Source organism: Phocoena phocoena, chromosome X (assembly GCF_963924675.1).
Source record: "Phocoena phocoena chromosome X, mPhoPho1.1, whole genome shotgun sequence".
NCBI lineage: Eukaryota > Metazoa > Chordata > Mammalia > Artiodactyla > Phocoenidae > Phocoena > Phocoena phocoena.
Window position 1 is genome coordinate 91,167,044 of NC_089240.1, and position 136,180 is coordinate 91,303,223.

The following is a 136,180-nucleotide window of genomic DNA, read 5'->3' on the forward strand; positions in this document are numbered from 1 at the left end:
CCTGTTTTTGTAAATAAAGTTTGATTCTTTACATATTATCTGTGGCTGCTTTTGCTCAGAGATGAGTAGTTGCGACAGAGACCATATGGCCCAAAAGCCAAAAATATTTACTGTTTGGCTCCTTAGAGAAGTTTGCCCACCCCTGCTCTAGGCAGAAGGAATAGCAAATGCAAAGGCCCTAGGCAGGTATGAGCTTGGAGAGCTCAAGGAACAGAAAGAAGTACTGGAATGGGTAAGAGGAATGAATGGTAATGAATCTTGCCTCAGACCCACATTAAGCCCACACTCGTCTGTAGTTTGCAGAATCCACCTTCCTTCCCCTTTTGAAGGCCATTCATCTCCAGTCTTTGAGGATCTGATACTGGTACTTCTCCCTTGTGTACGATTTTCCAAGGTTCATCGATTGTACTTGCAGGTTCTCATTGCCTAGGGAGTAATTCATCTGGGCCAGAAGATTTGAACTTATTTAGAGCAGCACTCTTAACATATCGCAGGCCAGTCGATACTAACAGTAAGCACTATCTCCAACCACTGCTTTATTTTAAACTTGAATCCCATTGAACTTCATTTCACTGATATTTTTGACTTGGAATTTATTGTCATGGATCTTAAGTTAACTCTGATTAATATCCATTATATATATATTTATAGATATACATATCTATATGTTTGTCTATACATATCTATACTTGTCTATATCTGTGACAGTATTTCCAAAACCGTATTTTGAGAGATGCTAGTATCCTGTGAGATATTAATAAGTGAGTGGAACATGAAAGTTCCACGGTCAAATATATATGGTAAATGCTAAGCAAAGCTAAAATAGGTTTTATTTCTGGCAGGACTTCTTAAAGCCTTAATAGGCTAATGTGTGCTGTGAGTCTCTGAGAGAGAGATTCAGTGTGCAACATTTCCTAAACTTACTTGATCAAATTCATTTTTCTTAGAACACCAGTTAGTACCCCGAGGGACACTAGTGTTTCTTGGGTCAGTTTGAAAATCGCTGGCTCTTAGGCAGTTGAGGCACTGAGAAATGTATCTGGCCTCCCTGCGTGAATCTGCTATAAATTTCTGCCAAAAGATCCTTTTCATGTGATATTCTCATTGCAGATTGAAAGTTGGGGTAAATCTGTATCGGTGTGATTAAAGTTATCTCTGGACTGTACTCTTTCCTGATTCTTGCCATCCATCCAGCGCATATTAGCACCTACAATGAGCTAGGTCCTGTTCTAGGTGTTGGAGATACACCAGTGATGGAGACAGACAAGGTTCTCGTTCTTGTGGAATATATATGCGTGCGTGCGCGTGTGCATGGCGGGGAACATATAACAAACACATATGATAATTTTAGCTAGTGATAAGTGCCCTGAAGGGTGTTATATCAGAGAGTAATGTGAAGGGGTAACTTTAGATGGGGTAGTCAGGGAAGGCTTCTCCGTGTATGTGATGCATAACCTGAAAGAAGGAACTAAAACAGCTATGTGAAGAGTGGAAGGAAGAGCACTCCAGCAGAGGGAGAGAACTTGCAAAGTTTTGGGGATGGCCAAGAGTTTGTGGTTCAAGGGGTGTCGGAAGGCTAGTGTGTTTGGATTGTAGTGAGCAAGGGTGAGAGTGGATGGAGTGGGAGAGGTAGACAGGGGCCAGCTAATGCCAAGTCTTATAGACCATGTCAAGAAATTTGCATTTTACTCTAATGGCCATGAGAGGAGAAAGTAAAATGGTCAGATTTCCATTTTTAAAGGATCACTTTGATTGCAGTACTGATTGCAAGAGGGCAAAAGTAGAAGAGGGGAGACCCAAATTAAAACTTGATGGATTGAACATTGGGTGTTGTGGAGAGGAGAGCATCAAGGATGACATCCCAGTATCTGGTTTAAGCAATTGGGTGGTGCCATTTACTGAGATGGGGAGGACTAGAAACCGATAGGTCTCTTTTGGTCACATTAAGTTAGCGCTGTCCGTGAGGCATCCAGGTGGAGATGTGAAATAGTCAGGTGGAGATGCAAGTCTGGACTCAGGGGAGAGGTCTGAGCTGAAGAGCTAAAGTGGGGATTGTACTTAAATCACGGGACTAGAAGAGGTCACCTAGGAAGTGTAGCTGTAGGTGGAGAAGACAGCCGAGGACCAAGGCTTGGCTCACACCAACCTTCAGAGGTTGAAGAGCAGGAGGAGGAAGCAACAGATCCCGAGGAAGAGGCAGTGAGATGGGAGAAAAACCTGGAGGATGTGAAGTCACAGAAACTAGACCCTAAGTGACCCGGTGCGCTGGTTAGGAAGTCACGGTGAGCCAGAAGGTTTAGGCTTGGCCCTAAAGATTAAAGCTCTAGGAAGCCCGTGAGCCACAACTACTGAGCCCATGTGTCACACCTACTGAAGCCCGCGTGCCTAGAGCCCGTGCTCCGCAACAAGAGAAGCCACCGCAATGAGAAGCCCACGCACGGCAACGAAGAGGAGCCCCCGCTCACCACAAGTAGAGAAAGCCCACGCGCAGCAACGAAGACCCAACGCAGCCAAAAATAAATAAATAAAATAAATTTTTAAAAAAGAAAACTTAAAAAAAGAAAGCTCTAGGGAAATATTTACCAATATACTATAGATTTCAAACAGATGTGTTCATTGTAACAAACACAATAATTCAGATAAATTACAAAATTAATGAAAGCAATACCAAACTATAGATCAAAAGTGAATAAGAAATACCAGAAGCATGCCATTTCTTCATACTGGGAATGTATTTATTTTGAACACGGCCTGTTCACAACTGGTTTTAGAACAATGTCTTATTGATGAGCCCGTGCCAAAGTACTTTTCACCATCCTGTTAAGAGCCCCCTGGTTAGAAAAGCCTTCAGTCAACCTCTGGATTTCAGACAACTAGCTGCTTCTTTTGAGAGCAGCATGAAGGTTCCCTTCTGCAGAAGCAACAATGCTCTTGGGCAACAAAATCTCCCTTCTGTGATTTTTTTCCTTCTGAAACAGACTGGGTTCTGTGCTTCTCTCTGTAGAAAGTATCTGGAGCGTTCCCCTGCCTACCCTGCCCCCCTATTTGTAGTTAGAAAAAAAGAGCCCATGAGCTGTCCCTTTCATACTCTCGGACTCTGGTGTCCTGAGTCTGCCTCAGATTAATTCAATTAAACACCTCAAGCTGAATCTGTCAATCGTCTTTTTTTTTTTTTTGCCATGGGCCTGATTTACTCTGCTAATAGGATCAACACATGTTATATACAAAGGTAACCATTAAATAATTATAAACAAATAATTTCATCCCATACTCCCAGCCGATTTTGCATCTCCTGCCAAATACAAAACATTTACTTTAATACATTTACAGCGATAATTTGCATAAAAGCACTGAAAGTGGGGATATTTTCAAAGCAGCTGCTTATGTGATGTGATTAGCAAAATCTCCCTACCCCTATCCCCATCCACCCACGCTATTCGTCATTGCTTTGAGTTAATACATTGAAGCCCTCTGTTAAAATTAAAACATTATCTACAGAGACAAATGAAGTTATTAACATTTAGTTCAAATTAGTTGATTGAAATCCTTAATCAGTAAGGTCCTTTGTGAAAGGAACCCAGAAGCAGTGTTAAGCTTTGAGGAAGGAAAAGGAAAGGTCCAGAATATGGGCTGCTGCTCGGGGAGGGAAGATGGGTTTGGGGCACTCTGTATAGAGCTCTGGTAAGCCAGGGAATAGCTTGAAAGCACTGGAAGCTCAGGCGGAGGGGAGACTGCTAAAAAGTAAAGGAAAGGGTGGTTTCTAAAGGACAATAAAAGCCATTAAAAGCAAGTCTCCTTTAAGTGACAGTTCTGCCAAGAGCCAGCTAGCTTGCTTCCGGTGTGTCTATGATGAAAGTGGTCATTTCTTCACATTTTAGAAAATTCTCCAGCTCTCTGTAGGGATCATATCAAGTGAGGTTAAAGAATTCTCAGGGGTCAATTGACTTCTGACTCAACTTTGGGATTTTTGGAGACATATCTTAAAAAAAAATTAACTACAAAAGAAATTCTCATTGTAGAATATTCAAACAGTTATAACATATATAGAATCAAACCTGGGGACTTCCCTGGTGGTCCCGTGGCTAAGACTCCATGCTCCCAATGCAGGGGGCCTGGGTTCAATCCCTGGTCAGGGAACCAGATCCTATATGCAGCAACTAAGAGTTCGCATGCCACAACTAAAGATCCCACGTGCAGCAACTAAGACCCAGCACAGCCAAATAAATAAATAAATATATTTTTAAAAAACTACCTTGAAAATAAAACCTGAACGATCCCCTCAACATCCACCACAATTCTAGGCTCACACTATTTTACACTGTGCTTCCAGGTTACTTTCTATGCATTTACTGGCATATACATACATCTATTTTCTTACACAAATACAATAAGCTCTACCTGTTCTGTATACCTCCTTGTTCTTTTTAAAATTTGTTTTATTGTGGTAAAATGTACATAATGTAAAAATTACCATTTTAACCAATTTTGAATGTACAATTCAGTGGTATTAAGTACATTCACAATGTTGTTTAACCATCACCACTATTCAGTTCCAGAACTTTTTCCATCATCCAAAATAAAAACTCTGTAACCATTAAAGAGTATGCCCCCATTCTCCCCTCCCCTCAATCCCTGGTAACCTCTATTCTATTTTCTGTCTCTATGCTCCTCTTTCTTGCAAAATTGTTTTTGAAAAGGTAATACACAAACATTGTAAAAAAATTCAAACAATACAAAAGGGCAGATACAATGTTAAATACTTCTCCTATGCTTGACTCCCAGGGAACCAGGTAATCAGTTTCTTACGTATCTTTACTGAAGAGTCTGTGCGCATACAAGCACACATGGACAGACATATACCTTCCCCCCTTTTTTACACAGTAGTAGCAAACCATACACAGCTTGCTCTTTTCACTTAATATCTGCGATATATAAATATATATAATACATATATATATAATTGTTATACATACACTTCTGTTATGCTAGGATCATTTTATTTCTGACTCAATTTTTTTAAATTAATTTTTTATTGTGGCAAAAAGCATATCACATAAAATTCACCCTCCTAACAATTTCTAAGTGTACAATACCATATTGTCACCCACATGCACATTGTCGTGCAACAGATTCCCCAGAGCCCCTCACCCCAGTCCTGCATGACTGAAACTCTACATCCACAAAACAACTCCTTCCCTCCCCTTCCCCCCAGTCCCTAGCGTGCACCATTCTGCTTTCTGTTTCTATGAGTTTGACTACTTTTGGTACCTCCTATAAGTGGCATCATACAATATTTGTTCTTCTGTGACTGGCTTATTTCACTTAGCATATTTATCCTCAAGGTTCATCCATGTCATAGCATATGATAGGATTTCCCTCTTTTCTAAGGCAGAACGTATATGCCATATTCAGTGCATATACGCTGAATGTATATGCCACATTTTCTTTATCCATTCATCTCTCCATGGATATTCAGGTTGCTGTTAATTCTCGTTATTGTGAATAATGCTGCAATGAACATGGGGGTGCAAATATCTCTTTGAGAGTCTGATTTCAATTCTTTCATATATATTTCCAGAAGTGGGATCGCTGTATCATATGGTAGTTCTATTTTTAATTTTTTGAGGAACCTCCTTACTGTTTTCCATAGCAGTTGCACCATTTTACATTCCCACCAACTGTGTACAGTGTTCCAATTTCTCCACATCCTCACCAACACTTACTATTTTGTTTTTTGTTTTTTTGTTTTTTTAATACTGGTCAGACTAACAGGTGTGAGATGATATCTTATTGTGGTTTTAGTTTGCATTTCCCTGATGAATAGTGATGTTGAGTATCTTTTCATATGCTTGTTAGCCATTTGTATATCTTCTTTGGAGAAATGTCTATTCAAGTCCTTTGCCCATTTAAAAAATTTATTTATTTATTTATTTATAGCGGTATGCGGGCCTCTCACTGTTGTGGCCTCTCCCTTTGCGGAGCACAGGCTCCCGACGCGCAGGCTCAGTGGCCATGGCTCACAGGCCCAGCCGCTCCGCGACATGTGGGATCTTTCTGGACCGGGGCACGAACTCGTGGCCCCTGTATCGGCAGGCGGACTCTCAACCACTGCACCACCAGGGAAGCCCCTTTGCCCATTTTTAAATTGTGTTACTTATTTTGTTATTGGGCTGTAGGGGTTCTTTACACATTAACCCCTTATCAGATACATGGTTTGCAAATATTTTCTCTCCTTTCTTGCCTTTTCACTGTTGATTCTCCTGTTGCACAGAAATTTTTAAGTTCGATGTAGTCCCACTTGTCTATTTTTGCCTGTGCTTTTGGTGTGACTCTTTTACTTCTCTTAGGGCCAGACTTTCATCAGGATAGCTTGGTTGTGATTTTTGCCTTCCTTTCCACCTCAGTACTCTAGCACATCGTTTTGTTTTGTTTTTAAATAAATTTATTTATTTATTTTTGGCTGCCTTGGGTCTTCGTTGTGGTACGCAGGCTTCTCATTGCCGTGGCTTCTTTTGTTGCTGAGCACAGCCTCGCGGGCTCTAGAGCGCAGGCTCAGTAGTTGTGGCGCACAGACTTAGTTGCTCCGCGGCATGTGAGATCTTCCCGGACCAGGGCTCGAACCCCTTGTCTCCTGCATTGTCAGGCAGATTCTTAACCACTGCACCACCAGGGAAGTCCTAGCACATTGTTTTACAGGAGTGTTGGCTAATTACTATTGGTTCTCTGATGGGATACACCCAGAATTACCTTAATTTTTCTGGAATCATTCCCATGGAAGGTAATGGGAAGCCTATGTGAGAGAGGGTTGTTTCCTCCCATTTTCTCACTTCTTTCCCTTTCATCTCCCCTTTTTCTCCCCTTCCAGAATCTCCTCTGGGGCCTCCTCCTTCCCTCTCCCACCCTCCTCGTGAGTGGGGCAGTGGTCTCTGAGACAATGACAGGTCAGCTCAAGGGCTGACTCCAGACCAATAAGCGCTTCTGGGTTCCAGATGGACCAATTAGCTTATTAGGGACATTGAATACCTGTATGGCTGGCATCTGTCCCATTGTCCTCTTATTAACGACCCTCTTGTTTTGTCCATCAAGGATTTGAATGTGTAAATGAAGCCGTATTCTCTCTCCCATTTTTTTTTGTTTTGTTTTTAAATTTTGGTGGCTTTAATCCATCCCCACAACTTCTGCCCAAGGCCAATAAAACACAGCCATTCTCCCTTTGTAAAAAGAAAGAGGGGTTGGGTTTCCTTCAATTGTCTGCCCTTTTCTGTCTCCTCCACTATTTTTGTTTTACTCTGTAGTTAACTTTGCATAGAGCAGCTTCGCCCGAGGACCTGTGCGGTGGACCTAGGCACTCTTTTCTCACTGCCGGTTGCAACCGCCTTTTCGTTGTTCTAACCTGGGGGTTTGTGGGACCAGGGGCTTGGCGGCTGGGAGAAGAGTTTGGCCAGAGCCTTCCTTCTGCATTTCACACACATTCTGCTCTCGCGCTCTCTCTCTTACTTACACACACACACACACACACACACACACACACACACACACACACTCTCACACACACCCGTTCAGGCCCCTCTCCGTGTGTCTTCCTTCAAGATGACAGGGCGCTGGAGAAAAGGCTGCTGGAATCAGCTGGTAGGTACAGTAGTAGCCCGAACCCCACCCACCCGCTGCCTTTGCTCGCTCAGGTTTCTCCGGTCACTCCTGCCAGGGGAGAAAACATGTAAACGCGCCTCCAGAGGAGGGGCAGGGGGAGCTGGGAGCGGCGGGGGTGGCAGAAGGTGAGCCGGGGAAGGTGGCCGAGCACCGTGCTGCCGGGCCCTTCCCAGAGCTCCCTCGGGGCGGCAGTCCCAGCCCGGTTCGCCCCCACCCCATCCCCCTTTTCGTCAGGATTGCCTTTTTTTCCCCTCCTTCTGCGGCGGCGGAAATGACAGTGTGGTGCTGCCGCGGTGTCATGGTGCTGCCCCTGGACTGAGGAGCGAAAACTCTAAGTTTGGCTCGGGAGACCCAGCCGCGGTAGCTGGGCGGCAGCTGTGCTGTCCCCGGCGGGGCGCGCGGGCGGGCGGATCCCGGCTGCTGCGCGGCGGCGGCGGCGGCGAAGGCGGGCGGCGGCCTAGAGCGGCGACGGCAACGGCGGCAGCGGCGGCGGCGGCCGGGGAGCTCGCGCCGGAGCCCGAGCCAGTTCGCGCAGGAGGCAGGCGAGCACCCGGCGCCCTCGGGCGCGCCGAGGACATGGCCGGCAGCCGGGAATGCTCTGGGTAAAACGCGCCCCCTCGCCGCGGCCCCGGGGGCCGAGCGCCACCGCAGGCGCAGGGCTCGGCCCCGGCTCGGGCCGCGTCTCAGGTGCGGCCGGGGCCCGGCGCGGGCAGAAGGCTGCTCCGGGGCTCGGCGGGGCGTGATGACGGGGCCCGCGAGGCTCGAGGTGGCGGCGGCGACGGAGGGCGCCCCGGCCCGGCCCTGGCTTCCCGTTGCGCCGCTGGGGCCCGGGCACCAGTCGCTGCCCTCCTGGGACGGAGTTTGCACTCCGCGATGCGGGGCGGGGGCGGGTCCGCGGCCTCCCGCGCAGCCCGGTGGGGCCGGGTGCGGCCCCTCGAGCGGCTCTCCTGGAGCCTGGGTGCTAGTCTGGGAAAGGGCACCGCCGCCTTCCCACGCTCCCGCGGCCGGCAGCCTCCTCGGCCCGGGCGGCGCCCCTCGGCTGCCCGGCGGTGGCTGCTGCGGCAGCCGGTTGCTGCGGACCGCCTGCCCGCAGGAAGGCCCGGCGAAACTTAATCCCTTTGCTGCCGGGGGAGCGATCCTCGAGTCTCCGTCTGGGTGGTTCCTTATTTCTGGCCTAGCTGTGAAAGCAGCTCAGTGGGGGAGAGGGAAAACTTATAGGTGCCCAGGACAGGCTGCGACTGAACCCGGGAGAGGTGGGGTTTTTCCATTCCTGGCTCGTAAGAATTAAGTAAATAACGGCGGAGTAGATTTACAGAAACATTTTCGGTGATAAGGATTAGGTTACTTAGCATTTCGTATGCAGCGCATTTCTTGGAGGTGTTTCTTCTCGGAGCAGGAAATTGGGATCCTGGGGTCCTTAGGTTCTTCACTTTCTCTCTTCCACACTCCCCTACCCGCCTTCACGCTCACTCGCCTTCTTCCTACGTGGTCGTCACACGTCTACCTGCCCACCCGAATCTCCCACCAACCACCCGTCCCCTGGACTCCTCCCCATCGATCTGTGCACTCCCAGCCTCCCAGCCATGCAGCCTCTGGCTTGTGAACCACTTTGCCTTTTTGAGGGTTTCTGAGTGTGGGGACGGTGGATGGTGATGGTTGTTTGTGAAGAGGAGCCCTTATAAAGGAATATATTAGAGGCTATGTAAATAGACAAGTACTACTGTGTGTGAGTTGATTCTTCAGATTCTCAAATTGGGCCAAGAGGTCTGCCTTTAACCCCATTCTGTTCCCTCCCAGTACTCTAATCAGTTCTCTGGCAATGTTCCAAAAGAAGGGAAATGCTGAATAGGGAGGCTCCCTCCGTACTCTACCCGGGCTGGTTACCCCTAACCCTCACATGCCCCTTTTCACTTCTCTCCACTGATCACTGCCTTGGGTGGGGGGGAAGAGTCTTTGCTATTTTTCTATATTCCTGTCCAATCAATTAACTTAATGCAGATATATAATGTAAATTAGATCTCTCCTGATTGTTGCTCACAACTTGATTTATGTGCTTGAAATACAAGTCTAGGAGCCAAGCAGATCAGAGAGTTCATTCCCAAATCTGATGTTGCATTGGCTTTGTGGCCTTAGGACATTCCTATGACCTTTCACTTGTATGAAAGGCATCATATTTTGTACTGGCTATTGTGAGTCTTGGCAAGGCCCTTTGAAGATGAAAGGGTTCTATAAACTCTCAGCACTATACTTTTCGAAGAAAGTTCTTCATTTACCTTTTATTGGGGTAATAGATTGGGTGTAAGTAGCAACCCTAGTTTACTGGCAACCCTCACTTGCCGTTATTAATCCCCTTGGGAGCCAAATATATCACTCTACTTTGGTCCTAAGTCTGTTTCTTTTTTTTTCCTCTCGTGCACATGCAACTGAATGAAAACATACATAAAAGTAGGCATACAGAGTAATTGGTGATTATTTTACACTAAGGCTTGAATCATATCTAATGTACTCCAACCTAACAATCTGAGTCAGACTCATTTGAAAACATAACCTCACTAATTTTTAGCCCATATGGGGTCAGGTAGTTAATTTCTACTGAAAAGTGGCATAAATAATTTTAGTCATGGCTATCTGAGCATGATTAGCATCTAGCAGTGGTGAGTCAACAATATTTATTAAAAGCACCTACAGCGTGCAGAATCCTCTGTTGACTGGTCTAAGGCCGCAGCCTTGGCTTTGTATCTTGGCCTCCTGCTTGTTTAAGGCCTACCTCCTTACTTGCAGCTCCGGGATTAGACCAGGGAGGGGCTGTGCAGGGCAGGGGTAGAGGCTATAGGGACATGAAGGAGCAATTGTTTCCCTCCCATTTACTTTCATGACTACTAGACTCCTCATCTAGCATGTTGTACCTTGCAAGGCCACCCCCTGGGGAAGTACTGCTGCAAATCAGAATGACTCGCTTGCTTCATGAACATATCATCTGAACAGTGCAAACTGATTTAGGTGAAATTGGTTTAGTTAATCCCTCCTCTAAGTGCAGGGCAACGTGCTCAAACTTGTATATCCTAAAGCAGTGCCAGTGGAGTCTCATAATAGCGTCCAAAAATTGCTGTGGGTAGTGAGCCTGTCCATTCCCTCATCCCTCCTCCCATGAAATCTGCTGACACCATGACAGTTGAGAAGGAAACTGCAAAAGGAGTATGTCTTTGCTACTTGGTGAAGAGGAGAGAATGTCCTCCCTTGACTCTGTCCCTTAGTACTCAGGTTCTCTCTTTCCCAACAGGGACAGACAGCCCTAAAAAGGAGGTGAAGACAGGGCGGAGGCACAGAATGTGTCTCAAATGGCTGTTCTCAGAGGTACCTGCTTGGCCTTGTGTGTGTGTGTCATTCAGTCTCTGTGGGTCTTGGTAAGTCCTAGCTGTTAGGCCATGGTCCTCTGCTGCTAGTGGAGGCCAGGGGGTGTTCCATTTCCAGTTAGCATTAAGTTTGTGGTCTTCTCTTCTGTGCAAAAGGGGAACATGTGGTACTGTGTTTGTGAAGCACCTCCTTACTTAGGCTGAGTGCCTTGACTTAGAGCATTGCGTCACCAAGATATGACATGTAACATGTTGATACTGGATATACGACAGTTCAGAAGAGTTCACAGTTGTTCACTTTTTGATGAATGAAATTTGGGCACCAAGGTGGTGTTGTGCTAATGTCTGTATTTCAGGTCTCTCAACAAACATTGTGTTCATCACTGAGCAGTGTGAAAAATAGACTAGAAAAGTGTTTCTCAACCAGTGTGTTGGATCATGCTAACATGTGAGAAGACCAGATGAGTGGTGTTGAGACAAGAAGTTCCAACTCCAATGATCCCCTCTGTACGGGCTGCTAGCCCTCTTTTTATTTCCCCTCTCTTCCAAGGATCAATATATGTTTCTGTCTCCATTTTCATGAATTAAAACTCTGCTAAGAGTCTTCTGTGGGCACTGGAGGTTTGTGGCTCTTTCTACAGTTTCTCTTTTTCCATCTTCCCCTTCTCCATGATCACAGCCAGACATATTCTTTTTGACAATCTCCCAGCTCCTGCATTGCCCTTAGAAATCCTGTAAGCTGCTAAGACTACTAGATGGTTAAAGTATGGGTGGTGGAGGGATTTTGAGTAATGTGCCAACATCCACTACTCCCTTCTCTGTGTTGGGTTCAACTGAATACATAATAAGGGTGTTGGTTCTGCCTAAGTGGGTTAGCAAAGTATCCTTAGGAAGACTTGTTCTACTTGGGTTCTTTTCTCCCTGCAGAGCTCTGACTGCCTGACCTTGGGCTTTGTCTCAGACTCTTTCCTGCAGGTCAGACTCCTCTAGTTGATGAACAGCATCCCCAGTCTCTGAATCTTCCTCTTACAGAGACCAGAAGATCTGATAACAAATTCATTATATAACCTAAAATCCTCCTGAAACAGAAAATCCCGGTATTTACAGTTTTCCCAGTTAGGGGTGTAATGTATGGGCATGGTAGACAGTGCTAATGCAGGACAGTGACATGTCTGAATGTATACAGCCCAGAGATAGAAAAATGGTTTATGGTCCAGAATCCTCCATCGCTTTGTCTATAGCCCTTTGTTCAGTGTTGCTAAGATCCATGTGGTTCCCAGGGGAGTAGAAGCTTGATTTCAAATAGGCTTCTGTTCTCTGTCCCTTGTCTCTGACCTGAACTTGGGGTCCTCTCAGCCTAACACTCAACAGCATGCCCTACATACATATATTGCCAATTTTATTCTGTAGAAGTAGAGATGACTGCTCATATGGGGGGGCACTGAACATTAAAAAATTTACAAATATTTTATTGGGTAACAGACTGGGAAAAGCAGTCCTAGAATAGATAGATGGAAAGCTGTGCTGGTAGCAGTAGGTAAATTAAGTTTGTTCTCCAATCTGGAAACTGCTAGTGTAATTGGCATTAAGATAAAGGTGTTATGAATTATACTTAATGATTTGTGACAATTATCATGTGTTACCTTGGTAAATCTGTTTCTTGGTTACTTAGATTAATCTATTGTGTTTGTAGCAGATCTAGGACTTTTAGTTCTGCTATTGTGATATTCCTTTTAATGTTTATGATGACTATATTGTATAAAATAGCCAAAGGCTGGATTTAGGAGCTAATTATTAAAAAAAAAAAAAGATCATTAAGGAACTTCCCTGGTTGATGAGACTTCGCCTTCCAATGCAGGGGGTATGGGTTGGATCCCTGGTGGGGGAGCTGGGATCCCACATGCCTTGGGGCCAAAAGGCCAAGACATGGAACAGAAGCAACATTGCAACAAATTCAATAAAGACTTTAAAAATGGTTCACATCAAAACCATCTTTAAAAAAAAGTATAGGTCTCAAGTCATTAAAAAAATCATTAAATCCATGTACTGTAAAATATTAAGTAGGCTTTAATAACCTATTAGACAGGAACTGGCTCTGGTGATGTCAGTCGGTAATCAACCTCCAGTCCTGAGCTCACCCTGTGTGTGATAAAAGCTTAAGAAAAAAGAAGAGAGACAGTTCTTCCCTTTGCGGGGGACTCCAGTCTAACAGGGGAGACATATGAGCATAATAAATACCACAAGAAGACTCATGGCCCTCCAGAAAAGTTGTGGGGGAGTGTAATTGTCCTCCATTATGTCAACCATGCATTTGGGGTGAATTTCCAAACATGTGCTATTTCCTTAATAACTTGTCCTGTATCTGTCATCTGTGAATGTGTGTTGAGAATATCTGTATTTTTAAAGCAAGTTAATAATTTTATTTTATTCTCATCTGATCCTCACAAGAGCCTGTGAGATGGGTAGGGCAGGTATTTTTCATTTGACAGATGAGGAGGCTGTGGCCCAAACAGTTTAAATGTCTTACTTGGGATCACTCAGCTAATTCAGTTTAGAGCTAGGACGACAACCAGGCTCTGTTGTGAGGATCAAATGAGATAGTGGCTTTGGAACCATTTGAAAAGTGTAAAACTGGTACACAAATGTAAGGTGACTGTTATTATTAATTATGCTTACTGACCACCTGCCTCTTTTTTCTGGGTTTCTGTTTTCAGTCTATCTTTTTAGGGTGAGAATTCTATGCATTGGTTGCCTTTTATGTTCCCAAATGATCATTTCTGAAATTAAAGAGGTCTTTTCCTACTAATAGTATTCTAGGATTTGGTTGTCTTCCTTTTCTTCCAAAAGGTGTTGTCATTAGTTTGTACTCCCATGGGACTCTCCTCACCTTTAGTTGTCCCCTGGAACACCCATTATATCTTCTTTGAAGTACAACAGGCAAAACCAGCCACTGTCCTTGGGCACCTTGGCTTAGCCAAGGGTAAGTAATGCATTTTGTTTATTTCCAGTTCCTTTCATGATGATGCCCATCTCTTGTCAGCCTTTCTTTTCTTTTCTTTTTTTTTTTCTTTTTCTTTTTCTTTTTTGGTATGCGGGCCTCTCACTGTTGTGGCCTCTCCCGTTGCGGAGCACAGGCTCCGGATGCACAGGCTCAGCGGCCATGGCTCAGGGGCCCAGCCGCTCCGCGGCACGTGGGATCTTCCCGGACCGGGGCACAAACCCATGTCCCCTGCATCGGCAGGCGGACTCTCAACCACTGCGCCACCAGGGAAGCCCTGTCAGCCTTTCTAGTCACACTAATAAATAAGACTTGTGTCTTGAGGAGCTGGTTTTCAGTAATCCAAGGTGTCTTTCCTATGAGGTAACAGATAGCAAGAGCTCTGTAATAATAGGATGTCAGAGCTGGAACACATGTTAAAGAGATTGTCTGGTGATTCTAGTCCAACTTGACTGACATTTTACAGTTAAGGGAACATCAGACTAAGCCAGGACTCATTTGCTCATCCTCCAAGGCAGAGAGACAGTTTCTGGTGTTTTTAGGAAGAGCTCATGGGACATTACTGTTAATATCCTGAAGAATGTAAATCCTACAAGCCAGCTCAATCCTCATTGTACAGCCCAGGGGTCAGGTTGGGTTTTACACTCATGGTCTTTCTGTGAAGAAAGGGAGACTGTGGCTCCTCAGGGAGGTAATGAGAGCCCAGACCCGTGTTCCGTGGATCTGGAAGATGAACGCTAGATGGAATATAAGCTGTTGAAATAAGTAGGCATTTAATTATGTTCAAATAACACTTGAAATAATAGCATTCTGCCAAGTGCAGATCATGACTTCTCTCTCTGATCAGAGTTAACCGAATATTGGATTTGAAGGGCAACGCTGAAATCAATCTTTCATTTTGTAAGTGCAGAATGTATTATTTTTATTCTCATCGTCTGCATTGAAAACTCCTCCTTTGTATTTCTATCTACTCACACAGTCTTATGATACCTTCTTAAAGTTTATTCTCATCAACTTTTTTTTTCAGGAGTCTCAGCCTGAAGGGGGGTGCAGGGTGACGATAAGCCATACAGAAACAATTTTATACTAGAACAAGGGCAAATACATAAGCATCCTTATTTGACTACACAGCAGTAACTAAATGATATGGAAGGGAACAAATCAGTGGATGTGGATGTGGGCATTTGTTTCTTAACGTGGCATTTGGTCTGCCCGCCTAGGCATTTCATCAGTGCGTTTTTATGACAAACCATTGTGTTTTCTGGCAAAAGCTTCATAATTACTTGTCATTCAGTGACACTCTACCAGGTTTACATCCTGTCTTTATCCTTAGTATATTCTCTAATTCTGCATAGATTAATGATTCACAAGCTTTTTGAAGTTGCAGCACTGCCATTGTTTTATTTTTTGTCATACCACTTCCTCCTGTACTTCCTAAAGGTATTTTGTGATCTAGGAGTCAAATATTTTTTAGGAGTCTTATCATTTTTAAATGAATTAAAAAATTGGGAGCTGATCATTTTCTGACACCCATTGATCATTAGCGATATCCCAGGTATTGCAAAACCTAGACAGGGGATCACTAACCTAGAAGAGCAATTGAAAGGAGTAATCAATTCAGTAGAGTTTAGAAATAGTACATAATTACACAGTTGACAGTATGGAATAGTGGTTAGGTGTTTGTTCACACTCTGGATTGTGGGTTTGAATCTGTTTTAAAAATTAAGGTAAAATCCATATACCATCATATTCACCATTTTAAAGTGTACAATTCAGTGGTTTTTAGTATATTCACAAAGCTGTGCAATCATCACTGCTAAATCCTAGACATTTTCATCATCGTCAAGAGAAAACCCATACCATTAGCAGCCACTCTCCATTCCCTCTACCCCCATGCCCCCCGACCCAGGCCCCTGACAAACACTAATCTACTTTCTGTTCTTATGGGTTTGCCTATTCTGGGCATTTCCTATAAAGGGAATCATATAATCTGTGACCTTTTGTGACTAGCTTCTTTTACTTAGCATAATGTTTTCAAAGATTATCCATGTCGTAGCATGTATCAGTACCTCATTCCTTTTTCTTACTAAATTATATTCTGTTGTATGGACATACCACATTTGTTTATCTGTTCATAGGTTGAGGGACATTTGGATTGTTTCCACCATTTGGTTATTGTGAATACTGCTGCTATGAACATTTGTGTACAAGTTTTTGAGTTGAGCATATCTTCAGTTCTTCTGGATCATATGGTAACTCTACATTTAACATTTTGAGGAACTGCCAAACTATTTCCCAAAGCAGCTGCATCATTTTACATTCCCACCAGCAATGTATGAGGGTCCCAATTTCTCTATATCCTGGCTGACATTTGCTATGTTTTTAAATTATGGCCATCCTAGTGTGTGTGAAGTAATATTATAGGTATCCTAGTAAGTGTAAAGTGGTATCTCAATGTGGTTTTGATTTGTATTTCCCTAATGGCTAATGATGTTGAGTACATTTTCATATGCTTACTGATCATTTGCATATCTTCTTTGGAGAAATGTCTATTCAGATCCTTTGCCATTTAAAATATTTTTTTGCCTTTTTATTGTTGAGCTGTAAGAGTTCTGTGTATTTCTAGATACTTGACCTGTATGATCTGCAAATAGTTTTCCTATTCTGTGAGTTGTCTTTTCACTTTTTTGATGGTGTCATTTATAGTACAGAAGTTTTAAATTTTGATGAAGTCCAATTTATTTTTTTCTTCAGTTGTGCATTTGGTGTCATCTAAGAAACCCTTGCTTAACCTAGGTTCATGAAGATTTACACTTATGTTTCCTTCTAAGAGTTTTATAGTTTCTGTGCTTACATTTAGATTGTGGATCCATTTTGAGTAAATTTTTATGTATAGTGTGAGGTAGGGCTGTAACTTCATCCTTTTGCACGTGGGCATCCGGTTATCCCAGAACCACTTGTCAAAAAGATTATTATTTCCCTGTTGAATGGTTTTGGAACCCTTATCAAAAGTCAGTTGACCATAAATATATGAGTTTATTTTTGGACTCTCAGTTTTATCTGGTTTTGAATCTTAACTTTGCTACTTGCAAACAAGTGTGACCCTGGACACATTACCTTTTTTGTTGTTGTAAAATAGTACCTGCCTTTTAGAGGGTTGTTGTGCCTGGCACATGGCAAAAGCACAATAAATTTAAAGGGGGAATGTGCTTAGGTAATCAGGGAGGTAGGGAAAATGGGAGATAGGTTGAAGGATGCTGAAATATTAGGAGTGACCAGAACAAGGTGGCCTCATAAATGAGAGATGAGATGAACAGATGTTTGGAGAAGTTGCAAAAATACTCAGTTCCCCGAAATTGTAAAATAAAACAGAATAGAAACAGTATAATAGAAAAAGTTACTTACCATAAGGAACAGAGTGTAACCATCTTATATTATTCTCTATACAGCCGAAATCAGTTAAGGTAGTTATTTTAAAGCACTGATGTTTGGCTTTTTTTTCTGCCAAGGACTCTTTTGAGAACATTTTGAATGCTATGGACAACCCTCTCCCCGTGAAAGTGTATATATGATATACATACAGCATCCTTTAAACATTTCTAGAAGTTTCAGGAATCCCTGGTTAAAAATCCTATTTTGACCTTATCCAAGGCAATCCTGACCCATAGCATGCTTTCCTAAGCTTAGTTTCATAGTGAGGTTCAAGTGTCTCACGTATTCAGGAACAACTTTTAGGACTGCAGGAAAATTCGCAGAGCTTTTCCTCTGTACAGAAGAATTAATATGGCATGATCCTAAGATTTAGAAGAGTTGTGGTACTCTAATCGTTTTTGTAAAGGTTACAACACAGAGGCAGGTCTATCAGCAATGCATCTTGACCAACTATAATTTTGGCAGGAGGCCTTACTCGATTCTCCCAGGTAGCTTCCAACACAGACACTGAGGAATGCAGACCTGCAGTTCTGGAAGAGGCAGTAATAGAAATGCAGAGTAAGGTGGAGATGGGCCTAGAAGAAAGAGGTATGATTCTGAAAGGGACTAGGAGTGAGAGGCAGATTCAGAGAAACTCAGAGGGACACAGAGAGACACAAATAGAAGTGGAAACATGGTGTCTATAAGCCCTCTTGTAAATAGTCAAGATATTTGTCAGGTGAAGGAGGTGAGATGATTGAAATAAAGGTGTGTGGGAAAGAGCACAGGCCTTGGCATTAGACTGCCCCAGTGCTCTGGGTGTGTGTGTTCCTGGTTCATTTACTTAATAACACTGAGCCCCAGTTTCCCAACCATAATATGCGTATAGTATTAGTACCTTCCGTACAGCCTTCCTGATAGAATTTAATGAAATATTGTGTGTAAAGTTCTTAACATGGCACTCAGAATACAGGAGGTACTCAATAAATGCTAGGCCCCTTCTTTAACTTCCTCTACTTGAAGGGATCCTTCATTTAACAATTTTTAAATACTCTGTGAGTGTGAGGCACTGTGCTATGAATAAAAATATGAAATAGTTGATGCCCTCAAGGAGCAAGGACGGTTAGCTGGAGACACAGATGTGTGAATGAAATAAAACAGAATGTTCTGGAAACCACCAAGTGGTTGAAGTGATAAACATGTTCAGTGAGAGAACTCCTAGGTTTCTAGGCTTGGATGGTGACATTCAACAGATAGGGAAAATTGGAAGAGGAGCAGGTGTTTTGTTTTGGGGGGCAGGGAAGAATAACAAGTTCATTTATGGACATGTTGAATTTGACCAATGGAACTACCAAAGGCAATATTCCTGCCTTGAGTGGAAGTTGGAATCTATCATCTCTAAAGTCCCTTCCAATTCTAAGATTCTATGATATATGTACATTTTAATTGTTTTACTTTTTCATCTCTATAGGTGAATGCTGATAGATGTTATAAGCTACAAAATACTAGCCAACAATTTCCAAGCTCTTGTAAATTGTAAAATAAGAATACCACACACCTCACTTTTAAAAAAAGTGGTTATACAAACATCTAAACTTATCAAACCAACTGAGAGTGACCGTTTTACAAAAAGATTCTTCACTTTTACAGTCCAATTTCCTATAGATTTCCATTAAACAGCTAGTTAGTTCAGTGCACTTAAAAGGTTTGATTTAGAAACAGCTTTTAGGGATACATCTATTGTACTTATGCACAAGATATAATTGTACTCCGTATTTAAGTTTCCTGTGAGAGGGCTATGCAGATGTCTCTGACAGATGACAAAACCTGAACAAATACCAGTGGCGGAATCAAACTTTCAAGCCCTGATGAGAGTCTCCGGTGATAGTGAGATGATGAACAAAAGTTATTCAAAATCAAAAGATGCCGTTCTCTTTCCTATAAATAAGATTAACACTCTAAACCAACAAAATATATTTTATACTTTTTATATTTTAATATTTTTCCTATTTGTCTCTAGTAACTCAGTTTACTAGAAATAGGATGGAACAGAAATTTCCATGTGTGGTAACAGGAAGTAATTCAAGTTCACACATCTGAAGGACTTATTATCCTGTGCTGAGAACTACATTTTTCTAAAGCTCTCTCTTCTCTTTTTATGCAGGCTCTGAGAATGGGATCATTTCAAGAACTAGAGAGTTAGTTTCAAATATGGCCTTGTTTTCCTTCCACTAGATGTGAAATAGGAGCAGCCTCTGTATTTTAACTGGAAGTAAAATAGAGAACAATATTGGAGAATGGAGACTGAGAATTTGGCAGGGCCTCAGGTGCATCATAGTCCAGGACAAGAGATGTCAGTGGAGAGGGTGTGTGAGAGACTGATCCGCACCAGTGTGGTGAGTTGGAACAGGAATGTGAGTCAGTAAACCGGGATTCAGAGTTGGCCTCTAGTTTCTGTTTATTAGTGCAGGAAAATAAACCCAGGCATTTGTCAAAAACAAGGTTTAAAGGGGGAGAATGGCTTTTTGATTAATTCCCAGCTCACTTCCCTATTGCTCCAGCATCCCTGGGGAATCCAGCCTGTAAAACCTCCATTGGTTAGTGTGTAATTATGCTACATCCACGTTTCCTTTGGAAATGCTTAATGACTCTTGCTTCGTGTTCCTTGCAGGTGAAAGCCCAGCCTCTGCGGTTCTTAATGCCTCAGCAGGATTATTTTCACTAAAGATGGAAACACTGGAGTCTGAATTGACCTGTCCAATCTGCCTAGAGTTGTTTGAAGACCCCCTTCTGCTCCCTTGCGCTCACAGCCTCTGCTTCAGCTGTGCCCATCGCATCTTGGTCTCGAGCTGCAGCTCTGGTGAATCCGTTGAACCCATTACTGCTTTCCAGTGTCCTACGTGCAGGTATGTTATCTCACTGAACCACCGGGGCCTGGATGGCCTCAAGAGGAATGTGACTCTGCAGAACATTATTGATCGCTTCCAGAAGGCTTCCGTCAGTGGACCCAATTCCCCAAGTGAGAGCCGCCGGGAGAGGACTTACAGGCCCAGCAGCGCCATGTCTAGTGAGCGAATTGCTTGCCAGTTTTGTGAGCAGGACCCGCCAAGGGATGCAGTGAAAACATGCATCACCTGTGAGGTCTCCTACTGTGACCGTTGCCTGCGGGCCACGCACCCCAATAAGAAACCTTTCACCAGCCACCGCCTGGTGGAACCAGTGCCGGACACACATCTTCGAGGGATCACCTGCCTGGACCATGAGAATGAGAAAGTGAACATGTACTGTGTATCTGATGACCAATTGATCTGTGCCTTATGCAAACTGGTGGGGCGTCACCGAGACCATCAGGTCGCGTCCCTGAATGATCGGTTTGAGAAGCTCAAGGTAAGGGATCTGGGAGATAGCCCTTACACGACTTTGTCTCTTTATACCCAGTTATACAGTTAGCAAGTTCCCTAATAAACCAGGTCACTTTTTCTATATGACAAGTGAATTAACTCCAAACTCTTCTCGTGACAAATAGCCTCCTCGCCTGCAGGCTCTCACTGGAACCTGTTTCATCTGTTGCACAAACCTGCTTGCGTTCATTCACCTCTGGCCAGTTCTGGGGGAATTAGCCTATGGCTCATACTAATAGTATGGCCAGAGAAACAGCAGCCTCTCTCCTCTGACAGTGATATATTGTACCCTATATATCTTTGCCATGATCTTTCTACCTCTTCTTTTAAGTATGTGAGTACCCGTGTAGGTGTATTACAATTAGCATATGTGCTGATTTGCATATATATGCGTATAGCTATGGGAAGGTTGGGTGTGTCTCCGGTATGTGTGGGTGGAGGTGTCTGAGTGTATCTGTGTAGGTGAGAGGTTTTTGTGGAGGACAGTAGTGTATGTGTTTGCACACTCAGTACACTAAATAAGCAAAGTTTTGGTACTGGCCACTACCATTTGCCACCAAGCCCTTAAGAGGGGGCTAATTCTAAACCTGCCTTAAAAAACAGAGCAAAACAAAACAAACAGCCAAAAAAGGGACTTCGGTGTACCACGAAGTTAGGAGCGATAATCAAATACCTGAACTAAAAATTTAAACTGAAGGCAATAAATATTTAATCCAGTATCATATTTTGTGCCAGTGTTCGTTTTGAAGTGCTTGTTTGCAGTCTCTGCCTGGGAAGTTCCTGTTCGGTGGCCAGAGTTTTCTGAAGTTGTTGTGCCAGCATAGTATCGATATGCAAGTCTAAGTGCCTATTTTTTTAAAGCACTACTACCTCACGTTGATGTTAACAAATGTCAGATCCAGCAAAATTGTTTTAGTCCCACTGCCTGTCTGCGATGTGGCTTGATTTCTCTTAAGAAGCTACTTAACAGAAATTCCAGAAAAATAAAATGTTTAACTGAATAATAAGATTACCACTCCAAAATCAGGCCTAGATATATAAGCCAAGCTGGAAGGAAGACCCAGATGGGATGGAAGGAAGGCAATAAAAGAGTGGAGATCTTCCTCTTGCCATGCTATGGAAAAGTCATTGTAACATATGTAAAAATTATGATGTTGGTGAGGGCAGTAATACTCAGAATAGGATACATTTTCCCTTCTGTAATTTATTGAAAACAATATTGAGAGTCACATTGACAATGGTTTGTGCTGTTTTTGATTTTTTATTTACATTTAATATTTATAAATTTGTACAAATTTTAATGTTTGTTGATTTCACTAAGGGTGATATTCTCATTCATATCAAGACTGCAGAGCAACAATCTCAGTGGCTGCAATTCTTTTTTTTTCCCATTTTTTATTTTTATTTATTTATTTCTTTAACATCTTTGTTGGAGTATAATTGCTGTACAATGGTGTGTTAGTTTCTGCTGTATAACAAAGTGAATCAGCTATACATACACATATATCCCCATATCTCATCCCTCTTGCGTCTCCCTCCCACCCTCCCTATCCCACCCCTCTAGGTGGTCACAAAGCACCGAGCTGGTCTCCCTGTGCTATGCGGCTGCTTCCCACTAGCTATCTATTTTACATTTGGTAGTGTATATATGTCCACGCCACTCTCTCACTTCATCCCAGCTTACCCTTCCCCCTCCCGTGTCCTCAAGTCCATTCTCTATGTCTGCATCTTGATTCCTGTCCTGCCCCTAGGTTCTTCATAACCATTTTTTTTTAGATTCCATATATATGTGTTAGCATACAGTACTTATTTTTCTCTTTCTGACTTACTTCACTCTGTATGGCAGACTCTAGGTCCATCCATCTCACTACAAACAACTCAGTTTCGTCTCTTTTTATGGCTGAGTAATATTCCACTGTATATATGTGCCACATCTTCTTTATGCATTCATCTGTCAATGGACACTTAGGTTGCTTCCATGTCCTGGCTGTTGTAACTAGAGCTGCAATGAACATTGTGGTACATGACTCTTTTTGAATTATGGTTTTCTCACAGTATATGCCCAGTAGTGGGATTGCTGGGTCATATGATAGTTCTATTTTTAGATTTTAAGGAACCTCCATACTGTTCTCCATAGTTGCTGTATCAATTTACATTCCTACCAACAGTGCAAGAGGGTTCCCTTTTCTCCACAACCTCTCCAGCATTTGTTTGTAGATTTTTTGATGATGGCCATTCTGACTGGTGTGAGGTGATACCTCGTTGTAGCTTTGATTTGCATTTCTCTAACGGTTAGTGATGTTGAGCATTCTTTCATGTGTTTGTTGGCAATCTGTATATCTTCTTTGGAGAAATGTCTACTTAGGTCTCTGCCCATTTTTGGATTGGGTGGTTTCTTTTTTTTATATTGAGCTGCATGAGCTGCTTATGTATTTTGGAGATTAATCCTTTGTCAGTTGCTTCATCTGCAAATATTTTCTCCCATTCTGAGGGTTGTCTTTTGGTCTTGTTTATGGTTGCCTTTGCTGTGCAAAAGCTTTGAAGTTTCATTAGGTCCCATTTGTTTGTTTTTGTTTTTATTTCCATTTCTCTAGGAGGTGGGTCAAAAAGGACCTTGCTGTGATTTATGTCATGGAGTTCTCTTCCTATGTTTTCCTCTAAGAGTTTTATAGTGTCCGGCCTTACATTTAGGTCTTTAATCCATTTGGAGTTTATTTTTGTGTATGGTGTTAGGGAGTGTTCTAAGCTCATATTTTTAAATGTACCTGTCCAGTTTTCCCAGCACCACTTATTGAAGAGCCTGTCTTTCCTCCATTGTATATCCTTGCCTCCTTTGTCATAGATTAGTTGACCCTAGGTGTGTGGGTTTATCTCTGGGCTTTCTATCCTGTTCCATTGATTTATATTTCTGTTTTTGTGCCAGTACCATACTGTCTTCATTACTGTAGCTTTGTAGTGTAGTCTGAAATCCAGGAGCCTGATTCCTCCAGATCCATTTTTCTTTCTCAAGATCGCTTTGGCTATTCAGGGTCTTTTGTGTATCCATACAAATTGTGAAATTTTTTGTTCTAGTTCTGTGAAAAATGCCATTGGTAGTTTGATAGGGATTGCATTGAATCCGTAGATTGCTTTGGGTAGTAGAGTCATTTTCACAATGTTGATTCTTCCAATCCAAGAACATGGCATATCTCTCCATCTGTTTGTGTCATCTTTGATTTCTTACATCAGTGTCTTATAGTTTTCTGAGTACAGGTCTTTTACCTCCTTAGGTAGGTTTATTCCTAGGTATTTTATTCTTTTTGTTGCAATCGTAAAATGGGAGTGTTTCCTTAATTTCTCTTTCAGATTTTTCACCATTAGTGTATAGGAATGCCAGAGATTTCTGTGCATTAATTTTGTATCCTGCTACTTTACCAAATTCATTGATTAGCTCTAGTAGTTTTCTGGTAGAGTCTTTAGGATTCTCTATGTATAGTATCATGTCCTCTAGTGGCTGCAATTCTTAGACTCCTAAGATGGTAGGCCTTGGACTTGGTCTAGTTGAAGCCCTACGCCTTAAAGTGGTATAAATGGAGGCTTTGAGAGGTTAAGCAATTTGGTCAAAGTCCCAGAACTGGAACTGGAACTCAGCTTCTAGAGCTGAGTTGCTTTCTATTGCAGCCTGCTGTCACTTTGTTATGGACCTAAATTTTCCCTATGAAATGTGATTTGAAACTTACTTTTATGCTCCAGCAACTGCACATTTCATGGGTCACAGATAAACGGTTAACAGCGTCAAGGAAAAGACATAGTATAAACTTAGAGTTTTTTAATGGCAAGAGTTGGGGGCGGGGTGCAGGAAGAGTGGGGGACATGGAGAGGTAGAACAATCTCTTGCCAAATATTTGCAGGTGTTGGAACTATAATAAGGCATTGGCCTTGAGAAATATTCCAAACAGAAAAATCTGTATCCATATGTACTGTTGAGATAACAAAAGACTGGATAGAATAAGCCTGTATCTACAGAGCACCAGCTTTTTGAAAACATCCGAAAACATGAAAACATTGGATGATTGATTAGATATTTGGCATCGTGCAGCTATAGTCCTTGTCTCCAGGGATAGATGGAACACAAAAGTATTTTACCAAAAGATCCTTTACTCTGTAACTAATCAGTAATTTTTGGAGAAAGAGAGGCCAAGTTTTGAATCGTTCCCCTTTAAGTTTTTAGGAAATGTGCAGAAAATTCAGATTATAAATTAAGTGGAAACTTCTTTGCTCATTTTTGGACGGAGAGTGGAAACATATGAATCATTCCCAACCGTGTGGTTTGTTATGTTGTCTGGAACATCTTGGGCTTTGAGGGGGGAGAGGGAGGTGCTGCTTGTGTGAGAGGGGGATGGAGTGGGGGTAGGAGCCACTTTGGTTTGGTGCCAAGTATAAAAGGATATTAGTTCTCCGCATTAAGCAGAGAGGAAGTCTGACTTTTAGTGTCACATATCCTCACTTCTTTGAATTAATTTTAATTTAGGAAAGCATTTAGGATTATCCCCTTAATCTGCTTGATTCTTCCCCAAGGAGAAAGGAGAAAGCCAGCTGTCAGAAGCTATAGGGGAGATGGCCTTGAGTATACTCCCCTGGCCCTGAGAGGAGCACGGGAGTCCTACAGGAGTAGGGAAAGGGGTTTGACTTTATGGCCAGTGACTGATACAGTGTTTGTTTGTACTTTTAGTTCTGGAGATTCATTGTTGGCGTTTATAACTACACTTTTTTTTTTTTACTAATCCCTGATTAGGATTAGTGGTCTCTAATATTTATTTGTTCAGTAAAGAATAAACAGATCATTACATTATAGATGAAAGGTCAGAATAACCAGAAGCCAGCCTGTCATCTTAACATGTACTCAAAATGGACTAGAGGGTTTGGGATACTCAGTATAGTTTATTATCCTTAGTTAATAGTCCAGTTTACCTAAATATCCTTCAGAAGGCTATCAGTGGTTCTTCAATTGAAAGAATAATTGTGCTTTTGACAGTTATTACAGTTGTAAGGCCTATCAGAGTAACTATTTTCTCTCTCACTTTTCATTTACTACTCCCAATATATATCTTAGTTCATGATCTGTGTTGTGTTTCTAGTGCTTCACATTTTAGAGTTTTCATTGTCACATGACTTCCTCCCCTTAGAAAAGACTGATATTATTGTATTAATAAATGTGGCTTTATAAAAGAAGTCAAATTTGGGTGACTCTCTATTGGTGACAGATCTCAACTCAATATTCCAAGTTCTGTACAACTTGGTTCTCATACTTGCCCAGCTGTCTTTTCTTCCTGCCACTCTCAAACATGTTACCTTCACCTGTCCAGTCTAACCTAACTGTCTGCTAAACATACTACTCCCTTTCCTGACTCTTAACTTTCACTCATACTGTTCTCTTGGCCTGCTTAGGAATCCTACCTATTCTTTAGTGCTCAATTAAAATCCCACAAGGCCGCTCCAACATACCCCAGTTTTACCATAAATTCTTTGGGGGCCAGGCACAGTGTCTTTTATTTCTCCAATGTCTTCCTTAGTGTCTAGCACACATAGTATATGCTCAAGAAATCCAAGTGAATTAAATCTTTGTAATGGATTTGCAGTAAGTATACCAGCATCTATAGCTTGTTTCCATAATCATAAGATATAACGCTGTCTTACCATTATGAATACCTTAGAAGTCTGGGGAGAAAAATCTCCTGTGAACTACTGATAATGTTCAAAACCACAGTGTTAGCAAAAGTATGACATGTCCTTAATTTTACGTGCCTATCCATTTTGATTGCTGGATTTTCCAACTGCCTAACCCCATGGTGACATCTGTATAAATCAGATGTGATTATTGTAATTCTCTTTGAGAGTGATGGCTTCACATTTCCATGCCCACAGCCTGCCAAAAATATAGCTGATGAAAACCAGGGGGAATAGAGGAATTTCCTGAAAGGAATAAACAAGTACATTTTCTTTATCTCATTACATTTCCACAAATTCATTACTACAAATAATTCTTTTTTTTTAAGATATTGGAAATGTCTGTTTCTTTTTTTTAAAATATTTCTTTCTTTCTTTCTTTCTTTCTTTCTTTGGCTGCATTGGATCTTAGTTGCGACACGTGGGATCTCACTGCGGCATGCAGGATCTTTCATTGCTGCGTGCCGGCTCTTCCTTGTGGTGCGTGGGCTCTTCATTGTGGTGTGTAGGCTTCTCTAGTTGTGGCGCGCAGGCTCTAGAGCACATGGGCTCAGTAGTTGTGTCTCGGGCTTGGTTGCCCCGCGACATGTGGGATCTTAGTTCCCCAACCAGGGATTGAACCCATGTCCCCTGCATTGGCAGGCGGATTCTTAATCCCTGGACCACCAGGGAAGTCCTACAAATAATTCTTAAATGTAGTTACATTTACCTATCAGGGGTCTTGTTGTTATAAAATATTACCTGGTATTAGAGTAAGCTTTTTGTTATGGGAAAATAAAATACACACACCACACACACAAAGAGAGACTGAGACAGAGAGAGCCAAAGATTGCCAAAGAGAAGGGAGATATGAGACTTGGAGAATATTCAAAGGAAAACCACAACGAGAGTCAACAGGTTGGAAAATATGATATTCTAGAATCTTATCATAGTTGGTCACTTGTCCTTCTTCCTACTCAGTCACTCTATCATCTACCCACCCATTCTCACTCGGCCACCACCCTTCTCCCAGTTGTTTGTCTACTCACCCACTCCTGTCTGCCAAAACAGATACCCTCTCAACTTATCTACCAATGGACATTTGACTGTTTCTGAACCAGTATGAATATGAGTATAAGGGAAGGAGAAATATCTTTATGAGAGACTGGGTTGGGAGGGCATATTTGCATACATCTGTATGTGCCATTATATACGAGTGTGTGTATTTCTGCATGGGTGAGTGGCTGAGAATTTAATCTGTGTGCGTCTATGTGTATCTATAAATGTGTGTCACTGTGTGTGAGGAGGAGTGCCTGTGTTAGTCTTCTGTGGGCTTATCTGTGGGTAACTTGGGTGTGAGGGGGCCATGAGTGTAGGGCAGGTTTTCTGTGGTCACCCTAGGGAGAGTTAGGACTTCAGGAGAACCTGTCCTGAGACTAGGGATCTCCCTAATAAATGAGCCTCATGGTGAGACAAATCTTCAGTGGAGGCCAGGGTGGGTTACCGTAGCTGAGGGAACAGAAGAAGTTGTTTCTCACTTTCACTCACTTAGGTACTGAATCACAGTAGCTAAATATTATAAGAGCAAAGCATTTGTGTCTAGATTTGGACTCTCTAAGGTATGGTGGTGGACACGTGTGCATGGGGTGGGTGTAATATCTGTCATGGGGTCTTTTCAGCAAAACCAGCCTTCAGCTCAACAATAGTAAAATCATTCTTGCTTGTAGATCTTGCTTCTCTGTGGTCTCTTAATTGTCCAAGACTTGCTCCCCATTACTTATAATATGTATAAATCTGTACATGTTTTGTATGTGTGTGAGAGGGTAAAAAATGCATATTATTCCATTTCTACTCGAACTGTGTGCTAAGACTCATTTGAACCCCCCTTTCCCCCCTCCAATAATTATATTGATTCTCTGGCTCTACTCTCACATGGTATTAACAGGACTCTGTGTTGGAAGATGTTTTCTATTGTTTCTTAGGTTTGAGAGCAAGTTTAGCTAGTGGATACTCCAACTACCTGTGTTCTTATCTTTCTGTTTTTCTTTTATTTCTTTTGTCCCAAGTCTCCTCCTCATCAACATCTGAAAGAGCTAACAATCATCAGTCTGAGAACAGCTTACAAAACATTGACTCAGAGATTGTTCTTGGGTGGATGAAAATCCTGTCTGTTATTATTGGGCAAGAGAACGTGTTACAGAAATATAATATAGGTGAAGAAAGATTAAGGAAACAAGAATTATTGAACCCAAAGAAGTGAGGTTTAAAGGGGAAAATGTGATAATGACACTCAAGTTCATAAAGGGTTGATATAATGAGGTACTCTCTTGTTCTTTATCTCCCCTGAAGATGGACCAGACAGGAAGTTAAACTGTAGCCCCAGGGTGTTAGGCCAGGGGCCCATTCATTCATTTAAAAAACAATTAATGAACCTGCACTTTGTTTATTAAACACTTAAATTGTTCAAGTCATTGTAGTAGGAGCTGGGGACACAGGAACTAAGGCACAGTGCCCGCCTTACTGAGCTCAAAGCTCAGTAAGGGAGATAGGTAAGAACATCTTCGAATTCAGTATAGTAAGTGCCATGGCAGAGGTTTGCACAGGGTTCTCTGAAGCACAGAAGAAGGGTCTGTGAAAGGAAGTCATTGGGCTCAAAAGCAGGGAATCATAAATGAATTCATTGGAGAAGAGGGCCAACTGGAGAGAGACTGTGAAGAAAGAATTAACAGGACTTGGAGAACGACTGTAGTGGTTATAGATGATGGAGAGAAAGAATTAAAAAATGATTTTTGAGGATGAGATGTCTTGAAGAATGGTGGTATCGGTTACAGAAATAGAGAAATTAAGAAGGGACTAGCAGTTTTCGGCGATGACTTCAGACTTGAGTCTGAAGGTGCCAAGCACTAGAAAAGGGGTTGCGGTTCCAGTGATAAAGACAGCACATCCCAACCCTGGGGGAGGTGCAGAGGCAGACGAATGAGGACACAGTTACAAGACAGTGTGGTGAGTCCTGTGGCAGTGGAGGCACGGGGCGTGTGTGTGTGTGTGTGTGTGAGAGAGAGCTCATAGGAGGGGCATCAGAAGAGACTTTGGGTGGCGTTAGAGACTTTAGGTGTCCCTCCTAGTTGGGGGACAGGGATGGGGTCAGGGACAGGGAGTGTTCTAGTCCAGAGAAAATAGTCTGTTCAAATATCTGGTGGAGATAGAGCATGGGGCACTCTCAGAACTGAAAGGGCAAGTGTTCCGGAAGGGGTTGAAATTCAGGCCTTTGTGGTGGCCGAAGGATCAGGGCCAGAGACATAGGTTTGAGGGTCTTTAGCGTGGAGGTAGAGCCAGGCAGTAGGGAGCTGAATGAAGGCTGAGGGGTGAGCCTTGCAGCACATTCCTGGTCTAGACGGTAGACAGAGAGGAAGGGCAAGTGAAGGAGAAAGGGGAGGATGTGTATGAGAGGCAGGAACCGAAGAGGAATCGTGCAAGTGGAATACGATATGGAGGCCTCCGGGAAAGTAGAGTGGTTTCAGCTCAATATTATCAAAATGAACACTGGATTTAGGTTTTTAGTATAGGTTTTCTTTTCAAAGGTCCAAATAATAATTTATACATTTAAGCTAGAGATTTAACCATGCTATGCAACTGAACAGAGGGAAAAGAAAAGAATGTGGGATTGTTTGTGTAACATTTCTGATAAGGGGACTGGGAGAGGGTGTGTCTTTGCTGGATGATTTCAGAACCTTCTGAGAAGAGGAGGGCTGGCCACCTGTTTCACCTGGCTTGAAGACCAGTCTGGTGATCCCCAGCAAACCTGAGGTAGAGTAGACCTCATACCTCCAGTATGTCACCTGCATCTCATTCTGGGACATAGCCCGTGTCTATACAACAGCGAATAAATGTTTGGGGAAAGAATAAACTCAGGCATAAGGGTGTGGGCTTCAGTTTGTGGACCAGATGGTGTGTTCTGCTGTTGAAAGGCCATATGTAATTGATACATAAAGTGACAGACTGAAGCAAAAGCAAAGTAAGTATTTTAAGACAAGCAGTTAAAAAAAGAAGGCAGAATGTGACCCCAAAAGTGTGCTAAGATTTTGGCTGCTGGCTTTTGGAAGAGCTGGGAACATCAGTGAATAGACAAGATGTCAAAAAAGAGCTTATTAAAGAATAGTAACGGGGTCACTGGCTCCGAGTATTTTTAAAGATGAAGTTGTCTTCTGTCAATTGGGGAGGCTCGGGTTTGGGGTGGGTTGGCCCTTCTTCCCTTCACTTCTTTTCGAAACCTTCAAGGTTCAATTCCCACATCAAAACAGTTGGGATCTTGTCTAGTTTTAGATAATGTTCGCCTTGTACCTTGTCGAAAGTAAGAGAGAATATAGGCATTCAATGGCAATAAAACATGTTTCAATAGAACAAACAGAAAGGCTCTGACCCCTTTTTAGGCTTCAAGACTCGCTGTGTCAGGTAGGTGTATGTAAGTGTGCTCATACATGTGTGAATGCATGTGCCTTCCTGGAGCGTGACATATGAAGAACACAGTCAAGTGTGTGCCATAAGGGGACTCTCTGGCTTCAGTGAAGAGCTGGTGTTTGGACATGTAGCTAGTTTTCTTCAGGGAGCCAATGAGAAAGTTATCTGAAATAACCTGTGTCTAAAGAAGTGGAAAAAAAACCCCCAGCAATTATTTGAGAGTGTTAGTGAAGCCATTTCTTTTTATGGGAAGCTGTCTGGAAGAAAAATAGCCTGTGCCTAGCTTTCTCAGAAATAGCAAAACATTTTCCTCTTTGGGGAGGGTATAACAGAACACAAACAGGCCAAGTCTATATGACACAAATGAAGTGGAACTTGGATAAAAATGGAATCAGTGTAGACTGCCAATTTAGCTAACTTGGGCCTTTTAAAATCTCAATTATGCAAATCAGCCAAATCTTCCCCTCACTTTGTGCTGTTTAGACACATGTACAGTTTTGTGAGAGCTCTAACAATGTAGCCACCTGGAGGTGTGGAGGGTCTCACAGTTTCATAGCTGAAATGGCTTCTCTAACCTTCACACAGGGAAGCACAGGAGGCCCCAGAGCTAACCTCCTGCAGCAGGAAATGGGAGCTTCATCCTGCTCTCCCTGCCAACCTCCTGTCCAGTTTCCTCCCGGCAGATATCTCCATTCCAATCTCCCCTGCCACTTGGGCTCTCTCGTTGTCACAGTTCAAGTGTTCTGAGAAAGCTGCACTAACTAGGCTTGGGCAGAAGGAGCCTGGCTCAGTCACTAAGTGGACTGCATGAGAAAAGAACACAGCAAACCGGTTCTTCACAACCAAGCAACCACCACAACAACACAACCAAGAGACGTGTTTAGTTTTACATAAAATTTTGCACACACACACACACCCTTTTTGTTTACTTAGTCTGCGTATAGACATGATAATTACTTGGCCAAATCAATGAAATTCATACCTAGAGTGGCCCAGAATTTCTAGTTTGAAATGATTCGTCAGGGCTAAGCATGATAAGGAAGGGTGAGGAAATCAACTGCATAATTGCTTCAATTCTCTGCTTCCCTTTGCATATGTTGATTATTGAGAATCAATTCCAGCTTGAGAGGAGGCTTTAATTCCTGGTAAATGAATAGGAAGTGAGTAAGTAAATGTTCGGTGTTTCCCTCAAATTATGTCTCGTAATGTAAGAAAACAGTGGCAAAAAGCCATCAACAGATGGTGTTTTCATTAGCCAAAGATTTATTTTTCAAAGCCTTTTCATATTAATGAAGTAAAGATGAAATTAGAGTCATCTTGTCAGTTCTAGTTCTGGATTGCTAAAATGTGCTGGCATTCTGCAAATTGCTAGGGGGCCAGAGCAAAATAACCATTTGCCATAATGTTGTGATGGAGACCCAAGGTCCTTAGTCTAACCAGACCCCAAATTATGTGTTCAGCCCTAATTTTTGTTTTCAGTGGCTTTACAGAAGCTGTGAGTCTCAGTTGTGGGCCACAAATGAGGAACACACAGCAGGGATCTTAGTCCTGCTCTGCATTATGAATTATTTATAAGATATCAGTTTCATGACAAGTGTTGCAACAGGTTGCATACACTTGTTAGAAAACATTCTCCCCTTGGAATCCCATGTTTGAAAGAAAACACATTACAGTTGAAACACAGATTTCTTACACTGTATCTGCTCTGAGTTCCTCAATCTACATTGTATTTACCTAATATGTCCATAAACTCATTTGTGAGACATGGAATTTCCACTGATCTAGGAATCTGGACCACTCTGCGGGAGGAAATCACAAACTGATTGGGCCCGTTACACATGCCCACTCTCTAACTTGAGCTGGACCTTTTCATCAAACTACAGCTCCATCATATTCACCTTACGTTCGAATTTTTGAAGAGGAGTCCAGACTTGTAGCCTCCACATCGTCACTATTGACATACTCACTAACCCTGTACAGTTTGGCATTTGCTTCCAAAACTCTACTGAAACTCCTTTTCCAAAGGTCACCAGTGACCTCTAATTACCAAATCCAGCTGCCTTTACTCAGGCCTCGTATTTCTTGCGCTCTCTGCATATCTGAGAGTGACAAATCCTTTCTTGAAACGTGTTTCTCTCGATTATCCTCTTAGCTTGGCCTAGATCTGCATTACCAACTGCTTTGCATATTGCACTCTCCTCCTAACCAGTGCCCCTGCCCCCAGGCTCTCCTGTCTTAGTCTGCCCCACATAGGTTGATCTCATAAATGCAGCCCTGATTATGTCATAATCTTGCTCAATAAAACCTACAACCAAGATGACTCTACCCAGCAAGGATCTCATTCAGAGTTGATGGAGAAATTAAAACCTTTACAGACAAGCAAAAGCTGAGAGAGTTCAGCACCACCAAACCAGCTTTACAACAAATGCTAAAGGATCTTCTCTAGGCAAGAAACACAAGAGAAGGAAAAGACCTATAATAACAAACCCAAAACAGTGAAGAAAATGGGAATAGGAACATACATATCGATAATTACCTTAAATGTAAATGGATTAAATGCTCCCACCAAAAGACACAGACTGGCTGAATGGATACAAAAACAAGACCCATATATATGCTGTCTACAAGAGACCCACTTCAGACCTAGAGACACATACAGACTGAAAGTGAGGGGATGGAAAAAGATATTCCATGCAAATGGAAACCAAAAGAAAGCTGGAGTAGCAATTCTCGTATCAGACAAAGTAGACTTTAAAATAAAGACTATTAGAAGAGACAAAGAAGGACACTACATAATGATCAAGAGATCGATCCAAAAGCCTTTGGTAAACCCCTACTGCTTTCAAAAATAGGTACAGACTCCTCACCTAGACATTTAAGACCTTCATAACAGGGCCTCTGTCTCCATTTCCAGCCTGTGCCCCTCTATTTTCTTGTACCCTCTGTTCTAGTCAAACTCACCTCTGTTCCCTGGATGTGTCCTATGCTTTATTCCCTTTTACTTTTGCTCATGCTTCTCCCTGTGCCTGGAACGCCCTGCCTGCCTCCATCTCTGTCTATTAAAATCCTGCTTATCCTTCAAGACCCAGCATAATTTCACCTCCTCTTTATCGCTGAAGTCAAAGCACCTTGAATAGAGTAGGTGCTCAATACCTTTTGTATTAAGTAGAAATGAAATATCTTTTGTATTAAATCTCCGAACTGCCATTTCTTTTTTTCCCCCTGACATCTACTTAGCTTAGAACTCATGTCCAAATCAACAATTACGGCGCTTTGTTTTTCCTTTTACTCTCCCTTTTTCCTTGCTAAGGAGAAGACCACAGATTGAGATGGTGGTGGGGTTAAAGAAGGCCAGGGGAGACACTGTATCCAAGCCAAGAAAAATGGAATAAATGGTGAAAAAATCACTCCCATGGGCATAAAGCCAAAGAAACCAAGCGAGATCTGGCCAGAAGCAGAGATTAAGCTGATTCTCATAATCCAGATTGAGAACAAGTGAGATCAGACTGCCTGTCCTAGAAATACATATATCTGTGGGAATACTCCTCTGGGATGGATTCATGGGACAGCGCCAAGGGTACTAAGGAGCCACAGCTACCTAGCAGAGAAGAAAGGGGCCAACACGAGTCCTCTCCCCTTCTTCCCACTATCCCTTGCCCCCTCTCTCCCCCGCCCGCCCTGCCCAAAACATGCACTTTGAACAACTATGAACCATAGGAACCATGGAGACAGCAATGAAGCAATGAACACAACCAAGGGAAGGAATGCTGTGCTAGCAGAATAAGGACCAGGAAGTTGGGGTATTCCATTTGGAACAGACTTTGTGGGGATGTTGGGATGGTGAGTGAGAGAGGAGTGGATATTGGGGCAGGTCCTGGAAGAAGCAGCCGTCAGAGCTGAAGACTTGGAAATGAGGAGGAATAAAAAAAGCCCATTACCAATCTAGAGTGAATAACATTCTATTTTTTTCACATGAGGAATGTAAGAGAGTAGCTTGCTCAACTGAAAATATGCGAGGAGGTCTTAGTACCGTTTTAACTTATGTTATAATAAACAGATTTGCAAAGCGCTGCTAATGTTTCCCTAAAAGGATCTATGTCCCAGTAAACAACAGTAAACAATGGATGTCCTGTCTTGATACATACAGCTAGGCTTTGCATTTTGAAGTCTGGCATTTCTGTAGGCTATCGCTTAGTGCCAAAGGAGGGAAGCTGTGAGATACAATGCTAGATTTTGATGAATTCCACACTGAAAATGCCATCTTTTTTTCTGAAGGAACCTACTGATAAATATAAAGTGTTATCAAACAAAGACAAAAAAATCATGGAATACTGGGGCAAAGCTGTATCTGAAGACTAGAGACCTGGATTCCAGTCCTAGCTTTGCTACATACTAGTTATATGACTGTGCAAAACACTTTAAGCCCACTCTGCAGCTCAGTTCTCTCATCTGTAAAATGCTGACATCTCCTACTTCATAGACTGTCATGATTATTAAATGATATGTATGAAATTGCCTAGCATAGTGTCTGGCAAGTAGTAATTGCTCAATAAATTATAGTTTTCTTAGTCAACTCATCTGTAAAAAAGAGAGAATAAAATCTGTTCTCCCTATATCACAGGATTACTATGAGGGCAAAATGAGATATTGACTATGAAATACTTTTTTTTTTTTTTTTGCGGTACGTGGGCCTCTCACTGTTGTGGCCTCTCCCGTTGCGGAGCACAGGCTCCGGACGCGCAGGCCCAGCGGCCATGGCTCACGGGCCCAGCCGCTTCGCGGCATGTGGGATCCTCCCGGACCGGGGCACGAACCCGTGTCCCCTGCATCAGCAGGCGGACTCTCAACCACTGCGCCACCAGGGAAGCCCCTATGAAGTACTTTTAAAAGTTAAAAAATATTATAGAAAACATAAAGTTGCTTTAATGTTATTAAATTCCTACATTCACAAAGTCATGAATGTCATCTTTTCCCCAATAATGACAGTCTGGAGCAAATGTACAGCGTTATTACTTGGCACCTAGAACAGTGCTTGGCCCATGTGCAACGAATCTTTGAAATATTTGTTTACTGACTGACTGATTTCCACGTGATACTGGGTCTCAAACTCACTGAACATTTCTTCTTTTTTCCCCTCTTCCCTGTTTCCCTCTGGCTTCATACTCTGTGATGGCAGCAAACTCTGGAGATGAACCTCACCAACCTGGTTAAGCGCAACAGTGAACTAGAAAATCAAATGGCCAAGCTAATACAGATCTGCCAGCAGGTTGAGGTATGTAACAGAAACATCTGTCATTCTTTCGAAGAACCTGGATCAGGCGATCCTTCTGGGGGGACTTGTTTTGTCAGAGTGTAGCTCGGACATTTGGAGTGAAGGGCTGAATAATAATTTTAAGAAGTCTCATTCCTTTAGGATGCTTGTTCCAAGAAAAGTGGCAGATAGCTATTGTTTAAAAAATAATAATAAGTGGTGGTGGTGGGTTGGAGAGACATCAGTCCCAGGGGCAATCCCTTCTCCTTTTCCAATAGCAGGTGGTGTGAGAATCCAACATGAAGTGTGTTTCTTTCTTCATCAGACTGAACATCCTAGCTCTTTAAAAAGATTGCTAGGGAGTAAGGGAAGTTGGGAACCCCAGGTCCTCAGGGTAGAGCGAGGTTTGTTCAGTGCAATATTGTTTCTATAAGAATATCATCAGAACTGCTTCTCCTCTTCCTAACCTCTCCTCCCTTCTTCCCCATGCACCTTACCTGGTCCTCACTCATCGCCTTTCCACTTATTCTTGTCATCAACAAATGGTATCTGTGTTAGAGTTATCTGTGAATTATCAAGTGTTGTACCATATGAGGTTATCTACATCAGATCTCAGAACAGAGCCTACAAGAGGAGTCGACCTCTTCATAAGTGGACATAATAAAACAAAGACGTTATTTCTCTCTTTTTTGCAAGAGTGTGAAACTTCAGCCATAGCATTTGGTTTTGTGTTGCTTTTGTTGAAGAGGTGATGGTAGGTAGGGCTTAAAGTGTAAACAGGGTCGGGTAAAATATTATACAGGACTCCTCATGGGCGGTGGTTGGATAAAAATGTTTCTGTTTATAAACCTGATAGTCTAGTTCTAATCTTACTTGTATGACAGAAAATGTAATGGTTCAAGTTTATTTTATTTTAAGCAATAAAATAATTTTATTAAGATCTCATCTCTTAATACCTCCTGGGGAGTCCTATTTAAGAGAATGTGGAGAGTCTTCTTATAAGGCAAATAATCTTCTTATATAAGTAATCACTCCTGATTGTTTGAATATCTTAAAGTATTGGGTTTCTTAAAGTAGATTGTTGTTGTATGATGAGCATACCATAGCAATTTAATCCCTGCTGGGCACTCCATTTGTGGAAGAGACTGGTGCTATAGGTAGAGTACACAGGATACCAGTTAAACTCAGGTGTGAGATCATGGAATGGGGTGGGGAGTTTAGGAAGAAGCATAAGGAATGGAAAGAAAGAATGCTGGAATGTAAGTTGGAAAGTTGGTTTCTGAACTTGACTCTGTCATTAACCGGTAGTATGAACTTGAGTAAGTCATCTAGCCTCTCAACTTCAGTGTCCTTACCTATAAAATGAGGGATTGAACTGAATACACGACCTTCAGTGTCACTTCCAGATTTCTCAAGTCGTGATTCTGTGAATGGTTGCTTTCTTTATTCTTTTCTTTTTCTCTTCGGTCTCATCCTTTCCAAGAGGGGAGAAGCAAAACAAGGCATTTTAGAGTGGTTTTCAGCTATTCAGATTCCCTTTATGTTCTACTCTATCAAAGCTTCTGATTATGCTGTTAGATTACAGTATAAGAAACCCACACTGGTGAAGAGACAAGGAAGTATTGTGAGCAGGAGACAAGATAAGAAATCCCTTGGTTTAGAATTTACATGATTGAGGGTGGGGCAACATCTCATGGTGAATAAAATGTGGTTAGAAATTGTAATCATCACTTCCTCATTCTCATCAAAAAGTTATTTAAGTAGAGAGCAAGTTGTAGTCAAATTAGCAAAGTAAGCAGTTTATTTTCATCGCTTATTCACTTTAGCACCTCTCTAACATCTTATCATCCCACCCCCCTGCACCGCCCCCGCCCAGGGAGTTTATCACTCTGGCCAGCCTCACCCAAACATAGCCCTGTTCCAACCTTTTCCAGCCCATCGCACCAATCAAACCTTTATGATTCAGGGCCCTACTCTTTTCAAGTGGCAAGGAGCTAGTCTCATAAAACAGTGCATCACTGTGTTAGTGGAGGAGGACTCATCCTGGTCCTCTAGGTTATAGGTGATGTTTTCACAGTGCCTTTCTGAAGTTAGTATTCCTACTTGAGCCTTCAGGAGATAACACTAGTGGTGCCAAATGTAAGCAAAGTAGGTGGGAAAAGTAGCCCCATGGCAACCAGCAAAGGAAGGGTTTAAGAGACTCCCTCAGGGATGCTTACTACTCCTCGGCCAATTGTCTGCTCTGGTACACAGAAGGTCACCTTTTATTAATACTTACTTATGCATAGCACTGTACCAGGTACAAAGAAAACAGCATAGACACAGTATTTACCCTTTGGGGGCTTACATGTTATACAAATCCACCCTGATGTGGATACACATGTGCAAGAAATACAGACAATGGAATTGAAATGTTAACTGAGAATTGGGAAAGAATCTTGAGATACTGCATTACATGTCAAGGGCGAGAGTGTATTTTGGGAGTTAACTCCATGGTCTTATTCAGTTTAGGATTCTGTCTTTGACAGGGGCCCTACAGGATGGTTTATGGAAGGCCATGGCTGTGCTCTATGACATCATCCCTTCTGAAAGGTTAGGGGTGTGCCCTAACTTCCCCATAATAATAGGGTGAACCCAGGGTACTTATTATGTTCGTTCAGCACAGAGCCTGTGTGTCCAGAAGGCTTCAAGACAAGCCCCGGGATTAGAAATGCAGTTAAAGAAGAGATTTGAGACTTCATAAACGCTTACAAATACTTCATAAAATGAAATAAATAGTAGGATACTTTCATGTAAGCCAGACATTAAGGGGTGGTTTGAATTTTTTTCATTTTATCTAATCCAGATTTGTCTATTGGGAATGACTATATTCACAGTGTAAACCAGGCATTTCACATCGGGCGGGGGTGGAGGATACCAGCTAAGGCACTTCTGAGAAAACTAGAATAGGCTATTTTCCTGCCAAACCTGTTCCCCTTCCTGATTGTCTGCAAATGTTTTTGTCACAGATTGACTTTTCATAAAAGAGCCATAAATACTGCCTCCCTCTCCTGGTTCTTTCTCCCTGTTCTCTATTCTCCTCAGAAAGTAAACAAAGCTGCAGTCTTCCTATTATTACAGAAACAGAGATTAGGATCACCACAGATTTGTTAGCTGAATTCTTTGGTAATGCAGCCTGTTAGAGTCACTGCCCAGCTTTCAGAATTCAGTGGATAGGCAGCTGGAAAATATTTTCTGTCGGGGCTGGAGAACATGGGAAGGAGGGAGAGGCAGGCCCAAGACTCCTTTAATCTGGTTAAGGAAGGGCATGCTCTGACCTTGCTACTCTGGCCACTTGATCTCTATATATAGTTCTTTGTCCGGTCTCATCAGGCATCCTTTGTTTACATTTCCAAAGGAAATCTCTGTTTAATGCATAGCCAAGGGAAAATGTATACCAACAGATGAATAGTTCCTCTTGGCTTCCAAGTCTGCATGGTTTTGTGAATAAATAAGCATTCCGGAAAATATTGAGGGGAAGAAAAATGGTTAAATACTTAGTAATCAGTCAGGCAACAACATTTCTTGAGCAAACGCCATGTACTCAGTGTGGTAGGTCATTTGGGGGTTACAAAAGAAACACATTTTTTTGATGACCTCCAGAAACTTTTATTAGTCTAGCTAGGGACAACCCAGTATCGAGAGAGAAAGAGGAGTATTTATAACACAGCGTGCAGTACAGGGAGCACAGATGAATGTAGTATAGCCCTTCTGTGTTTACTTTTTTAGTCTTCTTGTTAACTTTTAGGGCATGGAGCACATTAAAGCATTTTCCTGGCTATTTCGTGTGCCATCTGTCTTCCTCCCCTCCAGAACTGCTGCAGGACAATGGGTTGGTCCATCCCAGAAGCTCCATGGGCAGATTGATTTCTTTCTGGCTCTTCTCAAGCCTTTTAAGGGGCTGGGTGGCATGGCTGTTTAGCATTAAGAGAAAGAAAAAAGAAAGGAGATGAGCTGGAAGAGAGGGAAAGGCTTCCCTTAGTTTGGGGAATTTCGGCTTTTCATCTTGCCACCAGGTCTTTGCTCCAGTAACTTTCAGAAGTCCTAGAGCTCAAACCGTAGGTGGCTTGGAATTCTCCCCTTTCTGCTCATGTTGCTCATTGAAATGGTATTTGGTTTGGGAAGAGCAAGATTCAATGTCTGACTACTTCTCCAAGCATAAAAATAAGTGTCTTAATAGAAATTAGTTAAAAAAACACACCACTATGGATGACTTCAGCAGATGATCCTGAAATGTTTTAGAGTGGTCGGGCTAGAAGCAATAATAGAATCTAAATCATTAAAGCACAAATATGTTTGTTGGAGGGCTCTTCTGCAAGCACGGAGGACATGATAAAATGAAGGAGTGATTAGACTGAAGTAAATGTGATTAGGGAAAATTTAATGGATAAAATGCATTTTAGCCAAATGTTGCAGGAAGAAAAATAAATTCCTCCCTCTGCTGAGACAGAGAGCAGTGATATTAATGGAGGGGAAAATGAGCAAATTGTATGGGCAAAGTGGTACACTATGCACTAGGTATACACTGGGTATATAGAGATAAATAGCAAATGGTCCCTGACCTCAAGGAACTTGCTTAACAGGTAAAATGTCAAATATAATGTGAAGTGATGATTATTGTAATGAAGGTAAGTGCAAGATGACAAGCTAGCATAGAGAAAGAAACAACTAAGTCTGCCTGAGGGACTTAGGAAGGACTGCAAAATGGAAATAAAAATCAAATTGTCTTGCAATAAGAGTAGAATTTTGCCCAAAAAATGAGAAAAGGGAGCAAAGGGAACACCATGTGGGAACATAGAAGGGTAAACAGCATAGAGGTGTTCAGGAAATCACCAGAAGTTTGGTTCAGCCAGAATGTGAGATGTGAGATCATTGCAAGAGGTGAGTGTGGAGAAGTAGCTAGTGCCTGGATAGTGAAGGGCCTTGTATGCCATGCACAGGTGTTTGGACTTTGTCCTGAAGACTCTAGGGACCCATGGAAGGATTTAAAGTAGGTGAATAACTGGATAAGATCTTCATTTTAGGATTGCTCTGGCTGTAGTATGGAGGATGGAGCAAGGATCAGGGGTCAAAACTGAAGGTAAAGAGACCAGTTCGGTGGCTTTTCCTGATCCATGCAGAGATGAAAGCCCAACCTAAGGCAATGGCAGTAGGGCTAGGGAGCGGGGGATAAATTCAAAACACATTTGTAGTAGGTAGAATCAATATGACTTGGTGATCAGTTAGATGCAGTGGGTAGAGAGATGAGAGAATAGTAGGGTGATCTATAGGTTTCTGGCTTGGGTAACTGAATGGACGTGTTTCCTTTAACTAGGTTAGGAAATAGATGGAGTTCTTTTTATTTTTTAAATTTTAACATTTTTTTGAATTTTGTTTTATTTTATTTTTTAATACAGCAGGTTCTTATTAGTTATCTATTTTATACATATTAGTGTACATAAGTCAATTGCAATCTTCCATTTCATCCCCACCCCACCCCACCGCTTCCCTCCCCCCTTGGTGTCCATGTTTGTTCTCTACATCTGTGTCTCTATTTCAGCCTTGCAAACTGGTTCATCTGTACCATTTTTCTAGATTCCACATATATGCATTAATATACGATATTTGTTTTTCTCTTTCTGACTTACTTCACTCTGTATGACAGTATCCAAGTGAATCCACGTCTCTCTACAAACGACCCAATTTCGTTCCTTTTTATGGCTGAGTAATATTCCATGGTATATACGTACCACATCTTCTTTATCCATTCATTTGTTGATGGGCATTTAGGTTGCTTCCATGTCCTGGTTATTGTAAATAGTGCTGCAGTGAATACTGGGGTGCATGTGTCTTTTTGAATTATGGTTTTCTCTGGGTATATGCCCAGGACTGGGATTGCTGGGTCATATGGTAGTTCTGTTTTTAGTTTCTTAAGGAACCTCCATACTGTTCTCCATAGTGGCTGTATCACTTTACATTCCCACCAACAGTGCAAGAGGGTTCCCTTTTCTCTACACCCTCTCCAGCATTTGTTGTTTGTAGATTTTCTGATGATGCCCATTCTAACCAGTGTGAGGTGATACCTCATTGTAGTTTTGATTTGTGTTTCTCTACTAATTAGTGATGTTGAGCAGCTTTTCATGTGCTTCTTGGCCATTTGTATGTCTTCTTTGGAGAAATGTCTATTTAGGTCTTCTGCCCATTTTTGGATTGGGTTGTTTGTTTCTTTAATATTGAGCTGCCTGAGCTCTTTATATATTTTGGAGACTAATCCTTTGTCCGTTGATTCGTTTGCAAATATTTTCTCCCATTCTGAGGGTTGTCTTTTCATCTTGTTTATGGTTTCCTTTGCTGTGCAAAAGCTTTGAAGTTTCATTAGGTCCCATTTGTTTATTTTTGTTTTTATTTCCATTACTCTAGGAGGTGGATCAAAAAAGATCTTGCTGTGATTTATGTCAAAGAGTGTTCTTCCTATGTTTTCCTCTAAGAGTTTTATAGTGTCCGGTCTTACATTTAGGTCTCTAATCCATTTTGAGTTTATTTTTGTGTATGGTGTTAGGGAGTGTTCTAATTTCATTCTTTTACATGTAGCTGTCCAGTTTTCCCAGCACCACTTATTGAAGAGCCTGTCTTTTCTCCATTGTATATCCATGCCTCCTTTGTCATAGATTAGTTGACCCTAGGTGTGTGGGTTTATCTCTGGGCTTTCTATCCTGTTCCATTGATCTGTATTTCTGGTTTTGTGCCAGTACAATATTGTCTTGATTACTCTAGCTTTGTAGTATAGTCTGAAGTCAGGGAGTCTGATTCCTGCAGCTCTGTTTTTCTTTCTCAAGATTGCTTTGGCCATTCGGGATCTTTTGTGTCTCCATACAAATGTTAAGGTTTTTTGTTCTAGTTCTGTAAAAAATGCCATTGGTAATTTGATCAGGATTGCACTGAATCTGTAGATTGCTTTGGGTAGTATAGTCATTTTCACAATGTTGATTCTTCCAATCCAAGAACATGGTATATCTCTCCATCTCTTGGACTCCTTTCATCAGTGTCTTATAGTTTTCTGAGTATAGGTGTTTTACCTCCTTAGGTAGGTTTATTCCTAGGTATTTTATTCTTTTTGTTGCAATGGTGAATGAGATTGTTTTCTTAATTTCTCTTTCTGATCTTTCGTTGTTAGTGTATAGGAACGCAAGAAATTTCTGTGCATTAATTTTGTATCATGCAACTTTACCAGATTCATTGATTAGCTCTTTTAGTTTTCTGGTGGCATCTTTAGGATTCTCTATGTATAGTATCATGTCATCTGCAAACAGTGACAGTTTTGCTTCTTCTTTTCTAATTTGTATACCTTTTATATCTTTTCCTTCTCTGGTTGCCATGGCTAGGACTTGCAAAACTATGGTGAATAATAGTGGTGAGAGTGGACATCCTTGTCTTGTTCCTGATCTTAGAGGAAATGCTTTCAGTTTTTCACCATTGAGAATGATGTTTGCTGTGGGTTTGTCATGTATGGCCTTTATTATGTCGTATATGGCATAGGTCCCCTCTATGCTCACTTTCTGGAGAGTTTTTTTTATCATAAATACATGTTGAATTTGGTCAAAAGGTTTTTCTGCATCTATTGAGATGATCATATAGTTTTTATTCTTCAGTTTGTTAATATGGTGTATCACATTGATTGATTTGTGTATATTGAAGAATCCTTGCATCCCTGGGATAAGTCCCACTTGATCATGGTGTATGATCCTTTTAATGTGTTGTTGGATTCTGTTTGCTAGTATTTTGTTGAGGATTTTTTTTTTTTCAGTACGTGGGCCTCTCACTGTTGTGGCCTCTCCCGTTGCGGAGCACAGGCTACGGACGCGCAGGCTCAGCGGCCATGGCTCACGGGCCCAGCCGCTCTGCGGCATGCGGGATCTTCCCGGACCGGGGCATGAACCCATGTCCCCTGCATCAGCAGGCGGACTCTCAACCACTGTGCCACCAGGGAAGCCCTTTGTTGAGGATTTTTGCATCTATATCTATCAGTGATATTGGTGTGTAATCTTCTTTTTTTGTAGTATCTTTGTCTGGTTTTGGTATCAGGGTGATGGTGGCCTCATAGAATGAGTTTGGGAGTGTTCCTTCCTCTGCAAATTTTTGGAAGAGTTTGAGAAGGATGGGTGTTAGCTCTTCTCTAAATGTTTGATAGAATTCACCTGTGAAGCCATCTGGTCCTTTACTTTTGTTGCTTTGAAGATTTTAAATCACAGTTTCAGTTTCATTACTTGTGATCAGTCTGTTCATAATTTCTATTTCTTCGTGGTACAGTCTTGAAAGGTTATACCTTCCTAAGAATTTGTCCATTTCTTCCAGGTTGTCCATTTTATTGACATAGAGTTGCTTGTAGTAGTCTCTTAAGGTGCTCTGTATTTCTGCGGTGTCTGTTGTAACTTCTCCTTTCTTATTTCCAATTTTATTGATTTGAGTCCTCTCCCTCTTTTTCTTGACGAGTCTGGCTAAAGGTTTGTCAGTTTTGTTTATCTTCTCAAAGAACCAGCTTTTAGTTTTATTGGTCTTTGATATTGTTTTCTTTGTTTCTATTTCATTTATTTCTGCTCTGATCTTTATGATTTCTTTCCTTCTACTAACTTTGGGTTTTGTTTGTTCTTTTCTCTAGTTCATTTAAGTGTGAGGTTAGATTGCTTATTTGAGATTTTTCTTGTTTCTTGAGGTAGGTTTGTATTGCTATAAACTTCTCTCTTAGAACTGCTTTTGCTGCATCCCAGAGGTTTTGGATTGTCATGTTTTCATTGTCATTTGTGTCCAGGCAGTTTTTGATTTCCTCTTCGATTTCTTCAGTGATCTGTTGATTATTCAGTAACATATTGTTTAGCCTCCATGTGTTTTGTGTTTTTTACGTTTTTTTCCCTGTAATTGATTTCTAATCTCATAGTGTTGTGGTCGGAAAAGATGCTTGATATGATTTCAGTTTTCTTAAATTTCCTGAGGCTTGATTTGTGACCCAAGATGTGATCTATCCTGGAGAATGTTCCGTGCACACTTGAGAAGAAAATGTAATCTGCTGTTTTCCGATGGAATGTCCTATAAATATCAATTAAATCTATTTGGTCTATTGTGTCATTTAAAGCTTGTGTTTTCTTATTAATTTTCTGTCTGGATGGTCTGTCCATTGGTGTATGTGAGCTGTTAAAGTCCCCCACTATTATTGTGTTACTGTCGATTTCCTCTTTTATAGATGTTAGCAGTTGCCTTATGTATTAAGGAGCTCTTACATTGGGTGCGTGTGTATTTATAATTGTTATTATCCTCTTCTTGGATTGATCCCTTGATAATTATGTAGTGTCCTTCCTTGTCTCTTATAACATTATTTATTTTAAATTCTATTTTATCTGATACAAGTATTGCTACTCTAGCTTTCTTTTGATTTCCATTTGCATGGAATATCTTTTTCCATCCCCTCACTTTCAGTCTTTGTGTGTCCTTAGGTCTGAATTGGGTCTTTTGTAGACAGCATATATATGGGTCTTGTTTCTGTATCCATTCAGCGAGCCTGTGTCTTTTGGCTGGAGCATTTAATCTATTCACATTTAAGGTAATTATCGATATGTAAGTTACTATTACCATTTTCTTAATTGTTTTGGGTTTGTTTTTGTAGGTCCTTTTCTTCTCTTGTGTTTTACACTTATAGAAGTTCCTTTAGCATTTGTTGTAGGGGTGGTTTGGTGGTGCTGAATTCTCTTCGCTTTTACTTGTCTGTAAAGCTTTTGATTACTGTCAAATCTTAATGAGATCCTTGCCAGGTAGAGTAATCTTGGTTGTTGGTTCTTCCCTTCCATCAGTTTAAGTATATCATGCCCCTCTCTTCTGGCTTGTAGAGTTTCTGCTGAGAAATCAGCTGTTAACCTTATGGGAGTTCCCTTGTATGTTATTTGTCATTTTTCCCTTGTTGCTTTTCATAATTTTTCTTTGTCTTTAATTTTTGTCAATTTGATTACTATGTGTCTTGGTGTGTTTCTCCTTGAGTTTATCCTGTCTGGGACTCTCTGCACTTCCTGGACTTGGGTGGCTATTTCCTTTCCCATGTTAGGGAAGTTTTTGACTACAATCTCTTCACATATTTTCCCTGGTCCTTTCTCTCTCTCTTCTCCTTCTGGGACCTGTATAATGTGAATGCTGTTGCGTTTAATGTTGTCCCAGAGGTCTCTTATGCTGTCTTCATTTCTTTTCATTCTTTTTTCTTTATTCTGTTCAGCAGCAGTGAATTCCACCATTCTGTCTTCCAGGTCACTTATCTATTCTTCTGACTCAGTCATTCTGCTATTGATTCCTTCTAGCGTATTTTTCATTTCAGTTATTGCATTCATCTCTGTTTGTTTGTTCTTTAGTTCTTCTAGGTCTTTGTTAAACATTTCTTGCATCTTCTGGATCTTTGCCTCCATTCATTTTCCGAGGTCCTGGATCATCTTCACTATCATTATTCTGAATTCTTTTTCTGGAAGGTTGCCTATCTCCACTTCATTTAGTTGTTTTTCTGGGTTTTATCTTGTTCCTTCATCCGGTACATAATCCTCTACCGTTTCATCTTGTCTATCTTTCTGTGAATGTGGTTTTCGTTCCACAGGCTGCAGGATTGTAGTTCTTCTTGCTTCTGCTGTCTGCCCTCTGGTGGATGAGGCTGTCTAAGAGGCTTGTGCAAACTTCCTGATGGGAGGGACCGGTGGTGCGTAGAGTTGGGTGTTGCTCTGGTGGGCAGAGCTCAGTAAAAGTTTAATATGCTTGTTGCTTGTCTTCTGGTTGGTGGGGCTGAGTTCCCTCCCTCTTGGTTGTTTGGCCTGAGGCGACCCAGCACTGGAGGCTACAGTCTCTTTGGTAGGGCTAATGGTGGATTCCGGGAGGGCTAACACCAAGGAGTACTTCCCAGAACTTCTGCTGCCAATGTCCTTGTCCCCGTAGTGGGCCACAGCCATCCCCTGCCTCTGCAGGAGACCCTCCAACACTAGCAGGTAGGTCTGGTTCAGTCTCCTATGGGGTCACTGCTCCTTCCCCCTGGGTCCTGATGTGCACATTACTTTGTGTGTGCCCTCCAAGAGTGGAGTCTCTGTTTCCCCCAGTCCTGTCAAAGTCCTGCATCAAATCCCACTAGCCTTCAAAGTCTGGTTCTCTGGGAATTCCCCCTCCCGTTGCCGGACTCCCAGGTTGGGAAGCCTGATGGGGGGCTCAGAACCTTCACCCCAGTGGGTGGACTTCTGTGGTATAATTGTTCTCCAGTTTGTGAGTCAGCCACAGAGCAGTTATGGGATTTGATTTTATTGTGATTGCGCCCCTCCTACCATCTCGTTGCAGCTTCTCCTTTGTCTTTGGATGTAGGGTATCTTTTTTGGTGAGTTCCAGTGTCTTCCTGTTGATGATTGTTCAGCAGTTAGCTGTGATTCCGTTGCTCTCACAAGAGGGATTGAGAACACATCCTTCTGCTCCGCCATTTTGAACCAGTCTCCCAGAGTTCTTTTTAGACGTGTGAGGTTTGTTGTGCTGTCAGTCAGAGAGTCTTGTAGGAAATGCCTGTTGGACAGCTGGCTGGATCTGGAGGTCAGGCGAGAGGTCTGGGAAAGGGATAAAGACTTGGGAGTCATCTAAGTGGCACTGAAAGCCACGGAGAATGTACAATGTACAATGAGAAGAAAGCCTAGGGCACAGAAATCCAATTGTTTGTCACTCAGAATACAACAACAAACTGAATTTACAAAAATAAATGGAAAGACTGTGGAGCTTTTTATGAGATTACTGAAGGTTGGCGTGTGTTTAAAAAATTAAATATCAGGAGGAAATTTTTCATTTGTGGCAATAGTCAACATTTTAGAAATTACCTCTGTAAAGACTATAATAATAAGTGAACTCAGGCACTTTAGCTCCAGAGCCTCTGCCCCTAACCACCCCATTATACTTCCTTTTGCAAGGCCAAGGTACACATCACTTGGATGTCCCTTGTTTATCACCAGTGGTTCCTGACTCATCATGAGGATGGCTTGTAGTCAGTAAGGAGAATGATATATGGGTGTGAATTCTGGAAGAAAGCAAAAGAGAAACAGATGGAGCAGAAGGGAGGAAGAAAACTGAGAAAACAGAGGCTGAAAATAGCAAAGGAAGAGAGGCCTTCAAGGTGTGGAACTTTTGATAGAGTCCATTGGAGCGGCACCATTATATAGGAAGATATCGTTAATGACCTTTGAGGGAGAAGGTTCAGTGGAAGGGTGAGGATAGAAGATAGAGTCAGAGAGGTCAAAGAGAAAGTAAGTTGTAAGGAAATGCATGCTGTGAGAAGTTTGATCGTGAAAGTGAAGAGAGAAATAGAGTGGTAGTTATTATCCTTTTGAAGTGCAAAACAGTCAGACTCACAAACACTCGTACAATATTCTAGTTGTTTATTTTGTTACTGGGTAGCTAACAGTAGGAGTCACTAGATCCACTGACTCTGACCACACATACTTCACTTCCCATCCTGACTTGGCTTCCAGCCATCTTTCCAATCCTGGGCCCTCCTGCCCAGCTCCAAGCCTCAGTTTCTACAATTCACTCCTCCTAGAAAGTGTGTAGGTTCTGGGATGCAATGTGATGTGGTAGCTTTGGAGTTGGGCATACTAGCTGTGTAACCTTGGACACACACATAACTTCTCTGAGCCTCAGTTTCATTATCTATGACACTTAGACTAACCATATTTTGAAGGGAAAGGTAGTACATGTAAAACACTTGCTACTGTAATTGGCAGATAGTCAAGGCTCAATAAACGGCAGTAGCAGTAGCAGCAGCAGCAGCAGTGACAATAGGAGCAGTTGTTAGTATTAATTGTACTAGTAGTACTAGCAGTATTTCTGGGCACCTCACCTTTGCCAGAGATTCCTAGCCCTGACCTCAGGACTTCTAGAGGATCATCGTTATTTCTGAGGGTGGGGAAAACAGTCAGTCCCCAATACTCACAATCAATCTTAAATATAACACATGAACCAGAACTTTCCTTGGGAAGGGGGAGTGGTAATGAAATTACAGCACTAAAAATGTTGGAAATCTCAGCCATATGGCCCTATTTAATCACCCACCAACAACTGTGCAAAGGTGGTACACTAAAAAGGGTTATTATGTTCAATAAGCTGCCGGTTTTCAGTTACTGAATTAAACAAATTTTATTTAGTATGGAAAAGTTCACTGCCCTTCTTTACTTAAGTAAACTTGCCTGTTATCCTGCCCAAATTCCTCTTGATTACTGCCCCAAAGCAAAGGCAAAAGAAAAGTTTTGGGGAGGGACAGATGCTTTCACCTCTAGTGGTTTTAAAAACAGAGAGTTTGGGGGATTTTTTTTTTATTGAAGTGTAATTGACATACAACTCTGTTAGTTCCAGTTGCACAGCATAGCGATTCAATATTTATTTGGGATTTTAAAATGTTTATTAGCCAGAATGTTCTGTATTTTTGTGGGAGATGGAAGAGCAAGAGCAGCAGACTTAATACTAAGCTCCTGAGGACGATTTGGGCTACCAGTGCCTGGTGAAAATGAAATAGCTATTTTGAAACCAGTGTGGAATTATGGGTGGAGAAAATGGTTTTCATGAACAATGGGAAACAAGTACATAGTGACCTAGTCAATCTCTTCATTTATACTACTGAAATGACTAATTCAGAGTATTATATTCAATCTTGTTAAGTATATGGCAATTAATATTTAATGCAGATGAAAAACCTAAGTCAACTGTGCAATCTGAAGTGTGGGCATAGCCTATTTTTATACTAGAAAAGAAAGTGCTTTATAATTTTCCAGATACCTAATTAATGTGCTTGATTCTTTTTCAAAAATACTCTATGACAATTCTTGATATATTCCAGTGAAATAAAATTTTTGAGGACGTTAAAGGTTGCATTTGAAACATTTGGAGGGTATGGACACATGACAGGGTTGTAAGGATAAAATGAGTTAGCATGAACATTGTTTTCCCTCCCCTCCTCCTCCATATCTATAGGGCATATAAACTTTCCAGTGTGGCCATGTTTTCATAGTCAGAACAGTTCATGCAGGCATGCACTCTTGTTCTGTTTTTGCCCTTTTTTTTTTTTTCAGTGCAGTGAAGCTCATTTTATAGCTCCAGTCCCCATCTGCTGCCTTCTTCCTCCAGTTCCCGTTTCTCAGTGTTCAAATTCTATGTTAAATGACCAGAACACTTGCCTAATGTTGGACCCTTCTGCTTACTCTGCTCTTTGCACAATCCACCCAAGTTCCCCATTTCCAATGTGCTCTTGGAAAGTTGGTGGAATTCTAATAATTCAAGTTAAAGCCCTATCAAGCCTACCCTGTACCTTTAAATGTTTCCAGTTCCACCCCTACCTCCAATCTCTCTTGGCATCAACCCATCCAAAATACCAAACAAATAAAACAAAACAAAGACAAAAAAAACCCCTAAAATGGAAACGACTACCACTATAACAGACATGCACACAGCCCTTGAAATGCCCTTTCTGTCTCTTCCTGTCTAGAAGAGTCCAGCTGTATGATATGGTAAGCAGAGATTGGGAGTGGGAGAGAATCATATTTGAATCATATGTGCTGGTCTTTGTGCTAGAGGCATTCTTGTTTCTAATCTTAGTGTTTATGACAACCCTGTGATAATGTTGGTGATATCCCCATTTTACAAATGAGGAACCTGAGAGTGAGAGAAATTAGATGACTTATTCAAGGTCACACATAGAGTAAGCTCGGGCTCTGTCTTGCATCTCTCTGACTCTGAAGTCCATGTTCTTTCCACTGCACTATTTGTTTACTTGCCATGGATTCATTTGTGTTCAGATAGAAAGGAGACGGCTTAGGATGTCCACTGATATTCCTCCCTTCATTAAACAGCTCCAGAAGAATAGATGATCTATTGGGGGCCTTGGCATTCCTAACTCCATGGTAAGCCTCTTATGTACCTGTATTTGATAGCCCAGAGTGGCTCTCTGTCCTAACAGCCCTTCATGGGGTTAGGAAGCAGAGGGAGAACGGCTGCTAGAGTTGGCAGAAGGAAGCAGTAGTGCCTACAGTTAAGGCACTTACTTGCTCAGATTATTTTTGTGCCATGAGACCCAAGTCAGGTGTTGAACACAGAGTGGGCAGCTCCAGGTATCGATACTGACCATGGTCATGTGGTCAGTTTACTGTGGGACCCACACTTCCTTCCTGAGACTGTCTTGCTGGGTCGTCCTAGGGCATGACTGTCGTCTCCATGCGACACAGATTTTCTTAATTATTACAAAAGAGTTTGGCAGTAAAGATTTACTCTCAAAAAATGTCCTTAATCTTATCATACTTTGACTATAACTAACAAATATAATACCACAGTGACTGCAAATATATGGATCGCCTCAGAAAAAGTGCATATATTGTTACTATTTTTAAAAATTCAGTTTATTAAAAAAAAAAAGAAACAGTTCACCCATTTCTCCCACCCCACCCCCATCCCTCGCCTCTGGCAACCACCAATTTGTTTTGTATCTATGAGCTTATTTAAAAAAATTTTTTTTACATCTTTATTGGAGTATAATTGCTTTACAATGGTGTGTTAGTTTCTGCTTTATAACAAAGTGAATCAGTTATACATATACATATGTTCCCATATCTCTTCCCTCTTGCGTCTCCCTCCCTCCCACCCTCCCTATCCCACGCCTCCAGCGGTCACAAAGCACCGAGCTGATCTCCCTGTGCTATGCGGCTGCTTCCCACTAGCTCTCTACCTTACGTTCGGTAGTGTATATATGTCCATGCTTCTCCCGCTTTGTCACAGCTTACCCTTCCCCCTCCCCATATCCTCAAGTCCATTCTGTAGTAGGTCTGTGTCTTTATTCCTGTCTTACCCCTAGGTTCTTCATGACATTTTTTTCCTTAAATTCCATATATATGTGTTAGCATACAGTATTTGTTTTTCTCTTTCTGACTTACTTCACTCTGTATGACAGCCTCTAGGTCAATCCATATCCCTACAAATGACCCAATTTCATTCCTTTTTATGGCTGAGTAATATTCCATTGTATATATGTACCACATCTTCTTTATCCATTTACCTGTCGATGGACATTTTGGTTGTTTCCATGTCCTGGCTATTGTAAATAGTGGTGCAATGAACACTGGGGTACGTGTGACCTTTTGAAGTATGGTTTTCTCAAGGTATATGCCCAGTAGAGGGACTGCTGGGTCATATGGTAGTTCTATTTGTAGTTTTTTAAGGAACCTCCATACTGTTCTCCATAGTGGCTGTACCAATTCACATTCCCACCAGCAGTGCAAGAGGGTTCCCTTTTCTCCGCAACCTCTCCAGAATTTATTGTTTCTAGATTTTTTGATGGTGGCCATTCTGACCGGTGTGAGATGATATCTCATTGTAGTTTTGATTTGCATTTCTCTAATGATTAATGATGTTGAGCATTCTTTCATGTGCTTCTTGGCCATCTGTATGTCTTCTTTGGAGAAATGTCTATTTAGGTCTTCTGCCCATTTGTGGATGGGGTTGTTTGTTTTTTTGCTATTGAGCTGCATGAGCTGCTTGTAAATTTTGGAGATTAATCCTCTGTCAGCTGCTTCATTTGCAAATTTTTTTTAGATTCCACATATAAGAGAGATCATACAGTATCTGTCTTTCTCTGCCTGACTTATTTCAGTTAGTATAATGCCCTTGAGGGCCATCCATATTGTCACAAATGGCCAGATTTCATTCTTTTTTATGACTGAATAATATTCCACTATAGAAGTATATCGCAATTTCTTTATCCGTTCATCCACTGATGAACACTTCGATTGTTTCCATGTCTTAGCTATTGTAAATAGTGCTACAATGGACCCGGGGGTGCATATTTTTCAATTAGTGTTTTCATTTTCTTGGGGTAAATACTTGGAAGTGGAGTTGCTGGATCATATATGGTAGTTCTATTTTTAATTTCTTGAGGAACCTCCATACTGTTTTACATAGCAGCTGCACCAATTTACATTCCCACCAAAAGTACACAGGGGTTTTCTCCACAAGGTTCTTACTGCCTATGTTTTCTTCTAGGAGCTTTATGGTTTTAGGTGTTATGTTCAAGTATTTAATCCATTTTGAGTTAATTTTTGTGTATGGTATTAGGTAGTGGTCCAGATACATTGTTACTATTAACAGTGGGCCCATGTCCTTTGATGGAATGATTATTGAGAAGTGCATGTACACCCATGGAATCAGCGATTTACCACCTCAGGGCAGAAAGAGAATTCCACATCTCAGCCCATTCCCACTACCTCTCCTCTCACCTACATCATATCTCGAATCTAAGTTTACCCCATCTCAGGCAGTTCTAGGAACTCATTACTCCTAAGAGCTTTATATGCTCTTTATAAGATTCATTTAATCTTTACAATAACCCTATGAGATAAGTATTATTATTATTATTCTCATTTTACAGACGGGGAACCTGAGGCACAGGGCAGGTAACTAATTTGTACAAAGTCACACAGGGAGTAAGTGGCAGAGTGAGGGTTTGTATCCAGTTAGGCTCTAGAATTCACGCTCTTAATCACTATGCTGTATTAAAAGTGAAAGGCAAAGCTAACCAGATCACTTAATGGCTCTATGTGCAGTGCCTTCCAAGTTGCTGATTACTGTGCCTATGATCTGGGTAAGGACAGACGTCTGTCCGTATAACCAGTCTTGGCGTGTTATGTGAATGTGTGTCCATGTGGGAAGGACATGGTGTGTATCTGGAGCAGTGTTTAGGCATGCCCTTCTTTGTGGTGATAAGCTTCCTATAGAGCATGCATCTTAGCGCCCTTGCACATGCTATGCATCTCTCTTTTTCATACATGACTGACTGAGCATTCATCTCGTGTGTGTGTGTGTGTGTGTGTGTGTGTGTGTGTGTGTGTGTGTGTGTAGGGGGTATATTGTAAAGAGGATATATGTGGAAAGAAGAACATGTCTAGTAAGAGAATTAGTGTTTAATTAATTAAACATTAAACTGGGTTGTGAGGACTGCTTTGACATCTGTTTTTTTTTTTCCCCTCAAAGGGTTCTTTCCAAACTCTCGGAATTTTCCCCATATAGGGGAAGAAACTGGGAAACTAGAGGAGGTTGTCTTTTGTTTCCTCTGATTGGAAACATTGTCTCTTGTGTTCAGAGCAGTTTTTCAGCCCTCTTTTCCTCCATATCCCAGGCCTGTTCCACTTTCTTCTAGTAACATCAAAAGCATGAGACAGTCATTGGCTTTGGAATAATTTCTAAACCAATTAAACTTTAGCCAAAAGATTGCATTGTACCAATGGGAGTCCATGTCGCATAGAATCACACACTTCTGCCTTTAGCTCCTCCACTCCCAATCTATATACAGGTAGTCATGCATTGGCACACAATGGCAGGCTTACGAGTGCACAAAGACGTCTTCTTTGAAACATCTCAGGTGGAGGGGCAAGCACGGGACAGGAGGAGGATTAGAGAAGAGGGTGAGAAGACCAGGCAGGAAGGGATCACAATGGTACACTGTGAGAAAGTATGTGAAAAGGAAGGGGGAAAACAATCATAAGATGTCAGTTTAGTATATAGTGCACATAACAACGAAATTCTTGCCAAATCTGTGACGTGTTCTAGGATCTGAAGAGCTCTGAATCTTCTAGCCTCCTGGGGCTATTCTGGGCTTCTGATTGCCACCGAGTCATCGGCCAAGAAATCCAAACTATTTTAGGAGGATTCCATTGGCTTTCGAATGAAGTGGAATTTATATTATATTGGTAGCACGGATAGAACATTTTATTTAAGAAGAATCTGATCTCACAGGTGAGTTGGCAAATTGTGTGTTGTCTGCAGGCCAGGGAGTAGAATTAAACATCTTCACGCTTTCGCATTCCATTTCTGTCAATAACAGGATATTGGCAGCAAACCATCTGAAAAAAAAACCCACTGACCTACAGTGAGTACTGCCAAGCACCATGCTTAATGCTAACCTACTGTACAGCTGGTAACACAGTGACACATCGTTAGCCCAGGCAGTAAAAGCGAATGGTGTTCCCAGGATATTAGCGTTTACTATTTATGGCCTTCCTTTTAAAAAAATAACTACCCTTATAGAGAGTCAGTAAAACTTCTGTCACTTTTCCTATGTGAACCTTTATCAAAAGGTATTTATTAAACTCCACTCAGTACTTAGCATTGTGCTAAGTACTACGGGGGACTAGAGCAGGTATGTAAGTCACTATCCTTCTCTTCAAGGACATTATAGTCTAGTTGGGGAAACAAGAACTAACAGTATAAGCAATGGTAAACAATACAAAATAAAAGAATTGGGTCCTCAATTGTGTGATGAGGGCTATAGGAGTTCAGAGGAGAGGGAGATCAAAGAAGGCTGACATTATATCACTCTCATCAATAGCTAACATTTGTTGATACTTAAAATGTGCCAGGGGGCTTCCCTGGTGGCGCAGTGATTGAGAGTCCGCCTGCCGATGCAGGGTACATGGGTTCGTGCCCCGGTCCAGGAAGATCCCACGTGCCGTGGAGCAGCTGGGCCCGTGAGCCATGGTCCGGAGCCTGTGCTCCGCATCGGGAGAGGCCACAACAGTGAGAGGCCTGCGTACTGCAAAAAAAAAAAAAAAAGTGTGCCAGGTATTGTGCTAAGTGCTTTACACATATTATCTCATTTAATACTCTCAGCTACCTCTGAGATAAGCATTGTTATTATTATCCCCAAAAGATAAGGAAACTCAGATAACTAAGTGACTTATCCAAGGGGAGTAATGAGACCTGAGACTTAGAGAGGCAAGGAAGGACCTGATCACAAAGGACCTTAAGAGCCATGTTAAGAAGTTTGTAATTCATCCCAAGGTCAGAGGGAAGCCAGTTGAAAATTAGAACGAAGCCGTTTTAAGCCTGGGAGGAGTGTGTTTTTTAAAAAGATTATGCTGCCTAGCTGCTGGATTAAGAACACATTTTGTATTGGGAAGATAACAAACCAGAGACAGAGGGACCAGTTAGATGACTATTGTAGCATAGTGCCTGGTACATATGTATTAGGCACTCAATGCCTATTTGTTGGATGGATGGATAGATTAAGGAAGAGATTCTAGTGGACAGAACTAGTCAAGTAATAATAAAGGATAGAAAGGGGGATAGGTTCAAATTATATTTAGGAGGTAAAATATATGGGATTTAATGATTAATTGGATGTGGAGGATGAGAAAGAGAAGTTAAGAACAATGCCCAGGATTTCTGAGGGACTGGTGGTGCCATTCATTCATTTAGGGAGTATTAGAGAAGAATCAGATTTAATGGAAAAGTGTGGGGGAAGGAGATGAATTCAGTTGTGGAAACACTGATTTTATGGTTCCTGTGGTTATACAAATTAAAGTGTCCGGTAAACAGTTAGATATATGGGTCTAAATTTCAGGAGGGAGATTTAGGATGGAGAGAAAGATAAGTGAGGCAAATAGGGATCTTTTTGGGGTGACAGAATTATTCTAAAATTGGATTGTGGTAATGGTTGCACAGTTCTGTAAATTAATAAAAACTCATTGAATTCTCTAGCAGCACTATTTACAATAGCCAAGACATGGAAGCAACCTAATGTCCACCAACAGATGAATGGATAAAGAAGATGTGGTACATATATACAATGAAATATTACTCAGCCATTAAAAAAAATGAAATAATGCCATTTGCACCAACATGGTTGGACCTAGAGGTTATCAAACTAAGTCAAGTAAGTCAGACAAAGACAAATATTGTATGATGTCATTTACATGTGGAATCTAAAAAATAATACAAATGAATATACAAAATAGAAACAGACTCACAGACTTAGAAAGCAAACTTATGGTTACCAAAGGGGAAAAGTGGGGAAAGGGATAAATTAGGAGTGTGGGATTAACAGATATACACTACTATGTATAAAATAGATAAGCAACAAGGATTTGCTACATAACACAGGGAACAATATTCATTATCTTATAATACCTATAATGGAAAATAATCTGATAAAAATATATGAAAAAAAATCATTGAATTCTCCACTTAAAATAGATGAATTTTATGGTATGTAAATTGTATCTCAATAAAGCTCCTTTTTTTTTTTTTTTGGCCATGCCACGCAGCATGTGGGATCTTAGTTCCCTGACCAGGGATTGAACCTGCACCCCCTACATTGGAAGCACAGAGTCTTAACCACTGGACCACCAGGGAAGTCCCAAATAAAGCTTTTTTTAAAAAAAGATAAGCAAGGCACTGGCATATAGGTGGTATTGAGGCCTTAAAACTGGATAAGATTGGGCTTCCCTGGTGGCGCAGTGGTTAAGAATCTGCCTGCCGATGCAAGGGACACAGGTTCGAGCCCTGGCCGGGAAAGATCCCACATGCCGCAGAGCAACTAAGCTCATGCTCCACAGCTACTGAGCCCACGTGCCACAGCTACTGAAGCCCGCACACCTAGAGCCTGTGCTCCGCAACAAGAGAAGCCACGACAATGAGAAGCCCGTGCACTGCAATGAAGAGTAGCCCCCACTCGCCACAACTAGAGAAAGCCAGCACACAGCAACAAAGACCCAACACAGCCAAAAATAAATAAATTTATTTTTTTAAAAAATGGATAAGATCACGAAAGACTGAGGGTGATAGAATTCTTGGAATACTGGCATTTAAGGTTCAGGCAAAGGAGTTAGAGTGATCAGAAGGAAAACTAGGAGAGTTAGTGTCATGGAAGCCAAGGGAAGAGAGCATTTCCAGAAGAAGTAAATGGATGATTTTTTTAAAACTATAGGAGAGACTTAAATATCTTTAAATGTCGATGGGATCCAGGAACCAGTTGACAGAGAGAGGTTGAATGAAGGAGAGAGAAGGGAAGATTGATTAAGTGAGGACCCCAAGAGGGCAGGAGAGGATGAGATGCAGAGCACAGGTAGAGGGATGAACTTTCTAGAGGAAGAGAGACACCACTTTTTTATAATGCTAGAAGAGGGCAGGATGGTTGAGGATGCAGGTATGTTTGTTTATTTGTTTGTTTTGAGAATTTGAGGGAATTCTCTGGAATGAGTACTATTTTCTTTGTGAAGAAGGAAGTAAAATCATTTGCTATGATTTTATTGAATATTATGAGTGAGAAGGGAGGTGGTGGCTTTGGAGCTTTGAGGACTGTGGAGATTTGAATAAGCTACTGTGGAGAGGTGGAGAGAGCTGTCAAGAGAATCACTAATATAGGATTAGTAGGAAACGATGAGAGCCTGTTTGAAGCTGGACACCACAAATTTAAAGGGGAATCAGTCTATGCTTGTGTGATCAGCATATAGGTCGCACTTAAACCCACAAGAATCAAAATGTTGCTTAGGTGAGAAGAAGGATGGAGATATGTGTGTGTGTGTGTGTGTGTGTGTGTGTGTGTGTGTATACAACAGATAAAAGGTTAATATCACTAATATTGGAGATATCCAATATTCTATTATTATATTAGTGATGTTAACCTTTTATCTGTCTCATGTTGTGAATTTTTTCCTGGTTTGTCATTTATCTGTATTTTCCTATGTCTTTTAGTTTTTCTGGCTTGTGGAGGAAGGTCTCCCCTCCTTAAACATTGTTTTCATATTTTCAGTGGTTTTCTTTTTTGTATTTCAAGCCTTTAGTATACCTGGAATTTATTTTAGGATATAAAGTTTTGAAATTTATCTTAGGATATGTAGTTTTGTTTTCTTCCAGATAAATAACTCCTATGCCAAGACCATTTATTCACACAACAGTCCTTTTCCCATTGCCATATATTGGGTTTCCATATGTACTTGTACCTATTCTAGACTCTACTCTGTTCTAATGATTTACTTTTCTATTCTTATGCCAATACCTTACTATTTTGATCATGGTGGCTTCATGGTAACTTTTTTTTAAACATCTTTATTGCAGTATAATTGCTTTACAGTGGTGTGTTAGTTTCTGCTGTATAACAAAGTGAATCAGCTATACATACACATATATCCCCATATCTCCTCCCTCTTGTGTCTCCCTCCCTCCCACCCTCCCTATCCCACCCCTCTAGGTGGTCACAAAGCACCGAGCTGGTCTTCCTGTGCTATGCAGCTGCTTCCCACTAGCTATCTATTTTACATTTGACAGTGTATGTATGTCCATGCCACTCTCTCACTTCGTCCCAGCTTACACTTCCCCCTCCCGTGTCCTCAAGTACATTCTCTATGTCTGCATCTTTATTCCTGTCCTGCCCCTAGGTTCTTCAGAATCTTTTTTTTTTTTAGATTCCATGTATATATGTGTTAGCATACAGTATTTGTTTTTTCTCTTTCTGACTTACTTCACTCTGTATGACAGTCTCTAGGTCCATCCACCTCACTACAAATAACTCAGTTTCATTTCTTTTTATGGCTGAGTAATATTCCATTGTATATATGTGCCACATCTTTGTTATCCATTCATCTGTCGATGGACACTTAGGTTGCTTCCATGTCCTGGCTATTGTAAATAGAGCTGCAATGAACATTGTGGTACATGACTCTTTTTGAATTATGGTTTTCTCAGGGTATATGCCCAGTAGTGGGATTGCTGGGTCATATGGTAATTCTATTTTTAGTTTTTTAAGGAACCTCCATACTATTCTCCATAGTTGCTGTATCAATTTACATTCCCACCAGCAGTGCAAGAGTGTTCCCTTTTCTCCACACCCTCTCCAGCATTTATTGTTTCTAGATTTTTGGATGATGGCCATCTGACTGGTGTGAGGTGGTACCTCATTGTAGCTTTGATTTGCATTTCTCTAATGATTGCATCTCTCTAATGTTGAGCATTCTTTCGTGTGTTTGTTGGCAGTCTGTATCTCTTCTTTGGAGAAATGTCTATTTAGGTCTTCTGCCCATTTTTGGATTGGGTGGTTTGTTTTTGAATATTGAGCTGCATGAGCTTCTTATAAATTTTGGAGATTAGTCCTTGGTCAGTGGTTTCATTTGCAAATATTTTCTCCCATTCTGAGGGCTGTCTTTCGGACTTGTTTATGGTTTCCTTTACTGTGCAAAAGCTTTGAAGTTTCAATAGGTCCCATTTGTTTATTTTTGTTTTTATTTCCATTTCTCTAGGAGGTGGATCACAAAGGATCTTGCTGTGATTTATGTCAAAGAGTGTTCTGCCTATGCTTTGTCTGGCCTTACATTTAGGTCTTTAATCCATTTTGAGTTTATTTTTGTGTATGGTGTTAAGGAGTGTTCTAATTTCATTCTTTTACATGTAGCTGCCTAGTTTTCCCAGCGCCACTTATTGAAGAGCCTGTCTTTTCTCCACTGTATATTCTTGCCTCCTTTATCAAAGATAAGGTGACCATATGTGTGTGGGTTTATCTCTGGGCTTTCTATCCTGTTCCATTGATCTATATTTCTGTTTTTGTGCCAGTACCATACTGTCTTGATTACTGTAGCTTTGTAGTATAGTCTGAAGTCAGGGAGCCTGATTCCTGCAGCTCTATTTTTCTTTCTCAAGATTGCTTTGGCTATTCGGGGTCTTTTGTGTTTCCATACAAATTGTTAAATTTTTTGTTCTAGTTCTGTGAAAAATGCCATTGGTAGTTTGATAGGGATTGCACTGAATCTGTAGATTGCTTTGGGTAGTATAGTCATTTTCACAATGTTGATTCTTCCAATCCAAGAACATGGCATATCTCTCCATCTGCTTGTGTCATCTTTGATTTCTTACCTCAGTGTCTTATAGTTTTCTGAGTACAGGTGTTTTACCTCCTTAGGTAGGTTTATTCCTAGGTATTTTATTCTTTTTGTTGCAATCGTAAAATGGGAGTGTTTCCTTAATTTCTCTTTCAGATTTTTCACCATTAGTGTATAGGAATGCCAGAGATTTCTGTGCATTAATTTTGTATCCTGCTACTTTACCAAATTCATTGATTAGCTCTAGTAGTTTTTTGGTAGCATCTTTAGGATTCTCTATGTAGCGTATCATGTTATCTGTATGGTAACTTTTAATATTTGGTAATATCTTGTATTTCTTTGTCATAATTTTCTTGCTATTCTTGGATATTTTGTTCTCCATATGAACTGTAGAATATTTTTATCTAGTTACTGAATATACTTAATTTGGATTGTGGTTATCTTATTACATTGGGAAGAAATGGTGTTAAATCATCCCAAACAGAATCATAGTATATCCCTGCAGTTTTTTAGGTTTTATTTTTGGGAACTTCTCTTTAGTATTTTATTGTATTCTTCAAATAGGTACACCTTTCTTGTTAAATTGATCCTTAGGTATCTTATGGTCTTTTCCATGTTGTGAGTGGATTGCTTTTCTATTTCCATTTAAAATAGCATGTGGAGGAAACTCTTGATTTTATGTCTTTTCTTATATGTAATAATCTTATCAAAGTAATATTTTTAAAAAGCTAGAGTCTCTTAGGTTTATTTGAAGCACTTAAATCTCTTTTTCACCAATATTTATATCAATTATTTAATTTTCTTTTGCCTCAGCTAAAACATTAAAAACACTGTTGAATAATAGTGGTGATATCAAACAACTTTGCTTTGTTCATGTTCTGGGACAGACCTTAGCATTTTCACCATTGACTATCATGTTTGTTATTTGCTTTCTTTATTATATTTAAAAGTCATCCTTTATGTATAGTTTTTATTTGGATTGCCTGCTGAATTTTGTTTAGAAACCTTTAAGAATGTATCAGTATAATCCTGTATGTTGATATATATTTCTAATGTTGAATCATTCTTTTATTTCTGGAATAAACCCTGTTGGATTATAGTGTTTTGTTCTTTTGTAACCCTTCTGGATTTCATTTTCTATTTTATGTAGAGTTTTTCCATATATATTCAGAAGTGAAATCAATCTATTGTCTTATTATTTCTGGTACCTTTTTTAGATTTCTGGTATTTTGGTTATACTAGATTCACTAAATGCAATTGGGCTCTTTTTATCTTTCTCTGTGGTCTTCATAGTTTAAGCAGCATGGGAATGATCTGTTTTCTAAAGAGCTTGTGGAACCCAGTTCTGAAACCATCTGAACCTGGAGTCTTAAAAAAAATAATTACACATCTTTAATTCCAGTCTGGCCTAAAGTTATCAGTCTCTCTAGGTTTTTTTACTTCTTCTTGGGTAAAATTTGGTAGTATTTAATAGATTTTTCAACTGTATGCTGTAGGTTGCATGTAATATTCCCTTGTAATTACTTTTATATCCATCTAGTGGTATGCTGCAGTTAGCTAGCCAGTTGCGCACATTTCTGGGTTAAGTGAGTACACATTGGTAACTTAAAATCCACCATGGTGGGAGTTTTTACACCATGAAAATCAGCAAGCACTACAAATAGAGGGTTTTTTTGAGAGCCGATTGTTAAATGTTTACCAGCATACTATTGTCTGTATCAATGAATGTATCTCCTTTTCCACTGTGTTTTCTTTTTTGTTTGGCTTTGCTTTCTCTCTTTTTCCTTAATCAGGATTTTCAAAGAACCCACTTTTTTTTTCTTTTAAGTTTTATTTTATTTATTTATTTAATTTTTTTTTTTTTTTTTTTTTGCGGTACGCGGGCCTCTCACTGTTGTGGCCTCTCCCGTTGCGGAGCACAGGCTCCGGACGCGCAGGCTCAGCGGCCATGGCTCACGGGCCCAGTCGCTCCGCGGCATGTGGGATCTTCCTGGACCGGGGCATGAACCCGCGTCCCCTGCATCGGCAGGCAGACTCTCAACCACTGCGCCACCAGGGAAGCCCTATTTTATTTATTTTTTATACATCAAGTTCTTATTAGTTATCTATTTTATACATATTAGTGTATATATGTCAATCCCAAACTCCTGATTCATCCCACCACTGCCACCCCCTCCCCCTGCTTTCCCCCCTTGGTGACCATATGTTTGTTCTCTACATCTGAGTCTCTATTTCTGCCTTGCAAACAGGTTCATTGGTACCATTTTTCTAGATTCCACATATATGCATTAATATACGATATTTGTTTTTCTCTTTCTGACTTACTTCACTCTGTAAGACAGACTCTAGGTCCATCCATGTCTCTACAAATGACCCAATTTCATTCCTTTTTATGGCTGAGTAGTATTCCATTGTATATATATACCACATCTTCTTTATCCATTCGTCTGTTGATGGGCATTTAGGTTGCTTCCATGACCTGGCTGTTGTAAATAGTGCTGCAATGAACATTGGGGTGCATGTGTCTTTCTTTTTTTTTTTTGTAATTTATTTTTTTCTCAGTTTCCCCATTTTTTTTCACACACACACACTGTATTTTATTTTTACAAGACATATATAAACTGACACCAAGCATTGTAAATGGATGACCACAACAAAAGCAACGATGATTGCAATTACCAAACACGAAACACGCTCATACTATGTCATAATATTGACATTCAGTCCAGTAATCCTCCACTGTAACCGCTCCTTTACTTTGCAGTGAAAATTGATTTGTGTATTTTTTGCCTCTGAGTCCTTGTGGGACTTTTTTTTACTCAAACAGAAAGTCACAAAAATTATAATCGTCCTCATCAGTTCACTCAGTCCCATGTAATTAATTATTTTTCATCTTGATCTTTTGTTAGCACTTTTATGAATTCATCAGTTTTCCATTAGAGTTCTGAAAATGTTTATTCATTCAGTTCAGCAGTATAGTCAGTTACCAGAAAACTGTACTTGTCAGAGTCTTTTCCATGAATTCCTTGAAGATGAAACCCTTTTATAAGAACATTTTTGCAAAAGCATCAGAGTACACCCAGAACTGTCTGTAAATGACAAAAGACTTAAAAATGACCATGGTTAACAATTTGATGAAAGTTAATAATAATGCAATTGACAAGGAAATTTAGTTATTTCTGAGATATACATTTTAAAGTAATAACTAGAATTATGACTTATAACATTATACCAGAACATATAAGATTTTTAGAAATTTCATGTAATGTCTGAAACATTTATATTAACATATTTCCATACAAATAACCCTAAGAAAGTTTAGTATTAGTTGGTTTTATGTTTGTTTTTTTATACTGCAGGCTCTCATTAGTCATCAGTTTTATACACATTAGTATATACATGTCAATCCCAATCGCCCAATTCACCACACCACCATCCCCACCCCACTGCAATTTTCCCCCCGTGGTGTCCACACATTTGTTCTCTACATCTGTGTCTCAAGTTCTGCCCTGCGAACCGATTCATCTGTACCATTTTTATAGGTTCCACATACATGTGTTAATATATGATATTTGTTTTTCTCTTTCTGACTTACTTCACTCTGTATGACAGGCTCTAGATCCATCCACGTCTCAACAAATGACTCAATTTCGTTCCTTTTCATGGCTGAGTAATATTCCATTGTATATATGTGCCACATCTTCTTTATCCATGATAGTTTCATTTTGATTTCATTAATTTAACTTTTCAAAAATGAAATCCTTCCTTCTGTGTCCTTTTAGTTTATTTTATTGTCCTTGACCAGTTTGTTAACTTGAAAAATTAATTCATTTATTTTTCATCTTTATGCATTTTCCTGAGTAGAGCTTTAAGCGTACCCTGTAGATTTTGTTACTGTGTGCCTTTTCATTCTTTTCTATAAAATCAAGAATTTCAGTTTTAATTTCCTCTTTGATTCCAAAATTGTTTAGGTATATGTTTCTTAATTTCCAAGTATTTAAAGATTCAGGAATTCATATTCTTGTTATTTTCTTCTTATTTTACAGGATTATAATCAGAGAAGGTAGACTATAAAATATTTTTTAAATGTATCTGTATTATGTTGTTCTTTGTGGTGAAGAACATGATGAATTGTAAATGTTCCATGAATAGAAGAGAAGAATGTATATTTTCTGTAGGGTGCAAAGATCTACATGTAACTATTTTAAAAAATTAATTAATTATATTTATTTTTGGCTGTGTTGGGTCTTCGTTGCTGCGCACAGACTTCCTCTAGTTGCAGCTAGCAGGGGCTACTCTTCATTGTGGAGCGTGGGCTTCTCATTGCTGTGGCTTCTCTTGTTGCGGAGCATGGGCCCTAGGCACGTGGACTTCAGCATTTGCAGCATGTGGGCTCAGTAGTTGTGGCTCGTGGGCTCTAGAGCACAAGCTCAGTAGTGCAACACAGGCTTAGTTGCTCCCTGGCATGTGGGATCTTCCCGGACCACAGCTCAAATCCGTGTCCCCTGCATTGCCGGGCGGACTCTTAACCACTGTGTAAACAGGGTAGCCCACATTGTTTTACTGATATTTTTTTCCCATATTCTCTATGTCATTGATTATTTTTTAGTCTGAAACCTACTTATTTCATCTGTCTGCTTCACACTGTAACTGTATATTTTCCCCTTGTCATTTCTCCTATTTTTAAGAATATTTGTTTCCTAGAAGTGCAACTGACAGGTTTTTTTTTCTGGCAGTTTAAAGGAAAGGCGCATCTTTAAAGTTATTAATACATATTGTCAACATTCTCTGTTAACCAAGGCAATTTACACTCCCACCAGAAATGTACAAGGGAGCATATGGGGCTTTCCTGTGTTTTCCTCTACCATACTGTTACAGAATGCTACTGAATTCAGTCAACTCCACCTAGCCTTTTTGGTCTTCTTTATAAGAGAAGAAACATTGGATGCCAAGCAGTAGTTAAGAGCAGGAGCTCCCACAGGATTAGGGTTAGGGCTGACAAAACTGACATGTCATCCAATAGGCCTACTAACTCCTGTTGCAAGGAAGACTGTTGAGTCTCTGGGGTTTGGGTTGTTTCCATACAGAACGAGGTCAGAGAAATCAAAAGCAGTTGTGAGTAAGCAATTAAATATCCCCATGTTGGTCCTTAAGTAGTTTTCTTCACAATTCCTGCCACCCCCGCATCCCCCAGCTTTCTCACTCTCTTTGTTCTGCCCAGTGATGACTTTTTCTTCTCTCCAATATCTTTCAAAACTTGTTTTCTGGGACACTGAAATTCACAATGCTTTCTTTTTTTTAAATTTATTTTTACATCTTTACTGGAGTATAATTGCTTTACAATGGTGTGTTAGTTTCTGCTTTATAACAATGTGAATCAGCTATACATATACATATGTTCCAATATCTCTTCCCTCTTGCGTCTCGCTCCCTCCCACCCTCCCTATCCCAACCCTCTAGGTGGTCAGAAAGCACCGAGCTAATCTCCGTGCTATGCGGCTGCTTCCCACTAGCTATCTGTTTTACGTTTGGTAGTGTATATTTGTCCATGCCACTCTCTCACTTTGTCACAGCTTACCCTTTTCCCTCCCCATACCCTCAAGTCCGTTCTCTAGTAGGTCTGTGTCTTTATTCCTGTCTTACCCCTAGGTTCTACATGACATTTTTTTTTCTTAGATTCCATATATATGTGTTAGCATATGGTATTTGTCTTTCTCTTTCTGACTTACTTCACTCTGTATGATAGACTCTAGGTCCATCCACCTCACTACAAATAACTCAATTTCGTTTCTTTTTATGGCTGAGTAATATTCCATTGTATATATGTGCCACATCTTCTTTATCCATTCATCCAATGATGGATACTTAGGTTGCTTCCATCTCCTGGCTATTGTAAATACAGCTGCAATGAACATTTTGGTACATGACTCTTTTTGAATTATGATTTTCTCAGGGTATATGCCCAGTAGTGGGATTGTTGGGTTATATGGTAGTTCTATTTGTAGTTTTTTAAGGAACCTCCATACTGTTCTCCATAGTGGCTGTACCAATTCACATTCCCACCAGCAGTGCAAGAGTGTTCCCTTTTCTCCACACCCTCTCCAGCATTTATTGTTTCTAGATTTTTTGATGATGGCCATTCTGACCGGTGTGAGATGATTTGCATTTCTTTAATGATTAATGATGTTGAGCATTCTTTCACGTGTTTGTTGGCAGTCTGTATATCTTCTTTGGAGAAATGTCTATTTAGGTCTTTTGCCCATTTTTGGATTGGGTTTTTTGTTTTTTTGTTACTGAGCTGCATGAGCTGCTTATAAATTTTGGAGATTAATCCTTTGTCAGTTGCTTCATTTGCAAATATTTTCTCCCATTCTGAGGGTTGTCTTTTGGTGTTGTTTATGGTTTCTTTTGCTGTGCAAAAGCTTTGAAGTTTCATTAGGTCCCATTGGTTTATTTTTGTTTTTATTTCCATTTCTCTAGGAGGTGGGTCAGAAAGGATCTTGCTGTGATTTATGTCATAAGAGTGTTCTGCCTATGTTTTCCTCTAAGAGTTTGATAGTTTCTGGCCTTACATTTAGGCCTTTAATCCATTTTGAGCTTATTTTTGTGTATGGTGTTAGGGAGTGATCTAATCTCATCCTTTTACATGTACCTGTCCGGTTTTCCCAGCACCACTTATTGAAGAGGCTGTCCTTTCTCCACTGTACATTCCTGCCTCCTTTATCAAAGGCAAGGTGACCATATGTGCATGGGTTTATCTCTGGGCTTTCTATCCTGTTCCGTTGATCTATCTTTCTGTTTTTGTGCCAGTACCATACTGTCTTGATTACTGTAGCTTTGTAGTATAGTCTGAAGTCAGGGAGCCTGATTCCTCCAGCTCCATTTTTCGTTCTCAAGATTGCTTTGGCTATTCGGGGTCTTTTGTGTTTCCATACAAACTGTGAAATTTTTTGTTCTAGTTCTGTGAAAAATGCCAGTGGTAGTTTGATAGGGATTGCATTGAATCTGTAGATTGCTTGGGTAATAGAGTCATTTTCACAATGTTGATTCTTCCAATCTAAGAACATGGTATATCTCTCCATCTATTTGTATCATTTTTAATTTCTTTCATCAGTGTCTTATAATTTTCTGCATACAGGTCTTTTGTCTCCTTAGATAGGGTTATTCCTAGATATTTTATTCTTTGTGTTGCAATGGTTAATGGGAGTGTTTTCTTGATTTCACTTTCAGATTTTTCATCATTAGTATATAGGAATGCCAGAGATTTCTGTGCATTAATTTTTTATCCTGCTACTTTACCAAATTCATTGATTAGCTCTAGTAGTTTTCTGGTAGCATCTTTAGGATTCTCTATGTATAGTATCATGTCATCTGCAAACAGTGACAGCTTTACTTCTTCTTTTCCGATTTGCCTTCCTTTTATTTCCTTTTCTTCTCTGATTGCTGTGGCTAAAACTTCCAAATCTATGTTGAATAAGAGTGGTGAGAGTGGGCAACCTTGTCTTGTTCCTGATCTTAGTGGAAATGCTTTCAGTTTTTCACCATTGAGGACGATGTTGGCTGTGGGTTTGTCATATATGGCCTTTATTATGTTGAGGAAAGTTCCCTCTGTGCCTACTTTCTGCAGGTTTTTTATCATAAATGGGTGTTGAATTTTGTCGAAAGCTTTCTCTGCATCTATTGAGATGACCATATGGTATTTCTCCTTCAATTTGTTAACATGGTGTATCACATCAATTGATTTGCGTGTATTGAAGAATCCTTGCATTCCTGGAATAAACCCCACTTGATCATGGTGTATGATCATCTTGATGTGCTGTTGGATTCTGTTTGCTAGTATTTTGTTTGCTAGTATTTAGGATTTTTCCATCTATGCTCATCAGTGATATTGGCCTGTAGTTTTCTTTCTTTGTGACATCCTTGTCTGGTTTTGGTATCAAAAACCAGATGGTGGCCTCGTAGAATGAGTTTGGGAGTGTTCCTCCCTCTGCTATGTTTTGGAAGAGTTTGAGAAGGATAGGTGTTAGCTCTTCTCTAAATGTTTGATAGAATTCGCCTGTGAAGCCATCTGGTCCTGGGCTTTTGTTTGTTGCAAGATTTTTAATCACGGTTTCAATTTCAGTGCTTGTGATTGGTCTGTTCATATTTTCTATTTCTTCCTGATTCAGTCTTGGTAGGCTGTGCATTTCTAAGAATTTGTCCATTTCTTCCAGGTTGTCCATTTTATTGGCATAGAGTTGCTTGTAGTAATCTCTCATGATCTTTTGTATTTCTGCAGGGTCAGTTGTTACTTCTTTTTCATTCCTGATTCTATTGATTTGAGTCTTCTCCCTTTTTTTCTTGGTGAGTCTGGCTAATGGTTTGTCAATTTTGTTTATCTTCTCAAAAAAAGCTTTTACTTTTATTGATCTTTGCTATTGTTTCCTTCACTTCTTTTTCATTTATTTCTGATCTGATCTTTATGATTTATTTCCTTCCGCTAACTTTGGGGTATTTTTGTTCTTCTTTCTCTAATTGCTTTAGGTGCAAGGTAGGGTTGTTTATTCGAGATGTTTCCTGTTTCTTAAGGTAGGATTGTATTGCTATAAACTTCCCTCTTAGAACTGCTTTTGCTGCATCCCATAGGTTTTGGGTCGTCGTGTCTCTATTGTCATTTGTTTCTAGGTATTTTTTGATTTCCTCTTTGATTTCTTCAGTGATCACTTCGTTATTGAGTAATGTATTGTTTAGCCTCCATGTGTTTGTATTTTTTACAGGTCTTTTACTGTAATTGATATCTAATCTCATAGCGTTGTGGTCGGAAAAGTTACTTGATACAAGTTCAGTTTTCTTATATTTACCCAGGTTTGATTTGTGACCCAAGATATGATCTATCCTGGAGAATGTTCCAAGAGCACTTGAGAAAAATGTGTATTTGTTGTTTTTGGATGGAATGTCCTATAAATATCAATTAAGTCCATCTTGTTTAATGTATCAGTTAAAGCTTGTGTTTCCTTATTTATTTTCATTTTGGATGATCTGTCCATTGGTGACAGTGGGGTGTTAAAGTCCCTTTCTATGATTGTGTTACTGTTGATTTCCCCTTTTATGGCTGTTAGTATTTGCCTTATGTATTGAGGTGCTCCTATGTTGGGTGCATAAATATTTACAATTGTTATATCTTCTTGGATCGATCCCTTGATCATTATGTAGTGCCCTTCTTTGTCTCTTCTTATAGTCTTTATTTTAAAGTCTGTTTTGTCTGATATGAGAATTGCTACTCCAGTTTTCTTTTGGTTTCCATGTGCATGGAATATCTTTTTCCATTCCATCCCCTTACTTTCAGTCTGTTTGTGTCTCTAGGTCTGAAGTGGGTCTCTTGTAGACAGCATATATATGGGTCTTGTTTTTGTATCCATTCAGCCAGTCTGTGTCTTTTGGTGGGAGCATTTAGTCCATTTACATTTAAGGTAATTATCGATATGTATGTTCCTATTCCCATTTTCTTCACTGTTTTGGGTTTGTTATTATAGGTCTTTTCCTTCTCTTGTGTTTCTTGCCTAGAGAAGATCCTTTAGCATTTGTTGTAAAGCTGGTTTGGTGGTGCTGAACTCTCTCAGCTTTTGCTTGTCTGTAAAGGTTTTAATTTCTCCATCAAATCTGAATGAGATCCTTGCTGGGTAGAGTAATCTTGGTTGTAGGGTTTTCTCCTTCATCACTTTACATATGTCCTGCCAGTCCCTTCTGGCTTGCAGAGTTTCTGCTGAAAGATCAGCTGTTAACCTTATGGGGATTCCCTTGTGTGTTATTTGTTGTTTTTCCCTTGCTGCTTTTAATATGTTTTCTTTGTATTTAATTTTTGACAGTTTGATTAATATGTGTCTTGGCGTGTTTCTCCTTGGATTTATCCTGTGTGGGACTCTCTGTGCTTCCTGGACTTGATTAACTATTTCCTTTCCCATATTAGGGAAGTTTTCAACTATAGTCTCTTCAAATATTTTCTCAGTCCCTTTCTTTTTCTCTTCTTCTTCTGGGACCCCTATAATTAAATGTTGGTGTGTTTAATGTTGTCCCAGAGGTCTCTGAGACTGTCCTTGGTTCTTTTCATTCTTTTTTCTTTATTCTGCTCTGCAGTAGTTATTTCCACTTTTTTATCTTCCAGGTCACTTATCCGTTCTTCTGCCTCAGTTATTCTGCTATTGATCCCTTCTAGAGTATTTTTAATTTCATTTATTATGTTGTTCATCGTTGCTTGTTTCATCTTTAGTTCTTCTAGGTCCTTGTTAAATGTTTCTTGCATTTTCTCTATTCTATTTCCATGATTTTGGATCATCTTTACTATTACTATTCTGAATTCTTTTTCAGGTAGACTGCCTATTTCCTCTTCATTTGTTAGGTCTAGTGAGTTTTTATCTTGCTCCTTCATCTGCTGTGTGTTTTTCTGTCTTCTCATTTTTCTTATCTTACTGTGTTTGGGGTCTCCTTTTTGCAGGCTGCACGTTCATAGTTCCCGTTGTTTTTGGTGTCTGTCCCTAGTGGCTGAAGTTGGTTCAGTGGGTTGTGTAGGCTTCCTGGTGGAGGGGACTAGTGCCCATGTTCTAGTGGATGAGGCTGGATCTTGTCTTTCTGGTGGGCAGTTCCACATCTGGTGGTGTGTTTTGGGTTGTCTGTGGACTTATTATGATTTTAGGCAGTCTCTCTGCTAATGGGTGGGGTTGTATTCCTGTCTTGCTAGTTGTTTGGCATAGGGTGTCCCGCACTGTAGCTTGCTGGTCGTTGAGTGAAGCTTGGTGTTGGTGTTGAGATGGAGATCGCTTGGAGATTTTCACCATTTGATATTACGTGGAGCTGGAAGGTCTCTTGTGGACCAGTGTCCTGAAGTTGGCTCTCCCACCTCAGAGGCACAGCACTGACTCCTGGCTGCAGCACCAAGAGCCTTTCATCCACACAGCTCAGAATAAAAGGGAGAAAAAGTAGAAAGAAAGAAAGGAAGGAAGGAAGGGAGGGAGGGAGGGAAAGAAAGAAAGAGGATAAAAGAAAATAAAATAAAGAAAATAATATTAAAATAAAAAATAATTATTAAGAAAAAAATTTTTTTAAAAAGTTAAAAAAAAAAAAAAGGATGGATAGAACCCTAGGACAAATGGTGAAAACAAAGCTATACAGACAAAATCTCACACAGAAGCATACACATACACACTCACAAAAAGAGGAAAAGAGGAAAAAATAATAAATCTTGCTATCAAAGTCCACCTCCTCAATTTGGGATGATTCATTGTCTCTTCAGGCGTTCCACAGATGCAGGGTGTATCAAGTTGATTGTGGAGATTTAATCCGCTGCTCCTGAGGCTGCTGGAAGAGATTTCCCTTTCTCTTCTTCGTTCGCACAGCTCTCGGGGTTCAGCTTTGGATTGGGCCCCGCCTCTGCATGTAGGTCCCCGGAGGGCGTCTGTTCTTTGCTCAGACAGGACAGGGTTAAAGGAGCCGCTGATTCGGGGGCTCTGGCTCACTCAGGCCAGGGGGAGGGAGGGGCACGGAATGCGGGGTGAGCCTGCGGCGGCAGAAGCCGGCAGGACGTTGCACCAGCCTGAGGCGCGCCATGCGTTCTCCCGGGGAAGTTGTCCCTGGATCATGGGACCCTGGCAGTGGCGGGCTGCACAGGCTCACTGAGGGGAGGTGTGGACGGTGACTTGTGCTCGCACACAGGCTTCTTGGTGGCGGCAGCATCGGCCTTAGCATCTCATGCCCGTCTCTGGGGTCCGCGCTGTTAGCCGCGGCTCGCGCCCCGTCTCTGGAGCTCCTTTAAGCAGTGCTCTTAATCCCCGCTCCTCGCGCACCAGGAAACAAAGAGGGAAGAAAAAGTCCCTTGCCTCTTCGGCAGGTCCAGACTTTTCCCCGTACTCCCTCCCGGCCAGCCGTGGCACACTAACCTCCTGCAGTCTGTGTTCACGCCGCCAACCCCAGTCCTCTCCCTGTGCTCCAACCGAAGCCCGAGCCTCAGCTCCCAGCCCCGCGCGCCCTGGCAGGCGAGCAGACAAGCCTCTCGGGCTGGTGAGGGCCGGTCAGCACCGATCCTCTGTGCGGGAATCTCTCCGCTTTACCCTCTGCACCCCTGTTGCTGTGCTCTCCTCCGTGGCTCTGAAGCTCACCTCCTCCATCACCCGCAGTCTCCGCCCACGAAGGGGCTTCTAGTGTGTGGAAACCTTTCCTCTTTCATGGCTCCCTCCCACTGGTGCAGGTCCCGTCCCTATTCTTTTTTCTCTGTTTATTCTTTTTTCTTTTGCCTTACCCAGGTACGTGGGGAGTTTCTTGCCTTTTGGGAGGTCAGAGGTCTTCTGCCAGCATTCAGTAGGTGTTTGGTAGGAGTTGTTCCACGTGTAGATGTATTTCTGATGTATCACTGTTGGGCCCCCAGGAATTACTTCTTCTCATCTCTTGCCATGTCTGAGTTCTTCCACAATGCTTTCTTAATGCATGAAAACTGCTGTACAGAGATTTGCATTTTTGAAAAAATACATACATTTCTGAAAACAGAATTTTAAGGGTCAATAATTTAAGTGGAAAGAGTGCATGGTACTGATGGGGTCTTCCATTTTTTTACACCATGAAACAGCAGTATTTAATTATTCATTAGAAATATACATGTCCTTTGAAAAATCGGTATTAAATTCCTCTTCGTAAAGTATCTGATTCAAAGAAATCAACTGTAAAAGCATGTTTTTTACATAATTGGGAAAATTTAAATATGGAACAAGCACTAGATGAACGATATTAAGGAATTATTTTAGTCATTGTGATTGCAATAAAATATCCTTTTATATTTGAGATGCAAACTGAAGTATTTAAAGGGTAGAATAATATAATTTCGTAGATTTGCTTTAAAATACTCCAGCAAAAAAGGGAAATAAATCAAACAAGTATAACAAAATGTTGATGGCTTTTGCAGCTGGGGGGTGGGTACATGAGGTTTTTATCTAGAGGATGTCTAGCTTTAAATATGCTTAGAAAATTTCATAATAAAATGTTTACAATGGTAATAGTGATGTATGTTCACTGCAACCAGTAAAACAATGCTAAAATGAATAAGGAAAATATTTTAATTTTCCCTACCCTCTCTCCAGTCAGAGTCATAGCCTAGCTTATTTTCTGTCTGCTGAATCCATTTCTATCAAAGTCCTATATCCCCACTCTCGGGACTAGCCCAGTTTTCTCCCATGCCCACTTTATCTTCCTTGTTTTTGGTCACATTGTTTGAAGCTCTTCAGTGAGGTGAATGTGACAACAGGGAAAGATCCAGGTGCAAGAACTAAACCACATTACTATCTAAAGACAGACCACAAGAATTGGCTGCTTGTGGATGCATCCTTCCTTAGAAAATGCAGTTGGAATCTGGTGCTGGAGATGTGAGATTTGAACTCTAAGGGATCTTAGAAGTAACTGAATAAGTTAGTTCATTGTTCAAATAAGGCCAACCCAGCCCTTTAGGTTCTAGATGAGATTAAGAAGAATGAGAGAATGGAAATAACTTCCGAGTAATAACTGAAGCCTTTAAATGATTTGGGAACACATTCATATGTGCACACATACACGCCTACATGTTTTAAATTCCAAAACTATCTCAAGTAACCAACAAAAGATTACAGAAATATCAGTTGTAAATGATAAGCCATCAAGAGTTGAAATGCCAGTCATCCTATTTTTACAGTAATATAAATAAGTATAGACATAAACCTAAGACTGAATTTCAGCTTTCTGGGAAAGAAGTACTACATATTTCCAGTCTAGAGTAGCAAGTAGGGGTGTGGGAGGAGTGGGAAAGGGAATCAATATTTATTTAACTCCTGCTATGTTCCGGTTTCTGTGCTAAGGCTGTTATCTCTATTTTCTCATTTGGTTTTTAGAACAATCTGTGGGATAGGTGACAGTGCTTCTGTTTTACTTGCTGGAAAGATGGGCTCAGAGATGTTAAGTAACTTGTCTGAGGTCACTCAGCTTATAAGTGGTAAAGCTAGAATTCAGACTCAGACCTGCTTGACTTTAAATCCAGAGCTTTTTCCAGTCTACTTTTTGCCTCCCGGGAGAAAAAAGTGCTGAGAAGAAATGGCACCTTAGCACATGAAAACCCTCAAAAAGAAAAAAAGGAAGGGTGCTTTTTCTCTCTAGTTATAGCTACAAAGAGAGTGATCAAAGAGCAGGATTTCTTTGATGGTTAGAATGAAACACGGGGAATCTGAAGGAGCCCTGGCTTTGAAATTAGAAAACCTAATTTGGGTTGTAACTCCATCGCTTCGTAGTTTATATGACTTTGATAACTCACTTTACCTCTCTGGATCTCAGTTTCCTCATCTATAAAATGCAGACAGTAATGCCTGCCCTAGCAATCTTGTAAGGTTGTTATGAAGATCAAATGTAGAGATCAAATATACCTGAAAGCAGTCTCTAGTCTAAACCAAAACAACTACACAGCTATATTAACTACACAACTGTAACTAATGATTTCCTTGGTTACAGTAACATTGTATTAAGATGATCAGCTCTTTGGAATTTCCCAGCAAGTCCTTCTTGCTTCTCCTTTTCTTTGTATTTTCTCTAGGAGCTACTGGACTTCCCAAAGTGAGAAACTGAGCCCTGAGCCCTAGGCGGAAAGTAAAGACCCAAAGTAAATCACATTCTGTGCCCCCTTATACCGTCACTGTTTATGTATGGGTGAATCAGGTTAAGGGCAACATCAAGGGCAGACTTATAAGGGAAAAGAAGCTCCCAAAAGGTAGCCTTTTGTCTGAGCAAGTGTGAGGTTGGGGGACACAGACCTACCTGCTTTGTCCTAGTGAAGGTGGAGAGAGATTATGAATAACAGGAATTATACACACACAAACACATATGCAAACACTCACACATATGTGAGCCTCAGGGGCTTTTCACCATAAGGCAATGCCCAACAGGATAGAGTCCCTAGATGTAACCTAGGGCCATCGCTGATTCCAGTAATACTTGCATAATACCATAACTTTCTGTTCATATTTTTGACAACTGCCTCTCATCTTTCCTCATCAATACCACTGGCAGGCTAACTGGTGAATCCCTGCTCTGTAGAGCAGGGATTGTGTGTGGGAAGGTGCATATTCATCAATGCATTGACAAGTATTTTAATGAGCCTCCAAGGTATAGTGCTCTACTATGCTTGGAGCTCAGAGTACAGGACAGATGGGGTCCTCTCCCTTAGGGAGCACCGCAGAGGAAACTGAAACAGAATGTAATTACGGTATTATATTTTTGTAAGTGAGAGAATGTGTTAGCTTCTTGCTTATACCCCTATTTCTTTGAGACCCACCCTAATATCTTTTGGGCTCTGAGCCTGGGGAATTGTGTTAATTATGAGGGAGCCCAGAGCAGAAAAATAGAGAATAACAAGCTTGAGCCAGCCAAATTCCTTCCCAGCCAAAGATGTGAAATGTAATCAGTGTTTTGTCAGAAATCAGCACTTGATCTCCTTTCTGGCATCAGCCTTCTGCTCTGAATGGAGGGGGAAGGTGATGGTCTGGCTCCTGGTAGGAAGAGAGACCATTTTATCTTCAGATGCAGGGTGAACTCTGTCCACCAGTGTGGAGGTAACTACACTTGGGCATGAGATCTAGATGCTTAGGTGTGGGAAGAAGAATAAGAAAAGGGACATGGTAATCTCAGAGAAAAGCAAATCGTGACCCAGTATGTTCCAGAAAGCAAAAAATATGCAGAAACTGAATAAAAATAGACCAGAAGATAAAACAGTGCTTGCTTGTTTGTTCGGCAGAAAACCCCAGAAGATATAGTGGTTTTAGCAATAGTAGTCACAGTCATCACCATCATCAGAGCAGTAGTAGTAAAAAAACAACAACAACTATTTGACTACCTATTATATATCAGAAAATGTATTAGGTGCTTTATTTCTGTTGCTTAATCTAATACGCATGTACAAAACCCTATGAGGCTAGATACTAGTATCATCCTAATTTACAGAATAGGAAACTTAGGCTGCTTGCCCAAGACCAGACAGAGCTAGGAGGCTAACCTGAGGCTAACTTCAGGTCTGACTTCAAAGCCCATTCTTTTAACAAATTTCAGTTTGGCTTTTGGTTCAGTAAAGATAAACCCCTACCCGAGGACACCCAGGGATCCTTCCTAGCGAGTGCCCGCATGTGTGTGTGTGTGTGTGTGAGTGTGTGTGTGCGTGCACGCGCACGCTCTCTCTCAGTCTCTCTCCATCCCCAACCCCATCCCCACCAAGATAGCCTGACCAAGAGCTCTCCTCAGGACCCCTTTATCTCCTTGCACTTTCCTACATAGAAACTCCTTAGCTCTGGTCTCTGTCCTGGCTCATGAGGCAGTCAGGACCCCTGGAAATACGTTCTCGAGGCATCTTTGTTACCTACTCACAGAACTGGACTTTTTTCTGGGGTCTCCTTTTTCACTGATGCTCTCGTACAGAATTTTTCAGGTCCGTGTCCTGAGGCTCTTTCCTGGTGCTTCTCTGTCTTCTTTCCCTACCCCCCAACTCCTCCACCCTCCGCAGCTTAGAAAGCAATATAGGCTCTTCTTCAGCTCTTTTCACTCTTCCACTTGGGCCCTTGCTCTTTCTAGTGACCATCTTCCTTTTCTGAACATGGATCCAGTTTTTTTTTCCTTTTGTCATCCGAAGTCCCCTGTCTCATAAAGAATGACTTATTTCTCAGAATTATGGCTTCCCTGACCTTAGCTGTCAGAGTGTGAATTTCCTTGGCTCTCGCAGTAGATTCCTTATTCTGTATGTATATAGGAAGTAGGAAGTATCAGGATACCAAAGCCATCTCCCAGAAACAAAGGTTTTGGGGAGGGATGCTTATGTCAGACTTGAGTACAAAGTAGGGCTAAGTGCTCCCCACAGTCTAGTCTGAGGCTAAAGAAGGCATAATCTTTCATTGGCTCGCCCTGCTCTCTTTCTCTTACATAGTTCTGTGGTTGTGAAAGGCAGTTAAAAGGAGGACTTGGGGAAAAGCCCTAGACTCGGAATCAGGAAACCTGGTTTCTGATACTGGCTCCGCCGCCGCCCACTAGCTGCATGACCTTGGGCAGAGTGGCCAGTGCATCACGTTACACTGCCTGCTTCGCTGTATTAGAATTACCTGATTCTGTTTTGTGTCCTTCATTGGACTATAAGCTTCTTAAAGGCAGTGGCCATGACCACGCCATATTCATTTTGGAAACCGCAATTCCTAACTGGTCTCTCTGACTCATGCTGTCCCCCCTCTAATCCATCTTCCACATTGTTGTGGGAATGATCTTTTTAAAATGCAAAGCCCACATGTCACTCCCCTACCACAAACCCTTCAATGGTTCTCCGTCACCATTAAGATAAAGATTTATAAGACCTATCATGATCTGGACCCTACCTACCTCTAGCATGTGCTTTTTACTACCTGCACTTTATAATTTGTTCATTCATTCCACAGATATTTAAGCATATTTCTGCCTTGGGCCGGGCATTGGGAACACAGTGTGAACATGGCCCCTGCCCTCACAGAACTTCCACTCCTCCCCTTTTCTCCTGGCTGACTGCTACTTGTCTTTTAAGACTCAGCTCAGACATCACCTCCTCCAGGGAGCCATCACACATGCTCTGTACTTCTCTCTCTCGCCTTACCCCGTGTACCTGGAACACCCTATGCATGCTTCTGTCATAGCACTTCTATGTACTGATCTGTCTCCCCACCAGACTGCAAACTCTGAGAGCGGGTACTGTGTCCTATCAACTTTTTTATACCCAGCACATGGCTTGGTACACAATAGGTATTGAGGAAGGATAACTGAATAAACAGTACCCTCTGGTGGCTGACTGTTGTAAGTATAATCTTTTATGCATCATAAGGGTGAGTAAAACACAGCCGATTATCCAGAGGAGGTAACTTTTTCTTTCTTTTCACATTGGGTGAAGAACCATTTCAGAATATGTGATCTCCTAGCACCCAGGTTGTTATTCCGATATCTTTCCAAATCTTCCATAATGCAGCAAACAATATGTAAATGATAGAACAAAATTACCATTTTGAGTAATTATGTAAAAAGAAAACGTTAAGGGAAACTTGTCCCATGTAATGAAGAAATGTAATCTAGTATACAGTTTTGCATTTGTCCTTTATTTCAGGGCCAAAATACTCACATTCATTCATTAATTCAACAGATATTTGTTGAGTACCCACAGTGTGCCAGGCATTATTCTAGGTGTAGTGAACAAAACAAAGTCCTTAACTTTAAGAAGCTTACATTCTAGTTGGGGGAGACACACAATAAACAAATATATTTTTATTAGAGGTTATAAGTGTTATGGATAAATATAAACCAGGGTGCAAAGTGGAGTATGAGATGAGATGCCATTTGAGCAAAGGCCTGAAAACATATTAGTTATAACTTCAGAAAAATACATAAATGTTGGTTCACCAGGCCTGCCTAAATCACTGTGGGACATCTAGAGTTTTCTTTCTTTCTTTTTCTTTTAAATTTTGAAATAAGTTTAAGCTCATATAGAAGTTGCTAAAATAAACCTAAGTGTCCATCGACAGATGAATGGATAAAGAAGATGTGGCACATATATACAATGGAATATTACTCAGCCATAAAAAGAAACGAAATTGAGTTATTTGTAGTGAGGTGGATGGACCTAGAGTCTGTCATACAGAGTGAAGTCAGAAAGAGAAAAACAAATACCATATGCTAACATATATATATATGAAATCTTAAAAAAATGGTTCTGATGAACCTAGGGGCAGGACAGGAATAAAGACGCAGACATAGAGAATGGGCTTGAGAACACGGTGGGGGGAGGGTAAGCTGGGACAAAGTGAGAGAGTAGCATTGACATATATACACTACCAGATGTAAAATAGATAGCTAGTGGGAAGCAGCCGCATAGCACAGGGAGATCACCTCAGTGCTTTGTGACCACCTAGAGAGGTGGGATAGGGAGGGTGGGAGGGAGGGAGATGCAGGAAGGAAGAGATATGGGAACATATGTATATGTATAACTGATTCACTTTGTTATACAGCAGAAACTAACACACCATTGTAAAGCAATTATACTCCAATAAAATATGTTAAAATAAGTTCCTGTATCAAAGAGGGAACTGTAAAAGATCATTAAAATCTAGCAATTTAAAAATAAAATAAATAATTTAAAAAATTAAAGAAAAGAATTTGCTAAAATAATAGAGTTCCAACATACCATTCATCTCCTCTTCCCCAGCTTTAACATCTTTCATAACCATGTAACTATCGCAATTAGGAAATTGTCATTGGTACAGTATTCTACTAAGCAAACTACAGACCTCATTCAAATTTCGCCAGTTTTTACATGTACTCAAACTTTGGGGGACGGGGGAGTATGTGTATTTCCATGAATTTTATCCCATGTATAGATTCATGTAATCACCACTATCATCAGAACAATACAGTTTCATCACCCCCAAAAACCTCTGGGGTGCAAACTCTTTGTCGTCACATCTGCCCCCTGGCAACCACTGATCTGTTCTTCATCACTATGTAACTTGTAGAATATTATATAAATGGAATCATACTTTATGTGACATATTATGATTTGCTTATGCCACTCATCATAATGCCTCTGAGATACATTTAAGTTGTGTGTATCAGTAGTTTTAAAAAATTTTATTGTTGATGTTCCACAATTTGTTTATTCATGCCTCTACTGAAGAGCATTTCAGTTGTTTTTGGCTAATACAAATAAAGCTGTTATAAACATTCATGCAAGTTTTTTGTGTGTTTAGACATACATGTTCATATTTCTAGGGTAAATACACGAGGGTGAGATCTAGAGAGTTTTATATCTTCAGAGGGGGTTATAAGCAAGTGCTGTGCTTCACAAAACAAGCAGTAGAGTAGGAAGAACACTGGATGGGGAGTTAAAGGATCTTGCTCCAGCCTTGCCCTGTCATTGATCAGTAATATGATGTTGGGTAAGCCCTTCTCCTCTCTAGGCCTTTTCTTTCTTTCTTTTCTTTTCTTTTTTTTTTTTTTTTTGCAGTACGCGGGCCTCTCGCTGTTGTGGCCTCTGCCATTGCGGAGCGCAGGCTCAGCGGCCATGGCTCACGGTCCCAGCTGCTCCACCGCATGTGGGATCCTCCCGGACCGGGGCACAAACCCGTGTCCCCTGCATCGGCAGGCGGACTCTCAACCACTGTGCCACCAGGGAAGCCCTAGGCCTCATATTTCTATCTGTAAAGTGAGGAGCTAGGAATTGATGATTTCTTCAGTCTTTTTAAGATCTGACAGTTCGGTGGTTCTGAAGAGACAGAAAGGAGGTTTCTGCCTCATTTCACATAGGATTTATAGCTATATATATAGAATCCCAGGTGCAAACCTAGATTATGCCTCCTGCTTCTTGCATGTTCTAAACAGCAACCTTGTGTGGAAAGAGAATATGGGGGAGAAAGTAACTAACCCTAAGGCTACCAAGGTTTGGGGGTCTGATCCCTGAGGAGAAGGGACTCTAAAGCCAACAAAGAATTGCCACATGGCACAGGGCCATTCCTAAGGCATGTATGTGGAGCAAATTGTCCTCTCTGTTGCCAAAATTTTTGTTAGTTAAACTCAGGGTGAAATAAATATGGAATACGTGTATGTGTTGATACACATGTATGTGCATTATATATTCTAAATGTTACATTATATGCATTTTTATACTATATATTATTTTCAAAATCAGGAAGGAATTACACAAAATGTTTGTAATAGTTAACTCAAAGGAATGTGATTATCTTGAGAGGCAACTCTGAGAGGAAAAGAAGTATGTTTATGAACACGTTTTCTCTGTCTCTGTTTCTCTCTCTCTCTCTCACACGCGTGCGCGCACACACACACACACACACACACACACACGCGCTGGTTAAATCACGGACAAGAGCCAGGCTGCCGGAGATCAAATGCTGGCCCTGCCATTTACTAGTTATATGTATGACCTTTGGGTAAATTACATAACCTCTGCGTTTCTCGGTTTCTTTTGTAAAATGGCAATGATAACAACAGTGCCAACTTCATAGGGTAAGTGGGAGAAGTAAATGAGTTAAAATATATGAAGCAATTCGAACAGCACCTAGCACATTGTAAGCACCCACAAGCTGACAGGAAACGTGTCTGTCAGTCGATGTCCATGTCTGTCTCGAGACCTCCCACAGCATGGATCCCTGGGCCCAATACTCTAGGGTTCTTACACTTCAAGAGATGGCCTGGCTGCTACCTCCTCAGCCACACTACTTTTCTAGTGTGCGTGATCCACATCCTAGATGGGAGTGATCCACTCCCATCCCCCACCTACCTCTACCCTGCAACCTCTCATGCACTCCTCTGCCAAAAAATTAAACTTAAGCACTGAGGCAGTAGGTTGCTTAACTATACCTCAGTAATTTTTCATTTTTTTGTCTCCTAAGCTGCAGTTACTCCAGTACAGGGGACTCAAAATCCTATTAATAGTTTTACGTGTCCCCCAGTCTGTTAAGTGACCCCCTCCCTCCAAATCCAATGAAACAGATAAAATTCATAAAAACAGCCCTACTTCATTTAGTTATTTTTATGTAAAGCTGGCAGAATCATCTTTGAAATGTTGCAGTGTTTTGCTCTGGAAAACGAAAAAGAAGGTAGTCTCGTCTTCCTCTTCCTGTTATACATTTGAACCTTCCTTATACGAAGGGCTGCGGAGGTGGTGGTGTGTGTGATGGTGTCCTTTAAAGTGTGATCTGGATTAACACCTTAGCTTAGATGCTGCCACAGTAAGTGCAACATCTGTATCATAAACATCGTGGTTTCTTTTTTCCCCCCAGCTTTATTGACATATAACATTGTGTTTTAATTGACATATATCACATATAATTGACATATAATATATAACATTGACATAATTGACAGAAAACATTGTGTAAGTTTAAGGCGTACAATGCGATGATTTGATACGCTAATATATCACAAGATTACCACAATAAGGTTAATTAATACGTTCCTCACCTTACATAGTTACCTGTGTGTGTGTGTGTGTGTGTGTGTGTGGTGAGAATATTTAAGATCCACTCTCATAGCAACTTTCAAGTATACAATATAGTCTTGTTAAGTATAATCAAGGAATCTAAAAAAAAAACCTGAACTCATAGAAAGAGAGAGAACATTGTGTTTTCTTGACTGCATCGTTACGAGAGTAATGAATTCTTTGCAGCTCAGCAAGGTGACAGAGTTGTTCGTAACAATTCCTTGATAATCCATCAGATGTTCAATTTACCTCTCACTTTTCCTTCTCATCTCCTTTGCACAGAAAGTGGCTGCGTGTAGAATGAAGCCCTCAGCCTCTTTTCTCTGACATTTTGGAGTCTGAGAAGGTGGGGCAGTGGTCACCTGGGTGCTCCTGGGCAAGAATGGGAAGTGAGAAATGTGTTGTGCCCTTCCACTTCTTGGAATACTATGCCTGCTTTTTCTCTCCACCTTGTTCTCAGCTAAGATGGTTAAGGTGTTACTATGGCATTAAGATCCAGACATTTTAACCAGGTACGTTCAAAGACTCCAAATGACAGTGCAGCTTTCCATAATATATCTGCGGTCTCCGTTTCTAGCCTTATTTCCCTCCCTTGCATCTGTCAGGCTGATCTGCTTTACCCAAACACGTTCTTTGCTTTCCTGCCTGTGTGTTCGCTCATGCTATTTATAGTATTCTCTCTGCCTGGAATTCTCTCCCCATAAACCTCATCCTTCGAGACCAGCTCAGCTACATGAAACCTTCCCTAATCCCCTGACTGTCCTTTTCCACAGGCCAAATTATTTTCCCTTCTCTATGCTCCCCTAGAGCTGTGTTTGTATTCTATTGCTTGTCCTGCTATTCGTTAAATTGTAATTAGCTGAATTCACACTCATCTTTTGCACTAGACTATAAGTGCCTTGAAGGCAAAAGCTGAGTCTTTTTCATCATTTTGGTCCCACTCAGGAACCCTTGTATATGGTGTGGGCACTCAACAAGTGTTTGTTGAAATAAAAACATTTCCAAATGATCTTTAATGCTGGCATTTCAAAATCTCCTAGGTGGAAGGGGAAGATCTATTTGGGCAGAAGGTTTCAGGAAATAATCATTTATTTATTTATTTTACTTTTGGTTGCACTGGGTCTTCGTTGCTTCGTGGGGGGCTTTCTCTAGTTGTGGCGAGTGGGGGCTACTCTTTTTTTTTTTTTTTTTTGCTGGGGGCTACTCTTCGTTGCGGTGCACGGGCTTCTCATTGCGGTGGCTTCTCTTGTTGTGGAGCGCGGGCTCTAGGTGCGCGGGCTTCAGTAGCTGTGGCACATGGGCTTCAGTAGTTGTGGCTCATCAGCTCTAGAGCGCAGGCTCAGTAGTTGGGGCGCACCGGCTTAGTTGCTCCGCGGCATGTGGGATCTTCCCGGACCAGGGATTGAACCCGTGTCCCCTGCATTGGCAGGCAGATTCTTAACCACTGCGTCACCAGGGAAGTCCAGGAAATAAACTAAGCTGGCATTGATCTTTTAGAGTGGAGTACACTAAGATGGAGATGCCGAGGAGGAGTTCTATTACCATGTAAATAAATTGCACTTGAGTCTGGGTAGAGGGCTCATCCACTATTTCATACATATTGTTCCACCTGAACTCCAGTGCGGTGCTCTGCAGGACTGATGGACGTGACTGAGCTGAGGGGAAGGTATGAGTGGTGACGTTTCTCCTGGGGGTAGGCTGGAGGGAAGGCTGATGAACTTAAAACCCAGAGATAAAAGACCTATAGAATGAGTGTGTGGGAGATCTCCCAAGAAACTATGAAATAAGCTCTCTAAAAGGAGGGAAGGGGGGCTTCCCTGGTGGCGCAGTGGTTGAGAATCTGCCTGCCAATGCAGGGGACATGGGTTCGAGCCCTGGTCTGGGAAGATCCCACATGCCGCGGAGCAGCTGGCCCCATGAGCCACAATTACTGAGCCTGCGTGTCTGGAGCCTGTGCTCCGCAACAAGAGAGGCCGCGATAGTGAGAGGCCCACGCACCGCGATGAGGAGTGGCCCCCACTTGCCGCAACTAGAGAAAGCCTTCACACAGAAACGAAGACCCAACACAGTCAAAAATAAATTAAAAAAATAAATAGAATTTTAACAAAAAAAAAAAAGGAGGGAAGGGTAAAAGGTTAGTCCATTTACATTTCAATAGGGAACAGGAACAATGACCAACATAACTTTTTGCAGTCTCTTAAACCTTGGCAACTTGTGGCTTTTGTGAACCCCTATGTACTGATTTCCTTGTAGTGACCAGCAAGAAAATCCTTCAAATAGGGAATGTGTGTCTGTGTCAGAGAAGGATGGAAATTGGGGAAGACTAGGTCTGACTGGGTTTAATCTTTGGGCCGGGAGGTAGGAAAGAACTACAGGAAATAGAGTAATAGGGTGGGCAGTTGGAAAGAAACATGAGAGTCAAATTCTTGCTGCCTTTGGGAGGAAAGAAGAGAGCACAGAGCAGAAAAGATCTGGAGGCTTAACAGGAAGGCCCATGTTCCCTAGTGCTTAGGCCTTGGAAGACTGGTGCTGAGACTCAGTCTTAAATATGAGAAACTGCCCTTCCTTTACACAGACAGATTGCCAAGATTACTCTAATGGTATTTTCAGGGAGGATAGATGTTTCCACAGACATAAAGCCACTTAGGCAAACCCACTAATCTAAACCAAAGAACAAACTTCAAATAAAAATCTTGAGTCTTCTACAAACCACCAACCAACTAACCAGTGAACCAACCAACAGATCAACCGACCAAGAATGCTTATCAATATAACCCCAGTTGTTTTCAGCTGACGGTTAATAAGCAAGTGAAATACCTCACTGCATTTTTAAAGAAAACTGCAAACATGGAAAATACCAGGGCTTTCAAGTGCCTTCCAAGCAATTCGAGATGTTTTATTCACATCATGAAGACAGATTTTCCCTGGAGTATTTCCTGTTCAGAAAACACTTAAGGACCCTTGCTCTTTTGGGCTGCTTCTTGACATGGAAAGATTTTAATGTCACTGCTTTAACTTTAGTTTGGGATTTTGCCTCTTCAGCCAACTTTCTGCTCTACTAGTTGCATCTGGCTGTTTTATCTTGCCTGATGCAACTGTCCAAACCCCACCCAAGCTCCCTCACTTCAACCTACATTTTCTCTACAAAATGCATTTACTATAGTATATTTTCTAATGTTTGCCATTCCTATTTTGATTTTTCACTTTGCTAAATCCATCAGTAAATGTTTCTTATGTGTTTGTTATGTTTAAGGCATTGTGTCTGTTACAGTGGGAGAAACAAAGTGTCATAAAACCTTTCCTCAAGGAGCTTGCTGTCTAATTGAAGATTTTCAAGCAAGGGGGTGCATCTCATATTTGACCATTCCTTTCAGTTCCCATTACCCTCCTTGGCTAGGCCCTGTTCACATCACAATAGCCTCCTAAATTGTCCCCATGCTTACTATTACCCCCAGTCACATTAAGCCCAGTTCATCTTCTTAAAAATTTTAATTATAGTCATTCTCCCACCATCTTACCCTCTCCCCCACTTCCCAAATTTTCAAAGATACCATATTGTCTAAAGAGTAGGGTTCAATCTCATTAGCTTGGCTCAAAATTTCCCTCCTTCTCACCTTTTAAATCTGAGTCCTATCCATCTCCAAGGCTCAATTCAAGTCCCACTTCATTCAAGCGTCTTTTCTCCACTTCCCCACTGAGAGTGATCTTTCCCTTCAATTTCTGTAGATTGTAGCCTTCACCACTCATTGATATTTCACTTACGCTAACTTGACTTGTTTGCTTTATATGTATGAGGCTTTCCCCCATAAAATTGGCCAAGGAACCAATAAGCTGAAGCCCTTATCACCCTTTGTACTGCACATTTATTGAGGGCAGGGCCTGAGCATAATGCATTGCACACAAGAGATGATTAATACATGGTTGATGATGAAGATGGTGATGATTTTCCCTGGTTTCAGGGTGTAGGGTGGGTTATGGGGGGCGGTTACAAAGGAAAGATTCTAGAGGCAGGGGGATGAATTAATGAGGCTTTTACAATAATAGTCCAAAAAGATGATAAGGGCTTCAATTTATTGTTTCCTTGGCCCAGAGCCTCATTGTATTACGAGAAGAACTTTAGTGAGATTGAAAAGAAAAGGAGGGTAGGACTCTGGCAGGACTGCTGTGAATTTATGTGGGGGATGAGGGAGAAGTAGGTAACTGAACCTGAGCAAGTGCAATAATGACAGTAGAAATAACCAAAAAGAGGAAATCAGAGGTGGAAGCTGGATTTAGAGGGAAAGTGATGAGTTTGTTTTTAGAGATACTGAGTTTAGGGTAACTTGAGTAACCAAGTGGACATGTCTGGCAAGCAGTGAGATACTGCCCCCCGTTCAATTCAATGCAACAACTATTTACTGAACGTAGTAAATGGTATAATAGAATTATATATCAAGTACTATGGGAATATAAATAGGGAACCAACTGTATCCAAGCAGATGAGAAAACGTTTCAGAAGTGAAGATCTTTGAGCTGGGCTTAGAAAGATAAGTAGAACTTTGTTCAACAAACAAATAATGAAGTGACTTTCCAAGTGAAAGGAGAGTCTTGAGCAAAGGCACAAGACATGGATGTGCATGGCCTTCTAGGGGAACAACAGGTAGTCTGAAAAGACTAAACAGAATGGGATGACAAAATAAAGATGGATGGTGCAGAAGAGGTAATGATTGTCAGGAACTGAAGACAGGATTCTGTTACACTACACTGGAGAGGCAGTTTAGTGTGATGGTTAAAGGTGTGGACTCTTAAAGTCAGACTCCCTGGGTTCACATCCCATCTCTGCCACTTACTAGGCATGTGGCCTTGAGCAAGTCACTTAGTCTCTCTGTGCTCAGGTTTCCTCATCTGTAAAATGGGGCTAATGGCACGTCCTTCATACGGTTGTTTTGATGATTGAGAGAGCTAGTATATAAACTGATTAGGGCAATGCCTGGCATGCAGTGAGTGTTATGTCAAGGTTAGTCCAAGGGCTGAATTATAAGAAACAAGGCACCATACCACTGTGTACTATACCATCAGCAGCCTCAAGAGGAAACTATAAATGGGAACTAAGTCTCCAAATAGTCTAAGCACAGATCCAGGGAGCACTAGATGAATCTCTTATTCTCACATGAGTGGGAGTTCTTTGAGAGGGTGATATTATCTGCTTTGGAAAGGTAGATCCAATTTAGGGAGAGAGTGAGGAGTCTGAGAAGCCAAACTAGAATGGCCCGAGTGGGACTGTTCATTCAGGACAAATGGAAGCTCTCATTGTGGCATTTGCCCCTTGGAAAGTGGAAATGAAACAAAACAAGGTTGAAATTCGGCAAGCATATTTTATTTCAGTTAGGTAAGAAACAGAAAATTGGCCAGCAGGGACCTTAGAGGGTGAGCGAGGAGGCAGCAGGGTCCAGCGACAGGTATTTTGCTGGGCTTGGGAGTATGTAAAGGAGCCCTTTGAAGAGGGCTAGCAATTGGAAATGCAGCCCTACCTTGCTAATGAAGCACATCTGGCCACTTGAGTTTTGGTGCTCTCAAGTAACCCATTGTCTGTTCCTCGGCTTTTTAGAGCTCTACTCGAGTGATCCTTGAATAGACTCTTGGAATGATTGTGCTTCCCTGTGTGACTGCTGCTGAAATGGAACTGAACCTTGTCCGCCCACCTCACCAGCCACGGGGTTTCCCTTGACACGTCTTGGTTTGAATACTGGTCTCACCACGTCCCAGCTGTGCAATCTTGAGCAAGTTGCTGAAATTCTCTTAGCCTCAGTTTTCACATCTGTGAAATGGAAATAAGAATAGCTCCTATGTTATAAAGTGGTTCTGATAATTATATGAAATAATTTATCTATCAATATAAAGTAATTGACACATTAAATGCTTAAAAGATGTAAGTTCCTTTCCCCTTCCTTTCCTTTTACACTTAGGCAGCCCAAAGATCCTCTGCCCTCATTTTAGCCCAGCTGGGGACTTCATATCATCTAATGTCAACAGTAATAGAGATGGGCAGAAGGACAAGTCAGTACATGGGAAGACAATGAAGAATGGTGGCTTTTTTTTCACCCCCTACCCTGACTTGGCAGTAAAGATATTTTGATATAGCCAGTATCCCCAAGTAGGAAAGGTATTCAGATACTGGACAGCCCAAAGTGAGAAATATCTACTAAGACATGATGACAACTATGTGAAAATATATCTACACAATCATATATTTAATGTGAAGATATAGCTATGCATTCATATATTTTAAAATGGAAACATTTTCTATATTTTAGAAAGGAACAAGGAAAACTGAAAACACTTTTGTTAGGATGATACAAATACGTTGTTGTAATGTTATCTTAATATTCTTGTGCCTGTGGAGAGGGATCCTCTTTCCCTGATGTACTTAAATCTCCTTACCCTCTTTCCAAAAGAACAGTAGGAGGACAGGGTGCTGGAGTAAAGGGAATTTCACAGTGGGAATAATATGCCCCCATCTCATCTGTCCTTCTGCCCAGCCTCCATTAACCATCATGATCTACCAGAGGCCGGAGAGCTTCCTATCTGTGGTGCTTCAATGCCCTTGCATCATTAATGTCATCATCTCTACCCTTCTTCTAGGAGTGGATCTTATGAGGGAGGTATGGAAGAAGTTATGCATGTTTAGCTATCAGTCCGAACCTTTGAGAGCCCGCAGTGGACAAAGGCAGAAATCACTGTGTAACACTCTGGACTTTCTTGGCAGGTGAATACTGCTATGCATGAGGCAAAACTTATGGAAGAATGTGACGAATTGGTAGAGATCATCCAGCAGAGGAAGCAAATGATTGCTGTCAAAATCAAAGAGACAAAGGTAAAGCACAGCAGTTCAGTGAGGCCAAGGCCGAGTTGACTTTACAAATGTCCAAGCTTCAAACCGATGGTTCCAGTTTGAACTTGGATCATGAAAGCAAGAAGAAATGAGGTTTTAGGGAGATGGGCAAAGAAGAAGCAATATTTGGCCTAGTGCTATGAATTCAGTCAAAACGATGGCAGTTCTGGGGTGTTGGAAACGTTCTATATCATGACCTGGTTGGTAGTTACATGGGTGTGTGTATATGCAAAAAATCATGGAGTTGTACACTTCAGATTTGGGTGCTTTACTGTGTGTATGGTATAAGTCAATACAAAAAGAAAACAAAGTAATGGTAGAAATGTGGACCAGAATTACAGAAGGATCATGACTGCCATTGTAAGGACTTTGGGCTTAATCTGAAAGGCATTAGGAAATCATCCTAGTTTCTTAGGGAGGGAGAAGACTGATAGATACGGCAGAAGTGTGCAGTGTAGATCAGAATGGGATGACACTGAAGTCAGGCAAGCATGTTATGAGGCTTATGGAATGATCCTTGGCATGAGTTGATGAAGGCCTAACCAGGGAAGTGGTAGCACAAACGGAAGGGAAGAGCGTAGCAGGCATTGCTAGCAAGGAAAGGATGGGAATCATCGACTGATCAGATATAAAAGATGAAGGAGAGAGAGAGAAGGCTTCCAGGCTTTTAGCATGGGAACTGAAGAATCGTGGTCAAGAAGCTCAGGTCTGAGCCTCTATGCAGCTCTATGGTTTTACGCTTGCTGGTCTGCTGGTCAGTATAGTGATTGTGAGCTCATGCTGTGTGTACAGTGTGAGAAGTTATGAGAGCCTGGAGTGATAGCCATTACTTTGTGCCATGCTGGGTGATTCCAACTAACACAGGAACTGAAGTGTCCGAGAACACAGATCTGTGAACACATAGGTATGCTTAAAGATGCTTAGAGAAATACATACATAGAAATGTAGATACTCATGAAGAAAAAGGAGGTGCTTTTTATTAAACATGTATGTGACAATAAAGTGTCAACAATGGTGATGTCTGGGTGGTAGGGTTTCTTTTTATTTTCTAAATTTTCTGTAATGACCACACATTGCTTTTATAATAAAAATAATTAATGTGATCAATAAAAAGAGGAGGTAGGTAACCTGGAGTATATGACTGTGTTGCAGGGTAAGTAAGCGGGCCGTAGGTGGTAGGAGGGGTTGACAAAACAGACATGGTGGGTAGGGTGACAAGGTGAGTGCTTAGTACAGGGACCATGGGATGTTAATAGGTCTTATTTTTAGAATCACTGCAGCAGATCTCCTTCATGTTGTTTTATCATTTTTAATTAACCACTGGATGTGTTATCTTATTTTTCTTTTGCTAATTCTTTAAGGTTATGAAACTGAGAAAGTTGGCACAGCAGGTTGCTAATTGCCGCCAGTGTCTTGAACGCTCAACAGTCCTCATCAACCAAGCTGAGCATATCCTGAAAGAAAATGACCAGGCGCGGTTTCTCCAGTCTGCAAAAAATATTGCTGAGAGGTGAGTTCCTTATGTTCTTGCAGCAATGCTTCCTCTTATGAAAAGGGGCCAGCTTAAAGTCACTTAACTCTGTTCAGGCGTGTATCAATATGTAGCCGCTACCACCTGAAGATTTTACCAGCTGGCTAGTTACTAAGCCTCAGGGTGGTAGATTGCCCTGTGGATTTCTGGCACCCTTCTCTCTGTCTCTGCAACCTACTGGTTCTTCTAATGCACAGCCAACCATGTGCCCTAGTGATGCCATGGCTCTCTGCTGCCCACTCAGGGCTGGAGCTTTCTATGTTGGTGTTGGTGTAGGAGCAGAGAAACTTCTGGCCACATAGATAGGTGGATGCCTTTCTAGTCTAGACTATAGCACTAGACTCCCTAGATTTGAATCCTGCCTCTGACCCTAAACTAGTTGGTCGCTCTTAGGGAAGTCATATAACCTCTCTGAGCTTCATTCTCATTCTCTCATTTGCAAAATGGGAATGATAATAGTGTCTATCTCATAAAGTTTTTGTGAGGGTTAAATGAGTTAGTACTTATAAAGGCTCAGAAAAATGCCCAACACAAAGTCAATGCTCAATACTATTATTATTGGAGAGCAGAAATTGGGGATGAGAGGAGATTGTTACTTCTTGCAGTATAACTATTAGCAACATTTGACTATTTAATTAGGTACAAGTATTACGTTAATATAAATAACTTTCAAATGTTTAAGAAGAGTAAATTAGAGGCGAAGAAATGAACATTCTTTCAAGAAGTTTGCTATGAAGAGAAGAAGAGAGATATGGCAGTAGCTAGAATGACTATGTGGTAGAGGAAAGTTGTGGGTATTATTTTTTTAGATAGGAGAGATGTGAGTGAGTTTAAAAGTAGATGTAGGTCAGACTTCCCTGATGGTGCAGTGATTAAGAATCTGCCTGCCAATGCAGGGGACAAGGGTTCGATCCCTAGTCCCGGGAAGATCCCACATGCTGCGGAGCAACTAAGCCCATGCGCCACAACTACTGAGCTTGTGCGCCACAGCTACTGAAGACCGCACGCCTAGAGCCAGTGCTCCACAACAAGAGAAGCCACTGCAATGAGAAGCCTGTGCACTGCAACGAAGAGTAGTCCCTGCACACCACAACTGGAGAAAGCCTGTGCAGCAACGGAGACCCAGCACAGCCAAAAATTAATTAAAAAAAAAAAAGTGGATACAGGTCAGCTAGAGATGGGGCAAAACTGAAGCTATGGAAAAAAGAAGGCATGTGGCCAAAGCACAAATGAAGGGACATCTCTTCCATTTAACCAGAAGGAAGACGGAAGTAATGGATGTGGATGTCAGTATGCCCAGCGGTTTGGTATGAGAAATTGAGGAATTTATCATTTCATATCTACCCCTCTTTTTGTAAAATAGGAGGCAAAGTCATTTGCTGAGCATAAGCAGGAAGGTAGCAGGGTTCTCTAGCTTTTTGAACATATGGAATGCAGTTATAATAATTGCTTTAAGCCTAATTCTAATATCTGGGTCAGTTTCAACTAGTTGCTTTTTTCTCCTTATTATGGGCTTTATTTTCTTGCTTCTTTGCATGTCTGGCTATTTCTTATTGGATGCCAGACAATGTGAATTTTATCTTATTGGGCACTATATATTTTTGTATTCCTATAAATATTCCTAAACTTTGTTCTGGGACACGGTTAAGTTACTTGAAAATAGCTTGTTCCTTTCAGGTCTTACTTTTTTAAGATTTGTTAGGTGTGATCAAAGCAGTGTTTAGTCCAGGGGAAATTTTTCCCCACTACTGAGACAGGACCCTTCTGAGTACGCTACCAGGTCCCCCATGAATCATGAGATTTTCTGGTGTGGCTGGTGGGAACATACACTATTCCTGGCCCTGTGTGAGCATTAGGGTTTGTTCCCTCTAATCTTTTTGGGTGACTCTTTCTCTAGCATTGGGCAGTTTCCTTATATGCATGTGTTGATCAGTATTTTATTGAATACTAGAGGCAAACCCTCCGAAGTTCCCAGAATTCTCTCTGTGCAGCTTTCTCCTCTCTAGTACTCTGCCCTGTGAACTCCAACCAACTTAGTCTCCTTGGATTCACAGCTCTGTGTTCTTAATTAGGGACTCCATCGGGCTCCACCTGATTCCCCCTTCATGTACCATTTTATTCCCTTAATTTTTGCTGGAACAAATTTTCCCACAGCTTCCTAAGAAAGAGTACAAGGTAAATAAAATTTTGAGAATTTTTTGTTTAAATAATATTTTAAATTTATTTTCTAATTTGATAGGTTGGAAATAAATTTTCCTTATAATTTTGAAGGCGTGGCTCTATTGGCTACTAAATTCCACTGCTATTTTGATTCCTGATCTTTTGAATGTGACCTATATTTTAAAATCTGGAGCTTTGAAGGTCTTATCTTTAATGTACTTTTTTCTGAAATTTCACCAAGATATGCCTTGGTGTGGGTCTTTTATTATTCATTTTTGTTGGGCACTAAGTGAGTCTTTCCAATCTAAAGACTACTGACTTTTAGTTCTGGGAAACTGTCTTTTATTATTTGCTAAGGACTTCCTCCCCTTCTCTCTTCTCTCTTTCTGGGACTCTAATTAGCCAGATTTTGGACACCCTTGATTTTCCCTCTAATTTTAAAAAAATCTTTTATCTCCCACTTTCCATGACTTTATCTTCTTGATCTAAGATGTTTCCTTAATTTTTCATCCAATCCTTCTATTAAAATTTTAATTTAAGTATTTATATTTTTATTTATAAGAGCTCTTTCTTGATCTTTGCTTCTTTTTTAGCACTCCCTCCTTGCTTTATGAATACAAACTATTTATCTTCCTGATGATATTAAGGATCACTAAAAAAGTTTTCTTCTAAACTGCATTGTGTTGGTTTCCTCCACGTTCCTTTTCTCTGTTAGTTTCTGTCTTTCCCTAAATGTTTGGGGAGCTTTTCACTGCCTGTTTGAATTTAAGACTAAAAGGTGACTGGAAGATCTGAGGGGGTGGGAACAGTTTGTTGCTTGGTGAACTTTGCTATAGGATTATAAGGCGGAATGCTAGATTTTTAAAAAATTTATTTATTTTTATTTTTGACTGCGTTGGGTCTTCGTTGCTGCGCGCGGGCTTTCTCTAGTTGAGGCGAGCGGGGGCTACTCTTCGTTGCGGTGCCTGTGTTTCTCATTGCGGTGACTTCTCTTGTTGCAGAGCACGGGCTCTAGGCACGCGGGCTTCAGTAACTGTGGCACGCAGGCTCAGTAGTTGTGGCTCACGGGCTCTAGAGCACAGGCTCAGTAGTTGTGGCCACGGGCTTAGTTGCTCTGCGGCATGTGGGATCTTCCGGGACCAGAGATGGAACCCATGTCCCCTGCATTGGCCAGAGGATTCTCAACCACTGCACCACCAGGGAAGTCCGGAATGCCAGATTTTTATTGAGTGGACCCGTCTGTAGGTGTTTTCTCCTGGGTCAGTTACCTGTGGAAGGAATCCACCAATCTCCTGCTTCTGGAGGGGGATGAAGGGTACAAGTCTGGCTTCCATTATTCTAGGAGCCAAGCAGGGAAAGGGTTTTAAGACTGCTTTTAGTATGGCGTCAAGATGAGAGAGGGGTGGTCTGTGGTTGAGTGGATCTGGTGGTCTTGCTGTTCCTCATGCAAACTTTCAACTGTCTGTGGCAATAAATCAGCTTCATGTTTTTGGCTTCCCAATTCAGCTTTCTCTGCTCTGTTGTTGGTTACCACTCATCCATCCCTTTCTAATTTCCAGACATTTGTTGACAATATCTTACTTGCATCTCTTTTTCCATTCTCTTTGTCTTTGTGGGTTTATGACTTTTTTTTCTTTGTCATTTCAGTGGGATTTCATGAGAGCAAAGATAAAACATATATTTAAACCACTGTATGTAATCACGTCCACTCACTCTTCAACTCTGAAATGTCTTGTGCCACTACCACACTATTGAAAGTATTCTTTCTAAGGTCACCAAATGAATACCTTGTTGCTAAATTGCAATCAACATTCCTTTGTTTTATCTTACTGTTTCATCTTACTTGGTCTCTCAGTAGCATTTGTCCCTACTGACCATTGTTACTTGAAATTTCTCTGCCCTTAGCTTGAGAAAGCTCCTGGTTTTCTTCCTGCCTGTCTGGTTTCATTTGCCTTTGTGAGCAACTATTCCTTGACCTATTCCTTTGTGCTGTTGTTCTTTGTGATTCTGTCTTAAGCTATTCTCTTTTCTCAGTACACATTCTCCCTGTTGCAGACTTGTAGCACCTAGGGCTTTGATTACCATCTAGCTGTCGATGATTCCCAACTCTCTATATCTAAATCTTCTTTTCATGGGCTCATGTATAGCCTATGTGGTAGGAAGAATAGATGGCTAACTATGTGGTATGGCTTGAGAATCATCTATGCAACCTAAATATCTTTCTCACTGGTCTCTCATAAGGTCTGAAATTCTTCCCCACAATTATTCATTGTAATGCATTAAGAACCAAGACTTCAGTTAAAATGAAATTTTAACTGGGAGAGTTATTCCTTCCCCCTTACAAATGGCACTTATTATATATTATCCCTAATAGAGATCAGAGCCTTGAGAGATAGCTAATGTTGTGTTTTGCTTAAATACAGAAACACAGACACACACACAGACACAAACACTTACGTATATGTCAATGTCATCTTTATCTCATCCTTAACCTTCCAGCCACTGTTAACATTTGGGAGTGTGTGTGTGTGTGTGTGTGTATATATATATATATATATATATATACACCTCACAAACATAAGGTCATGTTGTATATACTGCATTTTACCCTATGTTTGAAACGTAACATATCACGAACTTTCCCCTGGCATTGGATATTTTTTTATAACCTGATTTTCAGTGACCTTATAGTGTTTCATCTTTTGATGTATGACACATTACTTAGCTCAGTCCCCATTGTTAGACAACTAGGTTACATACAGTGTGTTGAGTGCTCTTATAGTTGTTATCTTTGCATATGTCTTAGTTACTTCTTTAGTAAAAAATATATGAAGTACTTAGTGAACAGGACGTCTTGTTTGCAAGTGGGAACCTCTGTGTAGCGTGTGATGAAAAAGCATATTTTAAAATGGCTGATGTTGAGAAGGGCAAGAATATTTTTTAAAAGGTCAACCCAAGGGCTTCCCTGGTGGCGCAGTGGTTGAGAGTCCGCCTGCCGATGCAGGGGACACGGGTTCGTGCCCCAGTCTGGGAAGATCCCACATGTCGCGGAGTGGCTGGGCCCGTGAGCCATGGCCGCTGAGCCTGCGTGTCCGGAGCCTGTGCTCTGCAACGGGAGAGGCCACAACAGTGAGAGGCCTGCGTACCACAAAAAAAAAAAAAAAAAAAAAAAGCTACTAGTGAGTAATATTTGGCCACTGCCTTATTTACTACAAAACAGAAATAGCTCATGACTTTTTTATGTGTACCATATTTAAATTGATCTCATACACCAGAATTCAGATCATGAATGGCTGATAGGATATTTCTGTTGGATAGTCATGACTTAAATAAGATTGGCTTGTGGATAAATGAGTATGATCAGCTTTATGAATTTTGATAGTAATTCCAGTTCAGCAAGTGCCATCACTATTTTCCCCTTCTATAGATATGATTGGGGGACTTCCCTGGTGGCACAGTGGTTAAGACTCCACCTGCCAATGCAGGGGACAAGGGTTCGATCCCTGGTCCGGGAAGATCCCACATGCCGCGGAGCAACTAAGCCCATGCGCCACAACTACTGAGCCTGCACTGTAGAGCCCGTGAGCCACAACTACTGAAGCCCACATGCCTAGAGCCCGTGCTCCGCAACAAGGGAAGCCACCACAATGAGAAGCCTGCACACTGAAATGAAGAGTAGACCCCGCTCACCACAACTAGAGAGAAAGCCCTCGTACAGCAACGAAGACCCAACGCAAAAATAAATAAATTTATTTAAAAAAAGATATGATTGGACTTGATTAATAATGTTCAACTTTGCACAGAGGTGGTGAATGCCATCTCAAAACCTATAGGAGACTGTGTTTATATTTAGATTTATATAACTGGTGGTATTAATATATTTAAATACTGAGAAGATCCCTTCACTGTCTCATTGAACAGAGTAAGGCTCACCTGTGCTTCAGGGTGTGTTCATTAGCCTGTTAAGGCCAGGACTAACGATAAGCTGGCAATGTCCACTTTCTCTTTTTGGTCTTAACTGTGCCAATTTAATCAAAATTCTCTGTATCTAAAATGTTGCCTTTTACTTAATGAAAGGCATTTTAGTCTGGTTTAGGTATAATGCCAAATAAAGAGTATTTAATACTTCTCACATTTTAAAAAAATAAATTTATTTATTTATTTTTGGCTGTGTTGGGTCTTCGTTTCTGTGCGAGGGCTTTCTCCAATTGCGGCGAGTGGGGGCCACTCTTCATCGCGGTGCGCGGGCCTCTCACTGTCGCGGCCTCTCTTGTTGAGGAGCACAGGCTCCAGATGCGCAGGCTCAGTTGTGGCTCACGGGCCAAGTTGCTCCGCGGCATGTGGGATCTTCCCAGACCAGGGCTCGAACCCGTGTCCCCTGCATCAGCAGGCAGATTCTCAACCACTGCGCCACCAGGGAAGCCCACTTCTCACATTTTTTATAGATAATCTATAAGGTCGGATGTTTTTAAAATTCAGCATGACAAGATACAGTAGCAAATTTTGCTGGGGAATTCTTCACTAAGTCAGACCAAGTTATAATTCAGGATTGTCTTTTAAACAGCTCTCCAAAAACACATACAACTGTAGAACTACTGTATGTGTGTGATTGGTAATGGTGCTTTTGCCAACTCATTAGAAGGATTAAAATAGAGGAGATATACCATCAGCACAAATTTTGTACATTATGTGATCATAAGGCTTAAGAATTAAAACCAAAATCACAGATCAAAAACATTTTATGAAGTAGAACTGTGATGTCAGAGAATATTTACATTTTAAGCTATTTTGGTATGTAATGCTAAATTTGGCCTCCAAAATTTGAATCATTTTCAGTCCTAATAAAAACATGTAGGCATTATTTAATATAGACATAAAAAGCTTCTATGATGTCTTTATAATCATAAACGCTATCTCATTTTAATTTACGTTTCTTTGATTTTTCCTGTAGTTGGGCTTTTTAATATATTTATTGGCTATTTTCATGTGTTATGAATTAACTTCCTGTTTTATTTGTCTGCACTTCTCCTGTCACCACTTTACTTTCTGCTCATTCCCAGACACCTTAAAATCTGATCCGCCTCTAGTTTTGACCCCTTCCAGTCCATCCACTGCAGCTGGAGTATTGTTCTTATTTTTTAAATTTATTTAAAAAAATATTTTTTATTTTTTGGCTGCCTTGGGTCTTCGTAGCTGCACGCAGGCTTTCTCTAGTTGCAGAGAGCGGGGGCTACTCTTCGTTGTGGTGCACGGGCTTCTCATTGCGGTGGCTTCTTTTGTTGTGGAGCATGGGCTCTAGGCTTCCGTAGTCGTGGCACACGGGCTCAGTAGTTGTGGCGCACGGGCTTAGTTGCTCTGAGGCATGTGGGATCTTCCTGGACCAGGGCTCGAACTTGTGTCCCCTGCATTGGCAGGCGGATTCTTAACCACTGCGCTACCAGGGAAGCCCTGGAGTGTTGTCCTTGAAACATAAATTTGAGCACATCACTCCTTTGCCTCAAAAGCTTCAGTGCCTCTCATTGTATTAGTCTTTCATTTGTTTATCCTGACCTGAATTTTATTCCTGAAACATCGCAATTTCCAGAAACAGCCCAAAGCTATTGTAGGTAGATGTGTAACAGGGTATCCATGCATAAGGATATACTATTTGTTTAACTCCTCATCCCCTTACAACTAGTTCACCATACAAGTTTCCTCTCTGCTCTTCTGCATTCAATGCCTCTTCGCTCCACTCTAACATGCATATTGTTGCCAAGTTAATGTTTCTTTCCATCCTGTTATTTGCATGCTCAAGGATCTTCATTGGCTCCGATTCAGGTCTGGCACAGGACCTAAACATGCATATTTTGATCAAAGCTCAGAGATAAATCTGATGTGGAACAATGGTTTAGAATTGCTGAAGTATGTAAAATTATACCTTATTTTTTTAAAAAACAGGAACTGTCTACATGGTTAAGGGTATAAAGTTTAGAATCCAGTGAACATGGGTTCAGTTATATATTTTTTTCTGATCCTTGTGTGACCTTGAGCAAGTTCCTTAACCTTTCTATGTCTCATTTACAAAATGGAAATAACCTTTGCTACTCAGGGCGATAGTAAGGAGTAACTTAATGTATGTAGAGTGCATGCATGGTGTCTTACATGTACTAAATGCTCAGTAAGGTTAGCATTTGTGTTGTTGTTAGTCATTCAGTTATTCATTCAACAATTATTTATTCATTGTGTGTCCAACACTGTGTTAGGGACCATGGAAGATTATAAGAGGTACAAAACATGGATCCTCCTCTTGAGACTCTTAGAATTAGTTGGGGAGATAAAACTAGCATAGCATTATACAATTAGAGAATAATAAAATTAAATGTAAATGTTATCAAAGGTCAAACAAAGTACAGGATTTAGGGGAAGGTTTTAACCAAGCCCCAGCATGCTGGCTTGTTGATTAGCATTAAAAAAATAGAGGGGGAGAAAAAATTCTCTCAAACTGCTCTTTACCAAGCCTTCAGAGGTCTAGTTTTGATGCTGCCTGCCAGATGGAAAATGATGCAGAGGGGAAAGAATCCTGTATTTACTTCTCCTAATTAAGACAGGATGGGGGAGTGTGTTTGAGGGGTGAACATATGTGAATAAATATGGTATAACCCTTAATTGGTTCCTGATGATTAAAATTTAAATGGTTTCCATTGGAAAAGCACAGATATGATATTTTTCACTAAATGAATCAAGCTCTAGCAGTCATTTATTTTCACCTTGTTTAACCAGAAATCAAACATTGGATAAAGGTTGCAAACCTATTTTGATGTATATTGATGTACTTTTCTCTCTTCCAGGGTCGCTATGGCAACTGCATCTTCTCAAGTTCTGATTCCAGACATCAATTTTAATGATGCCTTTGAAAACTTTGCTTTAGATTTTTCCAGAGAAAAGAAACTGCTGGAGGGGCTAGATTATTTAACAGGTATGAAAATACTGTGCTTTCCTTTCCATTTTAGTCCTTTTCTTTTGGTGTGCTTTGACTTTAAAATAATCTGTAAAGGGCAATATTGATCATGAAAATGCTTTTATAATCTTTAAAATGATACATGTATCTTTTTACATAGAATATATTTTAGTTCATGTAACAGAAAAGAGAAATGAGTTGTCAGTGTCTCTGGGGACAGAATGGGTATACATACCATCCTTACTTAAAGGTAAAAAACAAGAAGTTGCTGATGGTTTTCTCCTTATGAGCCTGTCAGTAAAATAATGTCACTTGTTATAAGGGGTAGAACTCGGGTGGTAATGAAAGAATATTAGAGAATGTCTCACATGGGTATAGGTACCACCCAAATGATTTTAAGGAAATTTAGGGATTAGCAGATTAGGAAGAAAAATATCTGAGTTGCAGAGAATTTTAGAAGATGAAGGAGACAACCAGTCTGTTAAAAATACTGACTACCTTCAGGATTGTTGAATGATCATTCCATGAGAAAAATATACACACACAATAACTTTGTGTTTGTAGTTATCTTTGTTACTATGTTAAAATAGTTGTCATTTATTGAACATCTACTTTATACCAGGCACTATATATTAGTTTTATATCATGATCCTTACAACAAATCTGTGAGGTAATTATCATCCCCATTTTACAGATGAGGGAACTCATATTAATTTGCACAATTAACCCCTATTAATACTGCCAAAAATATATAATACAACTTACTTTGAAAAAAAAGAAATAGGTCAAAGGTCATGTAATAAGGAAACATGTGACCACTTTGCTCTAATATCTACATATGTGTTAGTGCAGGCAGAGTAGACGATGGGCAGTCAGTCATCTCAATAACTTAGGCTTAGATCTTTGCCTAAAATACCTTTACCATTGAAGCAAAAGTGGTTTGGGGGAACTTGAGGTCTCAGCACTTGGATTCAGGTTGTATGGTACATGCAATCTAAAGCTTCTTATTAAGAAAACCACCTTTCCATGAGATGTTGGGTTGGGCAGCAAGAATAACGATTGTAAAATTCCAGAACAGAGAGTATGCTTTCCTTACCTTCTTTTCCACCTTTCCTTACAGCCCCAAACCCACCATCTATCCGAGAGGAACTCTGTACTGCTTCCCATGACACCATTACAGTCCACTGGATCTCGGATGATGAGTTCAGCATCAGCTCCTATGAGCTTCAGTACACCATATTCACTGGCCAGGCTAACTTCATCAGTAAGTCATGGTGTAGTTGGGGCCTGTGGCCAGAGATAAGGAAATGTAAGGAAGCAGTAAGCTGCTCAAGATTGGCCGGGGCGCCACGAGGCAAGTGTTTGTAAGACATGTTAGGTTGTTTAGTATAGTGTTTTGTAGACAGTGCAAGCTCCCCCAGGGCATTGCAAAGACCTTACTGATGGGTGACAAGCAAGTTGTGTATTTCCTTGCTGGGCAGTCACTGGGGCCACTCCCATTTGTTTATGTAATCCTTAGCTTTTCCTCAGTTAATCCATGTCACTCCACTCTCCCAAATCAGAACACAGCTCAGAATTCATTCCTGAGTAGCTAAGCCACCATCATTGCTGATTCTGTGTGTGTGAACATCTCTCTCCTTGACTCTTCTTCCACTTCATTATCATGGTAAAATACATTACATTCAAAGACTACCACTTCCTTTACCACACCTATTTGTATCAGTGAATAAGTGAAGTGACAAGCCTTCTGCCTCTGTCACTCTTCCCTCTACCCCTTCTCCCTTTCCTCCAAGAATTACACCAAATATAAAATGGCCCATCAGTGGGCCATCAAATGAAAGACGTTCGCAAAGCAGTCATTTAGCCTACATGTTATGGTTTCACCTTCTGATGAACTGGAGCAAGACAAGGCAGTAGGATCTTAACTAGAGCTGCAAGTTCCCCTCAATGTGCTGGGGAAAATGGAAATGAAAGCAGAATTAAAAGTGGACTCAAGATTGGAACTGATTTGCACCCTAAGGTTGCGTCTGCATAGCTGCAAATTAGTATTTTCTTTTTACTTTGTGTTTGTGCTTCTGTGTCTGACTTCACAGACCCGCATGAGCGGAGTTTTTCCAACGAAACCGTCCCGATAGGCTTCCTTTTCCCGTCTTGTGACAATTTAGGGCCACATGATGGGATGGGGAGGTGAGAGGACATTTGGGCTCAAACTCGAAAAAACACTTGCCTCGTGCAGCTCCATCCTAAGCCACTTGGCCCTGGTAGCTGCTTTCCTGGGTGTTTCTTCAGGTTGTGAAGTCGCAAAACGCTAAGGCCTCCCCAACATACTTGTTTGCAGTTGTCTTTCCTGCTCGGGAAAGTCTTAAAGCCAGTAACTGTGCTTCTCTTTCCTGATATGGGGAGAGCAGTGGTCTCCTGGGAGTTGAGAATAAGTCTAAGAAGTGACAAAGATCAAAAGGCTGTCACCTCTGTTTTCGAGGGTACATAGTCCTTTGTAAAGAAAAGCTTAGAGGATAATTCTTAATAGCGATAGGACCATAGCATCTTAGAATTGGAAGGGACCTCAGATGTCATCTTGTCAAATCTTGCCTTCTACCAGAAACCCTGTAGGTGATTGTCCTGTCTCTGCTCAAACATTTCCGGTGATGGGCAGCTGAATTCTAGCCAAACAGCCCATTCAGTTGTTGAGCAGCTATAAATAATTGTTAGTGCTTCCTTATAAAAGGCCTAAGACTTCCTCCTAGTGAATAATAACAATTTGGATACGTATTATGCTTTTCCATTTACGAACACTCCCATATATGTTATGTCATTTGGTCCTCATAACTTCTTCCTTAGCCTTATGAAATAGATGATAATAATTCTATTTTATAGACGTAGAAACTGAGGCTCAAGTTAAATGAGTTGTCCAAGGTCACAGAGCTACAAACTGATGGAGTCATTATTTGAACCCAAGCCTGTCAGGCTTCAAGGTTAATGCTCCTTGAATTAAACCAGCTACCAATTATTCCTAGTCCACTGAGGATAGCTGTATTATTGCTCTGGTGTGTTAGCTGATGCCCCCTTGTCCTGTGCCTTTTTTCCAGCAGCCGTGTTGATTGTTGTGTTGACTGAGCATATAGTCAGCTGAAATCCCCAGGCATTCCAAATCCTATTCCTATACAATTGAATTTCTAAACTGAAATACAACATCTTGAATTTATTCCTATGACATTTTATCTGGTTAGTTCTGGCTCCTTATTCCAGCCTACCAAAATTCCTTTGTATGTAGTTTCTGCCTTTCAATATATTTACTTTCCCTTCCAGCGTGCCTTCTGTGTCTTCCTCCTTCGACCATTGATAGAAAAGTAGAATAGGACAGGAACAAAGGCAGAGCCCTGAAGCAAAATTTTGGATGGCAATGGGCAGATAAGTTGAAACTATTTTACTAGTAAAAAATATTCATGAAGATTCCAGTCCTACCTGCTGGTCTGGCCTGCCACTGTTGACTGAACCCTGGTTGTGAGAGCTACTTTCCCTTGAGATTTTCCTATATTTTTTCTTTTTTAAAACCACTTTATTGAGGTATAATTGACATACAAAAAGTTGTCCATCAACAGAGGAATGGATAAAGAAAATGTGGTATATACATAAAATGGAATATTATTAAGCCTTTAAAAAGAAGGAAATCCTCCCACATGCAATAACATGGATGAACCTGGAGGGCATTATGCTAAGTGAAATAAACCAGACACAGAAGGACAAATACTACATGATACCACTTACATGAAGAATCTTAAAATAGTCAAACTCCACATTTTCTTTAACCAGAAATCTCTTCCTTGCTGGTTAGAATTTTGTCCGGAGAAGTACTTCTCCTTATTTTTTCAACTTTCCTCCTTTATTTTAAACTTTCTCCCCACTTTATGTAAGATTTGAAATTGTCACAAGCCGATAATGTTTCAGATGATGCTGTTAGCTGAATGAGAATTCCAACAGATGTTTGGATAATGGTCTTCCCCATTACTGTATATCTTTCCTCTGTTTCAGCTTTGCGTTTTGTATTATGAAAGCACTGGCTATAACCTCTCCCTGGCCAGGCAGTCTGTAACATACTGCCACAAAGATGTAACTTCTATTTCCCCTCATTTTCATTCTCATGCAAATGCTCTCCACACACATTTACACTCAGGTTCATGAATTTCCATATTGTGGTCTTTCCATTTTGAACACGGTTTATACTTCCATTACCATAATTCAATGATAAATCCCATCTCATTAAGTCTCAGTGATACCCAGAGGATCATATATTTACCTTTTTAAAATTTAGAAATGATTTCAAAATTACAGAAAACTTGCAAGACCAGCACAAAGAATGCCCATATACTCTTTACCCAGATTCACCTATTGTTAATGTTTTATCCCATTTCCTTTATCATTTGCTAACATTCTCTGTTTCTGTCCATTTTTTCTGAACCATTTGAGAGTAACTGGCATACATCATGGCCTTTCACCCCTAAATCCTTCAGTGTGTGTTTCCTAAGAATAAAGAAATTCTCTTATGTATCCACAGTATAGTTATCAACTTTAAGAGGTATGACGTTGATGCAGTACTTTTAACTAATCCACCATTCATATTCCAATCTTGACGGTTGACCCAATAATATACTTTATGACATTTTAAGGACCCAATGTTGTCCTATATAGTCTAGGATCAGGCATTGGACTTAAATTGTCATATTTCTAGCATCCTTTAATCTGGAACATTTTCTCAGCCTTTCTTTGTCTTTAATGACATTGATATATATATATATATTTTGTGTGTGTGTGTGTGTGTGTGTGGTATGCGGGCCTCTCACTGCCGCAGCCTCTCCCGTTGCGCAGTACAGGCTCCGGACGCGCAGGCTCAGCGACCATGGCTCACGGGCCCAGCCACTCCGTGGCATGTGGGATCCTCCCGGACCGGGGCACGAACCCGTGTCCCCTGCATCGGCAGGCAGATTCTCAACTACTGCGCCACCAGGGAAGCCCATACATTGATATTTTTTAAAGTGCCCTTTTAATTTGTTTATTATGCTGTTCCTTATTTTGAGTTTGTCTGATGTTTCCTCACGATTATATTCAGATTACACATTTATGGCTGGAAGGCTACATAAGAGACGTGTTCTCTTTAGGACATCACAACTGGAGACACACAATGTGTACTTGCCCTTCATTGGTGATGCTCATTTTGATCACTTGATCAAAGATGTTGCCTGATTTCTTCTTTGCATAGTTACTGTTTTTCCTTTTGCAACTAATAAGCAATCTGTGCCATGATACTTTAAGACCATGAAAATATCCTGCTTCCTCATCAAACCCATCCCACCCCATCCCTGTTTTAGCATCAATCAATAATTCTCACCTGATCCAATCTTTACTCTGATGATGGCAAAATAATGATTTTCCAACTGAGCATCCCCTTCCACATTTACAAGTTGCCACTCTGCATTCTACTGTAAGCAAGAGACTCATCCTTCATTTGTTTTATTTTTTTTTTTTACTTCTCAGTATGGACTTATGAATTCTCTTTTTTCGATGGTTTATAATTCTTTACTGCCCTTATTTATTTTGGTGCTCAGATTGCCCAAATTTAGCCAGTGGGAGCCTTTTAAGCTGACTCTTGGGTCCTTATAGTCTTCCATCATTTTCTCCAGTGTTTCCTTACTTTTCAGCATAACAAAAGGTTGTACGCTCATTTTGACCGTATCCTGCCCCAGCCCTGAAGTCAGCCATTTTTCCAAGGAACCCTGGTCCCTTTTAGTAGGAGAATGTTATTATAGACCAAAACCTGGGTACTAGAAGTACACACATACACCCATGTACATATACATATTCGCACATAATATACGTACCCACATACTTAACATATGTGCAATATGTATGCACATACACATACAAATACATATTTTAGAAATCACGAGTTTATACCAATATCTCCAATTCCAGTCCATCCCCACAGGTTCGTTCTTACCTTCCCCCATTTCATATTTGTATGTTCCTACTTCCACAATGAGAAGCCTGGTCCCAGCAACATCGACTCGGATACTCGTTTGCTCAATAACACATCTGAAATAGTTTCAGAATGGCGTTGCCTATCCCACTGCAAACACAAACAATAGTGAGGATTTGTTTACAGTTCTCCTCTTGCCCTTTGCTGTGATTGTTTACATTTGAAATGCAGGTGGCTTCAATTTTTTCAGTTTGCCTTCAGTTTTAGACCCCACTCTTCCCATTCATATTGACAGCATTTAAATCTTTTGAACTTGTAAAACAACAATGTTTCCAAAAGGGAAAACTATACAAAAAAAGGTGTACTCAGAGAAGTGTCATTCTCTCCTGTATCCTTTTCATTTTCTTCCCCCACCTCCATCCCCTGTAGGCAACCAGCTTCATTATTTTCTGGTTTTTCCTTCTTGTTGCTATTATTGTTTTGTAAATCTAAGCAAATATATGTATGTTTTCTTATTTGCCTTTCTTTCTCGCAAAAAAAAAAGGTAGCATACTACATAAACTCTTTTGCAATTTTCTTTTTTAAATTAACAGTATATCTTGGAAATCACTCTGTTATCAGTTCATAGAGATCTTCCACCTTCTTTTTTATAGCTGCATAGTACTTCATTATGAAGTTGGTTTTGTATTGTTAGCAGTATATCTGGAAGATCATATATTTCCCTTGTGTCTTTTCACGCGAATCACTGAACATCGCCACCAATTATTCTTCTTTCTATAGCATATCTGTTTGCACCCCCATTATGCTTCTTTTTTCTAGTTTTAATTTAGACTTCTTCTACTGCTCCCCAAATTAATTATAAAACCCTTCTGATCATATCTCTTTCAAATCACTTATTATTATTTCCAGTTTTTAACCTCACTAAATCCTTTGCTAGAGCTGCATAGAAATGACTAAATTCACCACTCATTTTCCCTGCCCTTTCTTTTCTATCCTCTGGTAGAATTATGGTTAAAAAGTGGTAACCTGACTGAAAAGCAGATAACAGAAGAGATAAGTCTAAATTCACAGGCTAGAATGTTGATCCCTCTTTTACTAAAAGTTAGCCAAATACATGTTTTTAATTATGTACATTTTCTCTGTTTAAGTCAATGTTTATGGTCTAAAGAGTTTCAAAAGCAGAAACCTAGATCTCTGATCCCTTTCCCTACTTGGGAGGGAAGGAGATTCCAGACAACAATGTGTTCCTGGACCACCCAACCTCAAATGAGTATTGGAATCAGAACCAGGAAGGGGTAAAACTGGGTAGTGTCAAGTGAGGAGATGATATTCTGCTTTGACTGTTATGTCATCTCCTTGGCTTCCCTGTGACACCTTGGAGCCCACCAAGATTGGAAGTAAGGGTGAGGATGGTGTGGGAGAGTTGAATCATAAGCCCTGAAAGCTTTGCTACCTTGCAGAGACTAAGGAACATTACTGTTTGCTCCGTGAATTGTGATGTAGTGGAGAGAACCCTGGACTAGGATTAAAGAGACCAGAGTTCTACTCTCAGCACCATCCCCAGCTATCTGTGGCCTTGGGCAAGTCACTTTTCTTCTCTCTGTCTTAGTTTCCTATTTGTAAAATGAGGGAAATATAGTGCCTAGTTGTCATTTTGGCTCTGAGATTCCATGTTACTGTGCTCTGCTCCACCCATTCGAGGTCAGACTCAGATCTCAGAGGATTGGACCTTTGGAGTAAAGACCTAGAGACTCCATAAAAGAGATGATTCTGTGATTTTGTATAGAAGTTTTCCTGTATTATTTGGCAGCAAATTGGAGTAACCTAACTCTCACTAGTGGTTACATTCAGTTACCAGAAGCAAGGAGCCTGGCATAAGCTTAGCTCCGTGGGAGAAAAGAAGCAGAGGAGGTTCATCTCACTATGTCTTCCACGATTCAAAAGAAAACAAAATGAAATTCACTTTTGGGGGGGCTTATGATGAATTTTCAGTGTGCTTCTCATCATCCTACCTCTATTACCTTAACATCCTTCCTTTCCCCACGTTACAGGCCTGTATAATTCCGTGGATAGCTGGATGATTGTGCCCAACATCAAACAGAACCATTACACAGTTCATGGACTTCAGAGTGGGACACGCTACATCTTCATTGTTAAAGCCATAAACCAAGCAGGCAGCCGGAACAGTGAGCCTACCCGACTCAAAACAAACAGTACGTTGTGGTGATTCCAAAAGGAGAGAGCAGCTTTGCCCTCAGTGCCAGCAAGTACACTTAGCCTGACACTGGCACCCACAGCAGTGTAAGAGGGCAGTGGCACTGGGTAGAGGAGCTGTACTGTTGGAGTCTGTGCTTTGGGCAGGGGGGTTGTTTGTGTCCTTGGGAGGTATGTGGACACAGAGATACACATAAAACAGCTGGTGGCTTGGGAGGATGTTAGTGAAGAGTTTTTCTCTGCATTCTGCCTCCATGCTTTGGGGACAATTGAGTAAAAGAGTACTGTTTGTGATAATCTGGTAAAATCCTCCTGCTGAGAAGCCATACCTGCTAGGAATGCTTTTGACTAAAAGTGACAGAAAAATCCAACTAATTTAGCTTAACAAATAGTATTTTTTAGCAGCTTAAACAAATAGTGTTTTTCTCTCTCTTTCGCATAGCAAGAAGCTCGAAGTTTAGGCGGTTCAGGGATGGTGCAGCAGTTCTGTGATGTCGTAAGAGACCCAGGCACCTTCTCCTTTTGTGTGTTGGCTTATTGCCACATGGTCACAACATGACCACTGCAACCTCTAGACGTCATATTTCCTTTCAAGATAGAAAGAAGGGGGAAAGTGTTGGTACACGTGATGGCTGTCCCTTTCATCAAGAAAGCAGACACTTTCCTAGAAGTTTCCTCCATCCTCTCTGACTTCTGCTTCCATCTTCTCAGTCAACCCTAGCAGCGAGGGAGGCTAGGAGCTTGAGTATTTAGCTTTTCTGACCTCTATAGTAAAAGTGGGTAAGAGAGAAAAAGTAGGGGGTGGGTGTTACGTTCGCCAACAGTGTCTGCCAGACGCGTTGGTATTGCCATACCCAGCTGTTGGCTTCTAGTAACTAACTGGTTTTGTCTAGGACTGTAAGGAATAATTTGTTGTCAGTGATCCTGCACAACAAATATTTTTTCTAATTATTGATGATGCAAAAGTCACTCTAACAAAGTTACCTAATTATATGTTATTTACATCCCAGTAGTTAGGGGGCAAACAATTTGTCCTGTAGTTGAGTTATTCTCAGGTTTATTTGTTCTGCCACCAAGCAGCAGTTATCTCATCTGTCCCCTCACTTTGTCTCACCTCAAATACTCCTTCCCCTAAAATCTGCTCAAAGCCCAAACCACCCACTGAAATAAAGCAAAGTACAAAACTTATTTGAGGACATGAGACCCTGAGAGTGCCCCCCCCCTTTTTTTTTTTTTTGTGGTACGTGGGGCTCTCACTGTTGTGGCCTCTCCCGTTGCGGAGCACAGGCTCCGGACACGTAGGCTCAGCGGCCATGGCTCACGGGCCCAGCCGCTCCGCGGCATGTGGGATCTTCCCGGACCGGGGCACGAACCCATGTCCCCTGCATCGGCAGGCGGACTCTCAACCACTGCGCCACCAGGGAAGCCCGAGAGCCCCCTTTTAACTTGATAGTCTGTGAAGGGGGCACAGCTTATTTTTATTTTATTGAAAACAGTGGCTTCTGGCCTGTTTCCTTAATATAATCCAAACACCAGTCAACTTTCACTGACTCAAGAATGATCATCTTGTCGAGGCTCCTCTGATAGTGATGGTCCTGGAGGACAAAGATAGAATTCTTAAATACTTCCTCATGCATTTTCTTTTTGCTACTTTTTTCAGGCCAACCCTTTAAACTGGATCCCAAAATGACTCACAAGAAGTTGAAGATCTCCAATGATGGACTGCAGATGGAGAAGGATGAAAGCTCTCTGAAGAAGAGCCATACCCCAGAGAGGTTTAGTGGCACAGGATGCTATGGGGCAGCAGGAAATATATTCATTGACAGTGGCTGCCACTACTGGGAGGTGGTCATGGGTTCCTCAACATGGTAAGTGGATCCCACTTTTCTTTTCTCCTCTCTCCCCTGTTGTTAGGTCCCTGGGAGATTTAGTTCTATAGCACAAACGTAATACCAGTAAGTCAAGGTTAAAAGGCATGTGATGGAAACCACTGCTAGAAAGATTTGCCAGTTTTTAAAAAATAAAATTAGGGAAAATATACTGAGCTAGGAGTTGAAAATTACAGCACTCTAATTGCTAACTATTTTTAAGGCTCTAGTGATGGGCTTCCCTGGTGGCGCAGTGGTTGAGAGTCTGCCTGCCGATGCAGGGGACACGGGTCCGTGCCCTGGTCCGGGAAGATCCCACATGCCGCACAGCGGCTGGGCCCGTGAGCCATGGCCGCTGAGCCTGCGCGTCCGGAGCCTGTGCTCCGCAATGGGAGAGGCCACAACAGTGAGAGGCCCGCGTACCGCAAAAACAAAAGCAAAAACAAAATAAAACTCTAGTGCTGTCAGTATTATGGATCTAAATGTAAACTGTTTAAAGAAGAAACATGTATTCTATTTCTTAGATATTCTGTAAAGTGTCTAGCATAACTCAGATCATTAATAAATGTTTATTTCTCTCTCCTTTCTACTGTCTCACAGGTATGCAATTGGCATTGCCTACAAATCAGCTCCCAAGAATGAATGGATTGGCAAGAACGCCTCCTCATGGGTCTTCTCTCGATGCAATAGTAACTTCGTAGTCAGACATAACAACAAGGAAATGCTGGTGGATGTGCCACCACAGTTGAAGCGTCTGGGTGTCCTTCTGGATTATGACAACAACATGCTGTCTTTCTATGACCCAGCTAACTCTCTCCATCTTCATACTTTTGATGTGACCTTCATTCTTCCAGTTTGTCCAACATTCACAATCTGGAACAAATCCCTGATGATCCTGTCTGGCTTGCCTGCCCCAGATTTTATTGATTACCCCGAGCGGCAGGAATGCAACTGCAGGCCTCAAGAATCCCCTTATGTTTCTGGGATGAAAGCTTGCCATTAAGTTTCAAGAGAGCGTATAATTCACTGGCTCTCCAGTTCAGCAGTTCTTCCCCTCCTAAACCTCAGTTAGTGTCCAATATACAAGATACAAAAATAAAGTTCATTTGAAGCATCCAAAATAACTAGATATTATAGATTTAATTTTTGTGCATTAAAGCTTGTATTTGAATTAATGTATTGAGTTTCTCAGAACAAATTATCTGAGTAGTCTGGGTTCAAGCCATTGGAGAAGAAATTTGAAGAATGCTTCTCTTGTCATTGGAGAATTAAAAATTCCCAGTGATTTAGGAGTATAAATGATATTGGAAGGAATTAGGGTCATTCTAGGTAAATAATGTAGAAAGATGCTCTGTACAAGGGGCTAGCCAGCTGGAGAGCAGGGGTGTGTCAGCCTTGCTAGTACTGGCCAATTAGGCCAAGTAGAATTTTGAAGTGTCAAATGATCCCATATTATATGCAGCTTTTTATGAGAAAACCTACAATCAAGGATTTATTATGAAGAAAACATGTCTGTGTATATATAATATATATATAAAATGAATAAATAATATATATTATATATTCATTTTATAATTATATATACATAATAAACTTTTTAATTTAGTCATTCGCGTGAGAAATATACTGGAAGGGAAAATAAATTATACCATCCATTTTTGTCCCCTAAAGGGAACATCAAAATCAGTCAACATTTCTTCCCCCCTCCATTCATCCCTCCCTTCCTCCCTCCTGTCACACACACACATGCACATGCAATAATGACATAGATGGTGGGAAGGGCTCTAGGTTGGATCAGGAGAGATAGGGAGACAAGACTGCACAAGAGATGCTATTGCTGGATAGGAAATTGATCCAGGTAGATCTGTTATACGTAGCACAGTTTCATCGATGCTACCTAATGGAGGAGGTTTGTCCGAATTCTTGAAAATTCTGTCACAGAATATTTCAAAGAAGTACAGTTTTCTTACTCTCAAGTACATACAGTTACTAGAATTAGGCTTAAAAAAAGACTTGCATAATGGAGGTTCTTTAGGAACCTTCTTTATTTACCTAATCAGTAAGAATGGAGTGTTGTAGATGCAACAACTATTTGCATATAAATGTACTTATATTTTCAGATAAAACACTTCTGAAGTGCTTAAGAATGCCTGAGAATAGTTTGTTTTCTTAAACAGGTTAAATAATCATTCTTCCCGCAATCTTATTTACACTATTCATTTGCTTAGCCAACCCTTCATGGCAAATGCGGATGTAAGCTTCAACCCAGTCCTTAATCACTATCGTGGAAGGGAATCAAGCTTTATGGTCTGTGCTTCTGTCAGTTCCGCTGCTGGGATTGGGAGTGTCAGCACCAGAACTTTCTCGTTTCAGGAGCTGAGCCGGCTTTAAGGAGTCTACTAATTGGGAGTCGTGAAAATATTGTTGTTGCACAACGTGTTAGTTGTAACAAGTCCCCAGATCGGAGCCTTGAAACAATGCCAAAACTTCTCCCCATCTTCCTTTCCACAGCCTTTGGTGGGCGTTCATTCATTAATTCATTCAACCAACTATTAGATGCCAGGTACCACGCTGAAGCTGACCTATTGATAATCCACAGCCCCTGCTGTCAAATGGCTTATTATTCTGTAGGAGAGACAAAGTATCTATACAAATCCCCTAAGGAACAGTTTCGTATTGTTTGTACACCTAACATGGAAAGCAAGACTGATGCAGCTACAGATGGCAGGCTCAAACTTACCTATCTAGTGGCAAAGTAGGTTTTTTTGGTTTTAAAAACCCTACGTACTTACTGCTAATCAGGAAATGAGCAACCTCGGTAAGATTCAGCAGTGCTGGGAAATAGCTTGCAGTGATGGAAAGCTCATCATAGCCTTCAGACTAAAATAATCTATTTCCTCTGCCATTTACTAGCTGTGTGACCCAGGGCAAGTACTTCACTTCTCTGAGCCGCTGTTTCCTCTTCTGTACAATAATACCTACCTCACAAGGCTGTTGCAAAGATGAAAAAAAGATAGCACATTGTAGTTAAGTATGCAACAAATATTAATCTCCTCCGCTCAGCCCCAGGCCCAGTACAGTGTAGCAGTGCTTTAAAATGGATGTCTTTCATTTCTAAGTTACTCTAAGTCTCTCCTCTAGAGCCTATCTCCAAATTCTTAAACAAAACAGATGATTTTAACCCCTTCATAAAATCTTTCACTGGCTCCCATAGCATTCAGTAGGAAGTCCCAGTTACTTACCCACTTTGGCTTTTCAAGTCCCTATTTGCTTTCCCAGCTTCATCTTTTGCCACCTTCCCCCTCACACTGATTACTCTAGCCAAACTTAACGATTTTCACAAGTTGTTCTCTGGGCCTGGAATAGAGACATTAGTAACAATTTTGATGCCCAGAGTAAACAGTAGGAGTTGTTCTTAAATTAAGGGAATAGTGTGAAAATGCTGTAAGTGCAGAACACTCCACCTTCACCCCAGTCCGATTTTCTTTACCTTGGCCTTGGGACTCCCATGCCATTCATTTTTGTGCCTTTTAGATTTTACTGACCTGAGACAAAGCTTCAGTTTCTCCACCCTACTTTTGACTCTAGCCTGGACTTGCTTTCCCCGCCTCTACCCCACTAGACTAGATTAACTCCTGAACCCCTAGGCTGGATTATGTTCTCCAGCTCCCATGGCACCCTGAGCACTACCCCCTCTCAGCAATAATCACATTGTATAGCAGTGTTTTTCAAAGTGTGGTCCTCAGACCACCTGTTAGAATCATTTTTGGTGTTTGTTAAAACAATTGATTCCTAGACCTCACCCTCGATCTTCTTAATTAAAACGTCTGGGCACATAAGTGGAATTTTACATTTTTAACAAGCTCCCCCAGGTAATTCTGATGCACACAAAGGTTTAACATATAAGAATCGTCTTCCCCACTAGACTGTGAATACCTTGAGGGCAAAGACTGTGTCTTTTGGTTTTGCTGTTGTATGTTCAACACCTGACACAGGGTGTGGAACAGAGAGTAGTTGCCTGGCTAATGTTAATTGCATGAATGTATGAGTGAACAAATGAATAATCAAAGTTTCCCTGTTGTACTCTGATAGCCATATTGGTGTTTGTTGTTTTCTGGGCAGAAATGCTTGGCCTCTTCTCCATTTGGGCTGTATTGATATTGTTTTGTAAATGTCCTAGGACTCATACATATAAATGAGTACTGTCTTCCTCAAAAGCTCTTTTGGAAGTTGACTTGGGGAATTGTCTGGAGCATGTGGCACCATTCTTTCCCATAACCTTTCAGTCTTTTCAAACTTTGAATGTGGATTTCAGTTTTGGTCATAGCCCAAAATCACTCAGAGCTGAGTCTACTGAATAAAGTAGGAAAATAAACTGGGTTTGGGGTAAGCAATGAAGTTTCTGAGCCGAATAATAAAAAGTGCTTTCCAAGAAAAAACATGGTGGCAAAGTATTCAGTGGGGGTGTGGTGAGTCCCAGATACTTCAGTAAACTTAAGACTTTCATAGAATACTGTCAATGCCAGGTACCTTAAGAGAAGTCATTGACTACCTCTAGCTAAACCCAGTTGGACAAAGGGAATAGGACCTGTATTTAACATCTTCAAGGAAGGAGACTGCATAAGTTTTCACTGTTGCTCTCCTCAGTCTGTTCTCGTACAATCCTTTCTGCCAGCACATTATTCTTTCTGTCTGCAATTTATGCTTATTTTCACTTTTTATATCGTCTTATTGAAGAAAGCACAAAAATAATCAACAATAAAGTTAAACATGTTTTGAGAATATGAAAGAAATTTTAATGCCACATTGGAGTTCTGGCTACTTGTAAGTAAGAGTAACTGCATCTGTATGTATTTTTATCATACAATTCCATTGTGTAAACTTCGGATGCAGTGAATTTCAAATTGCAGCAAAATCACTTCTATGTTCTTTTCGGCTAAAATACGCTAGGTGAATTTTCTAAGCTTCCATGGTTTACATATTTATATATGACTACCTGGTTGGAGCAATCCACAGATGGACTTTTTGATAAGTGCAAATATTTGATACCCTTTCTTCTACAGAATGGAGAATGTGAGGCTGACAGATGAGAACTACTTCCACATTTATTTTAATTCCTGAAGCCAACTGCAGCCTCAGAGCCATTGGGCTGTACTTTGTGTATTACAGGTTGGCCAGGTTGACGGCCATTAGGTCAGGTGAAACTGCCTTTTACAGTCTGGTCTGCCAGCTTCAGACATATGCTATGTTGTTGTTCTCGGCTAGAATATTTATTAGACTATTATTGGACTATTTTTTATCAAATATTTTATCCCAGGCTTGTTTGTACTGGGAGCTCTGGACCAGTAGTGTCTCTCCTAGTGACAGAAATCTGAGCATCTGTGGATTACACAGCCTCATCCCTCTAAAAAAAATATCCCAGCCCATTCAAAATGCTATATTATGAATTAAATAAATATATATGTATTCATGAGCTCTTGATTGTCTCTCACTGGAGTTTGAATTGGGGGAAGATTAAAAGGAAAAAGGTCATGGGTTACTGGAATTGTCTAAATGACTTAGGGGAAATTAATTATGTAGTGGGTAGAGATTTGGGCAGGGAGGATCCGGAGCATCTGGAAATCGAGATCCAATCATGAAGACTTTGGTTTCAGGAGGAAGATACAGTCAGGAAGACTAAAGAAATGAAAGTATAAGGCCCAAGGAAACACGGCACATTCAGTTCCAGTGATTGGGCCAGAAGGTGGGAATTAAGGAAGAACAAAGAAAATCCCAGTGCTGGAACCTAGTGGTTAAAGTCAGGATAGGGCCAGATGTAAGCAGACTTGCTGTTAAACATCTGGCCTGTAGGAGGAGCCTGGGAGGGTTAGGAGATCCACCCCCACCCCACCCCACCCCCTACCCCGGAGCTGGGCTTGGACATACTTTAATCAGAGTTACTAAAGGGGGCATGCAATGTGAAGCGAAGCAGGCCAGTCAAGGGTGGCAGCTAGCAGAGAGACTAGGAAGCCCAAAGGCAAGAGGGTTAAAATATAAAAGACAAAAATTTGGAATTTCAGGGGTTAGTGGCCCATCTGGAGAACAGCAGCCCATGCAGAAGCTGAATATGGGGCTATTACCCACAGCTAAGAGTTTATACATTTTGGGGGATGTGATGTTTGGAAAGGCTGGCTCCATCCTAATGTGCCAGGCCAGAGCAGACATGGAGCTCTTTATATTCCCCTTCCTAGAAATAGCGTTGGTCCTAGAGTCTCAGTGAAGCTGAGCCTGTAGGTAGGGGCGAGGTGGTGTGTTACAAAGATTAGGAGTAATGGAGGCCAGATAGGTTGTTACATGGATACTGGAAATGTATATAGCATGATAGCTAATGAGAATGATTCTCCCTCACTGTGAATTTCTAGGGGTCAGGGTTAGGACCAAGGTGATCTTCCTATAACTGTCGGGCATAACATGCAAGTTACAGTTGTGATAGGTCTGGCCTGGTCATTCACGCGGCATTTATTTATGTTCCAAGGACTCTACTCATATCTGCGGGGGCATTTTAAAACGTATTTCTGACTTTATAATCTGGTGGGGTATGCAACTCAATAATTCTACCCCAATAATTTTCAATCTCTGAATTAGAGTTACTAGTGGTAGCTGAAAAACAAAACCGTTACTGGAGACGCAGGGGTGAGAGTGGAAGCTCTTACCAGACTTGTACGTAGGAGATACTTGGTAAGTGCTAGTTGAATAGAATAAGAACCTGATAAGCAGAATGACAAATGGGCCACCTCATATATTGTGAGGTTTGTCTTAGGTGAACTCCACACCACCACTCACATAATTCCTCTCAGGCATGTATCCCTGGTCCAGCATTCCCCCAACTCCCTCTTGGTTAACAGACTATTGTTCTTTATGGCCAGTCTCTTTCAAAGGGAACAATTAGAAGAATTAATATATTAGCCATCAGTAATGTGTAAATGGAAGGGCATGGGCAAAATTCACATCTCGGGCTTCCATGGTGGTGCAGTGGTTAAGAATCCACCTGCCGATGCAGGGGACACGGGTTCGATCACTGGTCTGGGAAGATCCCACGTGCTGTGGAGCAACTAAGCCCGTGCGCCACAACTACCGAGCCTGCACTCTAGAGCCCGTGCTCCACAACAAGAGAAGCCACCGCAATGAGAAGCCCACGCGCAGCAACGAAGACCCAACACAGCCAAAAAAAAAAAAATTCACATCTCTATCAACTCCTCACTCTACCTCTTCCTTCCTTCTCAGAAAACAAGAAAATGTTAACAAGGACCTTCCAGAGGCAATGCTTTTGTTGTCTGACCTAGGGGTGACTGGGGTGGGGCAAGCTTCAGATTTTCAGGTTTGGAAAGGGTCAGCCAACAATGCTCTGGCAAGCCTGTTGGGAACATATTCTGGGCCAAGAGGAGTCTTTCAAATAACAGAATGTAAATGCCCACTCTACTTGTGCATAGACGGCAAAGAGGATCTGCTACTCCTCCCACCAGATTGGAAGTCCCAGAAACATGGAATTTGAGCTGATTCTCCCGATGTACAGTGGCAGGAAAAGGCCATTTATGATGTACATATCTTTTTGTTCAGCTCAACTCCCTCAGGGATAAGGGAGGGTGCTGTGATATACCAGAAATGTGAAATTCACAGCATAGCAGGTAAAGATACAATGAATGACGTTCAGAGTCAAACAGTTTTTTATTTTATTAGTGAAAGGAAGAGTAGTCAAAGTTTCCTGCTCCTAGTGGTTCGTATCCCAAGCACCAAAAAGAATTACACTGGGGCTTCCCTGGTGGCGCAGTGGTTGAGAGTCTGCCTGCCGATGCAGGGGACACGGGTTCGTGCCCCGGTCCGGGTGGATGCCACATGCTGCGGAGCGGCTGGGCCCGTGAGCCATGGATGCGGGGCCTGCGCGTCCAGAGCTGGTGCTCCGCGACGGAAGAGGCCGCAGCAGTGAGAGGCCCGCGTACCGGAAAAAAAAAAAAAATTACACTGAAACAAAAGGGGCCACAGGACTGCAATGGTAGTTATGGGATATCCAGTTGCTCCGAAGCCAATTCTAGACTGCAACTAAATGACTTTATAGTCTGTAGCTCTCTTCTGAGTGGGATGAGTCAGGAAGACTCTTATCTCATCAGATCTCAGCAGGTGGGAGGTGATGCAAAACTGTCTCTTGACAGTTTCCCAGGGGAGAGGAGAGATACAGAGGTGACTGGGAGATGGCCGTTAAGCAACTTCTTGCAAGCCTCCTATCTTCTTGTTCTCTGGGAGGGTCACAGGCATTTTGCCAAGACTCAGATTAGCTGTGGTTCAAGCCTTTGCCTGTGGGGTTTATGTGGATAACGCAGCTTCCAGGGTACCATGGTGAAGCTGTTGTACTATAGCAGTTAGCTGAAGGCCCAGGTACCTTCCCTGGAGGGGGAAAAAAGGAAGTAAAGTCAGGGTCTGGTGAGGAACTTCCTTTCTCCCTCCTTTCTGCTGACCTTCTATTTATGTCCTTTCATTCAGTCTCTTTGGGGCTTGGGATAGGGTGGGGCAGGAATTAAAGGAATAATGGGACACACAACAAATTCAGGCCCTGAAAGATTCAGTACCAAGGCCAGAGAATCCCAAAGCCCAAGCCCTTTGCTATCCATTTCTGGCTCTTAGTTTTTCAACTCTGAATTGAAATGTATGAGTAATCTCTAAGGTCCCTTCTAGCTCTAACAGTATTAATTTCCATAAATGCAAGTTTAGTGAATGTAGTGATAGGAGCCTAATCTGCATACCTACCCCAAGAATGTTGGGACATAAGGGCAGATCATCAGGAACCCTATGACTAGAACAGAAAGGTGGATAACATTACTGTCACTTTAGGACCGCTATCAGATTTCCTTTTGGGGTCACTATACTCCTCCATACACACTTCGATTCATTCAGAGCTCCCCCCACCAATCTCCCCCACTTAACATTTGCCACCATTATTTTTGAGTTTTCCACTTCAGCCCTCTCCCCCTTCCTTCTTTACTTACTAACTGTACAAGATGCAAATACTGATGTAGCTAGCCACAGCTCAGTTTCAAATTTCAGGTCAGCTGTCTGACAGTCGTCCATGTAGGAAACTGCCAAAGACATTCCATTTTCCAAGGGCAGAGCAGGTCACTTGATACAGCAATCCACAGGAGTCCTATGTGCCACCTTTCCCAATCATAGCCCTTCTTCCTCAAACTTCCACAAACGCACCCCTTACGTGGCAGAGAAGGTCTTGGCATAGCCACTAGTCCAAGTTATTCAATCACCCATTTATTCATTAACTCAACAAACAATTTATTGATAGCTGCTTTGTGTCAGGTGCTGTAGTTCGGTGATAAAGAAAATACGTAGTCTCTGCCCTCATGAGACTCACAATCTAGAGGTGACACAGACCACCAACAAATGAACACCTTTGTAATAATAGGAGCTATCACTGATTGATATCTTACAGTGTCCCTGACACTATTCTAATCACTTCAGATGTAGTAACTAATTTAATTCTCCCAGCAACATTATGAGGTAAAGACTACTAGTATTGACTCCAAAGGACACGAAGAGTTAATTCCTGTGCCCTTGCCCAGCCCAGAAGATTCCGTGCTGCCCGGTAGTTGCTAGCAAGGGTCTTGGCTCTGACTGCCTTTGGCACGGGGTAAAGAAGTCAGGGCCCAAAACCTAGGAAAAGATCCAGCCTAGTGGCTCATGGATTCGGGGTTGACCAGGCAGGATTCCCAGGACTGCGCTAGACACCCTCGAAACCTCTCCCACCGCGGTTTTCCCATCCTCTTTTTTCCTCCCCTTTCCCTCCCGCTCCCCAATGCCCCCCCCCCCCTTTCCAGGCCGGCCCCTCCCTCTGAGACGCCTCCTCTCTGAGTCATTTCCCCTTCTCCGCCCCAAGACCTTGGCTCTCCCTTCCCTCAAGCAGGAAGGAGAGGAAGGGCAAACTGGCTTTGGGAACCAGGTGAGCGCTTTTCTCAGCGAGAACGTGGAACGCCTCCCGCCGCACCACCCTGCCCCCCAGCGCCCACTCCGTTGGGAGGGACAGGAAGTCGAGGGAGTTCCCTCCGCCTGAGTGGCTGGCTTCCCAGTAGTCCGAAGGCCCCGGTGGCCGAGCGTGGGAGGTGCCACACCCCGCCCGGTGTCTCCTGGGATGCGAGGAGGGAAGCGGCGGCCCAGTTGGACTGGCCTGCCGCAGGCTCGTTCGGGGTGAGCTCAGCGCGCCGGGGAGGGACCTCGCTGCCCGCGAAGCTGGGGGGCGGGGAGGGCCGGGCCGCCGGCCCCCGAGGAAAGCCCGCCCTGGAAAGGGAAGATGGGAGAGGCTCTAGAGGATACGCGTGTGGAGTGGGGGTCGAGGCGCAGGACTTGGGGAACACGCGTCTGCGCGGAGAGGCGCGGGAGGACGCGCCTGGTTGCAGCAATTTATGGGTGTGTGTGTGGAGAACCTTAGCGCGTGCGTGCGGCGCGTCTGTTGGGAGGTGCGTGCGTGTGGGGGGCCGTGCGTGTGGGGTGCGTGCGTGTAGGCGTGCGTGGGGGTGGGGGAGGAGATAACAGAAAGGAATGCTGAGGGACGCCGGGGGTGGGGACTGACACCGCGAGCTTGCGGGATTGAGGTAAAGATATCAGAGCATCTCTGGCTGACAGCTCCGAGTCAGCATTCTTAACTTTTTAATTTTTTGAAGGGCGGGTGGAGGGTGGACGTGACCCGTTTGAAATTCTAAGGAAAAGTATCGGTCATCTCCTCAAAAAGAAAAAACAAAACCAAAAAACCAAACAAAAGCACATGGTGGTTCCTGGGCCCAAGGACGGCCATCCGTAGACCCCAGACTGTGGCTGAAGTCGGGCAGAAAACCCAAATAGGTGACTTAGGTATTCGCCACTGGGTCTTGTGATTCTGCGACGGGGGAACGGAACAGGTGACCGAGCTGTTGCCTCCTTTCTCTGCGGGCCCGTCCTGGGCTTGGTGGCTTCCAGGCCGTGTCACCGTGCCTTTGGGAGGCGGCGCCCTCAGAGTGGGTGTAAGAAACGGGGTCGCTCCCCAGGGTACGGCCGCTCCGGGGCCCATGGCCTTCCCCATCCAGCCGGGGCGCCAGGCCTCCCAACCGGGTCCCGTGAGCCGGCCGGCTGGTCAGCCCAGATCTGGGCACCGGCCTCAGACGTGCTGGTCAGTTCCCTGCTCTTGCTCAGGTCCTCAGGTCGGAGCGCAGCGCGTCCTCGGATCCCCGCACCCGCAAGCGTCTCCACGGCCCGGATGTAGTGTGGGGAGTGCGGCTCTAAGGTTGGCCCTTGGCTGGGTAAGTGACTAGGAAAGCAGCAGATTGGGGTTCTGATTCCGTCTTTATCATTAACTAACTGTGGGATGTGAAGCAATTTCCCTCATCTTTCTGTGCCTCACTTTCCTCATTTGTAAAATGGGAGAGTAGCTCACAGCGTGGTTGGAAGTGTAAATAAGACTATAATAAGTTCCCAGCAAACGGAAGCATTTAATGAATGTCATCATACCTTAAGTATAAATATAAATAAGTAAGTAGATAAGTTAAAGTAGAAATTGTATCCTGAAAGAATGTATTAAACTGCTGGTTTTCTTTTTGGTCTCTTCTAGGCACACCTAGTTGTGCCATCCTCAGCCAAAGCCCACCAGATCCATCCTGTAAAGTCACACGCCTGAAGTAAGTGGGCTTTTAGTTTGGATCTTTTGAGATGTTCTGAGAGATAAGGCTTAGTCCACCATCAACTCTCCCCTGGATTGCTGCCTTGGTCGCCAAGCCTTCACACTTGGCCTGCTTCCCTCCCGTTCATTTTCCGTGTTGCGGTCAGAGTTATCATTCCCTCTGAGCTACAAAGTAACCTGCTGGTTCGGAGCACAGACCTTGGTGTCAGACAGATCTCTTTCAGATCCCACCTGCACCCTGCTCCATCACTTTCTGTGTGACCTCGCACAAGTTACTTCACCTCTTTAAGAATCCTTTTCCTTATCTGTAAAAGGGGGTAATGGTGGTCTCTACCTCATATAGGTGTTGTGAGAAGTTGCAGAAGTAATGCATATAGAGTGGTCCATAGTAACTCATAGTAGCTCAGTAAATGGCAGATTAAAACGGATTAGAGCAGTGAGGCTGCTAGCAAGAGTGTTTGAAGTGATGTACCATGGCCACTAGACTGGATAGGGAGTTAAGCAGTAAAGTGGTAATGAGCTGAAGAATGGGAGAAGTCAAAGGATGGGAGATCTTGATGAAAATGAGGAGTGGGTATTCTGAGAACCAAGAAGTAATAAGGGTAAGAGGTTGTAGCCAGAGATTGGGTTAGTGGAGTTCAGAAATTCTGAAGTGGAGCAGCTCCATGTTTATCGGGTGGTCTAGGGCACTAATAGCTAGAAATGGCACGTGAAGTGGCATGTAGTCAGAGGTTGCAGAAGTAGAGGAGGTCAAGGGACAGTGAAGCTAGAGAGTTGGATGAGTCATCCATAGCCATTGAGGTTACTTATCTGATGACATGGGTTGGAATGGAGAGGAAAATGGAGCTAGTGCCGATAAGGTCCACCCTGATTAACAGGGAGCAGTCATTTATTTCACAGATATTTACTGAGCTCTTACTAAATGTCAGGTTATAACAAGACAGACAAGAGTCCTGCTATCATGGAGCTTACAGTCTAGTAGGAGTGATAACAGACATTAATAATCCCACCTATAAGTAGAAAACTGCAAATTGAGATAAGAGCTATGAAGGAAAAATAAGCGTTCTATAAGTACTTATAACAGGAGGACCTGACTCTGTCTGCAATGTCAGGGAAGACTCTCCTAAAGAAGTGATGAGAACTGAAGGATCAGCTGGGGTAGAAGGAGATAGAGGAGGGATGAATGGAGGAAGTGTTCCACATAGAGGAAACAAACATCATGCGCAGAGACCTGAAGCTAGAACACGTGCGAGGGACTTGAAGTACTGAAAGGTGTCTCCTGTGGCTAGAGCACATTAAGCAAGGGGGAGAGTATTGGGAGCTGAGACTGGATGGCAGGGCCCCTTAATTATTTTGGGCTTTATCCTAGGAGCGTTGGGAATACTACTAAAGGGTTTTGATTAGGTGAATGACATGATTTATCTGTATTGGTTTCTTTTTTTTTTTTAACATCTTTATTGGGGTATAATTGCTTTACAATGGTGTGTTAGTTTCTGCTTTATAACAAAGTGAATCAGTTATACATATACATATGTTCCCATATCTCTTCCCTCTTGCGTCTCCCTCCCTCCCACCCTCCCTATCCCACCCCTCCAGGTGGTCACAAAGCACCAAGCTGATATCCCTGTGCCATGTGGCTGCTTCCCACTAGCTACCAACCTTATGTTTGTTAGTGTATATATTTCCATACCTCTCTCTCGCCCTGTCACAGCTCACCCTTCCCCCTCCCCATATCCTCAAGTCCGTTCTCCAGTAGGTCTGTGTCTTTATTCCTGTCTTACCCCTAGGTTATTCATGACATTTTTTCCCTTAAATTCCATATATATGTGTTAGCATACGGTATTTGTCTTTCTCTTTCTGACTTACTTCACTCTGTATGACAGACTCTAGGTCTATCCACCTCATTACAAATAGCTCAATTTCGTTTCTTTTTATGGCTGAGTAATATTCCATTGTATATATGTGCCACATCTTCTTTATCCATTCATCCGATGATGGGCACGTAGGTTGTTTCCATCTCCGGGCTATTGTAAATAGAGCTGCAATGAACATTTTGGTACATGACTCTTTTGAATTTTGGTTTTCTCACGGAATATGCCCAGTAGTGGGATTGCTGGGTCATATGGTAGTTCTATTTGTAGTTTTTTAAGGAACCTCCATACTGTTCTCCATAGTGGCTGTACCAATTCACATTCCCACCAGCAGTGCAAGAGGGTTCCCTTTTCTCCACACCCTCTCCAGCATTTATTGTTTCTAGATTTTTTCATGATGGCCATTCTGACTGGTGTGAGTGATATCTCATTGTAGTTTTGATTTGCATTTCTCTAATGATTAATGATGTTGAGCATTCTTTCATGTGTTTGTTGGCGGTCTGTATATCTTCTTTGGAGAAATGTCTATTTAGGTCTTCTGCCCATTTTTGGATTGGGTTGTGTGTTTTTTTGTTATTGAGCTGCATGAGCTGCTTGTAAATTTTGGAAATTAATCCTTTGTCAATTGCTTCATTTGCAAATAATTTTCTCCCATTCTGAGGGTTGTCTTTTGGTCTTGTTTATGGTTTCCTTTGCTGTGCAAAAGCTTTGAAGTTTCATTAGGTCCCATTGGTTTATTTTTGTTTTTATTTCCATTTCTCTAGGAGGTGGGTCAAAAAGGATCTTGCTGTGATTTATGTCATAAGAGTGTTCTGCCTATGTTTTCCTCTAAGAGTTTGATAGTTTCTGGCCTTACATTTAGGCCTTTAATCCATTTTGAGCTTATTTTTGTGTATGGTGTTAGGGAGTGATCTAATCTCATCCTTTTACATGTACCTGTCCAGTTTTCCCAGCACCACTTATTGAAGAGGCTGTCCTTTCTGCACTGTACATTCCTGCCACCTTTATCAAAGATAAGGTGACCATATGTGCGTGGATTTATCTCTGGGCTTTCTATCCTATTACATTGATCTATCTTTCTGTTTTTGTGCCAGTACCATACTGTCTTGATTACTGTAGCCTTTGTAGTATAGTCTGAAGTCAGGGAGCCTGATTCCTCCAGCTCCGTTTTTCGTTCTCAAGATTGCTTTGGCTATTCGGGGTCTTTTGTGTTTCCATACAAATTGTGAAATTTTTTGTTCTAGTTCTGTGAAAAATGCCAGTGGTAGTTTGACAGGGATTGCAGTAAATCTATAGATTGCTTTGGGTAGTAGAGTCATTTTCACAATGTTGATTCTTCCAATCCAAGAACATGGTATGTCTCTCCATCTATTTGTATCATCTTTAATTTCTTTCATCAGTGTCTTATAATTTTCTGCATACAGGTCTTTTGTCTCCTTAGATAGGTTTATTCCTAGATATTTTATTCTTTTTGTTGCAGTGGTAAATGGGAGTGTTTTCTTGATTTCACTTTCAGATTTTTCATCATTAGTATATAGGAATGCCAGAGATTTCTGTGCATTAACTTTGTATCCTGCTACTTTACCAAATTCATTGATTAGCTCTAGTAGTTTTCTGGTAGCATCTTTAGGATTCTCTATGTATAGTATCATGTCATCTGCAAACAGTGACAGCTTTACTTCTTCTTTTCCAATCTGGATTCCTTTTATTTCCTTTTCTTCTCTGATTGCTGTGGCTAAAACTTCCAAAACTATGTTGAATAAGAGTGGTGAGAGTGGGCAACCTTGTCTTTTTCCTGATCTTAGTGGAAATGCTTTCAGTTTTTCACCATTGAGGATGATGTTGGCTGTGGGTTTGTCATATATGGCCTTTATTATGTTGAGGAAAGTTCCCTCTATGCCTACTTTCTGCAGGGTTTTTATCATAAATGGGTGTTGAATTTTGTCGAAAGCTTTCTCTGCATCTATTGAGATGACCATATGGTACTTCTCCTTCAGTTTGTCAATATGGTTTATCACATTGATAGATTTGCATACATTGAAGAATCCTTGCATTCCTGGAATAAACCCCGCTTGATCATGGTGTATGATCCTCTTAATGTGCTGTTGGATTCTGTTTGCTAGGATTTTGTTGAGGGCTTTTGCATCTATGTTCATCAGTGATATTGACCTGTAGTTTTCTTTCTTTGTGACATCCTTGTCTGGTTTTGGTATCAAGGTGATGGTGGCCTCGTAGAATGAGTTTGGGAGTGTTCCTCCCTCTGCTATATTTTGGAAGAGTTTGAGAAGGATAGGTGTTAGCTCTTCTCTAAATGTTTGATAGAATTCGCCTGTGAAGTCATCTGGTCCTAGGCTTTTGTTTGTTGGAAGATTTTTAATCACAGTTTCAATTTCAGTGCTTGTGATTGGTCTGTTCATATTTTCTATTTCTTCCTGATTCAGTCTTGGTAGGTTGTGCATTTCTAAGAATTTGTCCATTTCTTCCAGATTGTCCATTTTATTGGCATAGAGTTGCTTGTAGTAATCTCTCATGATCCTTTGTATTTCTGCAGTGTCACTTGTGACTTCTCCTTTTTCATTTCTAATTCTATTGATTTGAGTCTTCTCCCTTTTTTTCTTGATGAGTCTGGCTAATGGTTTATCTATTTTGTTTATCTTCTCAAAGAACCAGCTTTTAGTTTTATTGATCTTTGCTATTGTTTCCTTCATTTCTCTTTCATTTATTTCTGATCTGATTTTTATGATTTCTTTCCTTCTGCTAACTTTGGGGGTTTTTTGTTCTTCTTTCTCTAATTGCTTGAGGTGCAAGGTATTTTGTTTCTTTTTTAAAAAATAAATTTATTTATTTATTTTTGGCTGTGTTGGGTTTTATTTGCTGTACACAGGCTTTCTCTAGTTGTGGCGAGCAGGGGCTACTCTGTTGCAGTGCGCGGAGCACGGGATCTAGGCATGTGGGCTTCAGTAGTTGTGGCACGCAGACTCAGTAGTTGTGGCGAACAGGCTTAGGTGCTCCATGGCATGTGGGATCTTCCCGGACCAGGGCTTGAACCCATGTGCCCTGCATTGGCAGGCAGATTCTTAACCACTGCACCAGCAGGGATGTCCTAGATTTATCTGTATTTCTATGTTTCTTCCTCCCACCTCAGTTTTATTAAGATATAATTGATATATAACATTTACAGTTTAAGATGTACATAACAACATAATGATTTGATATGTTTATATATTGCAAAATGATTATCATAGTATTTCTTAAGTAATGCACAACTATATGCTCATTAGAACAAAATAATCAACACAAGTATATAAATTGTGAAAGTCCAATTTGTATTTTTCTTTCTATGCATTAGAATACATATGTACCCATATATAATACAATAGATGTATACATTATTCTATATATAGAATTATATATATAATATAGCAACTAGCTTTTTCCACTTAACAGTGTGCCTTTGACTTTTTCCATGTCTTTATTTTTTAATTACTCAATAATATATAAGTATATTTTCATGGTAAAAGATTGAAACAGTACACAGGTGTAGAGATAGTAAATCTTAAAACTTGCCTTTTCTGCTCCCTCTATAGTTGTTACTTCCCCCCCACCCCCCAAAAAAAGCAAAACAAAGAATAAACTAATTGTCAACAGTTTGGTGAGTATCCTTACAATCGCCTTTCCATGCATTTATATGAATAAATAAGTCCTTATACCATATATAATTTATTCATATCATTATGCAGCTTTTAAATTTCTTATTTATTGACTTAATTACACAATTGACACACGAATACATTTTTCTTTCAGAGGATTAGAATGTTACAGGGAAGACTTAAACCTTCTTTAGTCGTCATTGATTTCCTCCCTGATTCTCTCCCTCCCTACTCACTGTTGGACTTAGCTTCTTCCAGATCTTTTCTCTCTCTCTCTTTCCCTCTCTCTCTCTCTCACACACACACACACACACACACACTATATATATATATATAGTATTATTTAGTGTTATTTAAAATGTAAATTATTTATACTCCAGTAAAGATGTTAAATATATATAGATATAGATATAGATATTTTATCATGCTTAGATGTATTGTTCTGCTACTTGCTACTTTTCACCCAACATAATGTCTGAGAACTTTTCATGTTAGTACATGTAAATCTAACTTGTTCTTTTTCACTGTTTCGGAGTATTCTACAGAACAGATATGCTATAATTCATTTAGCCATTTCCCCATTGCCATGATTATTTCCAAGTTTTTTACTAATATAAAATGTGCTGCAATGTATATCCTTCTACATGCCTCCCTCTTTCCTTTCTCTACTCACTTCTAAATGCTACCTTTAATCAATACTAGATTCTTATGCATATTTAGGTTTGTTTCAGAATTCTTTATTTGGTTCTACTGATCCATTTATTTATACTTGCATTCATACCACACTTTAAATTTCTATAGTTTTATAACGTCTGATATCTGACATGGAAAGTCATCTTTTTTCTTCAATTTTGTGTTATTCTTGCATATTTACTTTATAATATGGATTTTAGAATCAAATTATCATACCCAAATAGAATCTTATTGGCATTTTTGTTGGCCCCGCATTGAGTTTCCGGATTTAACTGGGGATAATTGGCACCTTTACATTAATGACTCTTCCTTTATATGAATATATGTGGTATGACTCTCCATTTATTCAGATTTTTAAGTCCTTTAATAACGTGTCATTTTCTCCATACATGTGTTGAACATATCTTGTTTGGGCTATTTCTAGATACTTTATAGCTTTTGTTGCTACTATTAATAGGATTTTTTCTTTCATTTTATAATCAAGGCTATATAAGATAACTTGTTTTTTGTTTGAAATTGTGCCCAACAACTTTACTGAATTTTCCTTCTTTCTAATAGTTTGTTCATTGAGTCTGTTGGATTTTCTAGGTTGGCAAACAGATTATGTGCAAATGTTGATAGTTTTCTCTCTGGCTTCAATCTGTATACCACGTGTATTTTTCTTATCTGAATGCATTGTCTAGGACTTCCAGTATAAGGCTGAATAGTAACAATGATATCAGACATCCTTAACTTATCCCTCCCTTTAATGGGAATGCTTCGAAAATTTCATCAGGTATGCTTCTTAGTGTGGGTTCTGGCAGTTGCCCTTTATTAAGTTAAGTAAGTTTTCTTTAATTCCTACTCTTTAGAGGCTTTTTAAAAGCAAGAATGGCTATGACATTTTATCAATTGCTTTTTCACCTATAAGTTGGACATACAGGTTTTTCCCCTTTAACTTGTTAATGCATTGAATTGCATTGATAGCTTTTTTTTTTTTTTTTTTTTTTTTTTTGCGGTATGCGGGCCACTCACTGTTGTGGCCTCTCCCGTTGCGGAGCACAAGCTCCGGACGTGCAGGCTCAGTGGCCATGGCTCATGGGCCTAGCCGCTCCGCGGCATGTGGGATCTTCCTGGACTGGGGCACGAACCTGTGTCCCCTGCATCGGCAGGCGGACTCTCAACCACTGCGCCACCAGGGAAGCCCATGCATTGATAGCTTTTTAAAAACTTTCTATTATGATAATTTCCAAACATAAATGACAGTAGAGAGTACAGTAAACCCCCATAACTGAGCTTTAATAGCCATCAACATTTTGCCATACTTGTTTCAGCTATTCCCCTCCCCTCTTTTGTGCTGGAATGTTTTAGGCTAATCATGAGCATCATATGATTTCACTCCTAAATATTTCAGTATGCCTCACCAAAAATTGTAGCAAAAATGACATCTTTTCATATAATCATAATGCCATTATAATACTAATAACCGGCATATCTTCCGATTTTTCCAATTGTCTAAAAAATCGTTTTATTTTTTAGACTTTTAAAAAAATAAATTTATTTATTTTATTGCTGGCTGTGTTGGGTGTTCGTTGCCGCATGGGCTTTCTCTAGTTGGGAAGAGCCGAGGCTACTCTTTGTTGCACTGCAGGGGCTTCTCTTGTTGCAGTGGCTTTTCTTGTTGTGGAGCATGGGCTCTAGGCACGCGGGCTTCAGTAATTGTGGCACGTGGGCTCAGTAGTTGTGGCGCACGGGCTTAGTTGCTCCGCAGCATGTGGGATCTTCCGGGACCAGGGCTCGAACCCGTGTCCCCTGCACTGGCAGGCATATTCCTAACCACTGCACCACCAGGGAAGTCCTAAAAAATATTTTTACCATTGCAGTTTCGTTCAATCAGGACCCAACCAACAACTCATTGTATTAGGTTATATCTCTTAGATTTCTTTTAAGTTTTTCAAAAGCTAATACAGAACAACACCTCCTCCCTTTTATTTTCATGGCATTGGTTTGTTGAAGAAACCTGCTATTTGTTCTATAGACCCTCCCACTTTCTGGATTTGGCTAATTACTTCCTTGAGGTGCTGTTTTATCTGTTTCTGTATTGCTTGTATTTCCTGTAGACTGGAAGGTGGATCTAAGTGCTTGATTAGATTCAGGTTCTTATTATTTGTTAAGACTGTTTAGTGGTTGATACTACGTACTTTCTTTTACATAATGTTTGCTTGTCTCACTATTAATAATACTAAAACTGGATTGAAGTGGTGTTAGTCTGATCCTGTCATTGTAAAGTTCTCCATCATCCTTTCACCTAGTGGCTTTACCATCCATTTGATAACTATTATGTGAGTCAATTAGTTCATTAAGGATTTCAAAATAATAAGTTTCTAATTCTATTATTCTTTCTGAATTTATTAGCTAGCATACCTCTGTAAGAAGAACTATCTCTCCTCTACTAGGGCTACTTGGTAAGTCTAAAATACAGTTCCTATACGAAAGACAGGATAAACGCTTAACTCTTTCCCTGTAATTGCCAATTTTCCAAGTAAGGAGTTGGTGTCCTGTTCCACGCTGACAGATCTGTAAGTGTTAAACTTCCCTGCATTCCTAATATTAACCTATCAGGTCAGGGAATGATGTGGTTTTTTTTTTTCTTTTTTAATGTACTCTGGGATTTGAGGGACTAATCTTTTATTTAGCAGTTTTGTATCTGTGTTCATAAGTGAGATTGCCTATAGTACTGATCCTCAGCCTGGGGCTAACCATCCCTCTAGGGGACATTTGGAAATGCCTGGAGGTGCTTTTGGTTGTCACAGTTTATTGGTGTGTGTGTGGTGGGAAGTCCTGCTGGCATTTAGTAGATAGGGATCAGGGATACTAAAAGAAGAATTGTTCCGCCAAAAATGCCGTCAGCATCCCCTTGAAAAATAATGGCCTGTAGTTTTCCCGTGCTTGATTATGGTATTAAGGTTATGCATTTTTATATCTACGTTCATAAGTGAGATGGGCCTATAATTTCTTTCCCTTTACTTGTCAGTTTTGGTATCAAGATTATACTAGCCTATAGTTGCATGGTGTCATTTCCCTTCTTTTACTTTGCTTTGGAAATTTTTGTGTAAAGTTTGATTAATCTGTTCCTAGATGGTGTGGTCAAACTCTCCCACAAAACTTTCTGGGGCTGGTGACTTTTGAGGTAGAGTATTATCATTTCACATTCTTCTATGATTAATTGGTCTATTTAAGTTTTCTATTTCTTAGGCCAATTTTGGTTGTTTATTTTCTTGGGAATTATCCATTTCACTTAGATTTTTAAAATTATTGCTATAAAAATTATACGTAGTACTTTTTGGATAATTTTTTAATCTCTTTCTGTAGTTTGGTTCCCTTTCATTTTTTATGTTAATTTATGATGGCTTTATTTTTGAAATCATACTTGCTAAAAATTTGTTCATTCTATTGTTCTTTTCAGATAACTATCATTTCCTTTTATTGATTTACTCTGTTGTTTAATTGTTTGCTTTCTATTTTGATAATTATTGCTTTTTTAAATTGAGGTATAATTGACATACAATGTTATATTAGTTTCAGGTGTACAAATATTTGATATTTGTATATATTGTTAAATGATCACCACAATAAGTCTAGTTAACATCCATCACCATACAGAGTTACAGACTTTTTTTTCTTGTGATGAGAACTTTAAATATTTAGTCTCTTAGTAACTTTTAAATATGTGATACAGTATTGCTAACTATAGTCACAATGCGGTACATTACATTCTTGTGATTCCCATGACTTAACTATTTTATAACTAGAAGTTTGTACTTTTTGACTCCCCTCACCCACTTTGCCCACTCCCCACCCCCTCCCTCCCTGCCTCTGGCAACCACCAATCTGTTCTCTGTGTCTTTGAGGTTTTTTTTTTTTAACATTCTGTATATAAACAAGATCACGTAGTATTTGTCTTTCTTTGTCTGACTTATTTCAGTTAGCATAATGCCCTCAAGGTCCATGCATGTTGTCATAAATGGCAAGATTTCATGGTTTTTTATGGCTGAACGTAGGGGGTATGTTTTGTTTTATGTGAAACTGCCACATCTTTGTACCATTTTACTCTCCTACCAACATCCTTAGCAGCATTTGGTAGTGTCAGTTTTTTTAATATTAACCATTCTGGTGAGTGTGAACTGATACCTCATTGCAGTTTTTATTTACATTTCCCTAGTGACTAATGATGTTGAGCCATATTTTCATGTGCTATTGGCCATTTGTATATTTTCCTTTGTGAAAGGTCTGTTCAAATATTTTGCCCATTTTCTTTTTTTATTGTAGTAAAATATATATAACATAAAATTTATCACTTTTTTAATTTTTAAATTTTATTTTATTTATATTTTTATACAACAGGTTCTTATTAGTCATCAATTGTATACACATCGGTGTATACATGTCAATCCCAATCACCCAATTCATCACACCACCACCACCACCACCCCGCCACTTTCCCACCTTGGTGTCCATACGTTTGTTCTCCACATCTGTGCCACAATTTCTGCCCTGCAAACCGGTTCATCTGTACCATTTTTCTAGGTTCCACATATATGTGTTAATATATGATATTTGTTTTTCTCTTCCTGACTTACTTCACTCTGTATGACAGTCTCTAGATCCATCCACGTGTCAACAAATGACTCAATTTCATTCCTTTTTATGGCTGAGTAATATTCCATTGTATATATGTACCACATCTTCTTTATCCATTTGTCTGTCAGTGCGCATTTAGGTTGCTTCCATGACATGGCTATTGTAAATAGTGCTGCAATGAACATTGGGGTGCATGTGTCTTTTTGAATTATGGTTTTCTCTGGGTATATGCCCAGTAGTGGGACTGCTGGGTCATATGGTAATTCTATTTTTAGTTTTTTAAGGAACCTCCATACTGTTCTCCGTAGTGGCTGTATCACTTTACATTCCCACCAACAGTGCGAGAGGGTTCCCTTTTCTCCACACCCTCTCCAGCATTTATTGTTTTTAGATTGTCTGATGATGCCCATTCTAACTGGTGTGAGGTGGTACCTCATTGTAGTTTTGAGTTGCATTTCTCTAATAATTAGTGATGTTGAGCAGCTTTTCATGTGCTTCTTGGCCATCTGTACATCTTCTTTGGAGAAATGTCTGTTTAGGTCTTCTGCCCATTTTTGGATTGGGTTGTTTGTTTCTTTAATATTGAGCTGCATGAGCTCTTTATATATATTATTTATTTATTTATTTTACATCTTTATTGGAGTATAATTGCTTTACAATGGTGTGTTAGTTTCTGCTTTATAACAAAGTGAATCAGTTATACATACATATATGTTCCCATATCTCTTCCCTCTTGCATCTCCCTCCCTCCTACCCTCCCTATCCCACCCCTCCAGGTGGTCACAGAGCATCCAGCTGATCTCCCTGTGCTATGCGGCTGCTTCTCACTAGCTACCTACCTTATGTTTGGTAGTGTATATATGTCCATGCCTCTTTCTTGCTTTGTCACAGCTTGCCCTTCCCCCTCCCCATATCCTCAAGTCCATTCTCTTGTAGGTCTGTGTCTTTATTCCTGTCTTAGCACTAGGTTCTTCATGACATTTTTTTCTTAAATTCCATATATATGTGTTAGCATACGGTATTTGTCTTTCTCTTTCTGACTTACTTCACTCTGTATGACAGACTCTAGGCCTATCCACCTCATTACAAATAGCTCAATTTCGTTTCTTTTTATGGCTGAGTAATATTCCATTGTATATATGTGCCACATCTTCTTTATCCATTCATCCAATGATGGACACTTAGGTTGTTTCCATCTCCGGGCTATTGTAAATAGAGCTGCAATGAACATTTTGGTACATGACACTTATTTTTTTTTTTTTTGTGGTACGCGGGCCTCTCACTGCTGTGGCCTCTCCCGTGGCGGAGCACAGGCTCCAGAGGTGCGGGCCCAGTGGCCATGGCTCACGGGCCTAGCCACTCCACGGCATGTGGGATCTTCCCGGACCAGGGCGTGAACCCGTGTCCCTTGCATCGGCAGGCAGACTCTCAACCACTGCGCCACCAGGGAAGCCCTGTGCATTAATTTTGTATCCTGCTACTTTACCAAATTCATTGATTAGCTCTAGTATTTTTCTGGTAGCATCTTTAGGATTCTCTATGTATAGTATCATGTCATCTGCAAACAGTGACAGCTTTACTTCTTCTTTTCCAATCTGGATTCCTTTTATTTCCTTTTCTTCTCTGATTGCTGTGGCTAAAACTTCCAAAACTATGTTGAATAAGAGTGGTGAGAGTGGGTAACCTTGTCTTGTTCCTGATCTTAGTGGAAATGCTTTCAGTTTTTCACCATTGAGGACAATATTGGCTGTGGGTTTGTCATATATGGCCTTTATTATGTTGAGGAAAGTTCCCTCTATGCCTACTTTCTGCAGGTTTTTAATCATAAATGGGTGTTGAATTTTGTCGAAAGCTTTCTCTGCATCTATTGAGATGACCATATGATACTTCTCCTTCAATTTGTTAATATGGTGTATCATGTTGATTGATTTGCGTATATTGAAGAATCCTTGCATTCCTGGAATAAACCCCACTTGATCATGGTGTATGATCCGTTTAATGTGCTGTTGGATTCTGTTTGCTAGTATTTTGCTGAGAACTTTTGCATCTATGTTCATCAGTGATATTGACCTGTAGTTTTCTTTCTTTGTGACATCCTTGTCTGGTTTTGGTATCAGGGTGATGGTGGCCTCGTAGAATGAGTTTGGGAGTGTTCCTCCCTCTGCTATATTTTGGAAGAGTTTGAGAAGGATGGGTGTTAGCTCTTCTCTAAATGTTTGATAGAATTCACCTGTGAAGCCATCTGGTCCTGGGCCCTTGTTTGTTGGAAGATTTTTAATCACAGTTTCAATTTCAGTGCTTGTGATTGGTCTGTTCATATTTTCTATTTCTTCCTGATTCAGTCTTGGCAGGTTGATCATTTCTAAGAATTTGTCCATTTCTTCCAGATTGTCCATTTTATTGGCATAGAGTTGCTTGTAGTAATCTCTCATGATCTTTTGTATTTCTGCAGTGTCAGTTGTTACTTTTCCTTTTTCATTTCTAATTCTATTGATTTGAGTCTTCTCCCTTCTTTTCTTGATGAGTCTGGCTAATGGTTTATCTATTTTATTTTCTCAAAGAACCAGCTTTTAGTTTTATTGATCTTTGCTATAGTTTCCTTCATTTATTTTTCATTTATTTCTGATCTGATCTTTATGATTTCTTTCCTTCTGCTAACTTCGGGGTTTTTTTGTTCTTCTTTCTCTAATTGCTTTAGGTGCAAGGTTAGGTTGTTTATTCGAGATGTTTCCTGTTTCTTGAGTTAGTATTGTATCGCTATAAACTTCCCTCTTAGAACTGCTTTTGCTGCATCCCATAGATTTTGGGTCATCGTGTCTCCATTGTCATTTGTTTCTAGGTGTTTTTTGATTTCCTATTTGATTTCTTCAGTGATCACTTTGTTATTAAGTAGTGTATTGTTTAGCCTCCATGTGTTTGTAGTTTTTACAGATCTTTTCCTGTAATTGATATCTAGTCTCATAGCGTTGTGGTCGGAAAAGATATTTGATACAATTTCAATTTTCTTAAATTTACCAAGGCTTGATTTGTGACCCAAGATATGATCTATCCTGGAGAATGTTCCATGAGCACTTGAGAAAAATGTGTATTCTGTTGTTTTTGGATGGATAAGATGGATTAAGTCCATCTTATTTAATGTATCATTTAAAGCTTGTGTTTCCTTATTTATTTACATTTTGGATGATCTGTCCATTGGTGAA

General features: G+C 41.0%; 2 protein-coding genes across 4 annotated transcripts; one reads left to right on the forward strand and one right to left on the reverse strand.

Moving 5' to 3' along the window:
- Positions 1-7,692: 7,692 nt before the first annotated feature.
- Positions 7,693-10,549, reverse strand: LOC136142220 (collagen alpha-2(I) chain-like). The gene is made up of 2 exons (XM_065900238.1): positions 10,519-10,549; positions 7,693-8,828 (listed from the first exon to the last, which is right to left on the reverse strand). Exons 1-2 carry the CDS (start codon positions 10,547-10,549, stop codon positions 7,693-7,695), a joined length of 1,167 nt encoding a protein of 388 aa, XP_065756310.1.
- Positions 10,550-20,088: 9,539 nt separating this feature from the next.
- MID2 (midline 2) lies at positions 20,089-111,584 on the forward strand. 3 transcript variants are annotated; one of them, XM_065900371.1, is made up of 9 exons: positions 20,089-20,799; positions 36,133-36,228; positions 89,657-89,764; positions 91,144-91,292; positions 100,301-100,428; positions 101,531-101,674; positions 108,433-108,594; positions 110,256-110,463; positions 111,064-111,584. In XM_065900371.1, the coding sequence occupies exons 1-9, from the start codon at positions 20,140-20,142 to the stop codon at positions 111,464-111,466; spliced, it is 2,058 nt and encodes a 685-aa protein (XP_065756443.1). In that variant the 5' UTR covers positions 20,089-20,139; the 3' UTR covers positions 111,467-111,584. The 3 variants fall into 3 exon arrangements, with proteins under 3 accessions (XP_065756443.1, XP_065756442.1, XP_065756441.1); XM_065900370.1 differs by having other exon boundaries at positions 101,531-101,764; positions 111,064-111,466; XM_065900369.1 differs by having other exon boundaries at positions 20,140-20,685.
- The last annotated feature ends 24,596 nt before the right edge of the window (positions 111,585-136,180 follow it).

What these genes read in the sequence shown, in the direction of transcription:
- MID2 (XM_065900370.1), top strand. Translation starts at nt 20,140, where the DNA reads ATGGAAACACTGGAGTCTGAATTGACCTGTCCAATCTGCCTAGAGTTG. An exon ending in ATCGGTTTGAGAAGCTCAAG is followed by an intron (nt 20,800 to 36,132) that starts GTAAGGGATCTG and finishes CTGTGATGGCAG; the next exon opens with CAAACTCTGGAGATGAACCT. An exon ending in GTCATGGGTTCCTCAACATG is followed by an intron (nt 110,464 to 111,063) that starts GTAAGTGGATCC and finishes ACTGTCTCACAG; the next exon opens with GTATGCAATTGGCATTGCCT.
- LOC136142220 (XM_065900238.1), bottom strand. Translation starts at nt 10,549, where the DNA reads ATGCTAGATGAGGAGTCTAGTAGTCATGAAA. An exon ending in GGAGTCTAGTAGTCATGAAA is followed by an intron (nt 8,829 to 10,518) that starts GTAAATGGGAGG and finishes CTGCTTTCACAG; the next exon opens with CTAGGCCAGAAATAAGGAAC.